Source organism: Phyllopteryx taeniolatus, chromosome 4 (assembly GCF_024500385.1).
Source record: "Phyllopteryx taeniolatus isolate TA_2022b chromosome 4, UOR_Ptae_1.2, whole genome shotgun sequence".
In the NCBI taxonomy this organism is placed as follows: Eukaryota; Metazoa; Chordata; class Actinopteri; order Syngnathiformes; family Syngnathidae; genus Phyllopteryx; species Phyllopteryx taeniolatus.
Window position 1 is genome coordinate 23,324,222 of NC_084505.1, and position 139,510 is coordinate 23,463,731.

The following is a 139,510-nucleotide window of genomic DNA, read 5'->3' on the forward strand; positions in this document are numbered from 1 at the left end:
TATAAAAAGTCTACACACCCCTCATTCGAATGGCAGGTTTTTGTAATATCCAAAAATGAGACCGAGATAAATCATTTAAAGCTTTGTAAACTATTAGCTGACCTATAATCTCTCGAACTCATTTGAATACAAATAGAGAAAAGCAAGTAAGAATAAACAACTGAGATAACATCAGCACACACCTGCCACCATTTAAAGTGCCTCTGATTAACCCCAAATAAACTAATGTGGGAGCATATGTACAATTCTCCCAAGGCCTCAAATAAATGTCACTCTTTGAGTGGAATTGATGACAGAGAGGGTAAATTTTAGAAATACTGTATTGATGAACGAAGAAAAGAAAATGACAGCAGCAAAAAGGGCACTTTTTTCATCCAGCGCAAAAGGGCAAGTGCTTCAGCACCACTTGGGGTCCATGTGTGCACGTGCCTGTCAAGACGCAAGTGTAAGGAATTTCGATTCAGGTATATAATTAACAGAAATAATTGATTTGTAAATAATGACATAATCTATTATTTGTTCTAACTATTTTCTTGTATGATTATTATTATCAATAAATATAACGAATAAATGAACACATATTTATATTATTATTGCCTATATTTCATAGTAAAAAAAAATTTTATACCACAAATAATTTTGAAACTCATTTTATCCTAACAGTGCTTCATTTACCATTTACTATTTTGTTCTTATTTGCTAACAATAGAAATAATTATTTGTATTATTATACATGTTAGAATTAAAAATGAATCAATTCTATTACCATAGCTAGTAATAGTTAATATAATCTTAACAAGACATAATTTGCTATTTGCTTTGTTGTTATAAGTGTTATTATAATAAATATGTATTATTCTACGTTTTATAATTTTGAATTGAATAGGTAAATGATATACTAGTAATAGCTTATACTAACAATGTACAGCTTATTATTTACTAGTTTATTATATTTGTTGATAGTGGTAGTGCATAAATAAGTATTTGTACGATATATTTTATAATTTAAAAATAAATACGGTAACAATTAGTTGTATTTTTTTCCAATGTATAATTTAGTTTGCACCATTTTCTTATATTTGTAAATAAAATAGTAAATTAATGTGTATGAATTCGATGAAAATTTTTTTGATTTTGGAATAATTCTTTTATTTCATTTAATATTCTATTATTGTATTTATTTCTGTATTTATTTGTAATGATTTCATCTAAATGTTAGTTCATTTAGTAGTAGTGCTAGGCAACTGGAGTATGCTCTAAATAAATACACTGTAAAGCTCACATTAAAAAAATACAATATTTAAAGCAAGAACTGTATATTCTTTCTCCTCAAATTCCCTGAGAACGACAATGTAACTGACGAGCAGATGGCGACCCCGCGTGTCGGATAATTGAACTGCAGCTGAGCAACAGGGTTCTGTTTGTTATGATCGCAGACAGACTGCGTCAAGTTTCCATCGTGACTCTCAAACACCGGAAACACAGTCACACGTTAATGACGCCGTGTGCGTCGAATGGCCTTGTACGACTGTATTAAACGACAACGTTGTGGTAAACGTGGCTCAACAGAAAGCTTGGATGTAAATAAAATGTTCTATTAACGCTACCCAGTCGACCGGGGGGAAAAAAATCGCTACTTTATGTTCAAAGTGCCTTTATTATGGACCCTCATACCGGAAGTAGCTTTCTAGCTGTCTTTGTCTTATCTTAACCAGGCTGCTGTCAATATTCGTAGTCTTCTCTGCAACTTGGACAAGACCACAGCGCCTCTTGAGGTAAATTACGGACACACGTTTGCGTCTCGTTAATTTATCACTGAAATACTCAGAATGCTCTTTTTGTCTCGTTCTCTCTTCCTGGTGTTTCTTTCGTATTTCTTTTTTGTCTCGTTTAGCTAGCTGGTAACGGACCTCGGTTTATCAAAAGTAGTGTTACACTTTTGGACAAGCTAGAAGCAATTGAGGCAAAGTACTGTGCTCTACGTGGCTCGATTGCTATCTATTGAACATGACGTCAGCTACGGGAGGTAGAACTACATACGTCGTATCGCAACTACTTGGCCTAGTAGAGCAAAAACGAAGACATTGAACCCAAAATGTTGCCATGCGCGCGTCACGTGAACTGAACGAATCAAGGAATGAATGATTGAATTCTATACGTGCAAACGCATAGGTGGCCGTCATGGGCGTTGTATGACTGATGTTTTTTTTTTGTCACTTTTTGTTGTGACTCGTCATCCTTTGCTATGCATCCTCCGCCCTGTATCTAAAATGATTTTGACTCGTGTCAAGTTGATCTTTCACACAGACTTCCTGTCTGTGTGTGTTGGGTACACGCATGCCACCGCAACTTCCTTTCGTCACACCTCCTCATATTTTTTATTTTTTTCCACATAAGTCAGTTAAAATGGTTTAACTAACAGGACCGTTGGTACGTACATGGAAACCGGTTCTTTACTTTCTTTTGACCGATCATATTTTGTAAAGATGTGGCGTCTGTCAACTTTGTGTTGTATTTTAATTTTGAATAATCATGCGCTCCAAATGTGTTTCCTCGTATGCCTCCTCGCTGCATATTTTTGTGCTTTTCTATGTTTCTCTCTGTGGTCTCTTTGTGTTAGTCTTTACCCTTGTAGATTAGCTGGATTATTGTGAACTAGATTAGCGGAGCGTCTGTCAGAGATTTTATTGTTTTACGCCACTATGGCCATTCCTCTGGCTAGTAGGAATGGTCATCATAATATTAATAGTTTTCAAAAGCCCTATTTTTTTCAGAAAATCAACATCAGTACAACACCTCCCCAAAAGCATGTGTAATTGCTAATTTACTTACGCTGTCATTGATAACAACAGTAAGGACACAGACGCCGCTGACGCCAGCCGTGCCCATCAAAGTTTGCAGTCACGCCAAGCCCCCCTAAAAAAAGGCTTCAATAGTTAACCAAATTTGCACATACGAGGTTATACCAAGATATATTTTTATTTTGGTGGGCGTAGTGATTAGCATGTCTGCCTCCAAGTTCGGAGCTTTGGGGTGTGTGTTGGCGTGGGTTTTCTCCCGGTAATCTCCCCCACGCACACATTCCAAGAAAGATGCATGTTCGCTGAAGACTCACAATTGTCCAAAGGTGTGAAGGTGAGTGTCATTGGCTGTTTTGAAGCAAATAAAACCGTCAACTACGTCTTTCTGTCAGTCATGTCTCGCAGGAGCTGTCGCCTAGCATCCACAGGCTACTACAACTCGGATGACGAATCCGACTCAAGTAGCGTAACCAACATTTCATACAGAGAGAACCCCGTCAAGTGAGTAACAAGTGATGCAAAATCTTCTGTAACATTTGTTCTGTTATGTTTATTTATCCCTGTTGCTCATTTTGTTTATCTTCAGGGTTTTCAAGAAGAAGGCCGGGACCCGTAAAGCCGCCTCCCGCGCCTCCACCAAAGCCATCAGCAATGCCAGCACGAGCAGCTTACAATCGCCGTCCACCACAGGTCAGTGTGTAAATTGAACTAAATTAAATGTGTGTACATTGAATTTGGTCGCCCGTCTGCATCAGCAGAATTGAGCTACTACAGAAACGAAGGAAGTCAAATCAAGATGGTAAATGGGGTTTCACTTTTGTATAGCGCTTTGCTACCGTCAAGGCACTCCAAATCTCTGCGTGTTGGATCCATGGCATTGGTGCTTTATGATCCTGTTTTTCTTTTTTTTGTTTTTTTTAAATTTTCTGTTCTGTGATCCTGTTTTATAGTTGTGAGGAAAAAAGTAGAATTTTTTTTGATTAAGTCATTCATTTACAAGAATAAAATTATCTTTTCAAGAAAACATTTTTTTAGATATTTTTTATAGTTTCAACAAACATTTTTGTATTTTCCTGAAAATTTAAGTTAAATATATTAACATCACGGTTGTAATATTATGCAAAAGTTTTATATTTTCGAGAATTTTCTTTTTACATTAGTCATAATATTACAAGAATATTAATTGTTTTATGTGCATTGCCGCCATCTTGTGGCATCTATTTCCAATTACGTATTTTAAGTTCCGCTATTCGCTGAAGCGGTTGGTCCGTGTCCCCTTCTAATAGTGGGGCTTCACTGTAAATTTATATCCATTTCCTATGGAAAAAGACAAGTTGTGTTCAACGTTAAAGGTTCCCCTGTAAAAAAGGATGACATGCTTAAACTGATCCTCTCTTGGCATTTAAAAATGTCTTCCTCAAAGCCCGCAGACCTTCCCTAAGCACCCAGACGAGCCTGACCATGGGGAGCGTGTCCTACGCCACCCCCAGGGCCACACCCAGGGCCACCCTCCGGCCTTCCCTAACGCCGGCGTCGTCGACCACGCACCAGACCGCCACCCGCTCCCCTGCGCCTCCTCCAGAGAGGTTCCACAGCTCCGGCCAGGCTGTCGTGTACCTGCGACCGGACCACAAGGAACAGGATAAGAACTGCATAGACAGCTCGGGTTACTCTTCCTCTGAGGGCATCAACTTGAAACCCCCAACACCAACTACCACCACCAGGTCCGGTAGCACCAACACCACCAGTAAAGTCAAAAGTAACAACGTGGCTCCCAGTGTCGGACACAGACGGCAAATCAACAGCGCCTTCTGTGGTGTGAAGGGTGGGTACTCATTTTCATATGTTTAGGCTGCATTTAACTAAACTGTAGAATAACACATTTTTTAATTCAAACTTTTTTTTTTTGCAGACTCACTATCAAGATTGACTGCAAAGATAAAGCATCTTACCACTTTTGGTACGAAGCGTGCGCTTGTGTGTTGCTAAGCATTTTAATTTGCACCTTTCTGAATTCAACCCAGTGGCGGGTTGAATTCAGAAACTAAGAGAAAGAAACTAGTGTCACGTCAGTTCTAGAAACCGTTGTTATGATACAAAAACAACAATATAACAGTATGCAACTGTGCCACGTATATCTGGAGCAGTTCAGAATCAATATTTAGCTAAGAACATGACCAAAAGATAAAACCGTTAAATAAAATACATCATATTTACCAGCAATGCTGATTATTAAATGCAGTTATGTTGTTCAGTAGATAACTACAGACTGTTTTGTCAAAGTTGGCTATGTCAAGTTTTGCTCTGACCAACCAATCAGATGACCAAAAAATGTTTGAGGTCATTGAGGGCCAGAATACCTGTGAGGATGAACATGACATTTGATTGGTTAAAGAAACAGTCCCATTGCTTTTGTGGTTTAAGTCACATCGGCCGGCACTACTGATTCTGAAGGAGGCCCGGGGCTAGTAAAATTGACATGGCAGTGGATAGAGGCTGAAATATGATTGGAAGAATCTGACATCCACATTTCGCGGTCTCACTTCATCGCAGATGTTTAACTCGTACATATCTAATTTTATATCGCGGATTTTTTTGCTAATTGATTGCGCAAAATTGTAATCTTTCCACAGGTGCTCAAGGCTAGACCCAGTCGCCGGTGCACTTTCAATCCCTTTTTTTATCGAGCAAGTGGTAACAAAAAACAAGCACATTCATACACTTGCTGCATGGCCACAACTGACTTCCAGGCACTGAACACGCAGTTTGGCTAGCCAGCTAGCCGTCAGCCAAATCTACACTCTTATTCGCTGACACTTGACGTCAGTCAACAGGCTAACCCCCACCTTTCAAAGTTACAGATACTACACAGTAAAACGTGAGGATGGTGATCCCAAGTGCACAAAAATAACATCTGCGCCTCGCATGCATATTTTGTATTGATAGTACGCATATATTATATGGTTGCTATCCCGTGGAATTTCATCTATCGATAAATGAGGGACGACGAAATGTAGGTCACTGCTTCTGATCAAATCTGCATTGAAATCTTCATTCAAATCACTGAGTCCTCGAAGTGGTCATGTGGAAACTACCCTAAAGCAACTTGCTTTGTCTTGCAGCCAATAGATCCTTAATCAGCGCCCAAACAAAGACAACTTGCATTGTCCTCATCTTGCTCTCTGTTGTGGCTGCCTGTAAGTGACTTTTAAATACACATTGTTCTTTGATTATCCGAAGTAAATGCTCTTGTCTTTACTCAGCCAGTGTTTGCTCCTTCTGCTATTCTCCAGTTGTTTGGTTCCTCCCTCCCTTGTTGCCTCTGACTCTCATGGACTTCATAAAGGCCCATTCGCAGATTGCCAAGCTCAAGCACCACTCTATTCTCCCAGCCATTGTACCTCCTCCACCCAGCACCATGCAATCCACATTCGCAACGGTACGCTTCACTCTATTTCGCTACTGTATCGTAAGGAACGTTTCTTATATTCTGCCGTTCATAAGTAGCTATGGCTATGCCTAAAAAGGTTCACACCCAAGCTGGGGAAAATGTGTGTTCCTCATGTGTTTGTTGTAATATTTGGACCATCTGGCTCTCTTTATATTCCGGTAAATTAGAATTATAAAGATGGGGATACCAGTGGATCTTCTCACAGAAGCGAAATGCGAAGCAGCGATCCATTGCTGTTGTTGTTATTGGTTGCTCTTCATATTCGTGGTCGCCGCACTTTTATGCATTCAGTCCGCACGGTCACAACAGGGGTGGATGACGATATTTTTGTCATATGGACCAATGCGCACCCTGCAGACGCAGATGCATGAAGTATGAGTAGGCCCTAAGTCACGTACATTTTAACTGTTTGTACTGTGACCTTAAATTCCCTGAAAGGCACCTATAAATAAAATGTATTATTGATAATAATAATAATTGGACCTTTGTTTATCTTTATGAGAGGGGATTTTGGGTCCAATTATGCCCAATTATGGGTATGTGTGTTCCCTGCTTAGAATAAGTGACCAGTAATTGTCAACTCCATTCCAGCTAATAATTAAAAATGATTTTTTTGGGGGTCGTATTCTGCTTTCCAGGACTTGGGCACAGTGCCTACTGATATAGAAGCAAAAATGCAGCATCTTCTGGTAAGAAGCAGATTTTATTTATTTATATATATTTTTTTTTAATTCCACCTATAACATTTAGTGAAGGCTGACAGGAATTTATCTTTTGTGTTTTTGCAGGAGGAGCTGCAGCTGAAGCAGGAGCTCCTCTACAAGGTAAAATAGAGCTTTACACGAGCTACTCCAGTTAGATCAATTACGGCGCACAATTGAGGTTTGGTTGCAGTTGGCTGGCGACTCGTCCAAGGTGTACAGCTATTCTGCCTCTCGCTCAAAGTCAGGTGGGATAGGTTCCAGCTCACCCATGACCCTAATTAGAACAAGCCCAATACATATACAGTTCATAGATCACATTAAGGGTGGAAAAAAGTTTGGAAATTCTTCTTCTTATTATTTTTTTCATATTACAAAAAGCTTATCTTTGAACAACGGAGTGGAGACATATCCACCCTAAAGTTCCCCCTTGCATTCAGCTGAATAATTTTTCTCAATCACCCGTTTCAGATCAAGGAGCAATTCGAGGTGGACATGCAGAGTATGAGGGACGACATGAAGGTGTTGGAGTCCAATAGTGGGCGCCATCTGGACCAGGAAGTCACCGTACTGGGCAAGAAAATGGACGATCAGAAGCGGGATTTTAATAAGCCCCTCTCAGGTCTCAGTGGTAGAATGAAAGCTTTAGAGACTCAGATTGCCAAGGTAATGGTGATGTTAACATACAAATGCGGATGTTTCTCGCATGCTGTTTGTAACGCAAACGTCCTGCTGATTGCAGTTGGCCAAGGAGTTGTTGTCCATCCACTCGCAGCCTCCTGCGCTGCCTTGTCCTGACATCTCTGCCCAAAAACAGCTCACGCCAGAGCTCCAGCAGGCCATGGAGAAGTGGCTCACTGACCACATCCAGGTAATGGCCGGCCGAACCGCTTAATTGTTCTGTAAATTGTGGCATCCAAGGAAGATGCATATTTATATGTTGGCATAGCTAACTAGCTAACTGCACATTGTAGTGGTAGAAATGGTACTAGTAATAATTAAGTTGCTCGCAACTGCACCAGATAACCACTCATGCGAACGAATGCGCTCAATTTAATAATAGATGACAGGAGACCCATTCCAGATGTCTGAGTGCGTCACTGGGCGCAGTATTAGCCACACCCAAAAAAAATCTGAAAAACAACAATTCTGTACTACATTGGTCTCAGTCTTTGTAAATATTTTCATCTGTTATCTTTAAATATGTATAATTGATTGAAAAACAAATCTCAGAATTCAGTCTAGGGCAGGGGTGTCAAACTCATTTTTGTCTCGGGCCGCATTGTAGTTATGATTTCCCTCAGAGGGCCGTTAGAACATGAAATGTTTCATCACCAAATCATATTATTACACAGCAAATGGAGGGATAACTAGTTTTGAAATCAGAAGAAAGGGATAATAGTTTACTCAAATATTGTTTAAGTTACTGTAGAACAGGGGTGTCAAACTCATTTTTGTCACGGGCCACATCGCAGTTATGACTTCCCTCGGAGGGCCGCTGCGCCTGCATATAAATGAAAGATGACTTCATATACTGTAATCACAGTATACACAGCACATTGATGAATAACCAGTTTTGAAATCAGAAGCCTTGAGAAAGATGTTTTTCAACTATTAGATTTCTTTTCAAAGGGGGATTGGTAACAAACAAAAAATGCTTGCAAATATCTCAATGATATTACACCAGAGAGCAATTAGCGATTTTGATTTGCTTTCGTGGGTCACAAAATGATGTGGAGGGCCGGATCTGGCCCCCGGGCCACCAGTTTGTGCTGTAGAAGAAGGGTTTGGTAACAGAAAAATGCAATATCTCAACATTATTGTTTATTATTATGACAATTTGGAATTTGGGTACAGATTTTAGCAAAAATCACGGAAATTGACGAGCATGATTTGCTTTCGCTGGCCACATAAAATGATGTGTCGGGCCACATCTGGCCCCCGGGTCTTGAGTTTGACACCAATGGTTTAGAGGGTCTTTAATAAATTAAAGCAGAAGACAGCCTTCCCTTTTTTCTGTTTTATGCACAATGAACGAAGAAGAAGAAGAAGAATCACCTTTTCTTGTCATGAACATGCATGCATGCACGCACACGAAATTTGTTCTCTGCATTGAACCCATCACAGTGAACACACACACGTTCGTGGAGCACACTGGAGCAGCTAAAATGGAACCTTAATTTGATAACAATTGACAATGTGACTCTTAATACATTGGTAACTTCCAATATACTTTCTTCTCCTCATTCTCTTGACACCAATTGTTGACGTAGGTCCACGTTGCAAAAAGCAAAAGAAGAAGCAAACGCATTGGACGCACGGTGAACTGATGTCTCGCTCAACACTATTGAATTGGACTTAGATTTGAATACACGTGCAAAACATAATCAAGTATCATTTAAAATACACAGGTTCAGTCGTTTGACGATGCCCATCGAACGAAAGTGTCGCACAACATTGTGGCATATGAAACTCTTTAAATGTGTATTTTGATAATGATCGCGGAATAGATGTTCTGCTGTATTCTTCCTCTGTTAACATTCTTAAAGCCAGATGTTGATACAGGTCCCTCTTTTGCACTAAGAGTCACAAAAAGCCAAAGAAAATGTTTATCGTGTTATGTATCATGCTTTTCGCACAGGCGCATAATGCAGTCATCCTACAGCAGAAAGGAATCTCTTCAGCGTGCACACAGCCCTTGGCTAACAAAATGGCTGACTTTGCGCTTGAGACTCAAGGTATGACACTTGACACCATGCACCTTATTCTGGACCTTGCTAGCAGATGTTGCTGCAACCTAAAAGACTTTCATAGATGCTATGTTTAATATGTTTCCGATTTATTTTAGTAATTTGGCATTTATTCTTGCATCTATTTATTAGAGCTCCATCTAAATCCCCAATTGCTATTCTGCTTTGACAGTAGCGAATGACAATTGAATAGTTCCTCCTTGTACTATTCTGAAATAAAGACATGTCATTGTCCAACAAATGAAAAATTCTATTTGATTATTTGAAAACTCTCTTATAGCCCCTTGGTAAAGTCGTAGTCTTAAGTTGGTTTTTTTTTGGGGGGGGGGTCGCGGATTTCGTCACAACAATAGAAAAGACGCATTTCGGCTGGTGTGAGCAAAGGCTTCTTTTTCACCCTGGGAAAAGCTGCTGCCAAAATGCTTCTTTTTAATTTACAATGGCTTACTTTAACCAGGATCCCTCACTGCATCACGGCTGTGGTCTGTTTATCCGGTCTCGGTGCCATAAAATGCGTAATTCCACGCTTCCACATTTGCTTCTACTGAGCCAGCTAGTTAGCTTAGCTGCAAGTTAGTGGTAGCTCTGGTCAATCATCTGCCATCTAATCTACCTACCAACCTACCTACAGCACACCTATATCCATCTATGCTTCCCATTTCACCTCTTGCCTTTTATGGGGCACCTTTTTATACGTGGTGTATGTGTGTGTAATGCTCAGGTGCCAGCGTGATCAGCACCCGCTGTTCTGAAACGTATCACACCCGCTCAGCATGTCTCAGCATGTTAGGATTCCCCTTGTGGTACCCGACGGAGAGCCCTCGCACTGTCATTCGGGTAACTATCTTCCCCCCTCCTCCTCGTCTTTCCCTGTTTGCTATGAGCGTATCTATCCATGCCCACTTCAACCTTCGTCACTCCCGCCTCAGGGCGAGCCAGTGCTGCCTGGCAAATGTTGGGCCTTTCACGGTGCCCACGGGACTCTCGTCATCGCGCTGTCTCACCCCATATGGATAACCCATGTGACGATGGACCACGTGCCGCGTCACAGCACCCCCAAGGGCCGGATCGACTCTGCACCCAAGGACTTTGCGGTCTATGTAAGTCAACCAAAGCAAGGCTTTTAAAAAAAAAAATAATAATAATAATAATAATTTGTTTTGTTTTCTTTTTTTGCTCCATTTCCACCTAGTGGGACAGTTCACTTCAGTGTTAGTAATGTGCAGAGGTTGGTAGGAATGCGCTACATTTATTGTTAAATTTACTCAAATAGCATTTTGAATAAATTCTACTTGTCAGAGTAGGTTTAATGCAGCATACTTTTTACTAGAGTATTTATGTGAAGAAGAAACGGTACTTTTAGCTGTTTGATACGTTTATTTATCAATTATTACTTATGGGCTTTGCGGTCATAGATATAAAAACGAGATACGTCAGCCCGGCTAATCGACGTGCCTGTGTGGCGGCCATGTTTGGAATGTTTTCGTTCCCGTAGAAAGCAACGGTGCGCGACTTATCATTTCAGGCCACAAAAACAACAGCTTTCATGCATTGTATTATTTGCTTGGCACTGTCTGCCCAAACGTGGATATTCCAGCCCACTTCTAAGATGAGAAAACAGCATCTAGTAAGATGCAGATGTTTTTGGCTGTGCATATTAGCCCACATTAGCCCTATTTTATGATCATAAGTAACTGTAAAACATTTGGGGTACGCGCTAATCTCATTCACATGCACGCACCACACACACACACACACTGCACATTTACATTTTATTTGGTTATAGTTGTATTTTGTTTGACATTCATGCTCTGACAAATCCATTTACTCAGTACTTGAGTACTTTCTTATTCAAGTCATTTTTTGGTGGAGCACGTTCTACTTTTACTTGAGGCATATTACTTTCAAGTAACAGTACTCTTGAGTACAATATTTGGCTACTCTACACTCTGCTAATGTGTAACTAATGTGTGTAATGTGTCATTTAACATATTCCAATACAGTGGTGCTTTGAGATACGACCGCGTAGCTTAGCTTTTCAGTCGACTCGCTTAATGATAACGCTAAAGAGCATCTATGTTGCAGTGCTGTAACCCTTTAAGCAACAGACTGAACACAAACGGTGCAGCGACAGATATAGACAGAAATTATAAAAGCGCTGTCAGATATTCTTTATTCTCTACTAAAAATGACTAATATTAGTGGCGTACTGAGGAGCTAAGCAGCGTTATGCTGTGTAAATAGTGGACAAAAGCTGTTTTCTTCTATGTGCATGAGTCTGGATGTCAAGTTGGTTGACAACAAGAACACAATAATGCTGCCTGTAGGATTTGTGCCACAGTGGATCTCAGCTTCTGGTAGATGATGTCATGTTGTTTGCATCTTTAAGACATCAAGACCGACAAGATTTACTGTACAGCACTTCATTTGCTTTACCGTTCCAAACTCTGCCTGTTGGTGTATGTGACTTTTTTTTTTTTTGCGCCTTGGATCCCTCAGGGAATGAAGAATGAGGTGGAAGAAGGAACGCTGCTGGGAACGTTCACGTACAACGAGGACGGCGAGCCCACGCAGACATTTGAGCTGCCCGTGAGTTTAAAAGTCACGCGTCTTAACCTTTTACCTACCTGCTGCACCAATCAGTCGAGAAATACAAATACAGTAATCCCCCGCTATATCACGGTTCACCGATCACAGTCCCACTCTATTTTTTTTGTACTGATTGTATAATATTTTTGTGTTATCCATTGCTCTTGCATTCTCTCAATATTGTATGTTTGAATCGGTTTGTATTGTTTTAAAGGTTTGTTTAAAGACCGTAAAAAAGAGTTTGAAGTGCTATATATGCTATAAAAACATGCCTAGGGTGTATTTAAACAGGGTATTTCCATATCGCCTATTAGAGGTAGAGGCTCATATTTGAGCCAATGAGAACTATAATGGGCTAACGATACCTGTCATTTTACATGGAGAGTGATTTAAAATTTGATGGCTGCACTAAAATCTAGGGGATTTGTATCCCGGTGATTTAGATGGCAATGATTTTTTTGGGTGGGGGACCGATAACATTAAGGAAACACTCTTTGAGTACTTACCGATATCTGGTGCCATTACCACGAGTACTTTGATATAAGAAATTTCAGTTAACACAAACACAGGTAATTTATTTTCTGCCGCGCATGATAATTCGCCGATATTTCCAACTACTACCGAGGACGACTTACTAAATGCCTTTTTTTTTTTTTTTTTTGCCTTAATTATCGGTGGCTGGCACCGGCAGCCTTCACGAGTACCCGATACCTTGACATAAGGTTAGCGGCCCAATACCGATACCTGGTATCGGTACTCGCCGATCCCTAATTTAGATTGCCTGAAAGAAAAGAAACAAATTAGGAAAAGAAAGTTCAGTGCAACAGTGGTCTTATTCTAACTATGTCAAATCTATATCAATATTTCATGAAAGATGATAAATAACGTTCACTTATACTCACATGCAGATACACTGGCACCCAAGCTAAAGCACTGCTTACTTTCTGAGTCTTCTTTCAATCTCTGAACATCACTTTCTGGGATATTGGCCCAATTGCTACCCCCTGTATGGCAACATAGGAACTAAACCTTGATTTCGACTTAGAGATTTATTTATTCATCTGACAGATATTACAAATTGCTCGTTAAAAGCGTGCTGATATCATGTCCGTGTTCTTGCCTCACGCAGCCCAGCGACGTGATCTACCACGTGGTGGAACTGCGCGTCCTCAGCAACTGGGGTCACATGGAGTACACTTGCCTCTACCGCTTCCGAGTGCACGGAACCCTGGCATGATGCGCCCCCACTCCTCGGATGAAGTGGTGAGTTTCCACCACTAAAGGCCGCACTGACGCTTTCAGATATTGGGACTGTCAAATGAATAGCATGAAACATGATGTCTGGTGACATCGTTGAAGGATGTAAATATTTTGTCAAAATCATTACAAACCCGGCCAAAAAGTTGATTTCATCCCTGGTACTTAAATACTTGAATACCCTTTTTTTTTTATCTTGCCATCGTGTTGATTCTTGTAAGAAGCACTTGAATTTTCTAAGGGCGCAAAGTCAGGAAAATGGAAAATGTATTTGATGTGAGAGAGAGAGAATATATTTTAGCGAAGTCATGCCTTGTGTCATTCATGTCACGTACGAAATATTTATGAATGATTAGGGGCAAGAAAGAAGAAAAAAAACTCGATAGTTGCAAGAATAAAGTAGTAATGTGACGAGAAAAAAAATCATCAAGAAAATTTTATACATGAAATAAAAAATTTTTAAAAAGACAATAAAATCGCAGGATTACATGAATTGTAGTTTGTTGTTGTGATATTTTGGTTGTCCGTGTCTATATGTGCCCTGCGACTGACAGGCGACCAGTTCAGGGTGTAGTGTGCCTTTCGCCCGAAGTCAGCTGGGATAGGGTCCAGCGCCCAGCGACCCTAACCAGGATAAGCGGTGTTGAAAATGGATGGATGAAAAAGTGCTATTTCAAGAATAAATTACAATTTGTGAAAGCTCATTTTTTTCTATATTTTTTGTTCTTGCTAAATTATGCTTTTTTTCTCGTGATATGACTTTATTCCCGGCAAATTCTGAGCTGTTCAGGGTAAAATTATTAGCTGTTTTCCATAAAATTATGACTTTAGTCTTTCTTGTAATATTATAATTCTTGTAAAAAAAAAAAAAAAAACATTTAAAAAGTAAGGCTACAGTTTCAGACTCTAAATTGCCCGTAGGTGTGAATGTGAGTGATTGTTTATCTGTGTGTGCCCTGCAATTGGCTGGCGACCAGTTCACGATGTACCCCGCCTTTCGCCCAGAGTCAGCTGGGACACCCACGTGAGGGTAAGCGGTACGGAAAATGGATGGATGATGATGAAAATGGCTTGCTCTTTGATGATGCAATGGCTCAAAATGTTTGTTTGCCTGAAAAGTAATGGTTTTGGAGATGCAAAGATCCTGCCCAACATCTGCAATATAATAAAAAGAAGTAAGGCCAGCAGAAGTCTTTTACACATTCACCATTTTTTTCCTGATGTTTATACTTTACAACAGCTCAGTTTGACCTGCAAAATAATAAAGGTGAAAATCACAAGCCGTTTCTCAAAATGTATTTTCTTTCCGTCATAGCAAGAATTAGCCTCTTAAAATTATTAAAGTTGTGTTAGTCTTGAAAAATGACTACTTTACCCCCACTATCACACTCTTGTCAAATATTTGATTTTCTTTCAAAATGACAACTTTATTCTCGTAATTATTTTTTCTCGTATTTTTAAAAATTATATTTTCAGTGTGGTCTTTTCAGTGTACCTACTTTGTGATTTTGAAGATGACCTGTGAGGTCGTACAATTCCCTCACAAAAAAAAGTGACTTTGATTCATGTTTGTTGTTTCGATGACACTTTTCTGTGCGAAGTCTGCATGTTTTTTCTGATGAAGTGTGCTACAGGTTAGTGAATTGTGTTGCAGCCACCTGTATATGAAGTGAATACATACTGTTCTTAAAGAACACGTAGCACTTGGAACAAGGCAATCCTAATTTGGATCATGAAAAAGATCATTTTCATGTCATTTTCAAGCAGTTTGAAAAGTCTTGTTTATGTGACAGTCAAGATTGTATTTGAAAAGTTCATCATATTTATAAATGGGTTTATACGAATGTTTGTTTTTTTTGGTCTGTAATTGATGTATCATATTTGGTAGGTTATTTATAACAATGCTCTGAATATTGTATTTAAACTACTTAACACACAGATGCTTTTATTCACTCTATTTGAATGTATAGAATTAATAAATTGTCTTTGTTCAAATACTAATGTGTTGTGATATTTTAGAATCCCAACTAGATGCTAATGCTAATGTTAGCAGTGGTTTCCACTGTTGAGTTCTCACCATTGAAACTGTTGTTTTCAATACAAAATATAGCCAAAGCCAACTAACTGCTAAGGTTACCTGGGGATTGAGTTCTCACTGCACACATTCATGTCACCACTGAAACACTATAAATAAATATAAAACATGCGGCAAGTGTCTAGCAAACTAGTTGCTAATGCTAGTGTTAGCCATGGACTCAGGTTTCAGGTTCCACTGCACGCATTCATTTTACCTCTGAAATTCTACTCTGCATAAATATAAAAAAAGCATCTCGCTGCTAATGTTAGCTGCATACTCCACATTGAGATTCTACTGCACACGTTTTACCACGAAAACACTACTCTAATCAATATTAAATACACAGGAAGACTTTTAAATCATAACAAGCTTTTTTCATTACTGCACCATCTACTGGATCAGGTGGAACACTGCCATCACTTATTGCCCTCCTAATACCACTTTTAATCCGAATTGCTTATTGTTTTTTTATTATTATTATTATTTTTGTTTTTCATATTCCCAGCAGGCTTTTTTTAAGGTCCAAGCATTCTGGTAAGACGTTTATTAGATTTCTGAGCTTGCGTCACCTGTTTGCACAAAACAGCCAGAGGCACAAGGACCCAGGAATAGCTTCAGTTGCCATCGCAAAGGTAACGTCAGGCAGAGTCCACGCCCCTCTTTGCTTACCGGACTAACCAATGGACAACCACCTTTCATCTCATGTCCAGTGTGTTTTTATGCTGATGTTGTGCACACGAAGTTGTAGTTTCCAAGACAGCATTTGACTTGAGGCTGCTGCAACCGCCATCAAGGTAAGAACTACAATTTTTGTACATCCTACGTGACAATTTAAATTAATTTTTTCCAAGCTTCCCCTCAGCTTTGTTCACCACTGTTTCTTGTAAAAGACTTAAAACATAAAAATATTGATAACAAGGTGTAAACATTTTTTACTTAAAATGTAACATTTTAAGTTTTGATATAATGGTACGTTTTCTCATAACATCACAACTTTATTCTCATTAAATGTTTTTATCCTAAACTTTGTTGTATGAAAATGTAAGTCTTTTTTTTCTCATCTGACAAGAATTATTTATGAAATTGTATCTTCCCTCATAATAAACACTTTCTGGGAATAAGCAGACTTTGTCCTACCAAAGTAAAAAAAAAAATTATTTTACTCAGAAAATTGGGACTATTTCCACATTTTGGTAACTGGGTTCTACTAAGGAGGACTCCCCCCCCCCCAATCCCCACCCCACATACATGCTTTTTTTACAATTCTATTTCTTAGTGACATATTTTGTAATATGACAACTTTGTCTTAAAAATAAAAAATAACCTTGTAACATCACACTTCTAATATTGTTAGCCTAACATGTTAATGCAATCCGCAAAGGTTGAGTTTCCTCATACTGTCCCAAATACATTGCATCATGTCAGGGATTTTCACATTAAAAGTTTGTAAAATTATAACTTTTTGTCGACTATTATGGCAATTCTCATAAAATTTTAACTTGTTCTCATACAGTGACTTTATTCTCATAAAATTACCTTTTCTCTTAATGTAAATTAAAGTTTTCTTTCTCTAGTTGATGCTTTTTGTCTTTATTGCTGGCAGTGACGGGTCTGTACCATTCTAATTGGTGATATCATAGCAAATTTATTTTATTTTAGATTTGTGTGGTTTTTTTTAGCTAATTAAATTTGCAAATGAACATATTTTTGTGTTGTTAATTTTGGTGTGCGACAGTATATGATAGCTGTATAAGGTATACCAACTTGCGGTATTTGGAAAGTCAAAAAAATATATATATTGTCGGATTTTAGAGATATGAGTATTCCTCCCAACAACTATAATCTCAAATACAATTTCAACTTTGTCATCACTTTTTTTCTCGTTAGAAAATCACCTAAGAAAAATGTTCTTATTTAAAACTTTGAAATGCTTTTTCCTCATTCAGTGCCATTGACGGCTGTTGAATTCAAATATCCATATTAACATGGATATTCTCATTCTTGTGCATGTGAGAAACTAAATTCCCCACCCATATCCCCTTGCATCCCATGCATTTTTATCCACTTCAGGATGTTCAACACCACAGTGAACTTGAGCGGTGCGGTCGGCCTCCCCCTGTGGTACCAGTACCAAATGTGCGCCGTGGCCCCGTACGGCTTTGTCTTCTACTACGGCGTCAAGGTGTTCAACCTGGTGGTGGGCACTCCCTGCAACGGCCTTGTCATTTGGCAGATCGCCTCCAAGAAGAGCGACTCGTGCACCTCGGACGTGTTCATCCTCAACTTGGCCGTACTGGACGTGTATTTCTGCCTCATGACGCCCGCCGAGCTGCTCAACACCCTGCTGCTGGACGACACGCGCATCTGGTACCTGCAGAGGTTCTCGTATGGCGTCAAGGACGCGGGGGTGCTCTTCTTGGTGAGTACACGTTGCAATATGCGACACGATGTGGCTGTAATTGGAATTTTAGGTTCATTAGATTCTTCGTAGAGCAAGCAACCATGATATTTCTCCCAGCCAATCCGCCGTTGGCGGAACATCACGTGACCAAACCCGGAAAACATGTTAGCTGATTTCCTGTATGCTAACGAGCATACGGTTTGATGACCATTGTTTGAAGCTGAACTTGCTAAAATTGTGTTTTCTTTATGGTTGGTGTCTTCGGACAAATACATGTACAGTATATAATTTATGTATACAAATATGATATATGTAAAGAGAAATGAAGCCTAAACACCATCTATTCTCATTTTTGGTGGCTCTGTGGTGACTTCTTACGTTATAAAAAAAAGACATTGTAGATGTTTAAAGGCCCTACGGTTGCTTTGTCACTGTCTCCTTTGGCATTCACTCGAACAGGGAGGAAGTGCTTGGACCTGTTTTGCCAAATATGAAAGTAGGTTGCACATATTCTGGATTAACAAAGAAAAAAAAACTTATTCAAGGGGAACTAAACCCCAAAATATTCAAAGCGAGGATACATTGTATGTGCCAGCACTAATCACAACACTGTACTCTGATTAATAATGCGTTCATGGAATAAGTATTAAGCAGAAAAAATGAATCGATGCGTATTACTATTGGATGATTCATCTCTTTAGGTGTGTGTCTGTGTGGACCGCCACATGGCCGTGGTTCACCCCGTGCTGTTCGCTAGCATCCGGAACAACAAAATCCGCACGGGCGTTTCGATGGCCGCGTGGGCCGCGATCACGGCGTACGCCCTGGCTAAGTGCGTCTTGGGCTCCGTGAGCGTTAACGGCGTGTTCAGCGCCATGGTGCTCGTCGCCCTGGCCGTCATGGTGCTGTGCAACGTCTCCGTCATCTGGGTGCTGCGGCGCTCCGTGGCCGGCCAGGAGGCCATGCACCCGGCCAAGAAGAAGGCCCTCAAAACGGTGCTCGTCGTCCTGGCCATCATCGTGGTCAACTACCTGCCGCCCGTGCTCATGCCCTTTGCGCCTTACTACACCCTGATGGAGTTCCGCTGCCAGATCAGAATCAGCGTGTACGCCATCATGGACCTGAGCTGCAGCGTGGAGCCGCTGCTCTACGTCACCAAGATGGAGTGCATGGGAGGGTGGGGCTGCCGGTGCTGCGTTGCCAGGACGCTACGCCGCGTCGAAGTCTGACGCTGCTTCCTGCTTCTTCTATACCCTTTCCCCGTTTGGGCTCTATGCTGGCTTGTGTCCACCTTGTTTCTTTCTTATTTTTTCTTGGTTTTTTAAAATCCTTTCAGCTGTGTTATTGCAAATGTAACAAAATTTCCATAGGGTTGTCTGATTTCCAACTTCAGCTCTTTAAATTCTGTGGTGCCTTGGCATACAAGTAGGCCAAAATATGTTCCGTGACTGTGATTTCAATTCATCTTTTCCCATTGAAATGAAATGAAATTCCATTAATCTGTTCCTGCACCTCAAAACACCACCAATAAAAATGTGATAAGAAAAATTGTACTCTACAGTACTGTACTTTATGAAAAGATAGTAATAACATAATTATATAGAATGTAAAGAATTATAACCGGTGCGTCATGAAATTTCAATGGGCATTGTGCTGCTCCTTCTGGTGTGTGCACCTTGGCCAGCAGGGAGCAGTATAATGTATATAGATGAAACATAGAAGACCATCTTAAATAAGATGCAATAATTTTCATTTTTCAAAAGAGGATAAAGAATATATGCCTGTGAGCATTGTTGTATGCTCTGTCTGCATGTGTTAGTACCGCTTGTGTCAAATATTAGTTGTTGAAAGGTTTATAATTACTGTGACATCGATGCTAGTTTGGTGTTTTGCATTGTGTGTGAACATTAAGCAAGCGGACTTTTGTAAGAAAATGTAATTGTGTGCTCTGGTAAATCAACACATTGTACAGATTGTTTAATTTGAAAGCAAGTTGTTTTTGCATAGTTTTCCCACTTCAATGTTTAAGATCATCAAACATGCAAATATCAAAGAACACAAGTAAATATAAATTGCAGTTTTTAAGTGGTGATTTTAGTTAAGGGGAAAAAAAACTATTCAAAGCTACCTGACCCTGTGTGAAAAGCTAATTGTCCCTTAAACCGAATAACTGGTTGGGCCATCCTCAGCAGCAACAACTGAAATCAAGTGTTTTCTACAATTGGCAATTAATCTACTCAGTCTTAACATCTCTGGAGATATTTTGGCCCGCTCGTCCTTACAGAATTGTCTTAATTCAGCAACATTGGAGGGTTTCCGAGCATGCATGGCCTTTTTAAGATCATGCCACTGCATTTCAATTGGATTTAAGTGCAGACTTTGACTACAACACTCCAAAACCTTTTTATTTTTTTGTAGCCATTCAAAAGTTGACTTGCCGGTGTGTTTTGGATCATTATCCTGCTTGAGGTCACAAACTGATGGCCGAACATTCTCCCTCAGGATATTCTGCTAAAGAGCAGAATCCAAGGTTCCATCAATCACAGAAAGTCATCCAGGCCCTGAATGAACTAAGCAGCCCCAGACCATCACACTACAATGTTTGACTGTTGGTATGGTATTCTTTTTCTGAAACGCTGTTACATCTAGGCAAGACTTAACAAGACAACAACCCAAAATGTTCAACTTTCATCTAGTCAGTCCATAGAATATTTTCACGTCTTGGGAATCTTTTTAGAATTTTAATAATAAAATTATCAGTAATGGTTCAGTCTTAATCCCATGATTTCTGGCTTTTGCGTGTTAACGGTTGATTCATATCCAAGCAGAAAATGAAAAAGGCATTTTCACAGATCGCTTCACTTTGCCACACCCAATATGGCTGCAACAACGCCAACAAGGCGCCATTCAAGCTGGCACCAACACTCAACGTTAAAAATATGTAGCAAAGTCCTGTCTGGAGGGTATTCATTTTAATTTGTTCCCCCTTAAGACTGAGGTCTGGTGACGGGTCAGTATAAGTGTGGTCATGGAATGAAGGCACCACAGAAGTGCAATGCAGGCAAACCATTCTAAATCAATACTAAACTTTAGCATTACGGCGTGGGCTGCTAAAGAACTGACGGGCGGCATTTGTGGCCGTAGTTTAGATACACCCAATCTACCTGATAAACGGTTAATTGAATAAATTGAAATCACCAACAAATGTTGTGAGAATGTATTTTAATGACAATTTCATCATTGTTAACAGTTCTACTTTAAGGTCATTTTGGCATACATCTCCTCCAAACTCTCCAAGGACGCTGCGGGTCCATCCTCTGAGGTGACATAACCGGGATACGAGAGGAAGCACTGGTGAGGCGCCGGCGGCGTGCTGTGATTTCCTTCCCCGGAAGACGGCAGCTGCAGCAGCGGGATCAACTTGGCGTGGGCGTAATCAATCTCGAAGCCCTCGAAGATGAGACCCACGCCCCACGCCCCCAAACCCTTCTCCAGGAGATGAGAGACCTTGCGGGCGGCCAGCACCAGCCCCTCGTAGTCGCTCTCTCCTAGCCCGAATATGTCGGAGGACAGAGGACGGCGCGGCACGAGCACGGTGAAGCCGGGCAAATTGGGGAACGGGGTGAGGAAAGACACATGTGCCTCGTCCTCCCACAGCCGCCAATGCGGCTCCTCGCCCCGGACGATGCGCGGGAAGAGACCAGGGTGAGACAGATCGTCGCCCAGGAACGTCAGGTTGGGTGGTGCGTCCGGGTTTGGGAGCTTGGCGCGGATCCTGCCCTGGATTTCCTTCAGGCGGGCGTCGCTCCACCGAGGCGCCGTCTTGGAGGTGCAGTACCCTGGATCGTGGGTGTGGTGCTCCTCCTCTCCTGCCTGGTGAGGACGCCACCCTGCATCAAGGCCGTGCAACGGGAGGACACGTATCTGTGTGTAAGATTAAATCAGCTGTAACTCATCACAACACTCATAACGACAACTTTTCCCATTATTACCTCTGCCAGGGAGGTTATGTTTTCAACTTGGAGCAGGAGTATGCAAAAAAACTGCCTTGGCAGAAGTTCACAATGATCCTCCATATATTCACGGATACAAATTCTTAAATGTTACTTAAGGGTTTTATGATGCGGACTGTTAAATTTCTCTGATTTCTTCCACCATCTTAGAGGACACTTGACGCAAGTTAAGAAATTATTCACCATTAAGTGGTTTCCAATTAGTACAATGGTAATGGGGGTGGACACCTGAGCGGCTCTGTCCACGTGGGGTCTGGTGACCAGGGCACACCTGTGCACCCGGAGCTTGTCGCACAGCAGTTGGGCCACCGCCTTGGCCCCGAGCATCCAGGATAAATACTCTGCCTCCTCCAGGTGAAAGATGCTGCCCGCCATCGTTCCGGGCACGCGGCGCTCCAAGATCACGGAGCCGGGCGTCCACGGCCGCGGGTGAAGGTAGGCCACTAGGCGCTCTGACTCCCAGACAACATGGCGGGGGAGAGTGGTGGACATTCTGTGGAAAAAGAGCCATTATTACATTGACATTGCCTACAAAAATATAACGCACAACAAATGTCTATGTTACTTAACATGAAACCACAGGATTTTACTTTGAGATTTTCAGGTATCTGCACTTGAGTTTTTATTTTTCTGACGACTTACTTTTACTGCCTACTTTTGAAAACTGATAAAGCAGATATAAAACGTTTACACACCCCTATTCAAATGCCTTTTTTGGGTGGCGGAATAAGCCTTTTAGCCTGACCCAATGCTAGCTCGCTTTTTTTTCACCTTCAATACAAGTACAATAGTATATAGCGAATAGTGGAAATCTGCCAATAATTGACACCCATTATAATTGCATGGAAAAAGAAAATTTAAACCCCAAAAACTCTTGAATAAGCGGGGGAAACTGCTAATACGTTTGGTAATAATGTAATTTAAACCACAAATGGGGGGGGAAATGTGTAAAAAAAAAAAAAAAAAGTCACATATAGGTGAATTAGTGGAGAGGGGGTGGGGGGAATTAAGTACTGTACTTATTTAAGGAGCTGTAAATGTTCTACATGAGTACAAAGTGCGAATACATTTGCCACATATGGGGACATCTTGGTTCAAACCTCAAAGTTATGTTTCAAAATTTACTTTAATCTACATCGTAAACGTTTCAGCCAAACAACTACAACAAACGTCATAGTTCCTTTAACAAACCTAATGTTCATAGAGATCACAACACAGGCGCACAGTGATGACGTTAAATGTGTACTCCACTTGAGGATAAGTATAGGGAGTCATAGACCCTACACCTTTTGTACAAATCACGTCTTTAGCTTTGTTAGTTAGTAACCCAAAGGGCGCGTAAAATGCGACTTTAACTAAAGAAGCCTACCTTGTGCTGCAAACCCTCGTAAACAGCATGTAGACCTGAGTAAAAAGACTCAAACCGACCTGCCTTGCTTTACTTCAGGCTCGTGGCGGAGTGTCGCGTGAAGTACATGAACAGCCAAAAAAACGCGACAGCAGAGCCACTTTCGTGAGATATTAGTCACAGAACTAGAAGTGAAACTAGCACATTTCCTCCAAAAAGTAAAAATAAAATATACATATATATATACTCCTAGGTCCCGTCCATAATGTTTCCCTTTTATGAGGCTTATTTGCGTCAGTAGCGCCCCCTGTAGGCAGAGAGGACTGGGACGTGATGTACAAGCTATGCTGTGTTCTGGTACACTCGGAAATCTCAAATTTTATATTCCGACTGAGAGAAAAACATCAAAACACACCCTGGCCTCAACTGCACTGTCAACTCCACAAAAACTTCTAACTCCATACGTCAAATCTAAAGACGCCCGCTCCAATCATAATTTCCAGGTAAAATGTACCGTTCATATTTCAGTTGCGATTTCGAGTGTCACAAAATCCTCCATTGTCGCCAGGATAAACTTGTCAACGGTGTTGATGACTGACTAATACGACATAATCAATGGATACAATTGATAATAAATATTAAGCAGCGTACCTGAATTTACTATCACGAGTTCGAAGTCCTTAGATCTTGCCAATTGTAGCGTTTAGTGTCCTACAACCGCTACGAATGTGTCCATACACAACTCTTTGCTGTTTGTGACGTTCCCGGTGCGTGTGTTGTTGTTGTTGTTGTTGACAACCACAATAGACATAAGATCCAACTACACACCTCTTTAATTCAGTTTTGGGGAGATTTTAGAATCGCAATTTGATTTGGTTGATGGTTAAGCCATATCCAATTATTGGGTAGCCGCTAAAACATTTCTAAATCCCAAATTTGTGGTCTAAGAATAACTGGGCCTCAAAGAGTGTCATTATTATTATTATTATTATTATTATTATTATTATCATTATCATTATCATTATCATTATAATAATTATTATTATTATTATTGTTATTATTATTAACTCTCTTGGGGTTCATACAAAATGATATTAAATTTACAATAAGACGAACTGTACAACGAAAACCACACTGGCAGCGTTTTTTTTTTTGCATGTAATTCTCCCGTGCAGCAGGGGTCGCTACTCAACTAGTACAGCAGTTGATGCCCCATCCGGTTCCCTCTTGGTTGCTCTCGGGGAAGCCGACGCGACGTCCTCCATGGTGTCATTGCTGAGGTTGTTGAACAACATCGGATAAATAAACAATTATGTCTGGCTACACTCCGGACGAGAAGCTCCGCGTTGAGCAGCTCACCAAGCTCCGAAGGCAGTGGCTGAAGGACCAGGAACTCAGCCCGAGGGAGCCTGTCGTACAGGCCAAACCTCCCGGTTCCGTCGCCAAGTTCTGGGCAGGTTTTCTGGAGCCCAAGAGCCTGTGGAGGCTATACGTGAGTAATGCTAACACTAGCTAGCAGCGATGCTAACACTTGCTGGGTGTTCTTAGTCAAGAGATTTGTGCATTTTTCTTACAAACATGAATACAGAGGAGAAATGATACCTAGTATGACAGTGTAACAATCGCCAGTTTACATAGACTGCTAATGATAGCTGTATTACAGCACTATATATTGTTTAACTGTACTTAACATATTTCTCTTTCCAGACATACAAAGCCTACAAAGGGAGCGTTTTCACATTAACACGCTTGTTGATACCTGCTTGGGTTGTCCACTACTACGTGAAATACCATGTTGCTGTAAGTTGGAAGCTATAATTCAGCATCACATATAACAATATATATTCCCTCTGTAGTCTGTACTATTCCTGTAGGGGGGAATTTGAGTATTACAGTGGTGTCTTGACTCTCAGTTTTTCGCGATACGAGCTATCGCTTGGCTGGTAGGCGGCCAGCACACCCGCGACCCTTGTGAGGATAGCGTGCCTCAGAAAATGGATGAATGCAAGTTGTGAGCAAAACCTTTAGCAAGAGGCGAACTTCACCACAAGCAGCAGATTGAACATTTCCTCAAAAAAGATGTCAAGTGGTTGCTTCAAGCTGTTACTTGAAACTCCCAGTTGAAGTCGCCTGTAAAACAAAACATAAAACAGAGAATTACGTTTTAAACCAAACCACACAACTTGTGAAAAGCCGCTAGCCTCATGCTAACGCACAATGCAAAACCCCATAGATGGACTAACAAAACTAGCATCATTGTCGCAGTTGTTAAAACCTTTAAGTAATGGATATGTGGACACAAACGTACAGCAACACATGTAGACAGACAATATAATATTCAGCTGGTGTACATTCTATATGCTCTGCAAAAAAATTACTAATATTACTGCATCTTACTGAGTCAGTTGAAGCTGTCTTCTTTGTGTATTATTATCTCAGCATTATAATGCCCCCCTGGTGGTCAAGGTGTGCACGCCCGAAGGAGCAGTACAATTTCAATGGATGTTAAAGCATGAAATCATGATGCACAAACTGTTTCATTCTTTACATTCTATTTAGTTGTAATGTTATGACTATGTTTTTTATATAGTACAGTACCGTAGACCCCTCCTGGAAGCCGTCACCTTATCGTGGTGGAGGGGTTTGTGTGTCCCAATGATCCTAGGAGCTAAGTTGTCTGGGGCTTCACGCTCCTGGTAAGGTCACCCTTGGCCAACAGGTCCTCGGTGAGGGACGAGACAAAGCACGGCTCCAAAAACCCCTATGAAGAAAGAAACAAATGGATCTAGGAAGCTCGGTCATCCTGGAGGATCTAAGAGTAGAGCCGCTGCTCCTCCACATTGAGAGGAGCCAGATGAGGTGGCTGGGGCATCTGACTCGGATGTCTCCCGGACGCCTCCCTGGTGAGGTGTTCCGGGCACGTCCCACCGGGAGGAGACCCCTGGGACGACCCAGGACACGCTGGAGAGACTACGTCTTTGAAGTGGCTGGGGAGAGGGAAGTCTGGGCGTCCCTGCTAAAGCTACTGCTCCCGCGACCCGACCTCGGATAAGCGGTAGAAAATGGATAGATGGATCGATAGTACTGTAGAGTGCTATTTTTCTTATTTGAAAAAACACGCTAAAAATTTTTTTTGTTGGTGTTTTTCGAGGGGCTGGAACGGATTAATGTCATTTCCATTCACTTCAATGGGGAAAGATGATTTGAGCAACAGATGTTTTGAGTTACGAGTGTGGTCATGGAACAAATTTAACTCGTAAGTCAAGGCAACACCGTAGTTAAATACATTTTAACAACTACTGTTTGTATTATTGTCCCTCACAGAAAAGGCCATACGGCATTGTAGAATTGAAGCCCAAGCTTTTCCCAGTAAGTATCACCTATTCATTTTTGCACTGGGTTTTATCTTGGAAAATTTGATTTTTATTGTTCTTAACCTCCCGGTTAGGTTGGGGGTCAAATTGACCGGTTTGACAATCTAAAGGAAACAAATTCTGCATAAAAAAGGAATAAATATCTTGAAATGTGTGTTATCTTAGAATTGTAATATATACAGGCAAACAAACGCAATATAAAAATCATGTCATAGCCTCTGCTTATTTCTTTAATTTATAGAAGAATACGTATTTAAAAAAGAAATATAATATATATGTATATCCGTGCTTCAAATTATGCAAATTATATTTTTCTCTGATTTTATTAGTCAATGCACGTGACCATAATTTTTAAGTCCTCACTCGTTAGTCTTGATGACTTGAAAATTAAAATGCGAAATCAAATGTTGTTGAACAAACCTCCCATTGATGACAGTCATTTTTTTTTTTTATTCAATTTTTTTTAATGCACTGTTCCAACTGATTACACACAGTTTCAAAATATTTTATAGGTTGTAAAGAAAATAAAATAGTAATTTGTTGAATTTGCAGCATGAGTTGATCACATTTACTGAATTCTAGGGCTCGGATTCTCGATTTACTATTTTTCTTACAGGAATGAATGACTTCCGAATCAGAATTGAATCATTACTCCTTGTACTATTCAGAAGTAATAGTCCAACAAATGAAAAATCCAGGTTAATTGAAGTCTCTAAATTGCCCGTAGGTGTGAATGTGTGTGATTGTTTATCTGTGTGTGTTTGGCTGCCTATTCCCTCTCTGGAAAAGTTTTTCATTTTAAAATGGCTTACTTTAACCAGGATCCCTCCCCGTACCATTGTCAAAGGTACAGGTTGGTTTTGCGCCTGTCAGTGCTGTAAATCATCGCTGGCTTGGACCAGCTGCCTCCTTTCTAGCTAGCTGGCTGGCTACCAGTGTGTGATCAACTTTCTCCCATTTTCATTCTGCCCCGTCCCCCTCCACCGAAGGCTCGTTGCCATCTTCGGCTGGCTTGCCAAATGCGCACATGCACAGAAATTTTGCGCAATAAGTCAAAATGGCGTCAGCCATGAACAAGGGCTAAAAATCGTGAAATATTTCATGTTTTTTTTTAAAATGGAGTATGATTGCTGTTCTTGGCAGAAGAAAATAAGTAGTATATTTAATTTGTTTTAAATAAAATCGGAAAATTCTGATTTGGCGTGTTTTTTTTTGTTTTTTTTTCCCAATGCCAATTTAAGTCCCCACCAATTCATTTTATTATGTTATTTGTACGATAATAATATGGAACAGTGTACATTTTAAAAATGGATTTTATCATGCAAAAAAGTCTCAAAAGAAATATTGGCAACATACACTTGTAAAGGAAAAAACACCTTGTCGTAGCCTCTGTTTATTTTTTAAAACTTATAAAATAATAGATATTTTGGAATGTGTATATATTTTATTTTTTAAATATATTTTAACATGCAAAAAAGCCTACAAGAAATAGGGAACAAATGACTCCCAACAGCAAAAAATGAGAGAAGAAAAACAAAAGTCTCTGCAATGAGTTAATACGCCCCTGGTGACTAAATGAGGACATAAAAATGGATTACATGGTTTGATTCCGTGTTAAACAGCTCTTGATAAATATATGTTCATCCTTTGTTTTTTAGGGTGACACTATTCTGGAGACAGGCCAAGTTGTTCCCGAACTCCCTGACAGCCACGGTCATCATTGAATGAAAAAAAAGTCTGTTTGTAAAAACTGTTAATAAGCCAATTAAAATATTATAAATCATGTAATGTATGTGAGTCTGTTTTTAGATGTTGTTGTGTAACATAGGCAAACTCCACACAGGCAGATTCAAACCCAGAACCTTATGACAGTGAGGCAAACGTGCTATCCACTAAAACCTCAAATGTTTGCTGTTTCTCAAATGAGCATCATTACAAAAGATAGTGTGCAGCACTGGACCCTAAAACTTTCAAAAAGTATCATTGATAGTGAATTCATTTTAGATCAACATATGCATAACACGTCTAAGAATTATGAAGAATTAAACATTGTATAATAACATTTTGTGTTTTAACATGTTACATTTCCTCTACTTATAATATGCACTTAAGGAACTTGGATAAATTGATCTTGTCAGAGTAGTTTTAATACATTTGTTTTTACTCGGATGTGAGTATTTTGTTAAGAAGAAATGCTAATTTTTACTCAATTACTTGGAGGTACATTCCACTCACGAATTGTATTTTTATCTTTATAATACAATTTCTGCCTGGTGAGCCTTATGTGCTGTTTCACGTGTGTAGAGAAAAAAAATGGTTTACTTCGGAACATTTTTGCGGTTAAATTTGCTTTGTTATTTTAAAATAAAGTTGCTAATTCATGCAGTACTTGAGTAGTTTTTTTTTAACTTTTACTACTACTTACTTGGACTAATTTTTACTTTTTACTAAAGAGTACTCTTGAGTACAATTTTTATGTACGGCGTAATATGATGATGTGTACAATGTACTCCAATCGTTTCCCCATCAAAGCCAACTGTGCTTTTATTTTTCTTAAAGCGGAAGTGACTGCTATTATTGTGAAGGTCGGAAACTCAAACCGGATGAGGAAAAACAATATTCAACGGCTGGTGGAATGACGTCTTTCAGCCACACTTCGTGGCTCGGGAAGTGTGTGGGAATTCCTCAAATGTCACTACAAGTGCGATTCTAATAAGGGACGCAGGAAGGCGAATTAATCTACTGTAGTCAACTACACGCGCTATTGAAAACTGGAGGTAAATATGTCTTATTTTATCTAAAACCTAACTACTCGAGAAGAGTTAGCCGACCTAGCTTGTTAGCATTAGCTGTAGCCTAACCCACCTAGATAGATAGCAAACTCCCTAACCTATACCATCAATGTTTAAACCACACAACCATCACTTGAAAGCGGCCAGGTGATAAGATTGTTTGAAATATGTACTTTGAGGCAACATACTGTTTCGAATTGTTAAAAATTATCATTCGACTTGTGAGGTGTACAAGCAATAGGAAAGGTGCACCGGTTTCGTATGTAACTGCTAACCATGCCGAGTATATATGGTAAAATGCATCCAATGGCATTTATTTATTTGCTAAATAAATACAGTTATGACAAAGGTGTGGACTCCCACAGGGATCCAAGAATAGTATGGAATTCAAATGTCATCTGGCCCAAATTTGCTCTGTAGACAACGGTAGGGTTGCTTTATAATATGAAAGATTACTACTGGTCACTAATACACTAGTCGTGTTGCAAAACTGATTAGAGAGAGAAGCATTACTCCTTTTGTTCCTCGTTTTGTTTGCTTTACATGTAGTTTTCGACTAGTACAGTGGTACCATGACTTATGAGTGCATCAATTTACACATTTTCCGTGTTACGAGCTGTAATGCTTGGTCAATTTCTTTGTGTTGCGAGCAAAACATTTGAGGTACGAACGAGCTTAGCGAATGCCACAGAATCCACCAAGTATACTACAATTTAGGATAAAGTATTAGTAAATTAAGTTACGAGCTCTGTCATGAGACAGATTAAACTGGCGAGTTAAGGTAGCAACGTTACAGTTTAGAAGTGTTGGTAATCCTTGCGAAATTTTCTTAAAAAAAACATGGAATGAGCACTTCAGACGTCTCTAAAATCCTCCAAAACAAATAGGTTTGCAAAAAAACAATTGTTTAATAAAGGACATGACCGATTCTACTGCCTATGCTGCTTTTATCACATTTAATGTTCCATTTACGCTATTTAAGTTTTGAGGGCAAATGTTGCCGTTTGAAACGTCCCAGTAATTTTGATGTTGACTCGGAAAACTCCGCGGAATTTCGGCTTGTACAAGCCTACTGGTGGATATTTTTAACCAAAACTTGTCAACCAATCGGAGAAAGGTTTTCCCAAGTAGCAGATGGAACGAAAAGGTCATGGAGATATGTTAAGAATATAAGTTATACAGTTTTACTCTGATTTAAAGGTGTTTATTTATTTATTTTTTAATGTATAAACCAGATTTTCTGTAGGCGATATCACAAAAACATTCCTCAAAAAAAAACTTTTTTTCCCTCACGAAAAAAACTAACTTCTCTGGAATCCATCATCGGATGTTCAAATTCTTTGTGCTTTATGCTCAGGTTGAAGTGGGCATTCCAACCAGGCTGACATTTGGGGAAATATTGTCATGTTGCTAATCTTATTGTACATGAAGGCTATTGCAGAGAATATTAAGTCTTAATCATTGTAAAAATGGATTTACAAAGTTGTCATCGGACAGCCAGGATATTCTTTTCCTTGATGAGACTAGAGAATCTTACCCGTACTTGGTTTTGTTCCAGACCATGTCTGCAATCAAGCTCGCCCTGCAACAGAACCAGAAAAGGGACAGGAGGAAATCCCCGGAAGCCAAGTCTGCCGAAGTGTCTCCAGACTCCAAGTGTCCGATCTGCTTGGATGTCTTTAACAACATTGCCTACCTGGACATCTGTCTGCATAAGTTCTGCTTTCGCTGCATTCACGAGTGGTCCAAGAACAAGGCCGAATGTCCATTATGCAAGCAGCCGTTTAATTCCATTTATCACAGTATAAAATCAGAGCAAGACTTTAAACAGTATGACCTGAAGCCAGTGACTAATGGATCATTTGGGATGTTTGGCGGTGTGCGGTTTAGGTACCGCACCACTCTTACCGGGATGCATCGGCAGCGGTGGGGAAGGACCTCGCCCCCTCCAGACAACGGTGTCATATTTGAATCGACCGCCAATCCTCCCCAGCAGCGGCAGACTCGTTACATCAGGCGCATGATGACGAGGATGGCGGCCAAGAGGAGAGCCGCGAGCGAAGGCCGGATGTTTCACAATGTCAGAGAGCTAGAAATGGTTAACTTCCGGCGAGAACTTTACCGACAGGGTTTGAGGGTCCGCGCTGTGCGCGACGGCGGACGTTCTCGGGACACCTCGGCCGAGTTCTATCGCAAAAACCCCGCCTGCTTGCACAGACTTATCCCTTGGCTAAAAAGAGAGCTTGTGGTGCTATATGGTGCGCATGGCTCCCTGGTCAACATCGTCCAGCACATCATCATGTCGCGCATTACCCGCATGGACATGGAAGACAGAGCCATCCAGGAAGAGCTCTGGCCGTTTCTGCAGGGCCGCACGGAGCATTTTCTGCACGAATTCATCAGCTTCGCCAAGTCCCCGTTCAACATGGAAGCCTACGACCAGCACGCCACGTACGAGGGCTCGGCCCACTCCTCCAATTCGGACATCAGCTCCAACTCATCCGTCATAGCGATTTCCGAGGATGAGCATGTGGATGTGGATTTGGAACCCCCCAGGACACCCGGATACGCCCCGTCCAATCTGAGCCACTCTCTATGGGACGACGAGACGCCGGGGCCGTCGTACTCCACCACGGCCGAACGGAGTCTAGCAGGAAGGGAGTCAGTCCATGACTCCGACTCGGACAGCAGCGTAGAGGACGAAGCGCAAGAAATCGAAGCTTCACCCCCGCAAGGAAACGCTACGCGCATTCAAGTCGATGAGTGTTTGTCTTCAGCGAGCGATGACTGTGTCATTGTAGCTTTCGTCAAGCCGAGCGCCGAGAGAACTCCCGAGTTGGTCCAGCTCTCCTCCGACGAGTACTGGAGCGACGATGCTAAAGAAGTGCCGCCCTTGCCGCAGCACGTTCGCTTTGACAGCGACAATCCTTCACCGTCGCCGAGAAGCGAGCCCAGCGGCGCAGACCGCTGTCATCATTTTGATGCCAAAGAGAGACACGGTACTCTGAAGTCGAAAGTCTACAAGGCACCAAGCGAATCCGAGAGAAAAGACAGAGGCGGTCGCGAGCGATCCAGCCAGAAACGCGGCTCGAACGACAGAAAGCACAGGAGGAAAAGGTCGAGTGCGGAGCGCAGACGCCGGAGCCCGGTTACCTGTCACATCAGAGAGAGAGACTATTACTACTCCAACAGCAGAGACTGGATCAGCGACAGTAAATACAAAAGGAAAGAGAGCGACTTCCACCATCAAGCTGGCCGAAAGCATTCCGACCGACGCTCTCGCTCCAGGAGTCGCAGCAGGGAATCACGGCGGCGAGAGAGGCGGAGGTCCAAGTCCAGGACTTGCTCAAGCTCGCCGTCGACAAGACGGTCTAACCACGAAAAGCCCGGCGGCAAGAGGAAATACAAAACCCGACATCTTGAGAATCCCCCGTGCCCCAAAGACGACACCCCCACCACAGAGACGAAACCCGAAGACGGGAAAGAGGAGAGGAGTCCGAGTGTCCGGAGCAGGCGTCACAAGAAGAAGAAGAAGAAACACAAGAAGAAGAGCCGACGGCACAGGAGCACAGAGAAACATTCACCGATCACCATCGACAGTGACAGCGATCATGCCGATGATACCCGGGCGGGAACCTCCAGCAAGGACCCATCCCCCATTAACGACGCCATAGAGGAGCCAAATAACTCTATTTGTGGCTTGAGCTTATAGCAACAACTACCCCTCACGTCCCTGCCTGCAGTATTTTTAATCGTACAGTAGCCAGTATGCGATACTGACTGCCGTGGCAACACCAGACACAGAACACCGCTTTACTTCATCATGTTCATGAACTATGTTCTTCACCCTTAAGCAGATCTATAACTGAGGGTCCTCGAGTTAAGACACAGTAACGTTCCTACAGCGGAAGATTCAACCTGAGTTTTTACCTCTCTCACTTAATTCACTTTGTTTTAATGAGCAAATACTTTCAAGACAGTGAAGAAGAACGATAAGTTACTTTGGTTTTAATAAACCAAGGTCCCACCACCTTTCGCGATAAACATTCAGGGCGTCCTCGGTTTACAGAGTTCCATTCCCACTGCAGCAGTAAAATTACCCAAATTTGTACATAAATCAGAACAAGTCGTAGTCTAACTTACACTGACGCAGTAGCAAAGTCATAATTACAGAACACTTCTAGGCCATAAATATAAACCAAATAAAAACCAGTAAGTAGGGCGGTAACAATATATTCTCACGCCGCGGTGCAAACTAGCTCATTGCATGCTGTTCATAACCTTGAAACTTCCTATGTCCATATAATAAAACCGCGGGCCGCCTGTACTTGCCAAAAATGAAGCAACCTTTACGGTTTAGTCGAAATCCAGCGTATGTGGCTTGTTGAAAAGTTGAAGGAAAAGTCTATTATTGGTTATATGCTAAAGCCATGTCGGTCTGTCGGTTTACGATGAAGTTAATTTTTGTCAGTACGTGCCAGAGTCTAAGTATGCACTAATCCTCCAAGAGTAGTTAAATATTTGTATGAAAAACACCCGTCGGCTGTAAATACAGTAAAAAAAAAAAACACCCCAACAACAATCAAGTAGTACAGTGGTAATTGTGTTTTTATGACTGGACCATCATAAACCGGGGACCTCCTGTATTTGCAATTGCCACGATGAACGATGGTCACTTGAGAGGGATATTGCTCTTAAACTCGAGGGGTTTGAGTTCTAAGGTGTTCTCAGGGATTGATTTCTTTTTGTAATGGTAAGCTTCCTACACCTCATGTTTCCATCTGTTGCTTATGGATCAGCAGGAGTATTTGTATTAAAAAAATATTTTCAACATTTAAATGTGTTAAGTCAGATGTGAGAACTTCATGTTGTCCAGCGTCCACCTCCATAATAGCCATACAACACACATTGTACGCATCGGATTGAGATTTTTGATTTGGGTTCAATGGGTAAATAATTGTATTTACCCATTGAAATTATTATGATTCAAGGGCTGCATGGTGGGGTCGTGCTTGTAGCACATCACAGTTCTGAAGTCTGGGTTCAAGACCTCCTGTTTTGTTTGTTTTTATCCTTTATCCTGTTGAGGCAATTGAAAACATTCTTATTTTCAATGCTGACCTGACAGCAGATTAAAATAAAGCAAATACATAAACTGTACTGTGTGATGTAGATGCATAGATATTTAATCCATTACATTACATCATAGGACATGGTGAATAAAAAGTAAAGGCGAGTGTCAACCTGGAACATCCGGATTTCTGCCTCTCTTTTATTTTGAAGGGCGCGTATAACAGGAAGAGAAATGTCTCCCCCCCCCCCCCACCCCCTCCAACACCAATAAGTACAGTAGCTTCAACTTGCTCGACTCGCAATTTGCTCTAATATTCTCAATATCTGGCAGTCTCGCCATGTCTTCTTCGGTACCCGTTAAGGTAAAAAAAAAAAAAAAGTAGTTAATTTCACCATGTTTAATTGCATAGCAGCCGCCGGGTGTTTCAACGCGGAAACGGGCCGGCTAGCAGCACAGCCAAACACGAGGCTTCGCGTGAGACTGGCAGCTGGCACAAGTTCACGTATTGGTTTCATTTGAGCAGTCGTGCTTTTTATTCTAGTCGTAAGAGCAAAATTACGCCTTATTGCTAGCATAGCACTCACACGAGGACACTACTGATAGGAAAATTACGTCACACTAACTTTTCAAAGTAAAAGTACGCCAAGTACAAACCATCTCACATAATTGCAATGTGTTTTTATTTTGTTCTCTTTTTATTTTAATTTTTTTTTAAACTTCCTAGATTGGTATAATCGGCGGTTCGGGTCTGGACGATCCTGATATATTGGAAGGAAGAACCGAACGTTATGTTGACACGCCGTACGGAAAGGTTAAATTTGTCCTCATTTCAACGTTGAACCATGAACACTTTTTTTGTTTGTTTGTTTATCAATTTTGTTTTTTGTTGACAGCCATCAGATGCCTTAATTCTGGGAAAAATAAAAAACGTTGAATGTGTGCTCCTGGCAAGGTAAGACCCATCTATCTGATAGAATAGTATAATATTAATGTTATCTATTTTAATTTTCCTCACGGGATGAATAAAGTATCTATCCATCCATGAATTTCAGATGCATCAAAATGTGAGTAAATGTAATAATACCATCTAGTGTCTTTCTCTGGATCTATATGGACCATTACGCTTGAATGTATGTGGGAAAACAATTCAAGTAAAATGTATTGCAAATAAAAGTACTTTTTTTAACAAAAACGTTTTAAAAAGTTCTTAAAGATTAATTGTATTGGAAAGTTAAATGCAACTAAGCTGTATGCAAGTACTGATTCTTTTAGACAACACGAGTGGTAGTAAACTGGTTACACACAAGATGGGCGATATTGCAGAAAAATAACATTTACAAATATTTTGATGCAAATGGCAATGACTTTAAAGCAAGTGTTTATTTTGTCCGCTCCCCATTTGCTTTACTTTTCCTGAACCCAAACAAACTTTGAAACCCTGGTTATCAGTACGTACCTAGCATAAATGATCTATTTACCATTGTGAACCATTGTGACTGCTTCTTGGGCTTTTCAGGCATGGAAGACAGCACACCATCATGCCATCTAACGTCAACTACCAGGCCAACATTTGGGCGCTGAGGGAGGAGGGCTGCACACATCTGCTGGTCACCACGGCGTGCGGATCGCTGCGAGAGGAGATCCAGCCTGGCGACATCATCATCATAGATCAATTCATTGACCGGTAAGGTCAGGTCAAAAGTCACATTGTTGATTTTCCATTCTTGTCCTGTGATTGAGTGACTGGTGACCTGTCCGGCGTGTCAGCTGGGATAGGCTCCAGCTGCTCAGAACACTGAGCAGGATAAGCGGTGTAGAAAATGGTTGGATGGATTTTCATTCCACTACAAATCGCCACTTGGGTCCAAAAGTTACTCTGATGTTCCAAAGCAATAGCAAGTTCCGTTGGTGTTTTATAGCGTCATACTGTATTTCAAACTAACCGTTACACTTGTCTGCATTTTTTTTTTTTTTGTCTAAAAAGACGGCAAACTATTTCTTGTGCTTTGCTAAGTGGAAAAGGTTTAAGCAGTTCTACATATTTGTATTTTAATGTAGATATTTGGTAATATATTTGGTTCTATCCCGTACGAGTGATCGACGCACCCCCCCAAAACAAATGTTAATAACTGCCTATATTAATTTGCGAGAGCACTAAACCGCAAGTTGAGTTTTTCAGCAAGTAGCTGGGGACAGGCTTCACAGTAAAGAATGTGAATAGGTGAATTCACGAGTGCGCGGGGAATTACTGGATGCATTTTTTTTTTTTTCATTGTGTCATTTTAAATGTCAATTAATGGATAAGCATGTCATGTTTTGCATTTTGTTCCCATACTGTACCCAGTATGTACTGAAGCATGACTTTAAAACCGAGGTATGTTCCCTAATTTGTGGCATATCTGGGCAGTGCCACCATGTGCAGTGATGTCGCCTTTGTCACAACTGCAATTTCTGGTTGCTTTATTCATTGAAATTGAGCAATAGGAAACTGGAACAAAAAGAAATCGAGCAACGTGTGTGATTGTAATTATTGCACGGGAGGTCTGTAACAATTTCGGGCGTGTTCCCACACATCTCACGGACATGATTCACCGTGCCACGTGACAAGTGTCTGAGTGGTACAGCAAGGAACTCTTCACGTTTGATGCATTTTTTAAACATTTTTCTTTTTTCCGCCAAAGCAGTGATTCGTTTACAGTCCAGTTCGGTTGCCTGGTGCTTTTTCAGTGTCATAGAGCTTTTAAAAAAATTTAAACAATGTGACATATTCCACCTTAGGCGAGATGACGAATGCCAGGAACCTTACTACTGAGATATTGCTCTAAACGTTTGGGAACTCTTTTTCCTGTCTGTCTCACATTTCTCGTATGACTTGTGAGTTCAGCTGTGACTTTTTTTTTTTTAACTGACAAGCTTCAATTTTCCACAGGTTAAGATTCATTTTTATTTATTTTCAAGACGCCATTTTGAGCTTGTGTAACCATACAAAATGCTTCACGTTTTCCAGCCCAGTCAATGGGGGGCAGCATCCAACTCCTTTTTGTGAACAAGATGGACTTGCTGGAAGAAGCCCAGTACTGTATTTGAGCATGAACTGAATTTTGAGTCATGACTAGAAAAGGAAGAGACCCCTGCGGGAAAAACGACCTTCCTCACGGGATTAAAAAATAAAAATTAAACACAATTTGGCACTCCTTATTAGCTGACCACACAAACTCAGAAAATGTTAGTCTGATCTTCTTCCTCATTCGTGTACCACAAAAAAAATGAACGTATATGTTACGTGTGCTTATTTTGTGTAGCTTTTTTCGTTTTTGTTTTTTTACTGTGTCACTTACGCATTTGTCTTGCCTTGTTACATAAATGCGGTTCGCATGGATGTTTGAAATTCTTGAATTTTGTCGTCAAAACAAACTTGAAATTTGGATAGTGTGTGCGTGCAATTAGTTGTTGTTGCTTTTTAGATTTCTAAAGGTTCTAAATAAGTCTGTAGTTTGAGAAGCACAGGTAAATCTCACTATATTATATATACCTTATACAGTAATTTCATGAAACTTTAAAATACTTTTCATAAGCCCGATTCCAATCTAGTATCTCCAATTTCTATTATTGTTTTCTAAGTCGTTAAGAGTTTACGTGTGTAGTAAATCTATAGGTTTCGTTTTTTTAAACTACTGAAATAAATATCCATGATATTCAAAGTTATTGAAATTCACCTATGTGTAATGTATGTAAAAAGTTAAACAAGATTCCTCTACGGATTTGATCTGATAATGAAAGACTCATTTTTGTTGTGTGTAAATGAAATTCAGATGCTGGGAAAGCTTGAACACAGATTTAAAAGGTGCTTCAAATGTGTCGTAACTATTTTTCAATTGCTAAAGTTAAATTTGCGTTATTGGGGGGGAAAAAAAAAAAAGCAAAAAAACTTAATTTCATTCCATATTAGATAAAAACGTTTCAAACCCAAAAAAATTAAATGAATAGGAGCAGAGGAAGAATAAATCTTGCTTTTCACCCCTTTTTACAGAAAGAAAAAACATTTAATTTCACAATAAAATTTCCCTTTAGCATCTCCCCAACTTCCAAACGATTATAATCTATTTTGCCGCTTGCTATTTTAATTAACCATCTCATAAATTATATTTAATACGCTTTTTAAATGTATTAATTGAGCTTTATTTTATTGTTTCTATATTTAGATTGTTCCATAGCTTTATACCTTTCACTGTTGTACTCTTTTCCATCTCTTAAGTTTTAAATCTTGCTATTTTAAATACTTCTATACCTTTCAGATTGTAGTTGCTTACTTTTTATTTTTTATTTTTCCCCCACACTTTTAGAATCATATGACATGTTGAAGATGCGTTAGTTATTTTGTCCTGGAATCCTCTTTCGTTTTGAAGCTCGAGACATGATGATCTGCCACAACCTTTATGTTGCTGTGACTGTTTACTTGTTTGGTCACAGGATTATGCAAAACAGAATTGCCAAAGCCGTTGCAAGGGTGTGGCCTGGGGCAAAAATAGAAGCAATGAACCTTTAGTGTGTTCGTTTTCCCCACATGTCAAAAACACGCACGTTAGGATCAGTGAAGCCTCGAAATGGTCTCAGTTTGTCAATGCGAGTGTGAATGGTTGTTTGTCTAAAAGTGTCCTGGCTGGGAACCAGTCCAGGGTGTGCCCCACTTCACGCCTAAAGTCAGCTCAGATAAACTCAAACTCACCCGTGACCCTAATGAGGACAACCACATTAGAAAATGGAGGGTTGGACTCGAAATAAGCACCAAATTTGCACTAATATAGTGTGGCTGTAATTTTGTGTATAGTAAACCGTACGACCTAACCCTCTCTAAAAAAAATAAAAAATAAATAAAGAGGCTTGATGCCACCCCTAAAGATATTTATAATTGCCTATATTAAAAGTTTAAATCATAAATATACCACAAACTATGACCCTAAAACAATTTACTATCATTTCAAACTCATCTTCCCATATTACCGTTCAAAATAAATGACTTACAGATTATTTGATTTTGAAAAATGTACAGGAAATGCAGCGTAAAAATAGCAATTGTCAAGCAATAACGAGACCTCTATTGAGCTTTTTAGTAGCCACTGATCAGCGCAAAAACTTACACTTGCAGCGAAAACTCTCCGTAACTTCCATGAACAACCCAGGCTAAATTTGGCTCCTCCCCGACATGGGACGATCGTCAACAGTCGAGATGGTTCGCTTCGTATACCTCCTTGACACCAATTACTCATTTCCTATTCGCCAGTGCTTTGGCGGCATTTTAGGGCCCCCCCCGAAAAGCCACAAATTGGTGAATTTTTCATTGAATGACAAAGGATAAGCTTCACAGAAAAAGTGCGGAAAGTTGAATCCGTTTAAGTGAACCGTGAACAGGCTTGGGTTCTCTGTGCAGTTGTAGTTGAACTTAGAAGTGCCTCAGTTTGAGATTTTCCAGTTCCAAGCCATCAGTTTGACCTTTTTGGGGGGGATGGGCACGGTTGTGTTGCAAGCAAGGTTAATAGAGTTAACGTTCACGAACAAATTGTGTGCTTTTAGGACAACCAAGAGAGCGCAGACGCTTTACGACGGCCAGCCGACCAGTCCTCCGGGTGTGTGTCACATCCCCATGGCTGAGCCGTTCTGCAACAGGACCAGAGAGGTGCGCAAGTAAACTCGTCCAATGATGCGTCCCCTTCCACGCCGACATAACTTTTCCAACCCTGCTCGCTCGCAGCTGCTAGTGGAGGTGGCACGCACGCTAGGCGTCAAGTGCCACGCGAGGGGCACCATGCTGAGCATCGAGGGGCCCCGCTTCTCCTCGCGGGCCGAGAGCCTCACGTTCCGGCAGTGGGGCGCCGACGTCATCAACATGACCACGGTGCCCGAGGTGGTGCTCGCCAAGGAGGCGGGGTTGTGCTACGCTAGCATCGCCATGGCGACGGACTACGACTGCTGGAAGGAGCACGAGGAGGCGGTGAGTTTTTATGGCTTGTGAGAGGCTTTGCTGTCATCTTGTTGCATCTTGGTGCCAGGGAACTATGTTGCAGTGACTTGAGGGGTTTCAGTTGGACAAAAGCAGTTCTTTGCCGCAGTCTTGTATAGGCAATTATAACCGTTTGTGGGTGATATCAACTGTCAATTTTTTCGCTGTTCCCGGCAGGGGATAGCGGGGGAACAATCTCGAAACTCGCACCGTGACCTCAATTTACCCTTCAATGCTTTTGTTTGTGTCACACACTCAATGGCTTGGCTTCATGCCGTTTTCCAGGATGAAGACAGTGAAGCTTATGAGTCATTGTGAGTCAACCTCCTCTGGCAGGGCTCGCACCGGAGGCTGGCAGCTGAGCAGACCGAGGAGCGGCAGTGGGGTGGGGGGTGTCAGGAGGTAGTTGTGAAACTGTGGAGCGGGCGGAAGGATGTGGCCAACGCTCTGTAAGAGGTCAGCGGCAAGGACTTCGGAAGCGGAGTCGGGTTGAATCAATGAAGGTCGCCCACGCGTGGCGCAGCCGCTGTGTTATCGCCGGCCTGCTGCTCACTCCGAAGCCACCGGTGCGCTGATATGCCTCCGTTGAATCATCGCACTCATAAAAGTAATCGCTCTCACTCCGTTTCTGCTGTCGCATCACACGACGTTTCAGTATGATGATACACAAACAACAGCACGGGGCTGACACATTTGTCACCTGGCAAATCTATATAGCGATATACTCTGTTCCCCTGCTATATCGTGGTTCACCTATTTCAGATTCAGTGCATTGCTGATTATTTTTTTTTTTTTCATATTCATATCACGCATAATTTGCCATATCGCAGGATTTTGAATGTGTGCTGCAATTTTTTTTGTGGTAAAATAAACGCTTCCTAGCCTGAAACATTAAAACCGGGAAAAAAGTTTTTTTTTAAACATTACAAGAAAATGTACAAAATGTACATTAAGAGTTTTAAAGTATAAGAAAATGTTTACAAGAGTGTGGTATAGGTTAATAGGAGTCTGGGGAAGATTTATAATAAGAGTCTGGGGTGGTTCATACAGATTTAAAATATGGATAAATAATAAGAAATATATATGTATGGTCACCAATACGGCTGGGGGAAAAAAATCTACTAACACGACTAAGTCGACTTCAAAAATAGGTCGATGCAAAATTTCCGCCTTGAAGCTCCCCCAGAAAAACAACAACAAAAAAGGTTCGCCAGAACCATGTTTACACATGTTCATGTTTGACCCGGACATTTATTGCAGACGCACTCTGTGTTGAGCCAGTGAAAACATTGCCAAAAATGACAAGAGGAGTGTCTAAGTGATTTTTTTTAAAAACACTGTTAGACGTGAAATGCACATACAACATGATCAGAATCAGAATCATCTTTATTTGCCAAGTATGTCCAAAACACACAAGGAATTTGTCTCCGGTAGTTGGAGCCGCTCTAGTACGACAACAGACAGTCAATTTACAGAACACTTTGGAGACATAAAGACATTGACAAAAAACAATTGTGCAAAAAGATGCAGAGTCCTCTAGCACTTAGAGCAGTTCGAATGACTAATATTGCAATAGTCCGGTGCAATGACCATTGTGCAAAGGGCGCTGAGACTTCAAGGAGCGGATGCGGTTTAAAGTGACGAATAGTGCGATAATCTGGGACAATGTTGGTTTGTGCAAATGTTACAGATACTCCTCAATCAGTGTGCAAATGGAGCAGATGCTACTCTGGCATGAGTGGCCAGTATATGCAAATAGTGCAGCATGGCGAGACAACTACAGTGAGTGCACGAGTAATACATAATTGGCCCCACAGAAATGTGACAACGAACTCAAGTCAAAAAATTGCCAGCTTGTTGTAATGGAATTATAGGTTAGCTGTTTAAGAAGTTGATTGCTAGAGGGAAGAAGCTGTTGGAATCTCTACTAGTTCTAGTTTGCATTGATCGGTAGCGCCTACCTAAGGGAAGGAGCTGGAAGAGCTGGTGACCGGGGTGGGGAGGGTCCAAGAGGATTTTGCACGCCCTTGTCTTAGTTCTGGCAGCGTGCAAGTCCTCAAGGGTGGGTAGGGGGGTACCGACAATCCTTTCAGCAGTTTTGATTGTCCGTTGCAGTCGGAGTTTGTCCTTTTTTGTAGCAGCACCAAACCAGACTGTGATGGAAGAACATAGGACTGATTCGACTACCGCTGTGTAGAAGTGTCTCAGCAGCTCCGATGGCAGGCCGTGCTTTCTCAGAAGCCGCAGGAAGTACATCCTCTGCTGGGCCTTTTTGAGGACGGAGTTGATGTTGGTCGCCCACTTCAGGTCCTGAGAGATTGTAATTCCCAGGAAATTGAAGGTCTCGACGGTTGACACAAGGCGACTGGACAACGTGAGGGGCAGCTGTGGGGAAGGATGCCTCCTGAAGTTCACGATCATCTCTACAGTCTTGAGCGTGTTCAGCTCCAGGTTGTGTCGGCCGCACCACAGCTCCGGCCGCTCCGCTTCCTGTCGATATGCAGACTCGTCACCGTCCTTGATGAGGCCGATGACAGTGGTGTCATCTGCAAACTTCAGGAGTTTGACAGTCGGGTTCGCTGAGGTGCAGTCGTTCGTGTAGAGAGAGAAGAGCAGCGGAGAGAGGACACAACCTTGGGGCGCCCCAGTGCTGATGCTGCGTGTGGATGAGGTGGCCTCCCCCAGCCTGACCTGCTGTGTCCTGCCCGTCAGAAAGCTGTAGATCCACTGGCAGATGGCAGTTCAGGGATGATGGTGTTGAACGCTGAGCTGAAGTCCACGAACAGGATCCTCGCGTAGGTCCCTGCACTGTCGAGGTGTTCCAGGATGAAGTGCAGTCCCATGTTGACTGCATCATCCGCAGATCTGTTCGCTTGGTAGGCAAACTGCAGGGGGTCCAGCAGGGGACCTGTGACACTCTTGAGGTGGTCCAGCACGAGACGTTCAAAGGACTTCATGACCACAGATGTCAAAGCGACAGGCCTGTAGTCATTCAGACCCGAGATTGCAGGTTTCTTGGGGACTGGAATGATGGTGGAGCGTTTGAAACAGGATGGAACTTCGCACAGTTCCAGAGATCTATTGAAGATCTGAGTGAAGATTGGAGCGAGCTGGTCCGCGCAGACTTTGAGGCAGGATGGGGACACATGGTCCGGGCCTGCCGCTTTGTTAATCTTTTGTTGTTTGAAGATGCGTCTCACATCCTGTTCATGGATGGTTAACGCAGAGGTCAGAGGTGTGATTGTGGTCGCGGGTGCGGCCGGGTGGGTGTGTGGTATGAAACTGTCCTTTTCAAATCTGCAGTAGAAGTTATTCAAGTCGTTGGCTAGTGTGCTATTGTTTTCAGGTTGGGGGGATCGTCGCTTGTAATTAGTCAGCGATTGGAATGCATCCCAGACTGATTTAGAGTCGTTTGCGCTAAACTTATTTTCCAACTTTGCTGCATAGATCCTCTTTGCAATGTTAATTTCTTTAGTCAGCTGGTTTCTAGCTCGATTATATATATATTGATGTATGAGTGGTAGCCAGCCAATCACAGGGCACCGATAGACAAACAACCATAAACACCTATGGACAATTGAGAGTCTTCAATGAAGCTAACATGCAAGTTTATGGAATGTGGGAGGAAGCCAGAAGTACCCATAGGAAAAGCCACACTGGGTGGGAGACGATGCAAACTCCACACAGGAAGAGATTCGAAACCTGAACCTCAGAACTGTGAGGCGCACATGTGAATCACAAGTCTACCATGCTGCCAGTTTCCATTCTTTTCAGTGGGAAAATGGACAAATGTATACCTTAAATGTTCAACTGTACGTTTTTGGTTATTTTGGTCTTGAGTGTACCAAAACCCAAATTGCACAGGGGCCACATTTGCTCGTTCCACTGACCTTTCCCTCCCTATCACGGGAGTCCTTTTTGAGGACTTGTCAAGTTTCACGCCGTCCTTGAATGAGTCACACTACAAGTGGGCAGGGACATCTGTAAAATAGGTTTTGGTGTTTCCTCTTCATTTAAAGACGGGAAGGGTGTTGTGACATAGAACTGACCTCTAGTGGTAACTGTATTCGTTCAATACAACAATGTCCACATATACACCTTGCTGTTAAAGGTGACATTTTATGGAAGTCATTATTATTATTATTTTTTTAATAGCTTGTATACAAATAGAAATAAAAAAACAACTGATCTGCCTGTGTCCGAAAACGTGCATTTAAGCAAATTGTTCCGATTTTGGCCCTTCTGTGACAGTATTAGCATCCTCACATTGAGTTTCTCCACCCATGACTTGACAGCGACCTGGGCGGAGCTCAGCTATTTAGTGAAAGCCCGCAAGCTACACGGCAGCGCTCTCGTGATAAAGGCAACATTTGGAGCTCTCGGCCTTAGCTTCTGATAACTGGCACATACAGTAAAGACAAAACACTATATAATACATATGACATGGTAGCAATCACTAGTATAGTTGCCACAGTCAGAAAAAAAAAAAAAAAAAAAAAATGAACTTGACCTACATGCCAACAAGAAACGAAGTGGGGAAAAAAATATTTCCAAGTATTCAATGTATTCATGACTTTCCTTTCTCCTCCACACTCCACAGTCGTTTTAATCAAAACATGTTTTTCAGACACCTGGGAATTATTGTCATTTGCGTCATATATATCGCAAATTTAAACGATTGCGCAACATTCGTCCTCCCGCTCTGCAGGTCTGCGTGGACAACGTGATGAAGACCATGAAGGAGAACGCCAACAAAGCCAGCAGCATCCTGCTGACCGTCATACCTCAGATCAGCCAGTTGGACTGGAGCCAGACCATAACCTCCTTGAAAGTAAGGAGCTGGCTTTTAATCAGTGTGTTTTTGTATTAGTTAATGTGTTGAATAATCAAATTAAATAATTATTTATTATATGAACTCAAGATGATACGGTTGTAATATTGTATTCTAATATTAAAACACAGGTCAGTTTTGTACGCTGCACTATTAACCATATTGTGAAATATATTCCATCAAAACTGCATTATTATAATTATAAAGGCATAATTTATCCACTTAACTCATTCACTGCCAGCCTTCCCAATTAACATTGATATTTGACTTCTAAAGCCGTCAATGGCAGTGAATGTGTTCATCTAATAGTCTTGCACAAGTGTACGTTAGGAAGTGGCCAATTGCTGCGAGTACAGAATGGTGAATATTCCAATTTTGAGTTTTTATTGTTTTAATGAACAATGTTTTATGTGTTCCGCCGCCTTGTAAATGCACACACGATGATGATAAATAATCATTTGTTTGCTCTCCTGCAGGCGACGGCTCAGTCGGCAGTAATGTTACCCAAACATTGAAGATCCCCCTCCCGAATAAAAAGGAAAGAATGCTCGGCTCAGCTGCGGGTTTGTCATCGATGATTGGAAATTAAACCAAGCAGTGTCATAAGTGATTTGAATTTAGTCTCTGCAACAATTTGTGGTTTGATATCTCCACAAGGGAGGACTTTTCTTCCTCAGATACTAAATCACTGAACATTTTCACTTGATATTATTTTTGTATGCTTTATAATTTTATGCTGTACACATTTCCATTTATGTATTTTTTGGCTTGTTTTTATTGGATATCTTTTCTTTTTTTTTTCTTTTAGTGACCCTGTCGCCCCCACCTCTGGAACTCTATCCTTACTAAAAAATGTGTAATGCTGTTTCTCTGTACATTTAAAAAAAAAAACACCATATGTTCCAAAGCATGCAGTATCAAGAATACACACACACACATATATAAGTAGGTAGTTTAGAAGTAATTCCCCAAACATACATTTTTTTTTTAAATTCGGTGAATGCCCCCAATGTTAAAAACACATTTTTCATTTTGTTTCTTTCAATTTCATTTCATTTTTTTAATTTTAATTTTATTTAAGTGTCTCTGTTGAAAACAGCTATTGCCATATGACAGTAAATAAACACTGTGATTGTCTTTGATGCTTTGATGCTGAAGTGTAGAACACATGAAACTCACTTGCATGCTCCAAAGGGATTTATTAAATGTGAATGTTGGACAGATTTTAAATTCACTTATTTCTTACATGCTGATGTGGAATACACACATGATTGATAAAAGCCACTTTATGAGCCATAAAAGAGTTGATACAAATGAAAATCAAAAGGCATTTGGAAGGGTGTGTGATTTGTGCAAAAAGTGCTATTGATTCCCTTCCGTCTTAACTCTCACCATTTATCTTCGTTCCACACTAACCTCATTTTACTTAAAAAAACCTTAATCAAAAAGTCCTTTATTGACGTACAACTTTTTTTTTTTTTAAATGTTGTTAACAAATTGGTTTTTAATTGTTTATAAGCTGTTCTTTTCAAATATGTAGCTCTGTCGAGACAGTGTTTTAAAATGCATCATCTTAATAAACGTCAATTATAGACTATATTAGCGACATAAGTCAATTTGATGATTTGAGTTATTCAAGTAAAAGTCCAAATATGCAAATAAATAACGTTAAAAAAAAAAAAAAAAAAGTCTGATGGAAATTTCCAACCTTCTTCCTATATAAACCTAATCCGGATTCAGAGAAGTGTCTTTAGTGCCTGACCCTTTAATAAATAAATTCAACGGGACAGTCCAGTCCCCTTTCCCAAAAAAATAAAAAAAACTGTTCCTCACAAAGTCTCCAGGAAGGCCACGACGTCGGCGTGGCCGTGTCTCCGGGCCACTTCCACGGGCCGAGAGTCGGCGTGGTCCCTGGCCTGCGGGGAAGCGGCGAAGCGGACCAGCAGCCGCGCGGTGTCGCCGAAGCCCGTCCGGGCCGCGTCGTGCAGCGGCGTGCTCCCGGTGCGCGCGTCCGCCACGTTCGGGTCGCCGCCAGCCGCCAGCAGGAGCTGGGCCACCGGCGTGCTGCCCATCATCATCGCCTTCGGACGGGAAAGCAGGACCGAGGTAGTTGCAAGGGAGGGGGAAAAAAAAAAGGGCCTTTTAAAACATTATTTTTGACCTTTTCATCTCAATTAAAAGAATATTCAGCATCCATAGGGTAACTCAATACATACAAAAACATGGAAGCATTATTTTTTTTTGCACAGGGTGCGTTTGTAATCACTTTTGATTTAAAATGAATGCTCTCTAAATGTAAAAACAAAAAAACAACAAACAAAAAAAACGGCTATAATAAAACGCTTTACTACAGTGATTGATTTAGCGTTGTTTAATTTATGCTGAAAATGCAACCAAACATAACTTAAACCTAAGAACTGCGTTTTTAATCATCATCTATCGTCAAAAATGTAGAAGCAATGATTTAGCAACCTTCTTCAAGATCATTTCTATCGCAAGTACCTGTACTTTTTTTTTTTTTTGTAGTCTTTAACTGTCCCTCAACGCAACATTGAATATTGAAAGATAAATTGTAATTTTTAGAAGGTATGGCGATTCTTTTAATGGCTGTGTGTTATTTATGGTGTCAATGTAACGAAACAAACAAAACAAAAACATCTCATTTTAATCAATTTTGCAGCCATCATCACGGTCATTTATTTCTGTAGTAACTACTTTGTTACTTTGTCATAAAAGTTCTATTTGGGGCATTCAGTCGGTTGTTTGATGAGCGCAAAACGAGGCAACACCTGACTGGATTAAATACATAATTGTTAGCAACTAACAAAACCATCATTTTAAACACTCACCATCTATTTTATAGTTCCTAATGTACTGCATTATGTTTCCTGTTTAAACAGTATGGCGGCTCATTTCATGATTGGATGTTATGCTGAAAATGAAACAAAAATCTAACTTTAAAAAAAAAAAACTTTAAAATGAATGGACAAACCAATACTTTGGCATATAATTTATTGAAAGCGTATTTCATTTCTAGTAATGAGAAAATAGCACTTTTCATTTTATAGATAAAATATATATATTTTTTAAATTTGATCTCATTGTATTTTAATTTGATACATCTTTATATACAGAGGGTGTGCTCTGTCATTGACGATATATGCTACCAATCAATCAATAATTAGTAAAACCATTTTTTTTAAATCACAAAATAGCCCTTACGTGTTTATTGTTGTATAGAGCAGGGCATAGTCGCCATAATAATATATTTTTTTTGTTTCAGTTTCTTTTATAATTTATTCTTTTGAGTGTGTGTGTGTGTGTGTGTGTGTGTGTGTGTGTGTGTGTGTGTGTGTGTGAAAGGTGCACAGGTTGGGTGAAAGAAACAACAAAAAGATGACCTGCAGCGCGGTGTAACCGAGCCGGTTGGCCGCGTTGACGTCCGCCCCTGCCCGGAGGAGTCGCTCCACCTCGGTCGCGTTCCCCGTGGCGGCCGCCGACGTCAGCTCATCCTCCAGAGTCGTCATCGAAGCAGTCGCGGTCGTCCTGGTCCCCTGCACAGGTACTCCGCGATAGTGGGGGGAAAAGGAAAAAAAAAATGTCTTGACAATCCACGCGTGTTGTTGTTATTGTTTATGTTATAAGTGTCGTCTCGGTGCTGGTATGTAAAGCGGAGCAGCTGTCAGTGTGAGGCGACATAAATGCAGTAATGTGCCCCGGCTTGTTTCTCTCTCCGTGTCTGCTTTGAATGGGTGATGTCATCGCCCTGTTTGCCGTTGTGCTGCGCATGCGCACTCTTTTTGTTTTGCTTCCGCGTTGTCAACCGCGTGACAAAAAAAAAAAGAAGAAAAAACAGAAACTCTCGAGATAACATGTCATAAAGTCATGACTTGATATCATTTCGATTGCTTTTGTAAATAAGTGCCATACAAACGCGGTTGCGGTCTCAGTTTATGTGATGTGATGTGTGTGTGTGTGTTTTTTTAATCGTGTCATGTGAGTGGTCTTGTAGCCACAGGAATTCATAAACTTGATCGACCCAATTGGGGAAATGAAGGATTCACAACAGTATACATACAAAACAAAAAGAGTAACATTGCGTTGGAAGTAAACAAATTGGAATATAAAATAGAAGATTCATATACTTCATGGTTGTACAGTATATGGCAAGTAATAAATTCAGTCTCAGTTATACTTGCACATACTGTATTTGATTGCACATCTCCATCCATACATTTTTTTAAATATGTATTTTTGAAATAAATAAAATAAAAGTGTTTGAACCCATATATGGCCAATATCCATTCATCTGTTTTTTTAATCATCATTCGGGTCACGGCTGAGTTTGGGTCATCATCATGAAGATCATCAAATAAATGTCAAATTGGACAAAGATAACCCAGGTAAACATTAAATGCAGTTTTTAAATGGTTGCTTTGATTGATGGAACCATGAATTCTGGTCTTTAACAGAAAAATCCTGAAGCAATTTGCTCGGCCATCAGTTTGTGACCCCGAGATGAAGCGCACTTGGGTTCTTGAGCAGAACAGTGATCCAAAACAAACCAGCAAATAAAATTCCAAATAGCATAAAAAAATAAAATGAAGTTTTTGGAGTGGCCTGGTCAAAGTCCTGACTTTAGTCACTTAGTTGAAGTTTCTTTCTCTGGGCCCAGGTCCCTCTTTGTCCTGGTTAAAGTGGAAAAAGTTATCTTCCAGTCAGGATTTGATGTCTAAAATACAGTTAAAAAGAGCATTTCTGGGATTGGTGTCATCAGGAGACACAGAGATGTATAGCTGCGTATCTTCGGCATAACTTTGGAAGTTTACTCTATGCTGCGTGATGACACTGCCAAGAGGGAGCATATTCAGATTAAACAATAGGGGCCTTAAAATTGTTCCCTGCGGGGTGTTGTTTTTCATAACTTTTTTTTGTTTGTTACTGATGTAAAGTGAGATCTTTCCTGGCGCAAAACCCCTGACACACAGTGTACAGAGACCCATAACAGTATTTGTGTGTATTATTATAGTTCCATGGCTAAAATCATCTGCACTTGGATTTTTCATTTCAAAGGACAATGTTTTATTTCTGGATCCCTGGAGGAGATTGTGTGAAGTCAGGGAGACTTTTTTACAACTCTGCAAAGTGATCATGCGGCCATCACTTATCGTGCCGAATGGGTTGTAAACTAAACGGGCAAATTAACCTCATTTGTGAGGTAATCTAGCAGGAATGTGCACACGTGTGTGATTTGATTGGTCAGCACTTTACTCCGATTGGCTTTATGTACAAAAGGGCAGCATTGACGGGTGCGGACATCATTCAGGATTTAACATGGACTTTGGCATCAGCGTTCAATTGAGGGCAATAATGCAACACGTAACTACATAACACTCATTTTGTTGGTGTATTGGCCCCCACAGTTTCCAGTTCGGTCAGCAGATTGCATTCGAAACTTGAGTGGACTGAAAGCACGTTCGCAATAGATGGTTGGAATTCTTGTGTGCGCCCATGTTATGTGAAGACAATGATGTCTGTGTGGAAGACAATAGCCTACACAAGTGGAGGCCCTAAAGGTTATACAATTCGGACATGTACTAAAATAAAAACATTCGACAAGGAGAACACACCGCCATCTAAGTCACAAAAAAAGCCAAAACATTTTTTTGTTGCATGTCACATCAAAATAACAGTTTTCGAGTTTCAGCTGTTTATTAAACGGGACAAACAGACAAGCACACAAACACAAATAATGAGGACACTTGCAACGAGCTGCTGTCGGCTACAATTCAGGCCCAGGCGCTCACACGCAGCTCTTGATGTGCATTAGGCCACACCCCTTAAAAAGCACACATCCAACACATGTATACTACAGTATATACAGTAATTACAATTTAGAAAACTAATTTATTCTGTTACATTATTTCATATTTTATTCTTTTAAACAATATATTGCTACTTATAATAATAATAATTTGACAAAGGGGCAAATATTTTTCAAATACAATTCAGCGAGCATCACAGGATTTACTGGCTTTTTCTTTGGCTTTTTTGCAACAATTAATTAACAAGGGGGGGGGGGAATTGGCACATGGGCTAACAATTAGCATTTATGTGGCGGCGTTGTTACCCTTTAAGCAACGGATAGCTGAACACAGACGGTGGAGCAACACATGTACAAAGAGAATATCAAAATACTCACGGGCATATATTGTTTATCCACAGCAAAGAACAACTGCTGTATTGAGAAGCCGAAAGACGAACTGACTTTCCAGTCACCCAGTGTGGTGGCCACACCAGAATGAGCAGCACTATGTGTGAATTGAAGGAGAAAGGGTTTTGTATTTTAAATTCTATTTAATTATGTCGTTACTGTATGTTTTTTTTAACATATACATTTTATAGAGTGCCATTTTTCATATTAAAAATTATTATTTTTTGTGTGAGTTTGCTAAAAATGCCTTAAAAATTTGACAGAATTCTGCCATATTGCGAAGTGCTGCTCCTACAAGTGAAAATCCAGTCTTACTGTCATTATTGTCGCTCACTTCATCGCAACCCCCTAGTTCTGGCTTTGGTCGTCATGGTGAGCAAAAACGTACTCGGCATTGGCCCGGCAGTGGAGGCGGGGCATGTGGGGCCGCCCCCTCAAAACAGGCTAAATTTGCTCTGTTATGTTACGTGAAATATTATTTGTATAAGGGTGCTATAACATTCGCTGTGTGCGCGTCTGTGTCAATACCGTCCATGTGTCGGAGATCATGTGAGCAGACCTGTGTGGAATGCAAACTTGTCTTGAGGCTTCACAGCCTGCAGCCACGGAGGTTGAGCGTGGGTGGAGTTGCGCTGGTCTGGAAATCCCCTCTGTGTGTACCTGTGTTTCATAGGAATGAAGTTAGAACATGACAAGCAAAATTCACAATGTTAAAAAAAAAAAAAAAAAAAGAAAGTTACCATATTACGAGAATAGTTCCCCCCCCCCCCCAAAAAAAAAGCGGTAATATTTGTACTGTATATGTCACAGTACGAGACAAAGGTGGTATTTAAGTTCAGAAATGACGAAATAACAGCCATTTTAACAAGTGATGACGATGATAATTCAGTTAAATTATTTTATTTATGTAATATTTCGACTTTATTGTCATCATTATGCCTCGATTCTAAAACGCTTTATTTTGTAACGTCACAATGTTTTTCTCACAATAACAAATCGTATTATAGTGAAAGTACAATTTTATTCAAGTAATTGTTTTCCCAGAATTATTTTTTTTAGTTTTATTGCTTTTAGTCATCTATAATGATATGATATAACATTTTTATTTTTTGTAATATTCTCACTCTACTGTCATGATCTGTGTCTTTGCTGACCTTGGTTTGATTAGATTTCGTTTTGTTTCATTTCGGTCTTGATTTCCTGTTTTCATGTCTTGTCTGCTCCTGAGGTTGTCATTCCACCTATTCTCATCAGCCCTGCTCTTTGTGTCAACCAATCAGCTCCCTCAAGCCACTCGTCCAGGTGTGCCTTGTTGTCTCGTCGCTCTCTTTGTTTTCTCGCATTTTAATGACTATATTTCTGTAGTGGTACAACATTTTCTCTTAATATCAAGACTCGATTGCCAAGTTATACTTTTATTTTTGTTCTCATATTTAAATCTTGTTATTGTGGCCCTAACATGAAATATAATCAAGGAATTACTGTTCCTTAGTAGCTTTAATGAGTTGAAAATACTTTATAATGGTACACATTTGTTGTTTTATTCTGGCCCTTATACGACACAGATTCACTATAATAAAACGTTATGACGTACATGTGCTGTAACTCAGTGTGTGGTTCTGAATTTAATACACGACACAGATGTACGGTGCCATACACTTTAATTGTACAGTTAAAACAGTCTGGCATACATGACGTTCCCTCATATCAGCAGAGCCTCTGTCCCACTCGCCCACTGGCTTGTCACACACGTCTGCCACATCTTATTTGTGTCCCTTCGCACTGCGGCGACAATTACCGAACGGGTTCTTGTGCTGCTCCCAAGTTGCAGAACAACACAGTTCCTCCTTGTGGGACAGTTTGACCCTTCACGAGACGGATGGAGCCTCACTGTTTGCTGATTGGGAATCGGGTTAAATATGATTCAGTGTTGGATTGATTTCTTCTGGACAGAGCAAGTTGAAGCCGCTGGTATTGGGTAGACGGTCGTTCACTTCCATGAAACGCCAGCCGAGCGATATAAGAAATACGATGTCACAGACATATTACGAAGAATTAAAGACACCTGGAAAGTGTTTGAAATTGTGCGGGGAAAATACACACTATTTTTCCTTTAAAGGATCGTTGTTGAGTGATCACTTTTTAAAAATGTTATTTTAAAGTCTTAATAGCCTTGATTTGACTTGGAAAGTTGTCTGTGGGCTTTATTCCCATGGACTGCTTGAATCAGGCATGGCATAACTCAGCACGGAGGTGGGTTAGACCAGGTTTTTGTAATTTGGCAGCCACGCGGTTAGCCGGTGTATTTTTTAAAATGTTTTTTTTAAAAAGGGCGGCCTTTACCACTGTGTGTCGACAGCCGATTTCATTCACCGCCAATCAAAGCAGCTCCTCTCATTCCCTTTAAATGTGGCACAATGATACTTTCTTGTATGTGTTGCTTGTTTACTTTGAACTTTGTTTGTGGCGAACGGGAGTGAATATATGCATGCTGTGATCGCGACTGGTGAAGGGAACTCCACACCTCTTTGATCTCTTACCGCAAAGAGCATGAATGGATGTTTTGTGCCTTTATGTTTAGGGTTTTTGAAAATTGTTTTTGTGACAGTGGCCTCTTGGAAAAGTAATTTCGGGCCTCTGTAGCCAGATCCTACATATATTTAGGACTGACAATAAAATGCCACCCTATCTACAGTGATTCAGAGGACTCTATGCCACTGTTGAAATACATCGGTCATCCACCACACGTCTACAGAGCTCCAATACCAAATCTGCCTGCCTGTGTGTGTGTGTGAGTGAGTGTTTCTGTTTGTGTGTGTGTGCGCGCGTGTCGGAAGGACACTAGACCGCAGATTGCTTGAATCCGGCTGCAGGCAGAGAGCAAAAACGTGGGCGTTAGGGAGGAAGGCCTTTTCTTCGGAGTAATAAATGTCGGAATCGCCACCACCCACGCAGCCGGCGGTTGATCACGTCTGTCACGTCTCTGTACAGTTGAAACTAGAATGAAAACACACACGCCAAAATGAACCTACAAGTGTTTGCATTGGATCACTTAGCACACACGTTAGCATCAGTCATATTTCAAGCTGCGACGTGAGCAAGACAAAAACATACAATGGAGTTGATTTTGTTGTTTCCTGCTGAGTGAAACTGCAATAAAAGACGTCTTTACATATCTCCGGTGCGCCTGGTTGATGGTTAACCGGCGGTGACATCATCCCGTCATTACCGGCGGCGTCTCGACACGCGCCCACGCAGTTTAAACAGGTGGCTTTGAAAGGGATTAGAACGTAAATGAAAAAAGTCACGGGGCAACATGTTCAAAATACTCAACTGCAGATGAGGAGAGACCTTGTTTGCGGTGTATTACACTTCATGTTGGGTTAAACTACATACAAAGTAATGCAGTGGTATCTCGATTTAAGTTCTTAGCGATAAAAAAACAAAACAAAATGCATGATGCAAAAATTGGAGTTACGAGCGCTAGCTATTCTTCAAAAAAAGAGGTCAAATGTGCTTGCTTCAAGCTGTTGATAGCCACTCCCAGTTCAAGTTTACTCTAATACTAAACATAAAACAAAGAGAATTACATATTGTGTATTAACACCAACCACATAACCACATGTTTTTATAAAACACTGTACTGTACAGTGTTCAGGGGCACGAATGTTGTTACCATGACAACTCGGGGCAGAAATGCATGTTGAGTCCCTGAGTCTGAAAACGTGGCCCTTACGAGAAGCAAAACCCAATGCAGCCCTGCTTACGTTTTGGCTTGGATGTGACAGTGATTGTGCCGTTGCTTGAAAATGGAGGATCTGCATGGGTGATGGACGGAGACACTCGATATTGGGTTAGTAGTATGAAGTATATTCGGCCCCACTGTGACATCACAATCCAGCATAACAGACGTTATTTTCAGAAGGCAGTTAACAAAAGATTTACTCAGTTGTTTAATTTTCCTCTTGAAATCAAGCCATTAAAAAGTAAAAGTTTCCTTGTACTAGCAATGCACCAATGCCATTATATATTTTTTAATCAAATATTGTTCAGAATGCAAACTTTTATTGAACATGGAATATATTTCACTTAAATATACACTTAACGCTTGAGGAGGACTGAAAAGTACAGTATATGGCAGGTTGGTATCGCATGTTGTAGTATCGGAGTGTTTTTATAAGTCAGAGTATGAAGGGTTTGTTTTGAATTCAAATTGTAGAAACATTTTAGTTTGTGATTTTTTTTTAAACTTTACTGTAATTTAAATTTACAGCTTGGGACCAAACTCAAATACGGGTATTTCATTTTAGTCAAAGGATTTTCTTGAATTGAATGTGATTTGCGCATGCATTGCGGACTTGGACGGAAGAAGCGACACTGAAAAAAAAATAAACTTTGTATTTTTGTAATGTTACAGTTAAATTCATTGATATTTTTAGACATGTATATGTCCTTGACTGGATGTAATGCTCAGCCCTTGTTGAATCCGACGCATTATTTGTCCGGAGAGTGCTAGCCAAATAGACGCTATAGGCTACTGGCGACGTCATGAGGCTGCTTAAATGTTTGTATTTCTCTCAGATAAACCAGAAATACGCCATAAAAATGTTGTTAAATAACAAAGGTAAAAGCTTTTGGCTTTTGTGAAGCTTGTATGAGTGTGTGAATGTGTATGAGCACTGAAACCCGCTGCCACGTGTTTCTAAAGTAAACTAAGCTAAGCTAATTTCGCAAGAGCTAACGTTTTGGTTTACACCGGCAATGTTTGTTTCAACATTCAAACATGGTTGAGATGAAATGAAAACTTTCAGGTTGAACTTGCAGGATACACCAAATGAATCATTTTCATTTAATCAAAGCTAAAATATTAAATTACATTACTTCAGTTTTTTAAAGTTATGCAGCATTTCTTTTGTTCAGTGTAGCCTTGACCCGTTTATACAGTAATCTATCTGTTATGAATGTTAAAACTTTTCCTCGTCTCAGTTTTGTCCAAAAACGGGTTGAGGATGTGATTTTGAGGTTTCATTACATCCTATCAGCTCTTCCCCTCCATTGGTTCCGGTCCAAAGTTAGTCACGTCCGCTCTCGGAGGTGCGTGGTTGGGGGACAGGGGGTGGGGGGTGAGTGGGGGGGTTTTGGGGTTGGTGGGGGGTGGCTGAAGACAAAAAAATAAACAAATTAATATTCACATCACATGAAGCTTTTACAGCAGAGGCGCATCAGTGAATACAATTTTTACTGTTATATTCAACAATTTTTACACTGCAAAAAGGTACAATTTTACATCTTATTCAAGACAATTATGTGCTTTACGATTTTTCCTTTTTTTTCTGAAAAACTGAAAATTAGTAAAAATAAACAATAATAGTTATATTTTAGTACACAAAAAAATATATAATTTGGGTCAAACAGCTTCTTACGTCTGGTGTATTAACCATTGACGAAACAATTTTTTTTTCAAATGATTTTGGTGGCATAAACCTTATATTGGCTGTTGGTCTAATACATTTGTTAAGCAATGTATATGTATAATTAACATGCATAATGAATCAAATATAGAAGTCCTGGTGAATTTAATTAAATTGATATGTATTATTGATATCCAATTGTCATTTTCAGAAAAATATTAGCGGATAGGAGCATTTTTTCCCCCCCCATTTTTTTGCAATAATTATGTACATTTAGTACATTTGTTTGTATGTTTTGGATTAATATGTTTGTAGCATGTTTTTGTAAGAAAAGAAATGTACAAAAACAAGTGTATATTTTCGAGGAAAAAAAAAAGATGTACCATTTTGAGTTTTAAAAATATATGAATTATTATGTAGTTTTTATATGAACATTGATGCATGCGGGTAAATACAAACACACGCGTACTAAATTTATACAAAGAAATAGAAAATAGAAAAAAAAAACTTACAATATATCATGTTCTGCTTCCTGGAAAATCATCATAACGCCACAAAAAGAGATGCAAAATAACACAACTAGATAAACCAATCTAATAGCAACAATAAAGCCGCTTTGATTTTTATATAACCTTACAATTATTACTTTAGATATATATTTTTGTTGTTGGACTTTGGACACATGACACTGTTACTGATGTGGAATGGAAGTGTTTTGCCTGTAGGGGGCACTGCATGCACGATTCATGAGTGCACCAATGTGCATGTTGTTGGAAGCTTCCATTTTGAACTACTTGAATGTAGATTTAGCATCGCAGCTAAGGAAATATGGGAAGTCAGGGGAGGCAGAGTGGGTCTGGAGGGGAGGGGGTTTCATGTAATGGAACCATAGGTACACTCACTCACTCACTCACTCACTTGGGGTCAATGTAATGTATGTGACTATGCGGATTGTCGGGCCACTTCTCAAAATTCGACAACCCACTCTAAGCAAATACTAAATTCAATTGTTGGAAGTGGAATCTCAAAAGTCAATTTGGAGTTCAACCAGAATATTCTGGAAAAATATGACTCAAAAGTCAATCAAAACTTCTCAAAATTCCAAGTTTTGCTTGCTTTTTTTTGGTTTGTTTTTCTATCCATCCATCCATCCACATAACAGTGTGAGCCACACACTGTTTAGGAAAAAATCGAATAAAATTCTCAATAATATAAAAAAAAAATTCTATTAAAAAAAACAACTTTTTTTATTTCAAACAACTTTTCTTGGAAATATACTTTCTTATTTCTTCAAATTTATAACGTCCCCCCCTCTAAATCTATAACCGAAAGTTAACTTTTTCTTCAAAAATAATTTCCTCTTTACATTTAAATTTTTTTAATTCCCCTAACCCCCCCCATACATATACTACTGTATTTTTCTTATAATAATTATAATTATAATTTAATACTTCTTCACTAAAATTGTTTTAGATATTTTTCTTGAAAATACACTCCCACCCCCACAAAACACATTATACTTTTTTCCCTAAGAATACATAACTTGTCATGGAAAGTACTATATATAGCACCATCCCTCCATTTTCTATACTGCGTATCCTGTTCAGGGTCATGAGGAACTGAAGCCTATCTTAGCTGACTTAAGGCATTTATAGGTGATATTAATGATTGTGAAAGTTTTGAAATTATTTATCTTGTCTCATTTTTTTAATGTCACAAAAAATAGCATTTGAAGGGGTGTGTAGACTTTTTATCCACTGTAAATGGCCTGCAGGAGGTGACATCACAGATGATACTATGTGAGGAGAATGTGCACAGACATGCAAATGTTGGCCTTGTAAAGCTTTTTTTTTTTTTTTTCAGGGTGTAGGATGATTTGTTTGTTTACAAGTGGCAAAACAGCTTTAACAGCTTCCTGTCATGTGATTAAGTTGTCTCCAAGAGGTCCAAACACCTGTCATCAGGAAGGGGAAGGAAGCCTCCTCCTCTCATTAGGCACCGGGGGATTACCATGAACATGAATTTACAACCTGCTGTCTGTTTGTCTGTGTGTGTCACATACAACCCCAATTCCAATGAAGTTGGGACGTTGTGTTAAACATAAATAAAAACAGAATACAATGATTTGCAAATCACGTTCCACCTATATTTAATTGAATACACTACAAAGACAAGATATTTAATGTTCAAACTGATAGACTTTATTGTTTTTAGCAAATTATCATTAAGTTAGAATTTGATGGCTGCAACACGTTCCAAAAAAAGCTGGGACAGGGTCATGTTTACCACTGTGTTACATCACCTTTTCTTTTAACAACATTCAATAAACGTTTGGGAACTGAGGACACTAATTGTTGAAGCTTTGGAGGTGGAATTCTTTCCCATTCTTGCTTGATGTACAGCTCAGCTGTTCAACAGTCTGGGGTCTCTATTGTCGTATTTTACGCTTCATAATTCGCCACACATTTTCAATGGGAGACAGGTCTGGACTGCAGGCAGGCCAGTCTAGTATCCACACTCTTTTACTACGAAGCCACGCTGTTGTAACACATGCAGAATGTGGTTTGGCATTGTCTTGCTGAAATAAGCAGGGGCGTCCATGAAAAAGACCTTGCTTGGATGGCAGCATATGTTTCTCCAAAACCTGTATGTACCTTTCAGCATTAATGGTGCCTTCACAGATGTATAAGTTAAGTGCCATTGGCACTAACACAGCCCCATACCATCACAGATGCTGGCTTTTGACCTTTGCGTCCATAACAGTCCGGATGGTTCTTTTCCCCTTTGGCCCGGAGGACACGACGTCCACAATTTTCATCCATCCATCCATTTTCTGAGCCGCTTATCCTCACAAGGGTCGCGGACGTGCTGGAGCTTATCCCAGCTATCATCGGGCAGGAGGCGCGGTACACGCTGAACTGGTTGCCGGCCAATCGCAGGGCACATATGAACAAACAACCATTCACACTCACATTCACACCTAAGGGAATTTTTCAACACGCTATCCGCATAACTGTTGGCCTCCAAATACATGTTTACTCTCTTTGCCATTAGGGAAGGGAATTGCAACGATTTTCCGATTCCTATTCGATTTTCCATTCAGCTTTTCAAATTATTTGATTATTTATGGAATCTTTTATCAATTCTCAAATTTGTATTTTGGTTGAGTAAAAAACATTCAGGGGACTTTAAATAGATAAAAAGAGATAAATAAATGAATAAAATAACATAACCCCCCGCCCCCCCCCTCCCCCCCCCCCCCTCCAAAATGCCCGCTGGATATCATATCAGGCTTCTCACGATCATAAAAAACTTTGTAATCGAAGAAAAACTATTAATGTGCTGCGGCGCGTGTTGTGAACATTGTAAACGTCGAATGTTTTTGTAATGTTATTAGATCAGGGGAGTCAAACTCATTGTAGTTCAGGGGCCGCATAAAGCCCAATTTGATGCAAAATGGGCGGGACCACTAAAATCTCACAAAAGATGATATAATAATAAATAATAAGTTTTTCCCTTTGTTTGAATGCAAAACATCAAATACATTAGGACAATCTTTAATGTATTGATTTTTAAAAAATCATTTTACAACACAAACTCAGATTTCTTGAGAATATTTTGTTTGATTTTGTCATCAACAATGTGTGCGTAATAACTGATCACAGTCATCGTATTTTAAGGCCCAAAACTTTAAGCCACAGATATTTAGAAGGGAAAAATATAGTATTGCACTTTAAAATTGAATAAACTTAAGAAGACCCAGGAATGATTACTATTTCATTATTATTATTATAATTTTTTACAGGAGCGTAATAATTCTCAAAATTAAACTTAGTGCCCACTAGCACAGTATCTTTTGTATTTTTTTTCACTTTCAAATTCATCCCGCGGGCCGGACTGTACCGTCTGGCGGGGCGGTTTTAGCCCGCGGGCCCTATATTTGACCCCCCCCCCCCCCACACACACCCCCATTAGACGAACGCTGATTGTGAACTGCTCGAGAAGATGCACGTGTTATATAAAGTTTTCGTGTAATAGTGACGCTCTCTATAATTGCGACGTGATAGTGGTGGTGCGAAGTGGTGCGGCTTGAGTCAGATAAGTTGCCACTGAAGGCCACTGCACGCGACGATGCAGGTACGGTGTCTTGTGGGAGACATTGTGGTCGTCCTTTTCTGTGTGTTTTTCTTCAGGCGGAATGTTTAATGGCGGAAAGCCCTCACTTGGGTGACGGCGCATGACGACAAACGTGTCACGATCCGACGGCGCGCGTGACAAATGTGCTGTTTTGGAAACAAGCGATTCCTCTCCGGGGCGCTCGGCGATATTTCATAAATCATTATTAGCGCCTCATTTGATGCCACCCTCCTCGCACCCGTGACGCGCGTGAGCGACCCCTCGCCGCTAGATGGCACTGTGCTTGCAGCCATGCACCCCCCACCGCCCAACCTCACCTCCCCCCCTCGGCACACACTAACCTTATTCCGTATCTATCTAATTACATATTAGAGCTGTAATATGCCATTCCACATCCATGGGTCTCAGATGAATGGTTCCCCCCCTCCGTCGCTCTTCTCATCTGCCGCCTTCCATCCTTCGTCTTTTACCTCCTTCCACCACTTCCTCCATCTTGTTCCGGCCAGCTTCCCTCAATTACTGTCACAGGCGGCCCACAACATTGCATGGGGGGGATTGGGTGAGGCCGAGTGGGGAGAGACGTATGTGATGAGAGGAGGAGACAGCCGCTGACATAGCAGAGTGTGTATTTACAGGTGTGCGAGCGTGATGTGCTCTCGAGATGGACGCCGACAAGAGTTTTTGTGAGAAGAACTACTTGGTGTTTATTTTTTTTTACACCAGCCTTTGTTTTATTTATTGGGTCGCACGTGTGTGAGATGGATATATATATATATATATATATATATATATATATATATATATATATATATATATATACACACACACACACACACAGCGACTGAAATAAGTATTTAACACGTCACCATTTTTCTCACTACATATATTTGCAAAGGTGCTACTGACTTGACAATTTCACCATTTCATGTTGGGAACAGCATTTAAATGGAAGTATTGCTTTGCTGCCATCTTGTAGCATCTTGCTGCCAAGGAACTTATTGAAGTGAATTGAGGAGCTTCAATTAGACAAAAGCAGTGATTTGCGGGCATCTTGTGGCATTTTGGAGCCATGGAACTATGTTGAAGTGAATTCAGGATCTTCATTTAGACAAAAGTAGTGCTTTGTTGCCATCTTGTGGCATTTTGCTGCCAGGGAACTATGTTGATGTGAGTTGAGGAGCTTCATTTGTACAAACGTATTGTCACTATTTGTGGCAGGATTCAGTCTCCATGCAACGTGTGTGTGTGTGTGTGTGTGTGTGTGTTCATACGAGGTGGTCAGGTCAGGTCACAGCGATTCCCCCGTCTGTCAGATATCTTCATAACGAGCTCGCAGGCTGGCGTGCTTCATTAAGAAGCCTTTTCACGCCTCCCACGCCTGCAAAATACTCCACACATAAAATCCCTAATTTCCTGTCTGGCTGAGTGTAATTGAATCATTTGACAGGAGGAAGATAAGAATCATTCATTCTCAGAGGTGTCCTCGCCAAGCCATGGTTTTTATTTTGTGTGTGTGTGTGTATGCTTGACATGATGTTCCCAATATTGCATATGCATGATATTTAGATTTTTATATTATTATTATTTACAGCTGGTATCGCAGCAGCAGCAGCAGCAGCAGGTGCTTGTTGTGTGCAGAGGGACCTTAATAAACGCGCCGCACGCCACCTGCAGCTGCACATGCATGAAGACAAGACAAGGTGGTGATTAGCGACGTAGCACGCGCAGCTTTTGGCTGCGAGAAACAGAATGAATTCTGGTACGGCGTAAACTCCAAAGTCAAACGCAATCCGTTCAGCGACCCTGGTTGATTGCCTAAGCCATTTTACTCATTGGAAGTAATATCAAGTGAATTCATTTGTTGCAGGCTCAAATCATAATAAGACGTGTATCGACTTTAGTTATGTACTACTTCAATCTTAAATGTCATGCTCAGTGTAAAGAGATGTTAACCATTGTTTAATCGAACAGAAATAAAGTAAAACTACTCACAATTCGAAGAGGCACAATGGGGAGGGAGCTTCGTGTTTTGTAGGTATTGCTTTGGTAAACACGGCGCCTCGGATGCGCAGGGTGACGCCCAATTTTGTCCACATGCGCGTGACGTCACGGACACATTCCGTTCACATTAGAAGTCTCATTTGTTTTTGCAATTTGAACGCCGACATAAAAAGATGGGATTTCACAAAAAAATGGGGTATCGTACCCTGCAGTTTGAACATAGCCTTAGTCTCACAAAAGTCTGCTAGTTTATTGCTAACATACAATGCAAAACACCATTAGACGTGCTAACGAAAGTATCATTGATGTCGCAGTGTTACACCACGCTTTTAAGCAACGGCTATTGGAACACAAACTGCGCAACAACACATAGCGGACAATATTCACAGGTATTTATTCTTTATCCGCTATGAAAAAACGGTTAACATTACTGCAGCTTATTGAGCAGTTCTTCTTCATGGATGCACATATGTACATATTATACTGCCCCCTGGTGGCCAAAGCGCACACACCAGAAGGAGCCGCACAATGTATTGAAGCATGAAGTTAGGATACACACATTACATTATATTTAATTGCACTCTATATTTTTTATAAAGTACAATACTACAGATTGCTAATTCATTTACTAAAAAACATGCTGCAACATTTTTAGTTTTGATCATTTGTGATACGAGTGTTTTAAGTTACGAGCATGGTCACGCAACAAATTAAACTCTTAAGTCCAGGCGCCACTCTCCTTCGATTCCTGCCCCCACTGCCAAATTGTACCGCTGAATTATTGTTGGGAGTTAAATAAGTCATTCATTGAGAACTCCCTGAGTCAAACCTGTAATGTGTTTTGGGGGAAAAATAATAAAAAAATTGGTGAATTTGTCGCGCTAATGCACGAGAGCTGGTCAGCTCGATAGGCCGCTCCATCAGGGCAGCTGCGGGTTAAGTGCCTCGCTGCAAGGCGAAATGATGATGGCGCTTTCTTACACTTGGCACCGTGCCTGTATACCCCCCCACACAATCCATCCAATCCCTCCACCACCCCCCGACCATCGCAGGTACTTAAACCGGTGACATCACGGCTACGCGCTCATTTGTCTTCCCGCTCCGGCGGCACGGCGGCCGTGCATCGTGCCGTCCTGCGTATGCATCACGCCTCCTCGTTAGGCCCTAATTATGCACCGCCGACAACGCTCTCGCTAGCCTCTTGCGCTTAACGGGGGAGAAAAATGTAGTCAGCCTCTTTACCTTGAAAACGTTTTTATTTATTTATTTATTTTACATACTTTGTTATTGCACCTTTTCCAAGGTCAAATTAAAGCATCACAGGACGGCAACAAGATCACAGGTAGAAGGTTGAACACAGTCCGTTCTGGGACGCTGGTCAACCACTAATGTGTTTGTACAGATTTAAAAAAAAACAAAAATTGTATTTATATTGGGGATTATTCGCTGTGTTGCGGGAATTTGCGTTGATTATTTTTCCACACGGACTATTACTGCAGACTCACGAAGCAATAAGGGCGAGCCAGGAGGAAAGAGTTCGTAAAAAGACAGAACCAAAATTACAATATGCCTATTGCAAAGTACACAACCGCACGGCTACGGTAAAGTAAACATCGTTAGCTCATTTATTATAGCCTACTACCGCTAGTTAGCGCCATTGTAATCCCTCCATCCGTCGGATGCACTTCCGATTGCTTTATTAAACCAAGGTAAGAAAATAAACACAACCGAATAGTCACACACGACCTGCCGCTTACAACAACTGGCGCCGAGTCTTTCAACACAGAGTGCCTAACTAACGGTTTAGCCATTTAACAGCAAACCAACTCTGCACTCTCATTTGTTGACTCCGATGTCTGTTTTAAAGTCACACGCATTCAGTCACAGATGCAATATGCAACATGATGATGAGATTATACCTGCACCTCACATGTATAGAGTTTGGTATTTATGTATATGCACAAAGCTTTAAAATACATATAAATAATGAAAATAATATTTGGCCGCTATCGTCACGAGTTTTGTCCGTTGCGGGGGCGGTCTGGAACGTAACCTGTGCGATAAACGAAGGATTACTGTTTTATACCGTCATTCAGCTGATTTATTTTTTTTGCCCTGACTCGTGAGCGCAAACTTGAGACACGAGCGCTGTATAGTGACAGTGAACTCAACTCACTTCACAATAAGCAGCAGTTTGGCAAAACATTTCATTAAAAAAAAGAGACTTCAAGCTTACTGTCAAACAAAACATCAAACAAAGAGAATTACACCTTGTGTATTTCAAATAACCACTTAGTTGTGCCTTAGCAAAGTCCTTAATTCTAACAAACAGTACAAAATGCAATTGACATGCTAACGATTAGCATCAATAGTCACAGTTTTAGAAGTAATGGATATTTAAACACAAACGGTGGAACAACACACGTAGACAGAAAAAATAACATTCACAGCCATATATTTTTTATCCTCTACGAAAAATGACTAATATTATAGCATCTTACTGATTCATAATAGTACAGTGCTCTCTCGCTATATCGCAGGATTTTGAGTGTATGCTGTAATACTTTTTTTGTGATAAAATAAATTCTTCCGAACCTAAAACATTAAAGCTGTGAAAAAAAATTTTTTTTAAAAAATTACATTTCATACAGTACTACTGTGCAGTGCATTACTGTGTGTTTGAGTTAAAAAAAATTTTTAAGAGTATAGAAAGTGCTTATAAGAGTATGGTAGCGTTAAATAGGAGTGTGGCGAAGATTAATAAGAGTCTAGGGAGGTTCATACAGCTTTATAACATGTATACTTCTTTGACACCAATTCCTAAGTAGACCGTTTTGTGGCATTGAAGGGCATTTCAGAAAGAGCACAAAACCCACGAATAGGTGAATGTGCGACTAGTGAGCCAAGAATATGTGGCGGATTGCCGTATACATGAACAGAGATTAAAGCAGGTGTAGAAACATTGAATATTTCCTAAAGGTCACGCGTTGTCCGAACAACATCCTCTCTACCTGCTCCTCCTGCAGAAGGCCTGCAAAGGGGCTTTTTTTGTGTGTGTTTTTTTTGCGTTGGGTGAAAGGGTGTGTGGCGCTTTGTGTTTGCTGTTAATTGAATGGAGCTCGGGTTCCGAGTCCCTAAGTAGGCGCAAGGGGGCCGGGACGACGGCAGCATGGGAAACATCGAGATCTTGGGAAAACACGCAAGCGGGGAGTTGAAGGACGGCCACGGGGAAAAAAAAAGCCTTGCACGTTAACACATCCTCCCCAAGGCCTTTTGGAGGCCATTGTGGGAGCACACACACACACACACACACAGACGTGGGGTGGAGAAAGCGGATAAAGTGAGATGGCGCTCCGGCGGCCGCCTCCTCCTCCTTCCAGCTCATTGACTAATGTCACGGCAGACTGGGAATGTGTGGTAGTGGTGGTGGGGGGGGGGGGCAATGGGGATGGGATTGTTAGGGGGGGGCTGCGCCATCGGGGGAAATAAAAGGAGTGACGCGAGAGCGCGGCCCACGTCAAGGGGGGAAAAAAAATAAACACCTTGCTAAGCCCGCCAGGCAGCGGCGCCACCGCTTGCGCAAACACGACGTGAAATCGGCCCGCTTTCACGCCGCTGTTGCCAAAAAAATGGCTGTCTGCGCGCCATATTGCGGCTTAGCACGTCCGCACGCAAAAACGTGTCCAAGCGACGGATAGACGGCGAAGACGCCGCCCGAGAGACAATCGCAATCCCCCCCCGCCCGCACCGCAGAAATGGCGGCGAGCCAAATTGACGAATAAATGCAAACAGTACATCGCAGCATATCATAACAGTACCCAGATACCATGCACTTTTATCCCCTAGTAACCAGTGATTCCAGTAACACGTTACGGTACTTAGTCACTTTTTTATAAAACTAAACTCCGAAGTCTCCAATAAACTTAACTTTCAAGCATTTGTCAATACAGAAAATTTGAGTATTTCGTCTTTGGTGAACTGTTTTGTAAACAGTTGTTTTTTGTTTGTTTGTTTTGCAAACTCAATGAGACAAATGTGCTTTTGTCAAGATCAAAGACAACTCTTTTGTGAAAGTAACATGCAGGTTTTTTGTCAACAAAAACAATTTTGGGTCTGCAATGAACTAAGTTACTGTATGTTTTTTTTCTTAACATCAAACTAAAGTTGTCAGAGACTTTCGATGCATGTTTTTTGTCAACATCAAAGACTGTTTTGAGTCTTTGAAGCGCCTAAGACACACGTTTCCATTAACCTAACCAATGTTAGGTTAAAGAAAATTTAGTCTTCAATGACTCAAGCTGACTTGTTTTTATGAACACTGAAGACAATTTAGTCTTCAATCATGCTAAGATTTTCAGGTTTTCATAATCATCAAAGACAATTCTGATTCTTTGATGAACTCTTATGTGTTGTTTTGGCAACATCAAAAACAATTAAGAGCCTTCTATGAAGTCTTGTTTTTGAAAACATTACCCACGCGTGTAAATAAAGTTTCTCAATCAGAATCTGATTTCGTCTTCGATGAACCTAACCCACCCATTTTCGTAAAAAAGTCTTCAGTGAACCCAACTTCCTGGTTTTGTCAACACTGTAGACAATTCAAAAGTTTTTGTAGGTAGGTTTCGGCATAGTACCTGGTAAGACTACAGACAAAATAAAAACTCCACACAAAAAGACACAAGCCAGCAACGTCCTTTGAACCCGCAACCTCGCTTGCAACCCTGCAAACCAGTGCCTGGCCGCGCTGGCCCGACAACTCATCCTCCCGAGCAAACCAATCACGATCCAGGAGCAGCTCCGTCTTTACGAGAAACACAACCGGACACGGCCGAGGCTGAGGTGTGTCAGCCTGCTCGCCCCCCGACCGTGCAGCCCTCCCTCACCTCCTGTGGGCCTCATTATGAGCGGGAGAAAGCTCTCGACCCCGCCTTCCTCCACCTCCTCCCCCTCCGAACGGCGCCGAGGTGGAAATAAACGAGTCAGGTGCTAAATGTGAACGTGGATTAGTTTCTATGCCAACGGCGGGAGGACGCACGCACGCAGCCAGCCGCGGTCCCTGCAAGACACTTGTTTTTGTCCCTCGCCTTCCCCCCTTTCCTCCCCCTTCCTCCTCTCTCCATCAGCGGGGAAGATAAGGCCAGGCGGCGTGGCTGGCATTAAACCTTATCTCTCCAGCTGGGGCGAAGGCCTGCCGGATTTGACTGCACGGGCGCCGCGGCTCACCTCCAACGCGCCTTGTTTTAATGGCCGCCCATTAGTGCGCCGCGGCGCCAGGCGGCTGCGGTTTTATCCGTTGGCTTTTTTTTTTTTTTGCATCTGCCGCCAAATTCTGCATCTGAACGCCCGCAGATGCGAGCTCGCCTCCATTGATTTGACGAGTTTGACAGTTTTTTGTTGTGTTGCCACAAGCTACGAGGGGGGGACTCTTTGTTAGCGAAGCCAAAAATTTATTTTCCTAATTATTTACGCCCCCCACTATATTGCATATTTTCTCCTGGGTTTTTACAGTATACTTGTTTACTGCCACCAAATGTGGGAAAGGAGAGCCACCGCGACCGATGCACAAATAAGTGAATTGGTGAACTGTGAACCGCAAATATGCGGTGCGTACTGTAATGAAGTCATTTCAATAAGTGTTGCCCTGCTATAGTGGTGCCTGGATTTCCAAGTTTAATTGGTTGTATGACCACACTCAAATCATCTTTCCCTATTGAAGTGAATAGAAGCACTATTAATCCGTTACAGCACTTGTGATTCTTGGTTTGTGTGTGCCTTGACCACCCGGGGGGGGCTATATAAAACAGTCATACAGACACAAACAAAGAAGAGTTTCACAACTAACTGACTCCGTAAGCCGCAGTAACACTGTATTAGTTGTTTTTCGCAGGATAAAGAATGTGTTGTCGCACCATTTGTCGGAAAAAATATCTGCACCTTGAAACGTTATAACATCGCCACATAGATGCTATTCGTTAGCCTGTCTATGACATTTTGCATCGTGTGTTACCATTAAGCTAGCAGACATTCAAAGTAAATACACCGCAGGTAATTCTCTTTGTTTTATGTTTAGTTTGACTGTAAACCTCAACTGTGACAATAAACAGCTTGAAGCCTCTTGTTGAAGAATATTTTCTCATGTGCCAAACTGCTGCCCGTTGTGAAGTTCGCTGCCACTATAGCTAGCGCCACTATAGCTAGCGCTTGTATGTAAATTTTTGCTCTCAAGTCAAATAAAACATCGCAGTCAATAAACAACTGAGAAGCGCATCGCCGACCGCTGCACTGTACGATTCGTTAAAAAATGTGAATGATCTTTTTTACGTCATTGTCTTTCTGGTTGTGTTTTGTCTGTAATGAATTACTTAATGCAATGCCCTCAGATGTGGGAAAGGAAAGCCACAGTCTTGTGCTTTTCAAGTGTTTATTGAATGCCGGGAAAAGAGTAAAAACACAATAAGTACACTCACCCACAACAGATCAAGCCCTGGCCTTTTTAGGGTTCAAAGACATTTAAGAAGTGTTTTTGCTGTAATATGTTTACATGTGCTTAAAGTGTGCGGGAGGGCTAGAACTCTACGATCAAAAAATCATACGGTCGCTCTGTACTGCGGATGTTCACCTATTGCAGGTGGGTCTGGAAGGTAGCCATTTGTATTTGACAACACTGCATCCTGATTACATACTTCCATTGCATAGTAAACATGAACCAGTGTACACTCATTCCCAGCGTTGGCGCCATCTTGTGTGATCTTTGTGCATTACAGAAAGAGTACAAAAAAATAGCAAATAGAACTTTGCAGCAAATAATAGAGGCTTGTTTAAAAAAAAAAATGCTAATAGCAAAGCAAAACAAATGCATTTATATCGCGCATTTCATACACAAGGTAACTCAATGTGCTTTACATGATTAAAAGCATTAAACAAAACAAAGGAAAAAAAACAGCTAATAAACATTTCAAACAAAGAGAAAAATAAAAATACAATAAAAACAGCGTACAGTGCATGAAAGATGACTTAAAAGTGGGAATGCTTTTGAACCTGGCCTTCAGAACATTCACAGTTAGGGCTGACGTCACTTCCGTTGGCAACTTCTTCCATTTGTGTGCCGCATAAGAGCGAATAGGTGAATTTCCACACAGTTAAATGCAAATATGCAGTGGATTACTGTATTTGAAGTCATTCCAGTATTCTTGTCCCCCACTATATCGCGGTTCATCATTCGCTCCTTCGCTACATCGACATGAGATCCAGACGGAGGTAGCGAGGGGGTTAAGGTGAAAACAATAACAAGGGCGGCAGGGGCGGGCGAGCGTCGCGTCCTCCGTGGAAGTGTCAGCCCGTGTGTTCGTTGACAGTGTCGTGCTCCCGACGTCCCCCCCCCCCCACTGCCCCCGGCGAGAGCACCGGCAGCCTCACAAAGACAGACAGCTCGAATTAATCCCACGAGGGCAGCGCGTGACAGTTTGGCAGAGCGGAGAATTGAAAGGGTGGAGGGACGCCGAGCGGCGAGGAGGCGCGAGCATTTGTCAAATCATAATTAAATGATGAATCACTATTCCATTATTGACGACGCCGGCCGAACGAAGCCTCCCTTGTAACAAAAAAAACCCAAAAAAAAGTTGCAAATGGAGAAATGATTGGCCAACAACAATATTGTGAGAAAAAATGGAGGTTATATGGATGCTTCTATTATTGTGCCAAGGTGTTTCCCATTAAAGTTTTAAAAACGGAAATAAGATTGAAAAAGTAAAACGAACGCAATGGTCTGTCTGCGTCGAAGTGAAAATTTGACCAAGCGACGGCTTGACACTCAAAAATCGTATGTCGGGGTACCACTGCGAAGTTTCCCCCCGCTATATCGCAGTTCACCTATCGCATCTCGCAACATCACAGAGACCCGACGACTTGGAAACAGTGAACGCTCGCTATTCACGGGGGTTTGGGACCAAGCCCAGACGCGAATAGCAAAATTTCACCAATAATGGATGCCCACCTTCCTTCCATCACGCTGTTTGCTGTCTATTAGCCGGTGGCCAAAGCTAGCTACTACTTCGCTAACATCTCAAATAGTTTTATAGTTATTGTAGGCTCTATAGCAAAATTCACAAGTTCGCATTGAGTTCGCAAACAGTGATTCTTGGGTTAAAAATGAAAAAGTCAAGTTTACATAATACTGTATATCCCCTTTAAAAGTGTTTGCTCTTGCTTTCCTCATTGTGGTGGCAGTGCACACAAAAAATGCAAAGAAGGTTGCACTTGAAGGAGCCTTCGAATTGGGAACGCGTGATGATGTAATTGACCTTCCTTTTTGAATGCAGCCCCTAGATTGGATGTTTTACGTTTTTTAAAATTTTCATTTGGCAATCAAAAAAAAAAAAAGATAAAATGCAAAAAGTGACTCAGTATTTTTCATGTTTACTCTTTTTCACAATTTGGGTTCAGATTAAAAGTACAAAATTAAATAACAGAACACAGGAGTAAATTTGATTTTAATATTCAATTGATCTAGTTTCCGTGACCCGGAAGTTTGGTGACAAGCATTAGTGAAGATAGATTAGCCAGACGTTAGCTTCTTCCTTCAATAATGTGAAGTTTACCAGTACCATTTGCTGTTAAGCAGCCCCACACAATCATGCCCCACAAAAGCCTCTTTTTCATTTTTGTATCTTTGAATTGAGTTCTTAAAAATAAGTCACTACTTTGTTTTGGGATTTTCGAAAATGGAAAGAACAAATGATCATCGGCTCATTGTGCGTGACGTGTTTTTAATGGTTTCACATTCGAAGCGTAAAATGGTCAACTATCACTGAAGTGCCGCCCCCGCCAGAGAAATGAGTGAATATTTATCGATCATTTTTTTTCCATTCGTCCATTTTGTATAAATACTGTCAAAACGACATCAGGCCGCCCATTAATTAGGAGTATCGACGAAACATCAGGCCGCTGTGCTGGTTCAGCAGAGCTCACATTATTAGGGAAAGGTTAAGTGCCCCGTCGACATTTAATTTCCGGCCGTCATCCCTCGATCTGTGCCCCTGCTCTTCCCTCCCTCATCTTCCTCTTTCCCTCTCTTTATCCATCTCTAACCCCCCCCCCCCCCTCCCAAGCCCCCTTTTTTCCTTCTTGTCTTCCTTGCTTCCTGCATAAACACTTGAATCATAATTCTGTGTGTGGGATTTTAGAGCAAGAGCTGAGCTGCAACGAAAAGTTGGCCTCTCATTGGTTCCCTGATACACATGCACGCACGCACGCACACACACACACACACACACACACACACACACACACACACACACACACACTGTCATTTAGCCGCATCCTCTCCGGGAGCCACGCTTTCGCAAGATGGATGCCCTCTCGCGCGCATTTATCCGCCAGCGCTGCGGTGCTTTATTATCTAATTTTGACAGCGCGTTCCCGCCCACCGCGCCGCCGTACCGCCGCTGACGTCGCCTGCAGGGACCTTCTGGGCGAGGCCCCTGCTGAACTCAATCGCAAAGTGCTAAATGCGCCGTGCCGCTCGCATGCTAATTTGCCACGAAAACCAACGGAGCGCCTCGTGTTGTTGTCATCGTCGGTCGGCCGTCCCTAAACCAGTGTCCCACCCAAATGCAACAACAACAAAAAATAAAAACGCATACTAACACACATTTCAGTGTGCTTGGCTGTATGTGTGCTTATTTTTTTTTTTTGCGCGCCCATAAAAATCCCAAAGTAGTCTGCGGTCCAAGGTTTATGGAGGCCGATTAAACCATTGATGTCGAGAGGGATGAGGTCAACGTCCGAGGGAGACGTAGATATACAACGCTGTATTACTGCAACTTGGATAGGTCATTTCTGTTCTGTTCAAACATGGCGGTGAGAGAGCTTGGCGGCACCTTTCGGGTCCCTGAAGGTGTGAAAAAGATGTTTGGAAAAATAAAAGTATAGTTTCTGACTGACCACTTTCTTCCATAGTGGAGAAAAGAAGAACCGTGCTTTCATTACCAAAATCATCTTCAAGCATAACAATGCAACATCTCAAAGAAATTCAAACAGCAACTCTCCAAAAAGTCACACGTTTCATGAATGTAAGAATTGTGAAGCAGCTACCAAATTAGGGGTTCTATAATATCAAAATGTAACTTGACTTATGATGTTTGTGATTGAAACAGCTTTTGATTTCAGTAAATATGACCTCCAAATGCCAGAAATTCAATGACTAACAACTTTCAGTTCTTTAAAAATCTGCCAAATGTGTGAAAACTAACAATTTAACAGTGCATTTTAATTTTGTTATTTCAAAAAAATGCTGTGATCATCGGGAGGTTTGTTCAAAAACATTTGAATTATATTATGACGGTTGAAAACTTGAAAATTATGCCGACTGTCATTTGTATCAACTATTTAGGGAAATCTGAGAAAAAATATGATTTGCGTAATCATTTGGATTCTTGAACGCAGTGTATTTCTATTATGCAAGGTGTCTTTTATTAGGAAAATCTATCATCACAATAATCACATAACACGGACGCTGAGTAGTTTACTCTTTGGATTATTTCTAATCTTTCTATTTATATAGTGCAAGGTGGTGGTTGATGAGCGATCACATTAAGCATATAACACAAACATTCCGTGAGTGCATATTTTCATAGTGACTGAGGATGCTGTGGACTTATTTTTTTATTTATTTTATTTTTTTACACTGTGGATTATTTCTATTCATTCTGTTCATTTCTAATGTGGAAGGTGACGGTTATCATTAATAGCTGTCGAGAAGGAGTCAAGAGGGATGAGGTCAACATCTGAGGGAGATGTAAACATACGACGCTGGAATTTGTCGATTATTTCGCATTATTCTGTTTCTTTCCATTGTGCGAGGTGCAGCGGAGATGGCGTGTCAGGCCAGTCCTCAATTAGCGGACACAACTGCAATGGGGGCAAGGAAACAGCCCCGGGGTATGATGCTTTTCTTCGTGTGGATTCTTCAGGAACATCACTTCGCTTCTTCTCCTTAAACTTGTCTCGTGCTTTTGGATAGTGAGCCCTTCTTGTACTTGGAAAACAGAGAAGATCATGTCTACAGTGCTGCGGTTACGGTTTTTGGCAGGTTCTCTTCAGATATGCTGTCGATCAGCCGGTTGAGGCGGACCTTACCTAGTACTTTCCCAGGAACAGAAAGGAGGGAGATACCTCGGTAGATGCCGCAGTTAGTCTTGTTGCCGTTGTTCTTCAACAAGGAGACGTCCGTAGCATCCCTAAATTCTGACGGCAGATGGCAAAGTCTATCGGATGCTACTGCTTGCAATACATCTCGCGTGAATCCATGTTGCTTTGTATTTGGTTGTTCGTCGGAACAATGTGTTTGTGATGGCGAGGCGGCTTTCAGCGCAAAGGTTTAAAAGCGTCAAGCCGCTGGAGTTTAATTTTCAAGTGCTGTGTGGCTCGGGCACACCTTTCGTGTTTCTGCAGTCTGCTCCAAATCTGAAATTGAAATCGTCTCGCTGGATAAGTTTGTCAGAGTTGGAGTTGAGTAAAAAAAATAAAAATGGTTACAAAAAGAAACATATACAGTATTTATAGATTATATCAGCTTTTTTTTTTTTTTTTTAAAGAACGTTATTTCCAGTTGTTTTTTTCCAGCATTAGCCATTGCATTTCCATACTGATTTAAAAGCCCACTCGTTAAATTATTAAGTGTGAATTTTGTTTTAAGCCTCTACCGAAATGTTACGTTCATATTTGTAACTATTATTACAATGCTGAAATATTTTAAAGGCAGACTTCAACAAAACAATAACAAAACAAATATTTAAAATTCCAAATTTTAATTTGAACTTTAGATCATTTGTTTCCTAGTCTGATCTCATTTTACATCAAATTTAAAACATTTGATTGTCCTAACTTTACTTGTCATTTGCTTGTAAATGAAGCCCATTACTATTACTTTCTCTTCCTTGATGACACTACTCCAAATAAATGTTTCCAGTGTTTTTAATGGAAGAATGATGTTTCCACAGACACTGTTGTCACTGGCACAGTGAGCACAAGCTGGAGTAACTTTATAACCTCTGGTGCAGTCAAGATGAAATACTTTTCAGCCAAAAAGCTGAGAAGCTATCCAGGAGTTTTGCATTCATTCCCCACTATGAGTTATACTGTCTGATGATATCAGCTTTTTGTCTAACGCTGTGAAAGAACCTAGACTAGCTAGCTAGATGTCTGCATTGAAAAAAAACTGCACCAACGTGACTCTGTGTGGACTCATATTTGCCTCCTTCAGTGTGGCTGCCACAGACATTCTAAAGGAGGTTGCCGACCACAATGTGGAGGCAGAATCCTGTCTGCCTCACCTTGCGCTTTATCTGCGATTTTATGCGATCACCCAAACTAAATATGCACCACACAAATATTAAATACATTTGCCTGATTATGGAAAATCAGAACGCGTATTTCAAGTGTTTGAAAACATTATATTGGTTACTCTTCTGGTTGTAAGACAACCAGAACAGCCCAGTTGCGATCGAGTCAATGTCCTGGGAATATACAGTATTGGCTAAGTGAAAGAAACAAAACAGGCATTTGCTAATAGCCTCCTCTGTTGTAGTATAGTGATGTTACATATAGATGGTACTGTCGCGCTGCATTATTTCTGCTTTTTGTGAGAGACAATCTGAGTTGAGGCTGGCTGCTAGTTGCCGCACTTCCCGTCTCACCCATGTATTTGGACAGGAAGTAATCGAATTCATCAATTTAAACGATGAATTCAGGGACATTATTGGATTTGTAAAGAAAATCAAGATGATGCACAGAGTGGAGAACTAACATGGAAAATAACTTTATGTAGTCATTATATTTTTTTTTTACTTTACATGCGGGTGAGGCTCTGTCTCGCCTGGCCGCCCATACCCGTTCTAATGTGCAAGGTGGCAGTCACTGTCGAGAAGGAGTCACCACATCAATTATATGACATATATGACACATATGTACCACGCCCACGTGCCCGTGGTGACAAAAGTGTGCCCTCGACGTTTATCACTGTGGATTTTCTTCTCGCTGCTGTATTCATTTTTATTGTGCAAGGTGGCAGTTATCGTCGATAAGGAGTAATCGCATTACAATAATTGTAATGTGCATGGTCCACCTCTTCCAAGTGTGGCAGCGGAGGTGAAGCGTACCGAACTTGAGTAAGCGTCACCAAATGCACCAGACCCAAGCCTACAGTAGTGTGACTTGTTTTTTAATTTGAAAATTTTTTTTTTTATTTAAATCTTTATTTCTTTCTAAAGCCAATTTCTTTCTAAAGCCAATTTCTTTACAGAGGGAGCTAGCTCTGCACCAAATCTACTAACACAATAAAAAAATATTGCAATCTAAAGCGCATAAAGTCGACCAAATCTTGGCACACCGGAGGCGAGGTTGAGCATCCTTGTGGCCTCATCACCATCTTATGTCCACGCCTTGTCGCTGTCACGCGCCGCTTCGGCCATTGAATTGGTAATTTAATTCCAGTACCCCCCTCCCCACCCCACACCCACACAGCCCCTGCCACCCTCTCACCCAAGGCTCCCCCTCCAGCCCTAACAGCCCTCTCCTCCCCTTTCCAATCCTTACATGCAGCCTCGCCATTTGCGGCAATTGCCTAAACCCTGAGCGATTGTAATTTGTGAAGAGGCTGCCGAGTGGCGCTTCAGAGGCGGCGGGAGGAGGAGGAGGAGGAAGAAGAGGAGGGGATGGCGGTGGGAAAAAAAACAGAAGAGGCGGTAATGGCAATGGCGCTGGGCCATGCAGGAGATGGAGGGGAAGGAGAGGGCCATGTGAGAAGGCAGGATGGATGGATGAGAGTCGAAGGAGGTAGAGGGAGGAGGAGTCAGGCGCCGCTCTCGCACGCTTCCGAGCAATTAGCCTTTCACCTGGACAAGCTCATCATTCATTCCCTCAGGTCAGCACCTCCACGCCGTCCTCCGCCAACATGGCAGCACAACCGTGGATGCTCCCTGGTGGAAATCATGGAAAAAGAAGGACAGTGGTGACTTGAATTAGTTCTGTGACTACGCTTGTAATGCAAAACACTTGAATCTCACATCACATCATAGCCTCAGGTTATTAAGTCTTTAAGGTATTTATTCATTTATTTATGTTTTTGCAGTACAACAGTGGAGTTTTTTTTTTTAATCCGTCGGACAGAACGAGGTTTTAAAGGGTAATGACAGAAAAGAAAAAGGACAGGACAAGGAGAGAAATAAACAAGAAAAGACAGGACACTAGCTGTAAGAAAATAAACAAAACAAAGCATTATTTGAATACTAAAACGTCACATTGGTTTCAAATTTTCTACGGGACAGTGTGAAAGGAGAATTGGACAATGTAGGACAGGACAGGACAGGACAGGAGGCAAAGTGAGCAGGACAAGGGTAGTGGACCCGGCTGTGCAACTGCAATGTAGTGAGAGTGACTATGTCAGTTCTTAACATCTGTAGAGTTAGTTAGTTAGTTAATAAGTTAGATAGACAGTTAGATAGTTAGATAGTTAGTTGTTTATGGCAATTAGGGAGTGGCCCAGGTGTGTGAACCGATAAATAATTAACAATGGGGACAGAGGACCCATTGTGTGTTAGCATTAAGATAGGGCTTTCGTAAGACAAAGTCAAAATAACGAGTATTATTGTCGTTGATGTTTTTGTAGCTGGGAAGCACAGCGAATATAGCGGTGAGCATGTCTGACACGCACGTCACACATGGCAGAACCTCCCCATGATTTGCATGCCACATGACTTTTTCCACCAAAGAAAAAATATACCCAAAATATTTGATTCCACAGGAATCTTACATCAAATATCATTCAAAACAAGGAGGGTTCTTATTTAGCGTGAAAAAAATAGTCACTCAAAGTGTGACGGGCATTGTATCATGTACTGGGAAGCATGGTGCGATAGTGGTTAGAAAGTCTGTTCTCAGGTTCTGGGTTCGAATCTCTGAGTTTGCATGAACAGAACTTCCCCTGTGCTTGCGTGGATGTTCTCCAGGTACTAGCGCTTCCTCCCACATTCCAAAAACATTCATGTTTGGTTCGACACTCCTGCATTGTTGTGTGAGGTGGTGTAGCAGCACGCTGCATCATATTAAACTCATTCACTGTCAGCCTTCCAGTTAACATGGATATTTGACTTCTAAAGCCGTCAATGGCAGTGAATGTGTTAAGACCTTTCCTAATATTTTGACCCTACAATAAGTTCACCAAAAATGAGTGAGTTTAGTACATTTCAACATCAGCAACGTCTACCGAAAGTTTGGATTATGTGAGTGTACAGTGCACTATTATGTGCACTATTATGTGTGTGTGTGTGTGTGTGTGTGTATGTGTGTTTGTGTCTCGCAAGCGGCGTTCCTGCCTGTCGACAATTTGGGCTCCCGCCTCGTCCTGTCAGGGGCCCGCGAGGCTAATCTTTATGCACTCTGTGACCCGCTCACTGCAAACCCTGCTAAATATATTATTCCCCGCGGGCCTTTCATTGCTGCTTGGTGTCAGAAATCAATATGTATGAGGCGCGTAGATGGGAATTTCTAATAGATCTCAGCGGCCCCTGCGCGCGAGCTGCGCTTCAATATCTGCCTCGGACTATTAGTGCCGGCTCAGTGGCGGTGAAATAACCGAGATAATCTTTTAAGGTGGCAGTCTTAAGGTGGAACGGCAACGTGGGCTTCTTTTTTTTTTTTTTGCATTCTTGTGTGTGAACAATTAAAAAAAAATTCTGGCCACAATATAGACATAATGGGCATAAAATGCTAATTTGTGGCCACAAAATAGATGTAACTCACACAAAATACTCAATTGTGGGTTTAATATAATTCCCATCAACAACATGTACATCTGGGTGGCATTTATTTTTTAATTTTTTTATTGCCTCTCGGTAATAAGAATTCAAGGTTTATATCTTGGTGGCTCATCTCCAACCTGAAATAAAAGTCAGTCATACTATCCCTGTCAATTATCTTTAGCCCCGACCTACCTCTACCTTTCTATTTCTCGAGAAGGTGCGCTCAATTTTGCTTACCCAATGTTCCGGTACGGAGCCACAGCTACTTTGTGGCCAATTCTGTGTGCACCTTATATCTACTCTGTGGCCACAAATTATTATTTTGTGGCCACCTGTATGTGCTTCATGGGCAAAATTTGTATTTTGTGCACACTTTATACCTATTTGGTCGCCACAAATTAGTATTCGTGCATAGCTATGATAATCAACATCAAAGTGCTGAAGAAATTGACTCAAGGGTAGCATATACAGGCTGAACAGAAGTGGTCCAAGAACTGACCCTTGAGGTACACCATACGTCATTGCCATTCGATGAAATACAAAACTTCCAATGGTTACGAAATAACTTCTTTCCTCCAGGTAAGACCTGAAACATTTCAGTACTGTTCCATTTAGTCCTAAATTAGTATTTCATGAGCATGTTATACCTACTTCATGGCCACAAATGAGTATTTCCTGCACACGTTTTACCTATTTCATGGCCACAAATGAGTATTTCATGCATACCTTACACCCATATTTTCGGCCAAAATTAGTATTTCGTGCACACGGTATAGCTTCTTCATGGCCACAAATTAGTACTTTGTGCGCACGTTTTACCTATTTCGTGGCCACAAATTAGTATTTCGTTCGTACCTTATACCCATTTCTCGACCACAAATTAGTCATCTGTGGCAACAAATAAGCATTTTGGGCTTAGAAATTTTGACAATTTTTTTTCACAATTCTCCCCCTGTGTTATGTCAAGGTACCTGTGTATGTTTTTATGGCGTGACTACCTGTACACCTTTTAGTTTTTAACAATGTTGCTGGAGGAAGGCTCTTTGTTCGTGTGTGTGTAGGTGTGTGTGTGTGCGTGCGCTTGTGCGCATGCGTAGTCATGCTGCGGCGCTAATTGCCCGTATTCCTAATGTGGGAATGATTTGCAGCAGCACTTAGCCACAGCAGCAGCACAGGAACCCGATTCTCCTTTCTCTCCTTACACCCCGCCTCCACTCCACCTGCATCTGCCCCCCTCCCTTCACACACACACATGCACACACATATACATGCACACACACACACACACATATACACACACACGCAGCCCTCCTCCTGCAACCCCACCAACACCGCCACCCCACCACGCTGAGGCGGAGAAGAAGAGACATCCGGCGTCGGCAGGCAGTTAAAGGATTGGAGGCGAGGGGGAACGTAGGGGGTGGGGAGGGTGTGTGTGTGTGTGTGTGTGTGTGTGTGTGTGTGTGTGTGCGTGTGTGCAGGTTGGCTCAGACGGCGTGTGGTCTCCAGGGAGGAAAAGAGGCTGAAATTATTCTACGGTCACAAGCTGCCCACCCCCCGCGCCCCCACCCATCACTGCTCCCCCCACCCCCATCCGTCTTCCTCCATCCTCCTCATCTCGCTGCGAGGACCCGGTGTATAATCCTCGGCGCTCGCCCGCCTCGTATATCTGCCGTCGCCGAGACAAAAAGGTTATATCTCTCTCCTCCAGGACCGGTGGCCACGGACCTGCCCCCCATCACCCCCCACCCCTCCGCCCCTATTATCTGCACATCATCAGCTCCCCGCAGCCACCAATTAATCGCTCTGGTGACCTTCATTTTTTTTTTTTTTATAAACGTAAGCCGTAAGGGGGGGGGGGGGGGGGGGCACAGTAATGCCTGTAACAGGAAGTGCACTCATCAACATCGTCGTCATCGGTCGTAGCGGGAAATGCCCGCGATTCGACCTTTTCCGCCGTTAATTCACGGCGGTTCGTTATCCGGGCGTCGCGCGCGATAATAATTACGCCTCTCCCGTGGCGTGGTATCAATCATCGTGATGGAGCTGTTAGGACATGTTTATACGCATTACCTGTTGATTGGGAAAGGTCGCTCGACGCGGTTTGACGCCGTAACGGGCGATAAGGGAGGTGCTGGTGCTACAAACGTAAATGAACGCGCACGCCTCCTGATTAGCGCCTCCATCACGGATCCTTAATTACCTCCGTCAGGTGTAAGCGTGTCGGGATTAGCGTGCTGTGTTATGGCCAGAATTCCAATAAGGCCGCGAGAGCCTGTTAATGTCCACCATGGAAAAAAAAAATCTCTTCTACCCAAGCGAGAAAAATAACAGGCTTTGAAGCAATATTAAGCAAGGTACATGCAAACCGATAATCGGGCTAAATTTGAGACAAATTTGAATGTGAATGAATGAATGAGTTAGTGAATATCTGAGTGATTTATCTGAACGCTAAGAGTGGTTTGTCCTTTACAATATGTTTGGGAAACAATCGGGGTTGACGATCCTCAATGTTGAACCTGTTCAATAATCTATTTTGGCCATTTCTAGAGGTCGTGCCTCGGAGCAGGGTACACGCATATTGATAATCGGGCCAATTTAAGCCCAATTTCACCCTCCCGATCAAAATCAGCAACGACTCATTTGTCGGATGTGCACACACATACTGATTATTGAGCGAAGTCGATGACAAATCTTTGTGTGTGGTCAAATTACACGGAAATCTGTAGAACCCGAGCTGGAAAACTAACTATTTATTTTGCTATTTTCATGAATTATGGACTCAAGTGTTTATACTTGTTGATTGTGAAAGGTATTGCCGCGCCAGGCGGGTGGGGACAAACAGCTAAATGGACACTTTTTTTCTTCCAGGGCAAAAGGGCTGGTGCTTGAGCACCACTTGGGGTCTATCTGTGCACGAGCCAAATTTTTACCCCAACACCAGTTTCAGTGGATCGACCGGAAATTGGGTGGATGTGTCTATCATAACAGGACACAAGAAATTTTTTTAACATTAAGTCATCCTTTTTGGTTTAAAGCAGCCATTTTGGGTGAATTCTTTGGTTCGTAGTAGCGGATTTGCCCAAATGAGCCCCAATTGGACTTAGGTGAACTAGATGGATGGTTGACGTTAAATAGCAAATTATTTTGGCGACGTTATTTAATGCTATTTGGCATCAAATTTTGATTGTCATTTCAAGGATTTACCCATTCCCCCCTAAAAAAAAAAACAATGGGGCATGATGGCCCCTTCATTGCGGCTTTCATTTGGTGAATCATCAGGGATAAAAAGCAAGAATAAATCAATCGCATTCACGCCGAGGATTGACGGATGCTCACTGGGTGGCGCAGAATAACAATGTACAGATGTATTTGGGCTAGTTTGTTTTTTGACGGCCTTGTTGGCGTGGCAGCTATCCGCCATCCATCTGACGTCACACTGTGCACTCTTCTCGCCTGCAGCTGCTGCCATAATTGCAGGCGCGCGCACACACACACACACACACACACACACACACACACATATTGCAAACACACGCGCACACGCATAAGCAGCCCCCGCCTGTCCCCCGTGCCGCCGTTTTAAAGAGCCACACGGGTGGCTGCGCTCCACTTGACATGTGAGCCCACATTCTCACCTTGGAGACACAGGATGGGCACGCTTGCACGCTTTGATGGCTTAATTATCACTGTGGAAACAGGAGTGGTCGGGGCGGGAGGGATGGAGGGGCGGGTGGTGGTGGCGGGGCAGGGTGGGGATGGGATGGGCGTTTATACGTGTTAGCGGCGGCGACGCGCTGGCGGATCATTAGCGCGGGGCTAAAATGGCAGGTCCCGTAAGGCATCTAAAATGCATGCGCGCTGGCTGATGGGAATTCAAAAGGCTCATTTAGGGCTCATTGAACGAGGAGGCGGCTGATCACGTTTTAACACTATCGCCTCATATTCCACACTCGGCCATATTAGGGGCCAAAAGTGTGTCTGTGGTTTTTTTTGCTTTATTCCCACCCCTAAATAATAATTATAATTATATATATATATATATATATATATATATATATATATATATATATATATATATATATATATATATATATATCAAACCACTTGATGCTGAGATGTCTGTCGGTAAAATGGCGGCGATACAGTAACTATTGATTCCAGCTTCCAGGGTAACATAGCTGACCTTAATGAGGTAATAACTCGTTGTCGTCCCATAAGGTCACATTAATGACGGACCCGTTTCGATGAGACCCAGAGGGACTACTAGTACTTTGACGAAAACCCATTTGTGTCAATAGGAATATCGTGCGAAAGAGATTTTACCAAGGAGTATTAGGGGACACACACCCTCACACACACAAACACACAAAAAGAAAAAGTACAATTATGAGGGGGGGGGGGGGGGAATCATTGTTGTTACCATAGAAAAGCAAAGTTTATTTTTGGAAATACTGTCGCGACTGTTTTTGTAAAATTATGATTTGAGAATTGTGAATTGTCTTTGTAAAACTTTCTCCAAATATAAACGCCACACTTTATTCAACTTCCCCCCCGCCCCCCAAAAAACAAATGGAAACAAAATGCTTGGAATGTTGTGATTTTTGCGCAATTTGTTTTCATTATTATGCAAAATGACACATTTTCCTTGTAAATTGAGACTTTTCCGTGTAAAATTACTTCATGTATTCCCCCCCCCCACATAACTATACAAGAAAGATTAACATTCGGAATAGAGCAACAGACTTGTAAGGTTCAAAAGTAGAAAGTGGTTAAAATATGCCCCTTCGTAAACAACAACAACAACATCAAAGTGGCAGAACCTCTCGCATCGACGTAAATGGTTTTACATCGGAGATAATTAACAGCCCGCTGTGCTTCGCGCAAAGTGTCTCTAATAATAACCAGGGAAGAGAATGTTTAAATATATGAGGCTGTGCGATAAATTTTGATGGCGATTCTAATTGCGGTAAATCCACTTAACATGCAGCCAGGCGGACATTTTGGCGAGTGAGCTAGCGGGAAATGCTTTACGGTCACCTAGGGAGGCATTTTGGAGGTCCGCAGCACATCTCGAGACTCTTTGGACTTCGTACTTGTTTGTAACGTGATATTTTAACAACAAAAATACAGCAACCCCCCTGCCCCTTTGCTCAAACATGTTTTGCGGCAACCAATCTCTGCCACCTCTCTTCGACTGGGCTCTGCACGTTCTACCACCGCAGAGCAATACGCTGTCTACCCAGCTTAAACCAGGGTAATGTGGATATGCGGCTATTCAGGTCGTCAGACAGTACCGCTGTCCTCTGTTAGAATTGGAATGCGAAACGTTAGTTGTGGTGTCACCACTCACATAAGTGTGATAATATTAAAGCAAATGTGCAACTGAATAGCTTGCTGACTGGAAAAAAAGGTATTTCTAGCCCACATTTGGGGGTGCTGATCAAACACACCGAAAATGAATCCCAGAATCGCCCCTGGTTGAGGTACCACTGGATGTTAAAACAAAAATACGCGCTAATATCACAGTTATTTTTACACTATAAACGAAACGTGTGGCGGCCAAGCTAGCGGCGAGGATGAAACGCTGACAGATGAAACCGCAAATGGAAAACACACCCGTCTACATCACGCCGGCGCTGCGGCCGCGGGCGGCGGCCATTCATCTTGGGGCGCAAAGAGGAGCCGCTCGCCTCCGAGGCCCATCTGTCGCAAGTCGGCGGGTGGGTGGCTGTTGGGGGTGCGCGCGGCGGGGTCGAGCTCAGTTTAATTGAAGATTATCTGCTTAATTACTCAAGCGCAGCCAGCGTTAAACAGCCATGGATTAAGAAAACGGCAGGCAGGCAGACCTTGGGGTCTAGCGCGGCGCTAAATTAGTGAGCGGGCCCTAGATATGACGACGCCCCTTAGATTATATTTTTAGATTAGATTTTTATATTATATTAGATTAGATTAGATTAGATTTCTTTACATTATAGATAAATCAATACAACAAATATATTATTGTTACTACTAAATTAGTATAATAAATATAATTCCATGTTATATCTATTATATCTGGTTGTTTTCGACTATGCGATTTTGATCTCCGTTCTCGACCGGGTAGCCGAAATGCTCCCATACTGCTGACCCAAATGAGATTGCAGGGTTCGCAATCTCAAGGTTATTCGTCGTACTCGCCGTGTTTGTTCCTCTCCTCCGCTCCACAGTCCTCATGTAGTGGAACAGAAACTAGCATTAGCGGTATCCACGGTTTCGCTCACTCAACGTAGTCACATGAGACGCGACCGGAGGGTGCTTGCTCTAGAAATGTATCTTCAATCTAGGGTGCACATGGTAGTTATGAGGGTCATGAGGGCGTCCCTGGACCCAACAAGTTTGACAACCCCTGCGCTTGATAATTTAGCTTGGATGACGAGTATTAGCGTGCTCCAGAGGCCTTTTTTTGTTTGTTTTTTTGTCAGTGCAAATGATGCAGTTTGGAACTCTGTGAGCGCAATACTAGCAAAAGTCTCAAGGAAGTTTTTGCCGAAGGTCGGATTTGATAAATTTCACTAAATCCTTATTTGGTGCATATCTGAGTCGTCGGTTTAATCTGACCCCGCAGGGCGGAAGTTGCTGCTGCATGCTTGAGAGTGGGGTGGAGGAGAGATGACCCTGTTAGCTGTGCTTGGAAAGAGGTGAGCAGACCAATTATAGCCTGTTCCATTGTGACATAAATGGGGGTGGTGTTATGCTCGTGGTTTGGTTTGGTTTTAGGCTTATGGTCAAGTTTGGTTGTGGTTAGGATTGTGGTCAGGGTTGAGGTTTGTGGTTGTCATTGGGGTTTGTGGTTGGGGCGATGGTCAAGTATTTGATTTTGGTTCTGTTAGGGGTTGAGTTTAGGGTTTTGTAATGGTTTGTGTCAGCATTGGCTTTTTGTAAGTGTTTGTGTTAGGTATTTACAGCAGATACAAAAAAAAAAAAAAAAGAGAATTCAAAACCGTTTCCACCATTAATGTGGCCTATAACCTGTACAACTCAATGTAATTGTTTTTTAAAAAGCTTTCTGAGAGAAGTCAAACTAAACAACTGAAATAACGTGGTTGCACAAGTGTGCACACCCTCTTATAACTGGGAAGGATATGTTCAGATTCAACCAATCACTTTCCAACTCATGTTAACACATTCACACATTTTTCCGCGTGTATTTGGGACGTTTTGTTACGGTCCGATGAAACCGAGGTTGAACGTATGAGCCATAATTCCACAAGGTATATTTGGCGCAAACACAACACGTGCTTATCACCGAAAGAACACCATACTGGACCCACAATGAAGCTTGATGGCGGCAATAACGTACACAGTCTACTAGAACATCTAAAAAATCTGCACTTTAAATGGTGGTTTATCTTGGTCTCATTTTTTTATATTTAAAAAAAAATCTGGCATTTGAACATGGGTGTGATGACTTTTTCTATCCACTGTATGTTAGGGCTGTGGTCAGGTTTTGTGTCAATAATGGGTTGTGATTAGTGTTAGGGATTGTGCTTGTTAAGAGTCAGTTTGGGTTTGCATTGGGTTATGTTTATTTGCGGTCGTGTTTGCTTTCATCTAACGACGACGACGACGAGAAGTTGGTCTTCTCCTCACGTCGTCCAGCATTTCCTCTCCAGTGCCGACACGAGACGTTTTGACAAACAGATTTATAGGTGACGTCATATTTCTTCCCTCTTTTAATCAAACGCCGGGGCGTCGGGGCTGACTCGCGCTCAGATTAATATCGTCATTGATCAGATTGGATGGAGGTGTCCTAACGCCCCCCCTTCCTCCGATTCCTCGCCCTCTCCCTCCCTCCCTCCCTCTCGCTGACTCTTCCTCACTCTTTCACTGCTGGGAAAAAGAGCTTTGCACTCGGAAGATTCCCGTAATGGGCCATTTGCCATTTACACACACAGTTGCACAAGTACTAAAGTGTTTGCCCTGACCAACACGGTCTCACCAGTGTGCCCCCCCCCCCCCCCCCCCCCAAGCTAATATGGCGCCACACCTGGACCAGTTTGTTGATTGCCAGGTAGGGACCGCTTCGCGACCGTGCGGTCTCTCAGGCCCTGCCAGTCAGCAGCCTGCCACTTAACCCCTACGTCCATCCACACGTGACGCCGGGGTCAAGCTGCCCCCCCACCACGCCTCGTCCCACCTCGCCGCGTGGCGGCGTGTGGGAAATGACCACACGTGTTGTCTCGCTAAGTGCGCGAGTGAGTGATGAAGAGAATCGGCCTTTGGCAGCCGCTAACTGCAGGGTTGTCGCGGGAGGCGAGGACGAAGGGGGGGGTGATGGAGAGAGGACAAGCGTAAAATGAAAGGAGAGCGAGAGGGGGGGGCAGCTGAGGGGAGGGACAGGGGGAAGGGCGGCCGAGGTGATGAGGAGGACGTGCGTGGGCGGGCGGAGGAGGGGGCGGGGGCCGCAGCCTTCTGATTAAGGGCAAAAGACTGTCGGCTGAGGTGGTTGGTGGGGTTGGGGTGGGGGGGGGGGGGGCGATGTGGAGTGAGTGAGGAAGAGGAGGAGAGAGAAGGGGGGAGGGGCACGGAAGCTCAAAGTCATCCGAGGAGGAGGACGAAGAGCTGGGGCTATTGCTAACGTGCTAGCGCTGGACATGCGCTTTGTTTACTAATCTGCTCAGTATCAGGTGTTAGTTCCATTGCAGGTGTCCACCTCAAGGCCCATGGGCTAGATCCGGCCCTGCACGCCATTTCATGTAGCCCTCGAAAAGTTGCCCGCAATTTTCCTTGACTTATTTTCAAAACGCACCATAACAATTAAACACATGGGCAATTATGGAATACAGGGAGTTTATTGCAAGGTGGCATGTTCCAAACTCACGCACAATAGGTGGAAAGCCAGGATGGAGAGGCCATATTAAAACTTTTTTTGTCGGTTTTACCCGACCACAATCTTTAAATACACTTAAACTTGTTAAAAGACACTTCTTAAAGTAGTCGTTAGTAACTGTTCTCATTCTCTCGCTCCCAAAGTGTGCTTGCTTCAAGCTCTTTATTTGTCACAGGGTTAAACATTGTATATATAAAGACTAAAATGTTCAACCAAACCATATCATTTCATCTAATGAAAGTCTGCTAGCTTAATGCTAACATATCATGTGAAACATCATTGATGGGCTAACAAATTAGCATGGATTTTTTTTCTTTTTCTTCACTTTATTTACAGATTTTTTTAATTATTATTTTATTTTTATTTAACAATACATCACAAATTAGCATAGATGTTACGGTAATTATAAACTAGCCTTCAAGTGCTGCTTTAACACACATGACAGGTGCAACACATACTTTACAAACAGAGCATACAGCAATAATCACAGGCATACTGTTTATGCTCTATACTCTGTGGGAAAGATTATTACTGAAACACTATTGGGGACCTTCTCTGCTTCTTTTTGCTCTGAATTACACTGTATCTCTTCCGTGTTATTAGGATTCCCACATAGTTTCTAGGCAGAACACGCCCCACTGCAACATGATTGGCTGCTGCATCGCGAGATGTAACGAGATGACCATCCCAAACATGTATCACGCTTGTATGAAATAAAAACAAAACCGTTTGTTATGCTACGGTTGGGGTTTAAGGCGGTTTAGGATGTGTTAAGGTTAGGATTAGGGTGGATTAGGGTTAGTGGGAAACATATTACACTTACGGTAAATCGCATAATTCTTTTCCCATCTGGAAGCAGTAGGACGAGTTCTGCAGGGATACAACAGCCACTCATAGTGCAGCGGCACATGTCCTGGAGCCAGTAACATTCGAGCAGGGCGTGTCCTGCCAAGAAACTATGTGGGAATCCTAATAACGCATCTCTTCAAGTACACCTCAATGCTGCCTGGTATGTTGCGGCATGACGTTCTAGTGTACTACACTCTAAATTCGGACCTGCATGTATGCTTTAAAAACTCTTTAAAGATCTGCGTGAACAAGAACCGTGATATACTGCCTCGCGCTCAATCCACATGTCTAGTCCTTACACAAACAAACATTGCAGCTCATATTTTGGCTCGCGGACGTCATGGCTCACCATATGTTTAAAAAATAAATAGTGCGGCATTAAAACAATATTGAGGTCTACAGAAAATCTACCCACACAGACGAGTGCCTTTTCTTTGACTGCCATCAACTACTGGAACACAAGATGGAGGTTAGTAGAACCCTCGAGGACAGAGCAAAGAAGATCCCCACCACCGACAATGGAAGAAAGAAGGAGCAGACTGGAAGGCTCTTACGAACTGTGGGTATCCAAACTGCGCCTTTGTCGAACCTACCAAAAGAAGAAAAGCTACCAGACTCGAGTCTGAAGACATGAAGACAGAAACAGGAGGCAAAATCTGGTGGCCCACTCAGTGGCTGGTTTGTCAAGAGATTTTCTCCAAACATATCATCCCAATGCATTTCAAACACACTAAAACAAAAACAAAAACTTGGGTCAACTCAAGGACAAAATCCGGAGAAGCAAACTCAGCAATGTTGTTTACGCAGTGCAGTGCGGTGAGGAGTGCAATGACCTCTAGATTGGAGAGACTGAACAGCTGCTGCACAGGCGAACCGCGCAGCATCGGTGAGCGGCTTCTTCGGGTCCAGAATCAGCGGTTAATTTGCATCTTAAGAAGAAGGGACATTCCTTTGAGGACACCGACGTCCAAATTCTGAATAGAGAGGACTGCTGGTTTGAAAGAGGGAAAAAAAAAAAAGACATCTGGATTTAAGGAGAAATGTCTTCAACAAAGCGGCACGGTGGACGACCGGTTAGAGCGTCGGCCTCACAGTTCTGAGGAACCGGGTTCAATCCCCGGCCCCGCCTGTGTGGAGTTTGCATGTTCTCCCCGTGCCTGCGTGGGTTTTCTCCGGGCACTCCGGTTTCCTCCCACATCCCAAAAACATGCATTCATTGGAGACTCTAAATTGCCCGTAGGCGTGACTGTGAGTGCGAATGGTTATTTGTTTGTATGTGCCCTGCGATTGGCTGGCAACCAGTTCAGGGTGTACCCCGCCTCCTGCCCGATGACAGCTGGGATAGGCTCCAGCACGCCCGCGACCCTAGTGAGGAGAAGCGGCTCAGAAGATGGATGGATGTCTTCAACAAACAAGTAACAATCCTGTGGCCTTAATGCAACTACTGGCAGTCCTCCATTCGTCTCTTTTACACGGTGCCGGGTTTTATCCGCTTCATCACATTGAGGAAGACTAGCCGAAGCCGTGTCCAAAGTACACGTTCACGCAGCCGCTGCGGCTTCGCGCATTCAGATAATTCGACCACAACAGCGACAAAGCGGTGTGTTAAACGTCACGCTTTCCTCACCACCTTGGAAGGTGGCAAATTTCTCTGGTTGACCTTAAGCCCCAAATTCCTCATCAGTACCTTCCACAATTTTTTCCCGAAGCACTGTTAACAAACCCATAAACTGATCCTTCTTTTTGTTGTTGTTGTTGTTGTCAGTAAGATTCATTAACGAAAACACATTCTATAAGAAAATGAAAACATTTCATCCACTAATACAAAATAATAATAATAATAATAAATATATATTTCATATACATACATTTTCGTATGGCTCTCGGAGAGCTACGTGACGCACAAGTGTCATTTAACACGACAGAGAGCAGGAGGACGCAGAAGGCATCAACAATGAGAGAAGGGGAGAGGGAGGCAGCGAGCACCTGTGTCATTGTTATGCCTGTTGCCTGGCAACAACATTTTTCACTGCGCCGTCGGCGGAAGCCATGCATGAAGAAAGCTTTGCCGTCAAAAGAAAAAAAAAAAAGAAGAAGTCCGCAGCTTCAAGATGACTCTTGTGTGGGCGTGGATGCCAATTAACCGCACACACACACACACACACACACACACATTCTTTGTCACACTCACTGCCACCACGTTTTTAATGTCCTTCAAAAATATATGATTATATATGGAGAAAATAAGACATGAAAGTTGTAAAAGGATCTGCTGGAAATTGTTATGACCAATGATTTGATGGATTTGATTTGATTTTTGCATTTTGACACAAACTCATTTGGCCATCTTGTCTGATAGCTTTTGAAGTCAATAGGATTCTTGCCCCCACGGAGAATCCTAGCCCTTAACATTTGGAAAAGGATCCGTTTAAAACTCTGACGTGAAATGTGTATTGATTTAAACTTTTCAGGTGAGCTAGCTCAAACATCTGTATTGTAAGACCTTCAAAATCAATAGTGTTCTTTCAGTCAGTCCTCAAGGAGTTTGGAAGAAGCTGTTTTGAATGCTGTGATGTGGAACTTTGATTGATTTGACCTTGGGGTTTAGCTACCTCAAGCGTCTATGCTGGAAACCGTTCAAAATCAGTCCATCCAAGGGCAACGAAAGATGTGTTGAAAGTTGCATAACTTGAAGTGAAAATAAAGATCATCGTCACACAGGACAGGGAAGAATGTTGTTAACAACTCTGCCAAAGTTGAATCATTTTTTTAAAAAAAATCACCAAGTGTACAGAATGAGGCTTCAAAATGGCGAAAAAAAAATCGAGCCACTCTCAAACGCTGTGGCCATTTCTGCTGAATGCGGTGAAACCACGCCCCGCTCAACTGTCAATCAAATACCACTTCTACGACCTGGAAAAAAATGGATGCTACTTCATCTAGCATCTTTGTCATACCTACACATCCTCACATTTCGAGCTGTGAAAATATATCCGCTTATAGCCTTCAGTGGCTGGAAAATATCCCACCAGGACGTCGAGGGGCTTTTACACGGCACAACAACGAGGCGCTCTAAAGCAGCCACATCAGCGCAAATCTCCTCTCCACACGCTGGCTGTCACGTCAGACTTTAAAAATGTTTTATTTTTTTACCACACTCTTCCTCCTTCTCTCAATCACTTGCGCACTCACGGCCAACAATGAGGCACTCTAAAGCGACAACACCAACACACAGCCCCTTTCCACATGCTGGCTATCAAGTTGGACTTTGTCTGCGTGACGTACAGTACGTGCACTCATGGCTGACAACGAGGTGCTCCAAAGCGGCCACGCCAACAGAATATCCAAAGGAAAAATGCATTTTGGAGGTCTTGGCATAGCGAGCTAGCAAACTGCATGTTTCAATTGCGCCAGATAACCCCTGATTTCTTTTAATGGGGGAGGGGCAAGTCATACTGGACGCCCAATGCGTCACTGGGTGCCATTTTAGCCACGCCCCCAAAATCTGCAAAACTGAAATGGTGAAAAACAGTTTAACGCTACATTGCCACTATTCAATATTAAATAGTTCTCAGTCTTTGCAGCTGTTTTCAGCAATTCTATTTATACGTGTATACAGTAATAAATGTACAAACTAATCCCTGCATTCACTTTACAGGGTGTTTAACAATACAGTATCTTTTGACATGGAATGATGTGACCATTTTGTGTCTGATGCTCTTCAAAACAAATACAGTTCTTAACTCTATCCTTATAGCTGTGATGACAAGCATGTATTTAATTTGACTTTTGACCCCAGCTACCTCAAGCGTCTATACTGGAAACCTTTCAAAATCACTAGTGTTCTGGCTCCATTCAGGAACTTTGGAGTAAGATGTGAAGAGGAACATGTTTTGATTTTACTTTTCTTGCCCAAAACTAATTTGGCCGTTTTGTGTCTGATTTTGTGTCTTCTTGCACATCACATGATGCCGTGATGTGTGAAAACTGAAAAAAAAGGGGAAAAAAAGGTTTAAAGGTAACTTTTGACCTCAGCTACCTCAAACCGGAATAATCCATTAATGTGAAGCCATTGAAAATCAAGTGACTCAGTAAGATGCAGAAATATTGGTCATTATTCATAGAGGATATATCCCAGTGAGAATTGTTACATTATCTATCTGCATGTGTTGCTCCACCATTTGTGTTCAAATATCTTCTAAAATAATGCTAACATTCGCATGTCAATGGCATTTTGCATTGTTTGCTAGCATTAAGCTAAACGGACTTTCCACAGGCAAATCTGTGGTTGTTTTAAATACATGTGTAATTCTCTCTGTTTTATGTTTTGTTTGACAGTTAACTTCAACTGGGAGTGTTATGTAAACAGCTTGAAGCCTCTTTTTTTGGGATACACGTTATTGGTCCACTTTTCAGTCACTTGCGATCCTTTAGTGGGCCTCATCTCATTGGCCGGCTTTCGAGTCACAAAATGGCCAAAGTATCGCACGTGTGGTGTTTGCGTTTTCTGCACGTGACCAAACGGACGCGATCATGCAGTCATGCCGAGAAGTAAAAAAAAAAAAAATTAATTAATAAAAAATGATATTCAGCTCATCTTGAAGCCAATCATGAGCCCAGGTAACAGCTTGGACGGCGGCAAATGAGCCCCCGGCCCTCGGATGGACGGCGCGCTAATGGTCCGATTATACGCGCTCGTCAGGGTGCAACCAGCGTGACCGAGCGCACCTGTGCACGTGCACTTTTTTGTGGGGGTGGGGGAGAGGCGGCATTGAAAGCGGTGATGTTGACGAGGGGAGTTCAGGTTGGGAGTGCAGTGGAGGGGTAGGTAATAAAAGCCGGCGCCGCTGTCACAAAACTCAGAGCCCCACCGCCCCCCACGCCCGTCTTTTAAGTGCTGCCTGCATCAGGCGGAGCGCCACACAACACAAAGACGGGAGCGAGGAAGACGAGAAGAAAGGCGACGAAAAAAAGCCAGTGAAATGAGGAAGGTTTTGGAAGCCTGTGGCTGGAAGGATTGATTTTAAATGTTGTGCAACGTCAGTGTTTACTATACTCTCTGGCTAGCCCCCCTTCACAGCAGCGCCGCCATCAAAACCAGATTCGGCCCCCCCGTCCTCCGACTTGTCAAATCTTCCCCAACCCCAACCCCAACCACCAAGGAGCCAGAAAGCTTGCTTTAAAACGCTTCACTCCCTTGAAATGCCACGAAAAAGTTCAATGTGTACGTGACCGTCCATCCATCCATCCATTTTCTGAGCCGCTTCTCCTCACAAGGGTCGCAGGAGCGCTGGAGCCTATCCGAGCTATCATTGGGCAGGAGGCGGGGTACACCCTGAACTGGTTGCCAGCCAATCGCAGGGCATGTACGTGACCGATTTAAAAAAAAAAAAAGAATAAACCAGCAAATATGGAAAAATTTGTCATGAAAAGGGGAGGGACATGGACATGGCTGGAACCTGAAGAAGTCTTCAGTTGGATTAAAAGTCATTGTTCATGCAAGCACTGGACAGTCTAAAGGTTCAATCTCACTGACCTGTAGACGAGTTGGCGACCGTCTCCGCGACATCACCTGAAGACTAGCCGGGTCGCCAGGGAGTCACAGTAAAGTTCGTTTGATTTTTTTCAAGACCTTTTGGAGACTTTTTCTGGTCTCCAGCAGGTGTCGGAGACATCGCTGAGACGTCGCAGACTAATTCTGTCCGGAACTCGTGAAGTCTTTGTGACATCTTCGAGACCTGCCGGCGACATCGCGGGGACATCCGGGCGAGCTGGTATCTCCGCGAGACGTCTTGGCCAGTGATATCCGCCTTTTACATGACATCGGTTTGCTTTCCAGCCTCTGTTCACTGCTCATTTTGTGGTCTTTATGCGATTTTCTGTCTTTTCAGTCACAGTTGATACAATCATTATGCGGCCTTCTCATCGGGCAGCTTTTCAGTGACTGTTTCGATGATACTTGGTGCATCTTATGTCAGTATCGAGCTCTTCAGGCACTGTTCATGGAATTATTGGGCAACCTTACAGTGGGTATAAAAAGTCTACAAAGCCCTTTTTGACTCGCGCTGTAAGAAGTCAATCGAGAGTGTGCACACCTGTGCAACCACAATATCTCAGTTGTTTATTTTTACTTCCTCTCTCGAGGAAAGATGAACAAAAAAGGTTATAGGTCACATGAATGGCGAAATAATTTCTCTTGGTCTCATTTTTTATATCACAAAAACCTGGCATTTGAAAAAGGGTGTGTAGACTTTTTCTATCCACTTGAAATGTCATCGGCCGGCTTTTCCGTCATTCTTCGTACAGCCCTTAGAGGGTCTTACCTTGACCTTTGTATGCAAACCCAACAACGTTTCTCACATAAATCATCACTTGTTGCCACTATTCAATTACTCTAATCAAGTTATGAGCTACACCCAGAGAGACTTTAATGTCATGCCGCAATATAAAAGGGGATTATTTATCCATCAATAGCTTAAAATTGCTTCGGAGGGCACTGAGAAATGACGTTGACCCGCCAGCAGGAGATTAGTTAATTGATTCGTTGAACAGTTGCTGATTGGTTTTAACGAACGCCCCGATAGAAGCGGCTGAAAAAGAATCGTTCTCTTTTTCCGTGGCTAAAACTCCGACCTCGCAGCCTTCCATCACCCGCGTTCACACATTCGAAGGCGAAAAGTCCCTTTCATGCCACACAGGCCCGGCTCGTAATTATCACGTTGTTGGCGGCCATTAGGCGTTTGATTTATCGTCCTTTGGCAGGCGGCGGCGGTGGAGGTCTCTCCCCCGCCCGCGCGCCTCGGACGTGTGTGAAATGCGCGAGCGCGTAGTCGAAGGCTAGAGGCGGGGGCGCGGGGAGGCGAGAAGCATATGTCTGCGCTGTCACACAGCCACTTGTTAGAGGAAGTTTAGCCTCGCTGTGCCTCCAGCTACTGCCTTCATTATTAACAACATGTCTGCCTTCGCGCTCCAAGGTAACGTCGTGGACGGGGAAAAAAAATGGTGCTGGGTGTCCTCTTTTGACCAACTTCCCATCATGTGACTCCTGTGAGCACATCCAGTACTGTACGTCAGGCCACCAACAGGGTGAACGTTGGAGTTGACTACGCACTATTTCGTAACGTTTGCAAACAATAAGCGCCAGGATACAGAAAAGTGAGTGACTACCGCTGACCTGAACTGAAACGCTGACAGATTTACCCCAAAGATTTTTTTTAAAATTTCAATTTCCTCAAGGAAATTAACAGAATTCAGAAATTTGTTTCTAAACCTCTTGTACAAGATTGAAGATAATTGCTGAAAACATGCGCAAAGACTGAGAACAATGTCGTATTTAATTGTGAAGATATTGCGTGAAACTGTTTTTCATAATTTCAGTTTTCCAGATTTTTTTGGGGAGGTGTGGCTAAAATAGTGACACGTGACGCACTTTGGAGTCCGGCATGAGTCCCTCAACCCATACTAAATAAGAACTTGAGCGCCTTTGTTCACATTAACAGTTATACGGCGCAATTACGAGTTACTTACTTGGCCCATTTCTACCTCGACAGCGTGCGGTTAGCTAACTTGTTAAGCAACAAACCTAACAGCAAAAATAGTCAATGTGAACCGCTTTATGTTTAGTAATTTCAGGGCTTTGTAAAAAAAAATAAAAATTATATATATATATATATATATAATAAAAAAGAACACAGTCCTGAAACCAAACCAGCAGAACAAGTTGTATCCATATTTATGTATTTATTTATTTATACATGTATTTATTTATTGTCTAGATTTGAAAACTTTAAAGCTGGTCACTCTAACTAGTAACATAACGTAAATATTGGTATCGTATTGGTATTGTATTAGTATCCTGTTGATATCAGTACTGTACTGGTATTGCAATACTGGTCGTGGAAAGTACTTTACTATATTGACTAATTTTGCCGACTACTTGTTGTATTAAATCAGTATCATGTGGTTCCATGTTGTGTTCTATTTGCATCGTATCGTTTTGCGTCATGCTGTATCGTCACGGTATCGTGCCATGTCGTATTAGCATCGTATTGGTATCGCGATAGTGGCCCCGTATTTACTCGGTATCGGATCTATGCCAAATCTTGCAGTATCGCACACCACTTGTGATGTTGAAGACTACCTTCCAGTGGAAGGTAGAATCTTTCTCTTTCCTTGCATCCACTCACTATACTTGCCTTTATGGCAGATGCAAAAAAATAAAATACAAAAATGTGCACATATACAAACACACAGAGGGAGAGAGGGAGCAGCCATCAGTCAAAGAGTGTTGGCGCTGCAGGTCTGGGGGCATTTACATAGATAGATGATGGAGAGATTATGGGGCGTCAGGGTTATTAATCACACCGCTGAGGAGGAGGAGGAGGAGGAGGAGGAGGAGGGTGCCTGCTTGGTGTCACTCTTCTCTCCGTGGAGGCCTCTTTACGCCGCATATGTCTTTTGTGCCGCTCCCCGCTGCTCTGTTGGCCACCTCGCTCCGCCACAGACGAATTGCAGCAGGGAGGCCGTACAATCCAATATGGCTGCAGGGGAGGTGTCGTGCTGACAGGTAAACCTGCACGCCAACGATTCACCGACACACTCCCAAATTTCTCCCGAAAATGGCACGCACGCACACGCACACACACACACACACACAATGGGAAACCCCATAGATGGGCTAATGAAAGTAGCCTGATGTCAAGGTAGTTTTAAACCTTTAAACAACTTACGTTTGAACACGAATGGACGGTACAAACACATGCAGACAGAGCATATAACAATACTCACAGGCATATATTCTTCATCCTGTGCGAAAGACGACTAATGTCACTACAACTTAGTTGCGAAGGTCGTCTGTGTTTCACCATCAAATCTACTGTACATGTAGTATGTCTGTGTGTGTTATACTGTGCCCTGGTGCCCACATCAATGCCCATTGAATTAATGCACGAAATCATGATGCACAAATGGTTTAATTCTTTATAGTTTATTAAATCATGTTATTAGTGCATGTTTTGTACAATACTGTAGAGTGCTATTTTTCCTATTACTACACGTTACCAAATTTTGGATTGGTGTTTTTTGGGAGGGACGGCATTTCCATTCATTGCAGTGGGAAAAGATAATGAAAGATGTTTTGAGTTACGAGCGTGGTCACTGGACTGATTAAACTGATGAGTCGAGGCACCGCTGAATTTGATCTCTGCAGAATCCATTTGTGAATCGCTCGCCGATTGCTCACCCGTACAAAATGACGTCATTTCTCAGAATCACGGTTTGTCATCCGAGGGGCGGTTTTCATTTATGTTAAACCGTTTGCTCGCGCGCCACCGTGCAATCCAGCCCTGCTGACTGATTGCCTAATTCCTCTGAGATCCGTCTCTCTCTCTCCTCGCTCTCTCTCTGCCGGAGGAGGATGAGGGTTGGGGGATGGGCCTTGACGGCATGTGTGGAAATGTCACCAGCCGTCATGAAGCCTCGCGCCTCAATCAATCAATCAGCACGCTTTCACCACCAGGCATGCGCGTGTGCGCGTGGATGTGCATTTGTGTGGACAATAGGATCAGAATGAGAAGAAGACGACGGAGACCCTGAACGCACCACCATTACCGTCATCCGCTTCCACTTGCACTTGTTTAGCGGCAGCAAGGCCGAGTGGCAGACGGGTCCCGCGAGAAAAAGTTGGCAGAACGGCAGAGGTGCGAGGGGGGATGCTGCTCAATTCCATAGTGCAAAACATGGCCGCTGTCATGAATCTAAAACAAATGTAACACGACGGGGTTCACAATATTTTTCTTTTCAAATCTAAACACAGAGAACTTCAATAAAGAAGGACGAATGTATTGGGGCTTTACACATTGGACGTGTGTGTCCGCGCACGCCTGTGCGTGTGGTTTTCAAAGAAAGGAAAGAAAAACCAACGACAGGTCGGCAAGTGAACCTAAACATAGGAAATATATCAATAATAACGATAATCGAAGAAATAAAAAAATGAAAGAAGGCTGTTAGGTTAGCGAAAATTACAGTTAACAAAGCGCTTCCTGTAATATGAAAGACCAAGAACGCCACTTCCGGGGGCGGAAGGGACTTACTTAGCGATCGGTGGGCCTAACTTTTGACACGCTCTAAAAATTAACTGGATTCCAAAAATTTGGCAGATCCGATGACGGCATTCGATTCTAGACAAGGCGCGTCCCCTCTCTGTCTGAGCTGCTGTCAGCCACAGCTCACGCCAAGACACTCGCAGTTTTAAGGGTCTGGCTTTGTATCTCGGCTCCAGAGTTCCTTTTCGCCTCGCGTGGGTTTTTTCTCCGGGTACTCCAGGTTTCTCCCATACTCCCAAAACATGCATGTTAGGTTCACTGAAGACTAAATTGGAGTGAATGTGAGTGTTTTTTCTGTATGTGCCCCTGTGATTGGTCAGCTGGGATAGGCGCCAGTGGATTCAAAATTAGTGGAATCCTTTCATTTTTGAAATGTATTTGTTTTTGTGTTTTGTTTGTAATAAGAGCCTAATAAGTCCCCTACAATTTTGATCAAATGCCGAGATGGAACAATTCAAGGGCATCCAAAACATTTCTTTGATGATTTAGAGCTAGAATTAAGGTTTAAATGCAAATAATATTTTTTTTGCTTGCATTCCTGAACAGAAAAATGATTGGCAGTTTTGCTTGAAAGTAAATTCAGTTTGAAATTCCTCGTTCGCATTCAGAAATGGTGAAACTCACCAAGATTGAAATTGTCCGCATTAAAGCACCTCATGATTCTGGTCTTTAAAAAAAAAAAAGATATATGTTCAGCCCTGTGGGAAATCTAATCTCCATAGGGATGAACGACATCACCAATCATTTTCATACCTTTTGCAAAAGAACATTTTTGCGACAAACTAAAACCCAACTTTCCAAAATTAGCAAATCCACTCCCCACCCGAATGTTGCCTTTTTGCAAATTTTCCTCCTTCAGTCACGTTGTGTGTTGGTGATGGGGGGGGGGGATGTTTTTTTTCCCTCTCGCCCCCCTGCTCTTAAGTGTGTACCAATGCTTCTCCGGCCTGTCATATTGCATCAGCGTGCTGCTGATTACTTCCACCTTGTCTCCTTCGTCAGGAAATGATTGTGACACGCACTCACACTCTGCTTTTCCCCCGCATCAATATGCGTGCCTTGGAGAAAAAACTGTGCTGGGTAAATAAATAATGAAAGACAAGGCAGGAGGAAGAGGAGGGAGGAGGAAGGAGGGGCTGCTCTTACGCCGCCTCATTATGTGCGAGCACGGCCACGTTCTCGCAGTGTGCCTTCTCCTCATGCTGGGACACACAATGTTAGGGGGAAAAAAAATGTATAGATGAAATGGGAAGGCTCGCTCAAATGAGACGCCACAAGCTCATCCGGGTAGAATCAAAGTGACACATTCATTTGACTTCCGTCGCTCACTGTTAACATGCTAATTCTTACAATTGTGCGTGGGAGTTGGAAGATGGCCCCGGTGAGTCTTGTCAGCGGGTGGAGAGAACGTCATAGGGGCGAAATATTACATCGATACACCACCATCGAATATTTCTGCTGCTATATTGCGGCTTGTTAATCAGTTCGGGTTTGTGTGTGTGTGTGTGTGTGTGTGGTTTTACAGTACAAAGGCAAGTCCGAATTTCGAGTTGCGTACCTTGAGTGTAGTACCACATTTTGCCACAACATGCCCGGCAGCGCTGAGCTCTACCGGTTGTAGATGCAACGTAATTAAGAGCAAGAAGCAGAGGCAGAGAAGGTCCGCTGCTAAGTCGCAGTAGTAAAGAGGAGAGACAATATATGCCTGCGAGTATTGTTGTAAGCAGAGGTGGGCAGAGTAGCCAAAAATTGTACTCAAGTAAGAGTACACTTACTTTAGAACCATATGGCTCGATTTACACGTACATAAAATGTGCACGAAGAGAAAATTATGCCTCATGCTATCTCTTAAACAGATAGGGGACAGGTAAACAAGACAATTTGACAATGTCAATCAACTGAGCGAGGGAATTTTTTTTTTTTTAATGTGCCGAGAGTCAAAGATATTAATTTCACTGTCCAAAAAACACTTGAAAATCATCTTTTTTTTTTTTGCTCCTTAAAGTTAATGAATGATTAATTTTCCTCGTCTGCTCAGCTCGCTCCCCTCCATCAAATGACTTCATCTCCTGGGGATCTCGCTTTATTTGTCCTGCTGCTGTAGCGCAGGTAAAGTGTCAGGAAACAGAATATTTCATGTGAGAGCGGTTCAGATTGAGTTCACTGCGGGAAAACGTCTATTTCTGCACCAGCTCGGCAAGAAAAAAAAAAATAAAGAAAAAAAACCCCCTCATATGAAAGGTCTGTATTTGCGAGAGTGTATTTTTTTTCGAACAAGGTTGTGTAATTTGTCGCTAATGTGGATGCGCAACAAGTGAGTTAACATCTATTTGAACACATCCACGATCGCAAAGGTTCTCCACTGACACTGATCTCGCCTCGACTTGCAACACAGCCCAACTGGCAAAAAATGGACAATAGATCGGACCACAGTTATAATCCGAAAATAAAAACAAAACTCGAATTCTTCTTCTTCCCTCATTCCAAAAACATGCTTGCTCGGTTAACTGCAGACCGTAAGTGTGAATGCTTGCGCTCAACCAAAGACGCTTTAATTAAACAAAAATGTAAATGGACTATTCCACAAAATTGGAGCCCCCAGGAGATAAAATCCATGCCTGATAAAATTAACAGAAATATTGGTTTCTATTTAGGAACATGTCCTGTATCTTGATCTGATTGCATCGTATATAAATACAATTTAAATCATTAAACTACCTTGAACAGCAAAAAATAGCATTTGTTGCCTGTCCCCACTTCCTAAAATTAGACTGTACCATGAAATATTATAATTTAAATCCTTTAGAAATATATCCCCCCCCCCCACATATTTGTGTTACTCCTTATTACGTTTATTTTCTTTAAAAAAAACTATTTTTTTCTCCTCCCAGTCACAGGGCACATATAAACAAACAACCATTCACACCATGGACGGTTTTGTCTTCAGAATGCAGAGAAAACCGACACAATCTCAAGGAGGAAATGCAAACTCCAAACAGGAGGGCCAAAGCGGAGATTCAATCCCGGGATCGCTCGTATGTGAAGCACGTGCTTCCCACTAAGTCTCCGCCTTTTGCTTTTAATACGCAACATATTTCTTCATCTTCATGAAGAAATTGTCATCAATGTTTCCTCAGTATCGTATGATGGCCGCGTAATTTTACGTGGCTAACGCAACAAGTGTTTACATCTCTGCCAGCAGTGGAAACCCCAACCTGATTTATCATTCAAAGCGCACTGTGAAAACAGCGGCAGAACATAAACTCTCGGGACCCTCGGGCAATTTGTGATACAATTTGGACCCAAACAATTGTAAAAGATACACGCCAAAGTTGGAGCAGTAGCTTTTAAAGCTGCGGGGGGGGAAAAAAATCAGCTAACTTGCCCAAGTCGACCACAAAAATTTTGGTCTCAAGGCAATAAAAAAAATATTGATAAAAGCATAGTTGCACCGCTCAGAACCATGTTTTGCCACTGTCCGTGTTTACCGCACTGACATTTGTTGCCGTGTTGGGCCAGTGGAAAACATTGGCAAAAAACGTCAGAGGAGCCTCTGTAAGTGATTTTTAAGACACTATTAGCTGTGTAATGTACATATAACATGATGTATGAGTTAACTGAATGGTAGTTAGCGTTTTTGTTTTTTTAACCTAAAATGGTTATTGCTAGCGCGCCAATGCTAATCACGAATGCTAACCGGCAAAGGCTGATTTTACTCAAGTACTCTAGAATAGTCGATAGGGTAATCGATTCTAAAATGACTCAATAGTGACAGCCCTAATTAGCTTGTTTTTCAATGCCATGACAGTCAAATATCAAGTGCAGAATAAGTCCTTTCTACTTCCTGTTGACTTTTTGTAAACAAAGGACTTCAACTTTTTTCTCATAAATCTTGAAAAATCTGCCTTTTGTGTCATTTCCTTCCACAGGAAATCACTCACTTTAGCTGTTGTCACTTCCTGCCAGGAGGAGGAAGCGCGTTCTCATCAGCACCGGAAGAACTGACGATTTTTAATCCCGAACGCAGAGCACGTGGGTGTGTGTGTGGTGGGGGGGGAGGATTAAAGCAGTGTGTGATATTATTTAATCTCGCCGGCCAGGGAGCGAGCGAGTTATCCGCCCTCTGATGACCGACGAGGGAGGGGCGAGGGCGGCGGGTATCGAATGCTTAAGACGCCACACTGCCGTCAACATGGCGGGCTGCAAGAAGGAGCTCAATTTGGGTGATTGCGAGCGGCGGAGCAGTCAGTCCTGGATGATTTCCTCCTGAACCGCCACTCAACACCACCGACCCCCCCCCCCCCCCCCCCCCGCCCCCGCCTGAATCCCAAAGACCCGGCAATCACTCTGATGCTGGCGCTATCTCAGGAGCACATCTCTCCCATCCTTAACCCCCTCCCTCACACGATACCCGCCATCATCCTCTGCCCCCCCCCCCCCACACACACACCCAAACACGCTCTTCGCTACGCATTCTAGCATGACAAACCACATGGGATTTCGCTCGTCCTTTCAAGTCTGCTGCCTCCGGGAAGCACTCTTCCCTGGCGCAGCGTTTTAGCGTTGCCGGGAATACGTGACTGGGGAGGCAAAGCAACGGCGTTAGATTCATCCCGTCAACGCCACGTCAACGTGTGTGTGGTGGGAGAGGAGAGAGAGAGAGAGAGAGAGGGGAAAAAAGACGATTTATCAGCTGATCTTAATTAATCCTGTTCTTCCGGATCCAATGTCAGGACGCCAAAAACGTACTTGAAGTTATTTTATTAGAACACATAAAAGCATCACAACAACAATATACAAATTTTTAAGTCGTCTTTAAAACGGAAAAAACACATTTGCACATGCAACAACAGGGTTCAGGACAATGACGAACCTATAGGCAAGATTCACACTGCTGGGTTCAAGTCACAATTCCGATTTGTAGCACAATTCAGAAGCGTGTCATGACAGCGGAAAGAGGAAACTCCCCACACCTTGGAATCGAACCTCAAAAAATTGTTGATAAGAATTGGATACGTATCCGATATGTACTGATGCGAGTGCGGCATAAACGCACAGATCAGATATTCCCGTCAACGCGAGCTTGCTGTCATCGAAACACACCGATTGGCGATGTTTACGCGTCCGCACCTGCCCAGACAACATAAATAATAAAACAAACACCTGCTGTAAATGCAAACAGCAAAAGCATAGCGAAACATGGTCGAAATGTTACATTACAGCTGTAGAGGAAACACTGGGGAACAATTTGGAAAAAAAAAGACATTCTGTTGAGTTAGATTTTTATGCTGATTAAAACTAAAATTGGCATGCTGATTCCTAAATTGCAGTCAGTTTTTTTCTAGCACGTCAAGTTTACCCTCCAGATAAGCAAAATTTCACTGATTAGCTGGAGTAAGACAGTTTGATTACGATTGGACTCATCGACAGCTACGTGGCAACTTGTTTGTGCAGTCGCAATTGAGACAGTGCGGTGAGAGGTGTGTGCAACTCCCAATAGGTCAGTACTATCAATATCTGCATACAGAAAGCTAGCATAGTAGGAATTAAGAGGATTTGTGCTGGCTTTTCTCAACCTTGTAACCATGGGCATACCGTTGTCAATTCTATTTTATTTTATGCTGTTTTTTTTTTTAGTTTTCAAAGCTTGTAACTATTCCATCTTAGTGTTTTATTTACATAGATTCATACATTTTTCATATGTTTTAAGAAAACGGAGATCCTATCGTTAAAAAACTTGAGATCAGTTTTAGATTCCGCACCCAAAAATTTGTTAAAAACAGCTGTCAGACCTAACGCAACAAAAATTGTGTTCCCCATAATCGGCGAAGGTAGTCAGTGTAGAGTAGGGTATTTAGATGTAGCCCAACGGTGAATAGCAAAAAAAAAAAAAAAAAAAAAAGTCATTAACACCATCCCATATTCTTTTTTAAATTGCCTATATTAATAGTTTAAACTGGAAATATATCAAACTATGGTAAAAAAAATAATAATAATAATTCTAACTCATCTTAGATTACCCTTGAAAAGAAATGGCTTGCAGTCGAATTAAACTCGAAAATGTGCGTGCGTACGTGCACATCCACCGAAGACTAACTTCTGCTAACGACCCAGGCTAAACTTAGCTCCTCCCAGACATACAAAGACGTGAGTCTCCTAGACGGAAGTTATCATAGCAACAATACTTCCTTGTCATCAATTACTACTTTTATATTAGCCTATTAGAGGGCGATTGGTAACGTGTACACACCTGCGTCGGCCCAAACACCGCAAATAAACAGACATAAACCACAGAGAAAGCAGAGCCAATTAAATATGGTGTACATAGGCTACATTAGCGGTGTGTCCATCACTAAATAAGCATAATAATTGCGGACAGCAGCTCGTGGATTAACTGAAAATTAAAGTTTATTATTATTTACGTATTATTGGTTACTTCCATATTGATGCTTGTGGAGTTATTTAAGTGTTTCATCAGCCAATATCAGAGTCACTTGAAATCTGCATGGAAATATTCCAAAAATGGGATATAGGCTTTGCTTCGGAATTGTGCACTTGGACCTGCAGTGTAAATTGAGCCTTATTGGGTCATTTTGGGGGGATAAGACCCCCTGCAGCTCCAGAACAACACCTGATATGTTCAATATGTATAAGTGTACTTTCATTGGTGTCAAACAGGAAAGGGTTTATTGACGTTACCGTCGCTGACATCCATCGTTTTTTTTTTTTCTTCTTTTAAATACTCCTCCAAACTCCTCCATCAATATCTCTCCAGTGAAATAAATGCTCATTTTTTTTTTTTTAAAGTGCAACCCACCACACAAGACAATGTGCCCTGTATTGTGGCGAGTCATCACAAATCTTAAAAAAAATTGTGTGTGTGTGGGGGGGGGGAATGCCATTCTTGCCTCATCGATGAAAAAAAGGTTGGTGCTTAAATGGCTTCCGGATGATTCCTGGGTAGTGAAAGAAGAGATATGCGGAAAAGGAAGGTTGAATAATTATTGCTCCAGAGTAAAGTGTGTTGCGTTTATCGTCAATCACCCTCCCCCCACCCGTCGGGACGGATTCTGCGAGGTTCCAAAAAGATTGTCCTTTTTCTAGTCCTTTCTTTACACAAGCTCGGCGGCGGCCCATTGCCGCCCGGCCGCAAACACTGAAAACATTCATAAGACACCAAAAATATACATTATGATACTGTCAAAAGGTACAATAATTACACAGAAAAGAAACAACATCCAGTATGTTTTTGTCAACTCGCTGTCTCGTCCGTTATGTCCACTTTGTATTCCGTCCTCCGATCCACGTGGTGTGTGTGTGTGTGTGTGTGTGTGTGGTTTTTTTTGGGGCGCTTTGGGTCACGTGCTCCGAGCGGACGGTCCACGGTTGATCGCGACCTCCTGCCGGGTGATGGACGACGGCGGCTGGCGTCTCTAGAAGAACCACCGGAACGCTTCGCCATTAGTGACCGGCGTCCTCTGTGGGGAGACACAATGTGGGGATGGGTGTTATTGACATATTTAAAGCAGCACAAAGGAGTATTTTACGATTTGAATTATTTTGCTGCAGGGCTCCGCTAACATCTGTTGTTTACCCAACTGCGGAGTTAAGCAGGGTACAAATATACTGACAATCAGGCTGAATTTGAGCAATTCCCCTCCTTTCTAATCAAAGTGAGCAAAGGCCAGATTATCGGATGTCTCGAAAAGAATATCCTCTGGTATGTGATAATAGTGATTTCTTTTTCCTCCCTGATCTTCTCAGAAAACGTTCAGGGACAACAATCGTAAATGTTAAATGTCATTTGGGCGGGCACACACGTAGCCTCCCGCTGACTTGTTTCCTTAGGCTTCAGGAGCTTGGCTGAAACTATTGTGGAATATCCACCTCGGGTTAGCAACAAAACTTAACAAGGGTGAACACAGAAGCTGCCTTACAGGGGTGGGAGTGGCCACTGAGAGGATTCAGAACTTTGACGACAATGAGCAAGCTCTCAGCTCGATAGGTAAGTTTATCACCTCCCCCCCATCAAAACAATAACAATGTTACAGTAACACAATTACGAATAAGTCATGCTACCAATTTAGCAGCCATGGCTAACGCCGGCTTGCTTACAATGTGATGTGAGGCTACATTCAAATCTTGCAAGCAGTTTTTAGAACTCGCCCTTCAAACGAGTCCCATTTGAGTTACATACAGTTAATAACATTAAAATGGGAATTTAAACATTGACTTTACAGTTAAAGGTTATGAGCAGCAAGGCGAACACAAAAGGTGGCTGGGCTGGTCCAAATTTTGATGCAATGTTGCTTTAAATGCCTCTTTCGTAAACAGGAATTCATGACAACAAGGCCGGTGATGAATAAAAGCACTTAGTAAAAAAAAAAAATGCCAAAAACCCAGGGGGCCACTTTAGGCGGCGACAAGCACCAAAGCGAGCAAAGCGTTTCATCAGAGATCCAGCCAAGGTGATTACATCCACGCCCCACCTACACCCCCAAATAATCACCACGCCGCATGAAATATTCCATTCCAATTCCCAGGAAGCAACAATGAGGCATTTAATTACTGCGCGCTGCAGCCGCAGTGAGGGGGAACAGTGCATCATTTCAATTTGAGCCGGCGCCAACAGAAAGCTCCACGGCAGAGTGGCAGCCTCTCCTTTCCCAAACTCATTTAGAAGTCGGAGACATAAAATAGCAAAACCTCCCACCAATCCCCATGACCAATTAGCACGCTCTTTTTATTTTTTCTGCCCCCCTCGCTCTCTCTCTCTCTTTCCCCCCCCCCCCCCCCCCGCTGTTGAGTGGGAGGAAATGGTGCATAATCACAACTAAAATCACTTTAGCCTGAGTGGAGGGCAATTTTGCATTTTAATGCCCAGTGGCTCCTTAAAGGCATACTGATGAGCACGCGCGCCTCCACGAACACCACGTAAAGACGATGACGTCGGACGCGGCATTTCCTTTAGCATGTGGTGGCCCTGTCACTCCACACTTTGTTTTGGTTGCACACATTATGAAGTGTATGACTTATTCGCAAAAGAGAACCACTTAGCGTGTTTTTTTTTTTTTTTTTGTGCTACAACAAACCACTCCCCGGTGGTTGACGGGCGCCCCGACGCGGCGGGATGCCATCATCGCCAATTCACAAAGTCACGGACCGACCGAGTGATTAAAAAACAAACAAAAAAACATTGCGCTTTCAAAGGCTAAAAAACGTGTTGTGTCACGTCTCAGTCTAATTGCATGGACGCCATGAACAGTACTTTTGGAAGCAAGAGAGGAAATGCTATAATTGTACACAATGGCTGCTATCTAACGAGCCAGCTGATGAGGGGACATAGTACGCCAACAATTATAGTTTGGTAAGGTCATGGCTCGGCACAGTAAGGGGCTAAAATACAAAAGATAAAATGTTTTTTTTTTTTGTATCTTTTGTGTAAACAGGAAAACATTTGACATACAAAACTACAACTGACAACTACAAACTCGCAAATCATTCAAATAAACCAAATACAGTGGAACCTCGATTTAACGGACCTCGATTTAACAGACTTCAAATTTAACGGACAGAAAACAGTGAAGTTAGAACTCAAAATCACCCCTATCATGCACCAGTTTGGATAAACTTTCCAAACATTTTTATATATATTTACATTAATTTTGCACTGTACTGGGTGTTTTTAACCGACAAACAAAGTGCAAAACAATTTTGTACTGTAATGGTGTTTTTAGGCCACAAAAAGTGCTTTAATTTAACGGCCAATCTAATTTACGGACGACCCCATAATCCCATTAGTCCGTTAAATCGAGGTTCCACTGTAATGTATCCTTTTCTTTTTAAGCCAGGGCAACATCAACAGTCTTAAAGTAAACAATACAGGCAAACGTAACAGTTTGCAAAGTGTAAGGGGGGGGGGGGGGGGGGGGGGATAAGTTTGTGTGGTTCTACCAAACGGGACATTTGGTCTCAAGCGTGATGCTCTTTAAGAGCTCCGTCAACGCGGAGAGCAAGGTGAGGCGAGAACGTTTGTGTTAATCCATATCCTTCCATTGATCAGTCACCGGTGGAAGTGCGGCAGGCGAGAGGCGATAATGACCCTGATCTGGGCGCTCGGCATGTCTTCGTTTTGTTAACTTTTCATCGTATCGATCCGGTGAGGCTCGAGTCGCCGCTGGGAATCGCACGCAGTGGCCTCTCTAGCCTCACCACGCTGCAGCGAACGGACAGGAGGAAGGCTCAATTAGCACACTTCCACCTGAGACAGGAAAAAGTGGCCAACATAGGGCCTCCATCCATTCATCCAGCCATCCATTTTCTATCTTAGCTTATCCTAGCGTTGCGGGTGAGCTGGAGCCTATCCCACACCCTGGGGCCACACCCTGGACTGGTTCCCAGCCAATTACAGTGCGGAAAACAATGGATTATTATTATAGTACATGACCTATTCTACTGCCAACAATGCTCTTCTCACAAATGTTCCATTTGCACTACTTAAGTCCAGTTTTTAGGGCAAGTGACATCGTTTGAAACATCTGACTTGGAGAACCCCTTGGAATTCTAGTAACAGACAAAATGAAAGGGTCGAGGAGATTATAAAACAGTGAAAGTTATACTGTTTTACTCAAATTTCCCCCCCAAAAATGCTATTTATTTCTGACCCGAAAAAATTTTATTTCTCCAGGACCCATCCATCACCTGATTTTCCAAAATGATTGGTGTGGCCATTCCAACAAAACTTAGCTTTCTGACACGCCGTCACTTTTGGGAAATCTTGTCACATTGCTACTAACATGCACGTTACTCCACACGGGAAGACCGTAACCCAGAACATCAGGACTCTGAGGCGGATGTGCTAAACACTCAGAATCGGAGAAGGAGAGAAAAATGCCAGAGATGGAACAGGCAAGGGGAAAGAACGGGGAGGGTCGAGGCGGGCGCGACACCCCGAGGTTTCACCTCGAATCAAGACGGCGTGGCAGCAGCTCAGCCCCTCGCGAACGCCGCAGCGTGTGCAGCAGAGCATACATAACAAGGCGGCTGCGACCGCACACGCAGCGGGAAGACAATTTCCCGCTCCGGCGGCGAAGTATCGACGGGCCAAGCGACGTCTCTCGACCTCAAATGAAGCACACGTCCACGGCAGACGGCGCATTCTAAATGCCAGCTTGCCGTGATAAAGACGAGGAAAGAAAGGAAGGGGGGGAAAAAAATAAAAAAATGACACGTGACGGAAGAATTTGCTGCTGATTGCGGCTTAAGGTCTCTGGACAGCCATGACACCCTGTGATCCTCACTGAACCTGGCAGGTGGGGCCGCCATGCCAACTGATTGAGGCCCCGTGGAAAGAAAGGAACAACTTGAAAGGTAAAAGTCAAAGTCAAGACACGTTTCCGCCACGCCTGAGCACCGCAGGGTGTGCAGGCAGGATGGTTCATTTAGGGTCCCGGAAGCTTATGAAGCCGGACCTAACGTTGCAGTAACCGTGAGATTTGAAGCAAATACAGCGGTACCTTGACTTATGAGTTGAATTCATTCCATGACCACTCTCGTGACTCAAATCAACTTTTTTTCCCATTGAAATCAACGGAAATGCCATTAATCCGTTCCAGCCTCCCAAAAAACAACAGCATTTTTTTGTATTATATCTTTTTAATCAAGAAAATTGTATTCTACAGTAGTGCTGTATAAAAACAGTAAAAATATCGTTAAAAATGTTTCTTATTAAAAATTATTTTGCCTCACTCGCTCATATTTTTCTAGGTTTTCATGCTTTAATTCAGTGGATATTAGCAATTACTGTCAGAGGATCAAAATACCTGCACAAAAAAACAACAATTATGTGCAAGGTAACCAAGGCGAACTGATGTTGTGACGTTTGCTGCCAACATCTAGTGGTGGAGCACCTGAACCGCACGAAGAAGGACATTTTCTGCTCACAACGCAAAGCAAAATAAACGACCACTTGTAAGTCAAGGTACCAATGTACTTTACAGAAATGGTGGGTATCAATGCCTGTGTAAATTCTCAGGGGTCCAGCTCGTTGAATGGAGGCAACTTGACTCTTTTTTTTTTTTTTCTTGTCAAAGATGTTTCCCCTTTGGTTACGGAATGAAAAATCAGTGAAGAATGAATTCAGAGTATGTTTATAAAAGAAGAAGCGTTTTGGATTCAAGGTGCAACAACGCAGAGGGGTCGAGTTGCCTGGATTCAGCTTTTGCAGCTTACCATGACCTTGATGACAGAAAATTGCTTGCGCAAAAAAAATGCACACCTGAAGGTGTTTCCGCCCCAGATGATCCATAAAACCTCCACCAATGTTGCCATGTTTAAACCTTTCCTCTTTGTATTCGCAGAAATGTTTTTTTTTTTTTTTTTTTTCAAATGGACGTATGGAAGGATAAGGGGCAACAACATTTACACTCACATTTCCGCACACTGGGAAATGAGCTTTATTATGCAAATAGATTACAGAAGATAAATGTGACATCTGTAAATAATACAAGTGAATTTCTCTCAGCGTGGAATTTGACAGTATACAGGGGGTTAGTTTACGAGAGAGTTCCGTTCATACGGTGACAACGTTTGGAGTGTGCCAAAATCCATCACTAACTTACAGGGAGGCATTAGTAAAGCCAATTACAATAAATATATGTATGAAAAACCATAAATGGCACCAGCATAAACCAAGGAGCCCCTGTACTTGTGATTGCAAAAAATATGCAGCAAACTTCACGGTTTGGTAGAACCACGAGCGATTAGTTTTGAAAAAGGAACCATCTGCTTTTGTCCCTAAGGGCGCAATAGTGAAGCCACCTTTGCACCAAGCGCTACAGTTAAATTCAGAACGCAAAAGCAGCGTTTTTCAATTTGATGCAGAAGTGTTACTATTCCCACAGGTGCGAATGCTATTTATTGCTCTTATATGCTCTTTCGATAACACTAAGATGGTGCCAAAGCCCTGAAAGTATTAATTGGTGTCAAGTAGGGCTGTTCACAAATGGTGGCGACTCGGCATTCAAGTCCGTGGGAAATAATGAGCGCTAATCAGAATTTGCAGATTTGAATCACAACGAATCAAAGAATAACACACTAGTTACTTCATTCTGACAATGCCGCATTTACTTTAAAAAATATATATATATAAGATTATTTTTAGCCTTTGGTTATGGCCGACATCATTTGGACTTACTGCACCATGTTTGTGCCAATGTATGTACTACGCTGTTGTACTTTTAGCCCTACACTGAGATCCAAAAAGGAACCAACAGTGGCAGACCGCATGGGAGAAAGTCCATACAACGCAGCGCGGCAGAAGAGCTACCCGGCAAGCTAGAAAAGATGCAGCTGGTCCAAGGGAACAAGGATTTACGGCACCAACAGGTACAAAACCAACCCGGGCTTATACCTCTGGCTACGGTACGGCGAGGGATCCTGGTTAAAGTAAGCCATTTTAAACTTAGAAGAAAACATATCTGGAGGGAGAAAACAGTGAAAGAGAATGTAAAGAAATACACTTTTTATAAAACGTAATTACTGTACATATTGTAGTATTTGTGTTGGAGGTGTGCCTTTAAGGGGCGTGGTCTATGAGTGACATTAAGAGCTGGAGTCGGGTAGGCCAGCTCCTTGCGACTTTTCTTTTTTTGTGTGTGTATTTGACTTGTTGTCCTGTTCAATAAACGGCTGAAAGCGCATCGGCGACTGTGGCTCTCCTTGCTCACATGCGAAGGCATTACACAAGCGTAACTGCTCCATTTCCTCGTTCACGTCATCAAGCTGATGCTCAACCGTACCTCAAATTTCAGCGTGCAAAATAACTAAACAACTAAAATCAACCGACGGCTTATAGCTCAGAAAACGTAAGTTGGGTGTCAATTTCTTGTGCTGATCGTGGCAGAGATCAGTTTGTATCCGCCGCGAGGTTTTACGCTATTCCATTGAACTGAAAGCAGGTGCACATGTACCCAAGGGCAAGCTCAAGCTACCCCCACCCCCCAAATAATAAAAAGGCACGAAGAGTCCACAAGCCTGCCCCCCGGTCTACCCCACAGCCTTGGAGTCACGCTGAGCCGCGGCCAGAGATAAACCACTCAAGACGATGAGGGCGATAATGGCAGACGCCGCCGCGCCTCAGAATTCAATCAGCGCCGGCACGTCAGCGCGGATGAATGTAAAAGTGAAATATGCTCGCCGGCGCGCGCTAAAAGACGCCACGCGGGGCTTCTGGGAGGAACAACAACAGGCGGAGAGGAGAGCGGCGAGCGGGGGGTGGGGAGGGAAAAGCGAGCGAAAAATGAAAATGATGTGTCTCTTCTCCGGCGGCACAACCCCAGCGGCATCCTGAGCAGACTGACTTTAAGCGCAGGCTGCGAATAAATTACCCTTTTGAACTTGGGGTGATTGGAAATGTGCCCCGCTTTCTCCCGAGACGTTTTGGTTCCCCGGTGATCGAACGATAGGAATGCAATCATTTGGACATTTTTAATTTAGCGGAATTATATGTTTGAGCCAACCACATATTCCTCTTCGCTTCCTTCTCCGATCTGAAGAATGTGTGCAAGATGGGAGAGGAGGAAGATTTCCCTTCAAAAACAGACAAATATGAGCAGATGTAGCAGTACTCGTATATCGTAGCATTTTTGGTCCTCTTCAGCCACCGTAGTTCTGGCTTGGCAATGCCGAAACAAGTCACGGTCGACATCTAGCCCAATTGTCTGCGTCATCTGGCATCACGCACTCCATAGAAATACACACGTGTATAATTGTTCGTCAGGTTTGTTGGCTGCACATGGCTATGGCCAAGACAGAAGGGGTGAAAACGGTGGAGCGGGATTTTGGGGAGCTGGTGGGCAGGGAGAAAGAACAAAGTCAACCATGGCTACTTCGAGATGGGGAAAGTAGGGGCGTTTCATTCAAAATAAGTTTTACAAAAAACAAATGTGAGCAAATGTAGCAGAAGTACACTTGTATAGCTATAGCCACCATAGTTCTTGCTCGGCAATGCGAAACGTGCCGAAACAAGTCAACGTTGACGTCTTTGACAATGTGGAGGCCAATTGTTTGTGTCATCTTGCAATCAGTCGCTCTATTTACGCTGTATCTATTTTTAATTATTTATTTAGTTTTGCCTAGGGAGACCAGTCCGGAAGATTCCCCCCTAATTTTGCGCCCAGAGTGATTGTACCCATGCCCCAAATTTCGTTCCGACCAGTGTGAACTCTGCAGTCTGCAGCCATGTATCACAACCCCAAATTTCTTCGCCCAGGCTAACTTCTCCCCCGAAATTTGGAGCTGATCTCCCAAATTCTGCACCCAAGGGTGAGTGGCCCCGAAAATATTTGCACCCCAGACTGACCGCTCCACAACATTATGCACCCTGCTCCCCAAAATGATGACCTGGGTGACCCTTCCCCTAAATTTCAACCAGGGTGCACCACACTAAAACAATTGATGCCTCCAACTTGACGCAAATTTTGCACCTAGGTCCCCCAAATTTTACATCCAACACAAGTAATGAGGTCCATATGTCTTAATAATATTTGCCATATATTGTACACTGTTGACTAAAAACTTAAAGGACGTAAGATAGATTTGGTTGCAGCAAATTTGTCGCCATGTTTGCCTTTGACTTGAACCACCAATAAATTCTGAAACCGGAGTTAGTTCGTCTACGAACAGCAGGGCGACGAAGCCACGCGGTGAAATCAGTGCGGCTGTGGAGGTTCAAAATCAGGAGAGCGGAGCTGGGGATCATTTTCATCACGCTCAAGGAGGGAGGCAGCACACATTCAAAGTGGGGGTTACGGCTGAGAAAGAAGCGGTGAGTGGGAGTTTCAGCAGTGCAGTCGGCCTTAACTGATGGGTTATATATTGCCTGTCACTTTATTCGGCGGGAATATTGGGGCGTTGCCAAGCTCAAACCTGGAAGGTACAGCAATCCATCACCTATGCCGCAGGCTGGGGTGGGGGGGAGGTGGGGGGAATCTCATCTCCACGCTTGTAGCCAATATTACCGCTACCCCAATGCCATTTATAAAAGGTACCTCTTGCCAAGGCCGCCATAACGGACGGGATGCTCATCTCGCCGTGCACATGCCAATGACCTCCGGGCCTGCATCGTCGCTCAAGAAGATGCCACATAGTGTACGTACAACGACTCAAATTATGGGATAACATTCAAAATATGCCATAGAAAACTAATTTTAAAGAGCTGCATGCAATTTATAGTAGCGCTTTACATTGCTGCTAGGGCTAGCCTACAGTCAAAGTCGAGATTCAGTCTGTCAATTGAGTTGTGTCTGTGCAGTCTAGCGCAGTGATTCTCAAATTGTGGTATGGGTACCCACGAGTGGAAAATTGAAGTGTTGCGTTAATGTTCAAACTGTGCATAATATTACAGCAGCTCACAATAATATTAAATATAACTTTTAGGAACAAAACCACTGCCTCGTTTTTGATGAACATTTAGGCCTACTTATGCTACCGTATTTTAATGTTGTTCATTATGCTGGTACTTGGAAAGATAATTACATTTTGAGATGGTCCTTGGTATAAAAGCTTTGTGAAACACCAACATCAGCCATATTGTTTATTATAATCACATTTGTTGTTCAAATTGCTGTAAAAAATTAAGATCACTTTTCAAAAACATTAACTCTAATCTCAAAGAACTGTTATTAAACTTAGTTTGGTACAATTTTTATTGTACCAAACTACTTGTACCCCCCCCCCCCCCCCCCAATTGAACAGTGTTCATGTTCAAGCTGTGCATAATGTCACAGTGGCTAACAATGATGAGAAATACACTTTTTCGGAATCAAATGTCTCCGGAACACTTTGGTCCACTATGATTTTTTTTTTTTTAGGTGGACCGATACGTGATGTGGAAAAAAAATTGAGAAACACTAGAATAGAGGAGAAAAAAAAAAAAAAAAAAGAAAAAGTTTTTGTTTTGTTTTGTTGCCCATGTCACATAACGAGGGCGGAACATAACGTCAGAGCTTGATCACTTCAGAATGCGAAGTCTGAGGGCACTTTCCTCGCTGCGTTCAGCTTGAATTATTATTATTATTTTACATGTGTCAGAGCTACAATCTCTAATTTGCGACCCAGAAGCTGTCAGATGGAAAGCTTGACTAACATGGTCACATTAAGTAAGACAGCGCGAGCCAATTTTTTTTTCAGCCTATTACTGCTGACAATGTGCGCATTTCAAAACATGTCCTATATTTAATGAGTATGGGGCTAAAGCGCGCGCACGCGCGCACACACACACACACACACACACACAAAAACATCCTCTGGCGCATTGTCGTGTGATCTCGAGCCACCGCAAATAGTTTTACTCCAACGGCCAGCCTTGCACCAAACGTCCGTTAGGAGCAAATCACGCTAAGTGTATTGCGGGCGTTTGTGAGTAATGAGGAATTTGGGAGTTTTTTTTTTTGCTGACTCGGCTCATGCGGAGGAGGGGAGGGGGAGAGATGTATGATGGTGTGCTTAAGAGCTGCAAGAGGCGTGGTGGTCACAGGGGGGAGATTAGGGGTGGGGGGGGCAGCAGTGGAAAATCAAATCCATCTCCATCTCCGAAACATCCTAAAGCAGATTACTAAATTCAGTGGGAGGCAATGAGAGAGAGGGGGGCGAGAGTGAGAGATAAAGAGAGAGAGAGAGAGAGAGAGAGAGACAGAGAGAGCAGGCGAGCCCGAGATGAATGAAGGCGAAAGCAATTAGCCTAGATGCAATTCCGGCAGCGTCCTCCGACTTGATTTTTTGACCTTCGCAAAGACTCTTGGCAAAATCTCGCTGACGTGCAGATGGACCATATGGCGACGAGCCGCCGGAAGGCCGAGCTCAGCGCGACGCCGCTCGCAAACAACCAATGTAATTACAGTGACGTCAGTGTCAGACACGCATTTCATAAGCCACGCATAGGAGCGGATGTGCAGAACAACGTCGTTAGGAATGTCGCCAGCTGCACGTTTTTACCGCCGTACTTACTGTTTTTCATTTGATATTGATATTGTTTTATATTTTTCATTGTCTGCTATTTTGCCTTCATAGTTTTGCATTCTCATATTTTATTATTTGCAAATATTTTTGTATTTCATCTACTATTTACTAGTTTTGAATATTTGTATTTTTCGTCTAATACTTTTGAATTTCTCTAATATTTTGAACACATTTGATGTACTTTTCAATTTTAGTTGTCGTAATATCGCATTTTCTTCCAATATTTGTATATTTTAAATCAAATATTTTGACGTTTTATAAAACCTTTGCCACATTTTTGTATTTCCTAATATTGCCGTATTTTGTCCCACATTTTGTAATATTTTTTTATATTGTTGTCATGTTTGTATTTTTATAATCTTTTTTTTAATATTCTCTGATTCCGATCTTATGCCGTTTACTTCTTAGGTGATATTTTTTCAAGCTATGATGAATTTTTCAGGCCGAGTTATTTTTGTTGTAAAATATTTCTCATATTTTTCAGATTTTGTATTGTTGTATTTATTCCTGCTATTTGTGTATTATTTTCTGATATCCTTGCCATAATGTTTTTGTATCTTTTCTTAATACTTACAAGTGTAATATCGATCTAAAGTGTAAGCGTAGTATCAAGGGCAATCGAAGTTATAATAGATGCCAGTTAATGTGAAATAATGGGGTTAATGTTTGAGGCCACACGTGAGGAGTGGCGAGCAGCTGATGACGTAAAGACGTGAGGGCTCGTGATTGGCTTCGGTGATGCCAGCTGCAGCAAAACGCAGATGGCACTTGTCGTTTTTTTTTTGCCCCGTTTTTTTGGTTTTGCAGGATTAGGAAATGCAACATCGAACAATGCCGTGATAGGCAGTCTGCCAGTAGGCATGGCTATTTTATATGGAAATATTAGACACGGCTTCGGCAACAGCGAAACGTGAGTTTTTGGATACATAACGCAGGATAGGCTGCTTGCCAAACAAATCAGGGAATAGGCAAATTTGCAAAAGCCGAACCGCGAATATGCGGGGTTCGCCGTCTGTGGTCTACATGCAAACGCATCTGTTCCCCACTCCGGACACAGCCGATTCGCTGATTTCAAGGCAGATGTTCCCCATCAGCAGCTAAAGGCGAAACACCTGCTGGATACATGACTTTACCAGCTGAAGTGTAGCCACGAGATCCGTCTGCTTGTCATGTGTCTCAGTCGGAATTTACCATTAAAATCTCGGGGATATTTGCCAGCTTGGCTCGAGGAGCCGGGGACGCTAATGTGCGTGTGTCTAATTCCGAACATCACAGCGGAAGGCATGGGGAATGTCATTTCTGGGAGATGGGTTTGCAGACGCCACGACGCTTCAATTTGTCACGCGAGGAAAATCCCTTCCCACACAGATGGGAGGCTGAGCCCGACGCACCCTTGGGTCAGAGGCAGCCGTCTGCAGTCAAGATCACCTTCTCGTCGGCGCCTGCCACCATTTCAATTAGCTTTATATAAGCACCCTTGTCCAAGCCGGGCCATTTCGGGCGACGCTGCGTGGAAAGCTATTGTAATTCCTTCGGGAGGAAAGCTAATATGGTAGACGCTGACACGTACGCCTAACAGGGGAGATTTTAGGTGGGGGGGGGAACACAGCAAAAGGGATGCGTGATTAGGTGACAGTCAGGGCAAGCAAGCGTTTATCAGAAACACTCACCTACATCAACTCAATTCATATATATATATAGAAATTATATTTATTTATTCCCAACGGTCTATTGTCTTTATTTCATAGCATTTCTCTTGGCTGCCCTGCTTCTAGTCCATGTGGATGTTGGGAATTTTTTTTTGTGTCCAATCAGATTTCAGTCTACGTGTTGCTATGTCAATCTAACCTGTCTAAAGCCTTCAGAATCAGAAGTGATGGCAAATGTCACTTCAACTATATTAGCAATGGAATCGTTTCTTTAATTTGTCCTCAGTAGGCTCGAGTGCTAGCACTCGATGACATCTGCATTTTTTTCTGTCCTCTGATTGGCTGGTCAGAGCAAGCCAAGTTTGAGTAGCAAAACAAGTCTGTAGCAATCTGCACACATGAATATATAGAATAATCAGAAGCTCTGCTGAGTATGATGTATTTCTAGGGATGGGTAAAAATAGCGATCAATCAATGCATTGCAATATTCTCACCCCCAATTCAATAACGATTCAGCAACACCTCTGAATTGAATCAGCTCCTGGTTGGTGCTTTAAGCTCTAAAAGTAAAGCTTTTTTTTCAGTGTTTATACAGAACTATCATGTTTATTTTCCACTGTTGTACTTCAAATGCACAAATTCTTAGTTATTTTGCATTCCCCCCCGATGTTTTATTGCTCAGAAATGTGGTGGCATACCACATAATCGCTGGCGTCAGGTTGAATCCCTGTTTCGCCAAAACCATCACTTTTCAGGAAACCAAAAAAAGTGGCGTCCTTGTCTTTGCATCAACAAAGAGAGCAAGCAATTTTTAACACTAACATCAGTGTTTCCCGATTGAAAACTATTCTGGGGGGGGGGGGGGGGGATTACTAGAGGTGGAGGTCCTGCAAGTGGACTTTGAAGGCAACACGTTTTTCATGTCCCATCTCATCAGGCTTGTTCACGCAGAATAATCAAAGTCGCATGCAATTAAGAAGAATCGAAATCACATCGGATCGTGAGGTTCTCAACAAGACCCAGCCCTACGCATTTTATTGCAGTGTTTTATTTTTTTTCTCATGTTATTAGCTAAATATTAATCTTGAACCGTTTCAGATGATGTACGTGGCACAGTTGCATGCTGTTATGTGTCATTTTTGTACAGTATTTATGGGTTCTATAATTACGATGTGGTGGATTAAGTCAGCTAAATCCCAACCGGATGCCCAGGTACCAAATGCACGGCCCGCCACCGCGAAGTCGGGACATCAATTCAGAGCGCAGAAAGGTGGGAAGATGTGTCGGACAAGCTTTGGATGTTTTGATACCTGAGGGATCCGCTATGGAAATCCCCAATTTCCCAGCCAAGTCGCAGGTCTTTGAACAGCGAGCGAGTAGAGCAAGGAGCCGCGTGGGTGTAACGAAGCTCACATCCAGGCAACGCGCCGCAACTTCTGTGAAATGCTAAATTGAAATGCAAAGCAGGAGCGGGGCCGCCTTGTTTGGAGCAGATTTCTCAGCATCTGTGTGGGAGCCCTGGAACTCAGAGGGTCTTTACGCACAACGCCGCATATTTACTGTAAATCAACATAATATTTAGGTTAGGCTTAGTGACGACAAACAGCTGAAGTGGAATCTTTATTGGCACTCAATTGGGACGTGGTGCAAATCACCTCTCTCGCAATAAAAATTCATTTCGAGCAGAAGTTGGAATATTGCTTTATATATAGAGTTTGCAGTTCACGCGCACAATGCCTGGTCTTAACAAATACGGTACCACCCCCACCCCCCCAAATAAAACAGTAAATAAACAGTATTCAAGTTTAAATTGTTAATTACTATTAAAATATTGTTAAGCGTTTCTGAGAGTAGTAGTTGCCTTTCGGTGTCGCCCATCTGGTGTGCCCCAGAACAGCAAATCAAAAAGAAGCTAATTGCACGATACAGCGAGAAAACAGAAAATATTTTTGCTGTACTACTAATATTCTTACATTTCATGTTGCCTAATTATACTAAGTATAGTATACTACTATACTATACTAATTTGTTTTTTTAAAGATGAGTATTTTGTAGCATTTTTCTTTGTTTAATTTGTATTTTTTTTCCAGTTTTTTGTTGTAAAACAATAGCCATAATATTGTCTAATTTGTAATTTCCCCCTATTTATGTATTTTTTTTGTATAAATTTTGGGGAGAATATTTTAAGCTTTATTTTTAATATTTTCTAATATCTTTTTACTTATAGAGTTTGTATTTTCCCCCACATTTATGTATATTTGGACTGCTATTACGTAATATTTTCTTAACATTTCAACATGTCCTAATATTTTTAGATATTTTCCATGCCACTATATTTTTCCAATATTTTCAGTATTAGTATCATTAACATTTGTTGTATGTTTTTGTATTGTATTTTTTATTTTGTGCATTTGTGTTATATTTTGAATATTGCTTTGGCTCCCGTTGGAGTGTGCAAGTGTACCTGATATTTTCAGTTGTGCCACTGAAATAACATTTTCATATTTTGAATTAAATATGTGTGTATTGCTTTGGCTTTCGTTGACGCGTGTCACTGTACTTAATGTTTTGACTCACAAAAAAGCTGATGACCGTAATCGTAAATCGGAATCAATGGCGATATGAAATGTTCGTACAGTCATCTTTACCAAATACCCAATAAAGTCGGAGGACTAGGAGGCATTTGAAAAGTGTGTAGAATACAAACATGAGGCCATTAAAAACAAATCAGGCTACTTTGGGTTCGAAGCAAACAATCTCATTCAGCCTCTTTCCTAATGACAAAACAGTGCTGGACAAGCCATTATGTTGAACTGGTTACACAGTACTCATTGGAAATGGGGAAAACGTAACATTTTAGTATTTCAAGTAAGAGAACCTAATGTGAATTTATTTAATTCAACCCAGCAGACAATAACATTAGGACAGCTGCAAATGGAAAAAAAAAAAAAAGCTTCCCCAATTAGAGAGAGCGAAAGAAGGATTAAAGTAATCAATTAAGAATGATTAGAAGAACTTCCACTTGTAGCACCGTCGAATAAGGAATCACTTTTTGTGTGCGTGTGTGTGTGTGTGTGTGTGTGTGTCCCCCTGGGTGACCAGCAATTTGTTCCAGATTTGGCAGCAATTCCTAACAGTGGAAATACAATTTTCATTAATCCACACCAGCGTCAGACTATCGGCATTGTAAAACGTTTAGTAAGATTACAGGCAACATTCACAAGTGTAAAAATATCCATACATTACCACTAGGTGCCCGTACCTAGTTTACCCGTTTCACAGGATACAGCAGTTTTAAAAAGTCAGTTTCAAAACTGCTCAAATTTTCCATCATACCATTCCTGTGGTATAAGCCTCCCCCCCCCCCCCCCCCCCCCTTTTTCTTTGACAACGTTGTCTTGAAAGGATTACACAAATGTCGGAATGTCCGAATTCCGAGTCCGAAGTTTAATCATAACTCCTCCCCCTGAAGCAGGCGCGTCAACTCAGAAAGCGGGATGTACAGTAACCCTTCGTTGACCACAGAGGTTATGTTCTGGACCACCCTTGCAATAGGTGAAATCTGCGAAGTAGGGACCACTTATTTGGTTGGCATTATTTATACATATTTTAAAGCTGTATGAACCTTCACACACTTATTAATCTTCCCCACGCTCCTTTCCTAACACTTTCTATACTCTTAAACACCTTGTAACTCAAACATACAGCAATGCACAATAGTACTGTACACCAGTGATCCTCCACCCTTTTTTACGCCACAAACTGGTCCATGTTAGAACACGTTTCGCGGACTGGCAAACATTTGGGTGGGAAGGCAGCTGCTGACGGATCTTTGCGATCGCCAATCGTTGAGCGACGGGAAAGGACGAGTGGGGGGCGCGGCCCTGTGCCAAATGGCTGGTCAGGTGGTCGGTTGTACATTTTATTCCTTGCAATATGTGACCGAGACAGGTCACAACAATTCCAAACGCCACAACAAATGCAAACCCCACCACAACACATCACTTTGAAACCACAAATACCACAACATAGCGACATTTGAGCACACCGGAAGGGAGCGCACGCTCCTCCCGATTGTAGAATTTGTCTGGGTGACCGAGGACCCGTCTTGCCGTGTGATCTTTGCTCATGGTTATCATACAGTCAGAATCTGATACCGGCCCATGCTTAATTACAACAATAAAACACTCTCAAACTTTTATGACGGCATCGTTAACATTAACTGTGTCACAAATGTGAAAAGAAGTTAATAACTTGGGGTGTGAAAGTAATGGGCAAAAAACAAAAACAAACAAAAAAAAAGTTACATTTTCGTATGTACCTTGGTTTTAGATCACGGTTAGATTCGGAACAAAATGTAAAACAAAACTGGAAACAGGAACTGATTTAATGATGTTCAAAATGAAAGGAAAATAACTAAATATTCTCAAATAAACAAAATATAATATGTTGCTCATTTAGTGTAAAAAAACAAAAACAAATACAGTAATCCCTTATTTGCAAATTCACCTTTTTGCAATTTTTTGTATGTCGAAGCAATACATTCCGACTCAAAGACTAATATCTTTGTATATCGGTTCAGTTTAGACTGGGTTGTTAGTGGAAAGTTATGTACATGTACATGCGCACTTCAGGTGTATTTTTTTCAAATCATCTGTCAGCCATTTATTTTTAAGGGTAATATAAATTGAGTCTGAAATGAGAGTGTTTGGTGATCATAGTTTGTTATCTGCGATATTTACAAATTTAATTATTAATACAAGCAGTTATACAAAGTTTTCAACGGGGCCTCAATTGTTTTTTTTTTTTTTTTTTGCTAGCGCATTAGGGCACAGATTACACAACAGCGTGACAATAGATATCACACCTAAACAGTTGGCAAGTCAGCTAGTGTTAGCACCAAACATTAGCAGTCTATGCCACTTTTGAGGCAGCTGCAGCTAACAAGTGTAAGATAAGAACCCCCAATCCCGTGCTGAGTCATTCTACCTCGTTAGATGGGGGGAGGGGGGGGGGGGGGGCGTTCCGAGTTGGACTGAAATCATACACCGATCAAGCAAACGTCTTTGGCGAGCGATGACAAACTCAACGTCTTAATAGTTCATCAGCAGTGGGAGACAAAAGGGGGGAAGAGGAGATGGGAAATATCCACTTGATGATCAACCATCATAAATCCTATGCATTGCCCGGGGGCCACAGCCCCACTTCACACCTCAGTGACGCTCTCTAACCTCGGGCTTTCTGTCAGTGTGTGGGGGAAGGAGGGTAGAGGGGGGGGGGGGGGGGAGAACACACACACACACACACAAAAAAAAACCTTGAAATATCTTTCTGGGCATGGTGTCAGATGCTTGCCATGAAATATTCATAATGTGCGAGCAGAGCCACAATAGAGGAGGTGGCGGCATGTGAGGATTTGACTTGCAGAAACGGAGACGCTTATAAAAAAAAAAAAAAAAAAAAGCCCACATTGGCCGATTTATATCGCCGTCCCCGGCTGTCACTCACACATTTCACTTTCACCTCGACGAACGACACCCCATGTATTCACGCCGTCGTCCTTTGAACCAACAAACTCACTCGTCACTAGAATCCAGCCAATGAAGCCTATTTGGGTACAAAATAATGGAAATAGAAAGCATCATAAAACCTTTACTAGTGTATTTCCTTGAATTATTTTGCTTGGCTATTTGAGAGAGGCATCTATTTTGTAGAAATGCTTGAGTAAGGTTTGAGGCTAGGCATGCTGATGGCAGTTGATTGGGAGAACTTTGTTAATTTTAAAGGAGGTCTTTATTTGGGGAGGGGCAACAAATTGAGACAGATATATATATATATATTTTTTTTTTTTCAAACTTCACTTGGAATGCTACTACTAGCACTCATTACTAACCATTTCACAATGAGCGAGTGCCAGTTCCTGTCAGGTACTAGTTTTAATGCCAGAACTCAGTTTGGTTCAACTTATGAAAAACTGTTTGGCTTCACGGTGTCCATGTCGGGAAGGAGCAAATTTTAGCCGGGGTTGTTAGCGGACGTTACGGAGAATCTTCGCAGCATGTAGATGAACATTTTTTGAAAACAAATAAATCTGTAAAATTAGTTGAAATGATTCAAACATTTTTACGGGGGGGGGGTGTCAATTACTCAGATTTGTTTCACAATTTGCGGTGGGTAAGGTTGGGCATTTGAGTTGACAAGATAAAGCCCAATGATCGTAAAAACGGGACAGGGTGGTATCGGAATTTTATTGCAGTAGTCTAACAGTGCAATCGTGAAAGAGCAAATTTGTCTTGTCGTCTGATCCGGGCATTACGTGTTGCCTGTCTCCGACGTGTTGTCTGTCCCACACTGCCAACGTTTTTTTTTTTTTTTTTAAATAACTTTTTTGGAGCCGGCACGGTTGACGACTGGTTAGCACATCTGCCTCACAGTTCTGGGGACCGGGGTTCGAATCCAGGCCCCACCTTTGCGGAGTTTGCATGTTCTCCCCGTGCCTGGGTGGGTTTTCTCCGGGCACTGCGGTTTCCTCCCACATCCCAAAAACATGCGTAGTAGGTTGATTGAAAACTCTAAACTGCCCGTAGGTGTGCATGTGAGTGCGAATGGTTGTTTGTTTCTATGTGCCCTGCGATTGGCTGGCGACCTGTTCAGGGTGTACCCCGCCTCCCGCCCGAAGATAGCTGGGATAGGCTCCAGCAGCCCGCGACCCAAGTGAGGATAAGCGGTAAAGAAAATGGATGGATGGATAACTTCATTGGCCGTCAAGATACGCGACAAGACAAAAATTAACTAGCTTTTTGGATTCAAATATACTGAGCACGCGGCGACGCGGAGTTAATGTCTTTCGGCGAATTATGACATTAAATCCAATCAGCATAAAATGCTCAATAACGACCGATACCGGTCAGCCCGATAAAATCGGTGTAAAGTCTAGCAGTTATTTTTCGTGTCAAAATGTTGGGTCCCGGTGCCAACCCTTCAAAATAAAAGGCTACACGCTTAAAACAGGAAGTCAAGTTAAAACTTGCAAAAATAAACCATTTGACGTGATAAAACTGTCGCAACTAACTATTTTAACAATGCTATAGTTAACGTTTAGATGAAACATTAATGAATGAATATTAAGTCAATTGGGTTATAAAGAACCCCGAGTCAAATGCTCATTTTAGTCTATGCTGCGGGCTGCTACGAAGATGGATGTTCATAATTTGGACCCCCCCTTTTTTTTTTTTTTTTTTTTTTTTTTTTTAAACATGCAAACTTTTTTGACCCAGCCCCCAAAAATAATCGGAATTGAGAATCGTTTGGAACCGGAATCGAGACCGGAATCGCTGAAATTCAAACGATGCCCAACCCTAGCGGTGGGGCTCAGTACCGATCTCCCGCAAATGGCATGACTGTCATGTAAACCAACAAAACATAGTTTGGGCAGAGCGTCCCTTGTTTCCAACTGTATGATGAAAACCTTCAATGAACGTGTAGATTCAAAACAAACCAATCACGTTTTGAGGAGTGTTAAACCACTTTGTAGCTTGAGACATCGCCGTGCGTTCACCCGAAGCTTTTTTCCGCCTCTCTCGCCCTTCGGTAATGACGAGATACCTTTTAACTTCTCCGCCGGAGTCGGCATCAATAATTTACCACCGTCTGTTTAAAATTTAAAAGCGCCACACATTAACGTCCTCGCCGCACCTGCTCTTTTCACGCTTGTCCGTCCTCCGCCTGGGCTTGCCCCCCCCCACCGCTTTCTCATAAAGACAATGACAATGAGTTCTGCGTCACCACTGAAGCAGGGATGTTAAATCACACAAGGGCAGAGGGAGGCGACGGGCCACGTAATGTGAGGGCATCATCCGGACGCCTCCGATTACGCTTTGTCCCTAATTGGCAGCGGTGGCAAAAAGGGATGAATTCTTTAACGGTGTCACGCATCGGGGCTCGCCTGAGGATGACAGCTTTCATGCCGCCGATGGAAGCTGACAGAACATCCGCTAGGAGGGGGGTGCGCGTTTAATTAAGCGCAATGCATCGTGGTTCCGACGGCAAAATCCTATTGTCTTGACAGGGGCTTAAGGTTGCCCTTTAGGTTGAGATGCTCACTGCCAAGTCCCCTCCTGCCCCCCCACCTCGCTCCGCTCAGTCCAAATTAATCTGCAGTTTTAAAGCTTGAATAAACCCGCTAAGTACGAAAATCTAAAGGCCGTCTTCTCTCCCTCAGGCTTTTTCTGTGTGCAGTTTTTCCCTCTGCCCACGGAGATTGGCTGGGAGCGCTCTGTGTTATCGGCCAATGGGGGAGGTAAAGGTTGGGGGGGAAAGGAGGAGGAGGGGTGGTGGTGGTGAAGGCTACAGATTGGTCTTTATCTATTCCGAGCACACCTACAACAAATTAGACCTGGCCTGCCGCCGTCGTCGTCGTCGTCCTCGCTCTCATTAAGAGGCTGAATCTCTGCCATTTTCCTCAAGGTGCCGCTTTTCCTATCATTTTTTTTTCTCTTTTCTTTTTTTTTTTGCCACAATAAGCAAAAAGGCTTCCGAGCAGACGTGCCACCGTCGCGTGGCGCTCATTTCACGTCGTCATATCAACATGACACAAAGGAACCCGCTGGGATGGGAGGTAGTGGGGGTGGGGTGGGGTGGGTTTGGATTCTGTGCATTTTCCACGCACGTGACTCAACGCTGCCGGCCTTTGACATTTTGCTTATTTAAAAAAAAAAAAAGGCTGAATTCTGTGCAACCGAATATTTGTGCTTTGTCCTCCATCCCATCCACGTTTGGTTCCAAAACGTGAGACACATCGCTTGTTGTTTTAAAACTGCACCTGTTCTACCCTTAAACTCACCTAGTATTATAACATTTATTTCTATATGGAAATATTGTATAATAATTATACATCTAATATTAGTAATTGGGCATGACTGCTTTGTCTTGGGTGGTTTTCATTGAGACTTTAACAGTAAATTTTCCTTGTGGATGAATAAAGTCTGCCTGTCTCCATCCATCCACCCATCCATCCCAGTTGCCTATGGATTTTTTTTAAATTTAAGGTAAAAAAAGGTAACAGAAAAACAACAAAACAAACAAGATTTGAACAAAAATATAAAGTTAAAATATACATATTTGAAATAGAGTACGAGGAAGTAAAATGTATTTACTCCTAACCTTCTCTCTACTTCCTTATAATCAAATTCCATCAAAAAAAAAAAAAAAAAGTCTATATAAAAAAAAAAAAAAAAAAAAAAAAAAAAAAAAAAAGTCATCTGGAAATTAATAAGAGGCTGCCTTTCGGATTTTCGCTGGAGCGCATCCAGGTCTGCTGGCGTCACGCACAAGCTAAAAAACCTTGAAAAACAAATAAATTATGCATGCGACGCATAACCTTCAAAGTGCGACTGAAGGTTGAATTTAAATTGTCGCTCGGTCTGGGAAGGTCCATTACTACTTGACGCCATCGGTCAGGCACAAGATGCATTCGGAAGCACAGACAGACAAAAAAAAAAAAAAAAAAAAAAAAAAAAACCTAAAAAAAAAAAAAAATGTTGTTTACATTTTAATCCTAATTTATGGATCAGTTACTCGGAATTGACACCCTTGTGGATCATCATGCTTTATGAGACTACACCGACAAGGGCTTCTTCTTTTTCAGGTTAAGTCAGATTTGCTATTTAAGCAATAAACTATTGTGACATTTTTAATGGAAATGTCAAATGGCGACATTTATGCATGTTTACGATCGCTACTACGACAACTGTAAAGCTAACAAAAGCAAATAAATTCTCGAACAAACCGGATAGCGGAACCTCGAACGCGTCAAAGCCTGCCTCAAAAGACCTCAGTTCAGCAAACATTACAGGAGTTATGCTGTCTTTTTTTGCAATCCAATAACGCAATAAGCTAGTTTGCGCAAAATATGAAGTCATGTGGCACAAGAAGACACACACAGTTTCCACTCTTAAATTTGATTGTTCCATCTGGTTTTTTTCATGCAAATATTCACTGTAATCCTGAAAGTGATTAGACTACGTTAACCTGTGATTTGCAAACAAATTTGGGTTGCGTCGCCGAACAAAATTCAAGACCGTAGCTACTGTACTTCATCGCCACGATGATAATAACGAACAGCCAGTGTTAGTTGTTAGCACTAGCCCCTAGCGAGCCAGTCATAACTGATAACCGCTAGCAATGCTCGTCGTCACTTGTGTTTTATCATTTTAACGTAATTATACAACTTCATTTTTAAAGTTCTATGAGCAATTACAAAATAAAGTTATTTAAAACATTGTCAGGACCGTTTATTACGGTTTTATGATGACACTTTGACCGTGGAATAGACTAGATTTAATTTCCATTTTTTCCAATGGGAAGATTGTTCTAGAGGTTCAAATGTAACGAAATTTACAGAATACCAAAGAAAACCTCGTAACCTATTACATGTACAGTAGTATGAATAGTATGTCTGGAGTATGAATTCACTCTTTGTTTACCCATTACGCATCTATTTATTGTTTTGGCTCATCTTTTCTTAAATTATCATAAATTTAATGTTATTCTCTTATATTAAACTCCTTAGACTTGTATCTATGTCAGGAAACACCTAAACCAAAATTACACAGATCAGTAATGGCCAGTCAAAGAGTAATATTTTTTTGGGCATTGTGTACTTATTATACGTATGCTAATGGGAGTAGACGACGGGTAAGCAGATTAACCTTTCTGGTTACGCTGTGGGTCAAATTGAAACACGAGTAGTGTTTGGGTGTGCAACGAAAAGGCTTCGTTTCACATATTTGCAAGTCGAGATAATGCGATATAAACAATTTCGATTGGTGTTCTTTCATTTCTGACAGTTTTGGATGATTAAACATGCTTAACAAAGCTAACCCAGGAACATTACTGCTATTCCTGAGAAATGAACATAGCAGGAGGGTCAGGTCAGGGTCGCAACTAAGAGGTTCCAAGACAAATCAGACTATATTGTCAAGCTTTCTTTGCAGTCCAAAACCACTTCCTGTCATCTGATCACCATTTCCTGTGTGGCCCATCCCAAGCAAGGCCATGTGGACCACTATGTCAACACAAGTTGCCAAGAGCGTAATTAACATTCAAGCGACTGTTGAGGCTGATCCATGAGACTCCATCCACGCATAAAGTTGAGGTAAACCGAGGCGAACGCCGGAACGCATACCATCGCACGTACAAAGATAACAAAAGACCTTTGAGCGTGCGTGGAGGTATAGCTGCACGGGAAATGTTAGGTTAGATGAGATTCCTCTGCCAGGCTAATCCATCCTGCTAGCAAAGAGCGGAAAAAGCAAGAGCGGGAACGTGCCGACGAACGGCACGGCGGTGACACGGGGCAACTCTCGAGGGCCTTGCATTAGCGCGCTAAATTAAAGGGGGTATTAGATTAAATTGGCTCTCCGATTTCAGGGGTGTGAGTAAAATTCTGATTTGCATTTTTTCAACCGCTGCTTAAGATATAATTAGTTCAGGGTGATTCCCATGTGTGGGAAACGCTGACAGCCAAATCCAAGTGGCTGCCAGTCGCTTATCACCGCTCGCAAGGCAACAAGGTAGATGAGGCGAGTAGGTTTGTGTGTCTTGGTATTTAGCCAGAGCGTGGCTGTTCAACAGTTTGTCCCTGTTGATGGGAGAAGTTTGTTTCCTTTGTCTACTTTGGCACCAATATACCAGTGAACCGTAAATAATTCTGACAAAACAGGGTCAGGCCCACTTTAGACAAGGAATGAGTAACCTACAGCCCCCGAAACGTTCGATCCAACTCGCTATCCAATTGTACAAACAATTGAAACTGTGCAGAGGTGAATGGGACCTCGCACCTGCTTCCGAGTGGGCCTCATTTAGGCAAATTCCGCTGTAGATGTTTGTCAAAGCACTGGCCCAGGAATTGGTCCAAAATGGCTGATTTCCTGTTCAATTTCGTTAATGGGTTCTTGAGACCTTTTCACGCATCCTATTATGGGGGCTAATTTGTTCTAAGTTAGGCCGCTAATGACTAAATTTTGGGCCGTTGGTGACTCCATTCATTATCATCAGGATAGATGTGCCTGCAAAAATTGGTGAGTGTTTGGGTATGTCGAGGCCACCACAAAGGTTATTAATTTGTCGTTACATTCATGAAAATTAACGGTGCAAGCAGCAATTAACTTTTTTTTTTTTTTTTTTTTTTTTAATAGCCAGTCCTCAAAATCATTATCAAAGTTTGACCCATTGCTCCGCCCACATCAGATGGCAAAAAAGCTTGCAACTTGCCGTCGTCCATCTGTCTTAGTATACCAGCTTCCAAATGGAGCCTTAAGTAGAAGTTCCACAAAATGCTTGCCCTGGAATTAGCTCCAAATTTCCTGTTCAATTCTGTGTTGGTAAAACTAGCGCCTTGGGCTCATTTATTCCCAACTTTCCAGTCAGTGTTATTGAGTGAGTTTCTGGGCGTTGTCTTTCCGGACTCCGACATCCATTTTCACCGGTATACATGACATGAGTTGGCAAAAATTGGTGAGTTTTCAGTCACGGTTTGGCCACTGAAAACATGATTTATTCGTGAGTGTGTTTGCACCACCTGGTGCTCGGGCCCCGAATAAAACCTCAGAAAAACTGACATAAAAAGCCCCACGACAGTAAACCACCAATGCTTTAGACCCTGCAACACATTTCCATAAACGGAAGGTGTGCCGGTGTAATTACCGCTTTTAGAGTCCATAATCAGAACTAGCGAAATTCACTGAGGGTGCTTTTAAAAGCAAGTGTGGATTTGTTTTGGGGAGTGTACCCACGCTTTAAAAGACAGAGTGACAGCAACTTCCCGGACACCTGTTTGTACACAATACACGCAAGAAGCTTCTGATTGCCACCTATGTGATTCCAAGCTGTAACCCACCAGAGGAACATTTTATTAGAACACACAAACCTTGGTGCTGCCATTATTCTACTTCTAACCATGTGATGCATATAAACATCACAGCCAGCAAATGGAAAGAACTCTCTGCCAAGTGACAAGGAAGTCATCAGTTTAAGTGCTACTTTTTGATCGAAGAGAAGTAAATCTTATCATTTTCTTTTTCTCGAGGCACAATGAAGGCATTGACGGTTGACTTTGGTGGCCAAAAATGAGTCTGCATTTACTATTCCAAAGTTACGCTAAAACATCAATGAGTACATTGCAATATGTGTTCGTAAACCTTGAGTTTCATCTCAGGATCAGTATTTTCCATGGCATGCTAGCAGCAGCGTAGTTGGAGGAGGGAGCAGGGGGCACGAGACCCCCCACTTTCTCAATCTGTCCCCCCCCCGATCCTACACAAACACGCGCGCGCACACTTTCGCAGCCACCAAAACAATTCAATTTCCGTCTTAACAACACTTTTCTCCGAGCAACCCCTTGAACGCATCATAAACACTCACAGTTCAGGACGCTGTTGGACAGTGCGGCGGCCATTGCACATAGATATCATCTTGCTACTCACGCTTTACCATACATTGTGTTGTCAACTGGAGTTCGACAGTTAGTTTTTTTAAATTTCTTTGGTCACTGTAGAGAAGCAGTTGAATGCGAGAGGATGAGGATTTGCTCATAAAGGTTGCCCTACTCCTGATCCATTTAAAATGACGGGTACAGCCATGCATACGAGAGGACAAAACACTGCCACACCTGATTCCAAACGATATTTGTCAACCTGCACACGTGACAGTCAAATTCATTGATGTTGCAAAATTCAAATCAAAATTCTGTGTTCACTGGAAAAACAAAACAAAATGCATAAAAAGCTTACTTTTCAAAAGGTGTAGTCATTCATGTTGAGCTCTGTATGTGACCACTAGCTTAGAATGTATTGAATGCCACGCGAGCCAATTGCCAAACCATAACAGACACGAGCAAAAGCGAGTATGATAAATTGTGTCAAATGCATACGCCAAAGACCATCATCGAAAGCTATTCAAAGAATATCAATACATACAGGGGGTCTTCGGTTTAGCATTTCATGGTTGCATATGATCCGAAAACATCAAGGTGAGGAATTATCCTCTATTCGTTACTGGTTTTCATTTGATTGTCATATTTATGGCCTGTGTGTTTTTCGTACAGATATTGACTGTAATTAGGATTTTTCTCCAGCGTTAGCGTAGATTAGCGATACATTACGACGTGTTCCAATTTATGTAAAAATAGGGTTTACGTATGTATAGCAAGGACCCGCGGTACTTGATCAAGTGTTTCAGAATCGATGACAACAACTTTGCCGTCGAATTCGGACAATGCACTCCCTTAAGAATCAAGTCGGTCTTTACTTTGTGATAGTTTCACCAATTCGCCTATTTGACCTCTGACCAAACTGAACCGCAACTGGAGATACATAGTGTCATGGAGTTGGACGTCAAAATATACTTGTTTGGGAGGTGTTTTGAGAAATGCCATCAGCGGTCCTGCCATCGCTTTCAGCATCTCTCGGTGGTCAGAGGCCGAAGCTTTGCGGGATATTGATTCTCTCCGTCCAGAGACGGTTTCCATAATTGGTTAAAATGGCCGGGCGCAGAGAGGGATAGCTCTCTGCTGAAAACCATTTCCCAGCCCCGCTTGGAGGCGAGCCAAGCGCTAGGGTTGTTCGGATATGTTCCAACCCCAGTCTGACTGGCAGCAATTAGGGGTGTCTGAGCCAAGCTCAGCTTGCGCTTCGCACAAACACCCCTAATTACTGCCAATTAGGCGAGGCGGGTAGGCAGATTTGAGAAGCCGGGGGGATGTTCAGGCATGGGTGGGCATGGAAACAATTTTCAAGGGCTTAGAACGTGACTGGATGAAAAGGTTAATGCTTTGGAGTGCACGGGGGTAATAACAAAAGACGGGGAAGCCGAGTCCCGGTTCTCACCTCGAGCGACGAGCCCGGCTTCTTCTTCAGCTCCTCGCATTTCCTAAACTTGCAGATCTGGTGGCCCGTTTTGCGGTTCCGACAACTGCTGCAGACACCACAGTTGATTAGCCGCCTGCAGGGCGCACAGACCCCGCACCTTTTCCTCTTCTTCTTTGCCGGGTTTCCACTCGATGCCGAGGAATTATTCTGCGGGCAGTCTGCCAGATTGGCAATTTGAAACGCACTGTCTGTAACGGCTGCCGAGGCTGCGGGGGAGTGAAGGGCTGTCATGACGATGACCCCGGGAGGTAATGAGATGCCCCCTAAAGCCGGTATAGCTGAAAAAGTTCCAACGCGTTCAGGGAGATTCATTATCTCTGCTTCGGCAGCGCCGCATTTCAGCTTGTTCATGCATTCTCCTGCTAAAGGTCTGCAGTGTTCGGGGGATAAGGTAGAGAGGAAATTATTATTTGCCATTTGCAGCGTCTCTGGCGGCACGCCAGGCTTACCCGGCCTCTGGGAGTCATTTCTATGCATGCTGGTCCTATTAGGGTTTATTGCCGCTGATTTCCTCCCCCAAAGCATGGCGTTATCGCAGTTCCAAGGGGACATGCCAATCCTGGCACTGGGGAAAATGGGCGTCGTGATGCGGGCGATTTTGGCAGTTTGTGGGAACGCCCCGTTGGTTTTGTAAAAGTTCGCAAAAGATCGGTACCTTTCCATTTCGGCGTTATAATCCAAAAGATGGCTTAATCCACCGTCCTGAAGATTATCCTTTTGTAAGAGCGACACGTCCACGTTTTGTCCGTTTTCAATGCAAAGCGCACTGCTTAGGTTAGCCATGGCTGAGGAGAGCTTGTCGGCGGTTAGGGACGGGGGGGAGGGGGAGTCCAAGCGAGGTGACTCTGGCCTTTGTCGAACTCCAGCTGCTTACCAACAGCGTCGTACCATCCTGAACTATCTTGTCTGGTGCTACAAGCGGGAAGAAAGGAACAACAGTTACACATTTTTACATTCCAACATTAGAGACCCATTACCTTGCTTCAAAACATACCAAGGTTGTAATACATGTTGTTTTTTTTTATTTTATTTTTCCTTTTTACATATTTGAAAAAACATCCATTGGGGAAAAAAAACCAAATACATTTTCCATCAAATATTTGTATTTTTAACTTAAACTTAGTAGCCACAAACTAGAGCTCCTTACCTCATGCCTGCAACTTCTATTTGAAATAAAACTACTTGAGAAGCCAATTAAACCATCCATGCATAAAAATGTTCCCTTGCGCAGCCTCTAAAAGATCACCTGGTAATTTTCCCCCAATGACATAACACCAAAAGCCAGCAGGGAATTTGCATCCAGATCATGGACCAACTAGTGTCATCCGGTCTGTGTGCGCGCTTCATTTCCTCTCTCTCTCTCACCCCACTCCGTCTGGATTTGGTTTCCACAGATAAAAGCCCCATTAGACACATCTAGTCCTACTTCCATTACCTTTTTTTCACGCCCCCCTCTTAATTGGCAAAGCTGATCCATTGCCGGGACACTAAAAGGCGATTCAAATCACTTCCATGGCTTTAAGTCTCCAAAATACATTCTAATCACCACGTAGGGAGTTCAAAAGAGCTCAATATGGCTAAAAATATTGACTTTATCACATATTCAATTTGATTGGATCTCTAATCAACATCCAAAATCTATGTTTTTGTTAATGCATTCTAAGAAGAAGGGGGGGCGGGGGGGGGAGTACACGATTTCCACATATGGAGGTTCTAACAGGGAGATCACATGCAAAACAACCCGCCGCCAACACAGTAAACAAAACCTCCTCCTCTGCCTAATGATCAGCCCTCCTCGGGCTGATCATTACTTAATCAATTCACCCGTGGAGCAGAACACGCAGGGCCCAAAGGCAATCAAGCCTGGCTGGCATTGATTTTCAGCCTGTAAACAAACTTTAGAGAGACAGAAACATCTAACATGCCAAATGCAGAAAATTGCACACTTCGGATGTAAAAATCAATTCATTCATTCATTAAAACCCAAAAAAAAAAAAAGATATCCGAATAAATTGTGTGTGCGTGTATATATATATATATATCATTGTCCGGGTCACTTTACAGTCACATATACGCATGCATGCGGGATTGCTGAAACACACAGTTGGCTTTAAAGTGCAGGATGGTGGGGTGGTTTCACCGACCTACCAGGTTCCCGTTGAGAGCAGCTCCCGAGGCGCTAGCAGCCTGCGGCTGTGCACACGCTCATTACCGCTGAGAGATGTGTGGATCGCGGCGTGGAGGTGGTAGAGGAGAGGGAAAAAAGAATGAAAGAAAGAAAAAAAAAAGAGGGGAAGGAGAGACGCGCAGACTCCAAAACGCGCTCAAAACAAAAGAGCCATCTTTTTGTTGGTAGCGACTTTCTTACAAACAAAACAAAAAACACCAACCAAACCCAAAAAGTGCACGCATAAACGGTGATTTTGTTGTTGTTGTTAATAACGAGAGTCGCTCGTTGGAGGGGAGGGAGTCGCTGTGCGTGCTGATCCCGGGCTTTGTGGAGCTTTGTGGAGCAGGTATGCGCGCGTCTCTCCGCCTCGCCTGCTTGCTGCTTGCTGCTTGTCGCTGTGTGTGGCTGATTGGTGCTGAGGTGGAGACGCGGGGATGTGGACACCTACTGATCATTGGCTGGAAATTACTATAGAAACACGCAGAGGGGGTGGGGAGATTTTTTTTGGGGGGGGGGCTGGCTCAACGCGTGTAAGGGCCATATATCAGCACCTGCACATTGGCTTATTTTTATCTATAATAATTTAATTATGAGGGAGGGATATTAGAGGCGGCACGGTGCTACTCTCGTGGTTAGGAAGTCTGGTGCACAGTTTTGAGGATCTGGGTTTGACTCTAAGCTCCGGCCTTCGCTGTGTGGAGTTTACATGCCCCCCCCCCCCCCCCCCCATGGCTCATTATCAAATATGATAATGAGATAATGATAGACAGTAGGGAGGTCATAATGAACTGGTGGTTAACGTCTGCCTCACAGTTCTGAGGCTCTGGGTTTAAATCTGAGATCAGACCTTCTTGTGTGGAGTTTGCATGTTCTCTTCGTGCTCGCGTGTTTTTTTTTCTTGCGTACTCCGGGTTCCTCCCACATACCCAAAACACTCATGTAAGGCACACCGAGCAGAAACTGACTTGAACTGTCGCCTTGCGCGGGGGCTCTGCCAGTCGTTTTCACGAGGTGGTCTTGTTGCTGTTCAAAAATTGAGTCGTTGGTGAGGTTGGCGTCCCGACGTCCTAGACAAGGCAGACAATCCAAAATGCATGCAGCCAGGGGCGCGTCTAGGATCAGAGGTTAAGGGCTGCTGGGATTCATTTAAGGTGTGCTTCAAATCAGCACCCCCAAAAATTCATTGGCTGACCAATCCTGTGTTTTGTGGGCTGGAACTTAGCGCTTTTAGCACAGCGGCTGCGCAAATTGTTCACAGCTGTATTAATCGAAGCACCAGCACGCCTTTTGTCACCAGCTTTTTTTTCACGTAAGTTATCATTTCAATTAAATTGGCAGAAAATGACAAAGTTGTCACTTGCCGCAGGTAATGAAGTCGTGTGTTATTGTAGGAACAAATCGAGCACGCCAGGTGGAGCCCGCACAACCCGGCTGGCCGCTTTGCACACATTAAAGGTAACTCGACCAGCTTGTTCTTTTTCATGGACGAGTTCCACAGTCAGTGTGTATCTGATTTACTATCCAGCAATGTTTTGGACTATTCTTTAATGATGTAAGCGGTCCAGAAAATGGATGGCCGGATGGATGGTTCTTCTTTCGTTTCCACTGTTTTTTCAGACTTTTTTCTGTTTTAACCCACGATGATGTAAGATATTGAAGTGACGTGCTCACTATTTTTTTTTTTTTTACCCCCTTCAGAGGCTGTCAAAAGAGGAATCAGGTGCTGATTTGGCTGTTATTGATGTTATTTTGTTATTCATTATATTTTGTCTTGTTTTAGCTGGAGATCTGCACAAATAAAGTGTCTCAACCTGAATTCTTTGTCTTCATTACAAACATGAAACTAGGTTTTTTATTTTTAAAAGTCAGTATTGTTTTTCGCATTGGATAGTAAAGGTACTGAAACAACCTGCGTTGTTCTTTGGGATGATTCAGAAGTAAGATTTACAACACACCTTGGGCAAGTGAATGCACCACTGAGCCGATCAGCGGCGTGAACGGGGAAGGCTGGCTCTCCAGCTTTAACGGTTAACACGTCATTTTCGATGAAATGCTGACGTCTCGGCAATTATTGCCAAGGAGGAAACGCTCTCCCTGCAAATCAGGCCGATGGAACTTTTGATGACGTATGTTTGCTGACTGGGTTGTATATGTGCCTCAAACTTTTTAAGGCACATTTGTGAACTGGCATTCCATTCAATTGCTCCATTGTCACATTTAGTTTCTTAGCCAGGATAGGCAACACTGTTGTGTTAGGTAACACTTGGAGACCAATTTACATGCTCAAAATTTTGACAGTTTCATGTAACGGAACGGTCAAAAACGACAACTTTTTTTTTTTTATCCGTTTGCATAATATTGGACTTTAACCTTAAGACTAGCACAGTACTGGAAGAGGATAAATGATTTGACATAGTCCTGATGCAGTTCATGAGTCAGACTGTCCCCTTGTTACTATAATTGCAGGTCAGCCTGAGTAGGGGACAGTGGTTCTGGCAGCTAGCGTCCCGAGGTCAGAGTTGTTTAGCCCTACATCGTGAGGACACGTGTCGGAAGGTTCTGTGAACTAGAGACTGCTGTAACCATTAAAAGGCTCCACGAGTCGACTGCAACACGGCTATATTTTGTCACCTTTAAAATAATACCTGCATATAAGTCATACCGGAGGAGCATTGTGCAGACATGGCACGACTGCCAGGGGAACAGATTTTGAGAAAACCCTAGTCGTGGGAACTGGCTGCAATTGAACATACCTGGAAGCAAGTGTTGGAGGTAAACGGAGAAAACATACAGACATTGATAGCTCCTCTCAAGACCAATAGTGAAAATCCACAACTGACAACCCCCCTACGAGTTTTGCAATTGCCTATAGATCCCACAAGATGGTGGAAAAGCACTTTTTTAAATTTTTTTAATGAAGCTCCTTAACTCATTTCAACATAGACCCTGTGTCACCAAGATGTCACAAGACGGTGCCAAAGCAACACTTTTATTGTACTGGCCTGAGCACAAAAACAGCGAACAAGTGAATTTTTAACAGATAACATAAGAAGAAGGAAAATCAGTATTTAGCATTGTGCTTTTTCTGTTTGACGGCCCACTCCAAAAACAACACATTGCCAAACTGATTTTGTCCTGTCCAGTTCGATTAAATTGATAGACGCTGCGTAAATAATTGGGGGTATTGAAGGGGTTACACGGCTTTAATAGTCTGGCAATACAAAATGTACAGATTGAGCCACTGCTAATTTCAATGGAGCAGAGCTGCCTCCCTTCGTCCAGCGACAGCCATAACGGCTAAAACCCCGGAGAGTCATAACCATGATAAACCCGCCTGCTGCCCACACGTACCAAGCGCGCCCCCGCAGGCTCACAACAGCGTGCCCATTTATTCCATGAGCCCCCTGCGTGACAGTGTACGCTCTCAGCTCGCGTTGGTGCCTGTGGCTTTGGGAGTTTCAATGAAATCACCACTTCAATCGACGTCCAGGATTATTACCCACCGCCCACCATCCCCCTCGCCCCCGACACTCAACATTTATCCCGGGCTTCAGGGTGTAGTTTAGAACAAAGTAACCGTGGCGTGCGTTTGACCTCTACAACTTCATGTTGGGGCCAATTATTAATTAATCGTCCATGCAAAATTAATTTATAAGCCCCATATTACATTTGAGACTGCAACAGTGGCATATAAAAAGCGCACCATTACATCATTACAGGCACAGTGACCTGTCACTGGGATGCTACGCTCCCAGCTTCTTGGATTTTCAAGCTTGGGAATATTACCGCCACATTTCCACCAAGAGCTACAGTTCAGTTCGACACAACGGTTTGCTCTCAAGTGGCCTTAAAATCCAATGGCAATGTGTAAAAGACAGACCGAGATCTATTGTCGCTTGTAGTAC

The 139,510-nt window shown here is 42.3% G+C and overlaps 8 protein-coding genes across 16 annotated transcripts; 5 read left to right on the forward strand and 3 right to left on the reverse strand.

Annotated features, from left to right (window-relative positions):
- Positions 1 to 1,643: 1,643 nt before the first annotated feature.
- Positions 1,644 to 14,253, forward strand: sun2 (Sad1 and UNC84 domain containing 2). 5 transcript variants are annotated; one of them, XM_061770738.1, is made up of 16 exons: positions 1,644 to 1,775; positions 3,194 to 3,302; positions 3,388 to 3,491; positions 4,225 to 4,626; positions 4,714 to 4,761; positions 5,924 to 5,998; positions 6,095 to 6,240; positions 6,891 to 6,941; positions 7,041 to 7,076; positions 7,425 to 7,619; positions 7,696 to 7,824; positions 9,595 to 9,691; positions 10,425 to 10,540; positions 10,633 to 10,803; positions 12,203 to 12,292; positions 13,422 to 14,253. In XM_061770738.1, the coding sequence occupies exons 2-16, from the start codon at positions 3,196 to 3,198 to the stop codon at positions 13,527 to 13,529; spliced, it is 1,875 nt and encodes a 624-aa protein (XP_061626722.1). In that variant the 5' UTR covers positions 1,644 to 1,775; positions 3,194 to 3,195; the 3' UTR covers positions 13,530 to 14,253. The 5 variants fall into 5 exon arrangements, with proteins under 5 accessions (XP_061626722.1, XP_061626723.1, XP_061626721.1 ...); XM_061770739.1 differs by lacking the exon at positions 1,644 to 1,775 and adding an exon at positions 1,791 to 2,430; XM_061770737.1 differs by lacking the exon at positions 1,644 to 1,775 and having other exon boundaries at positions 2,442 to 3,302; positions 13,422 to 13,555; positions 14,104 to 14,253.
- Positions 14,254 to 17,697: 3,444 nt separating this feature from the next.
- LOC133476997 (P2Y purinoceptor 1-like) lies at positions 17,698 to 19,356 on the forward strand. The gene is made up of 2 exons (XM_061771178.1): positions 17,698 to 18,045; positions 18,729 to 19,356. Exons 1-2 carry the CDS (start codon positions 17,698 to 17,700, stop codon positions 19,254 to 19,256), a joined length of 876 nt encoding a protein of 291 aa, XP_061627162.1. The 3' UTR covers positions 19,257 to 19,356.
- Positions 19,357 to 21,232: 1,876 nt separating this feature from the next.
- Positions 21,233 to 24,603, reverse strand: LOC133476825 (uncharacterized). 5 transcript variants are annotated; one of them, XM_061770745.1, is made up of 3 exons: positions 24,582 to 24,603; positions 22,224 to 22,533; positions 21,233 to 21,951 (listed from the first exon to the last, which is right to left on the reverse strand). In XM_061770745.1, the coding sequence occupies exons 2-3, from the start codon at positions 22,530 to 22,532 to the stop codon at positions 21,280 to 21,282; spliced, it is 981 nt and encodes a 326-aa protein (XP_061626729.1). In that variant the 5' UTR covers position 22,533; positions 24,582 to 24,603; the 3' UTR covers positions 21,233 to 21,279. The 5 variants fall into 5 exon arrangements, with proteins under 5 accessions (XP_061626729.1, XP_061626727.1, XP_061626728.1 ...); XM_061770743.1 differs by lacking the exon at positions 24,582 to 24,603 and adding an exon at positions 24,040 to 24,233; XM_061770744.1 differs by lacking the exon at positions 24,582 to 24,603 and adding an exon at positions 23,469 to 23,726.
- ndufb6 (NADH:ubiquinone oxidoreductase subunit B) lies at positions 24,585 to 28,545 on the forward strand. The gene is made up of 4 exons (XM_061770749.1): positions 24,585 to 24,880; positions 25,096 to 25,188; positions 26,713 to 26,757; positions 28,421 to 28,545. Exons 1-4 carry the CDS (start codon positions 24,701 to 24,703, stop codon positions 28,484 to 28,486), a joined length of 384 nt encoding a protein of 127 aa, XP_061626733.1. The 5' UTR covers positions 24,585 to 24,700; the 3' UTR covers positions 28,487 to 28,545.
- Positions 28,546 to 29,344: 799 nt separating this feature from the next.
- On the forward strand, positions 29,345 to 34,804 carry toporsa (topoisomerase I binding, arginine/serine-rich a). Its single transcript, XM_061770741.1, has 2 exons — positions 29,345 to 29,539; positions 31,113 to 34,804. Exon 2 carries the CDS (start codon positions 31,116 to 31,118, stop codon positions 33,264 to 33,266), a length of 2,151 nt encoding a protein of 716 aa, XP_061626725.1. The 5' UTR covers positions 29,345 to 29,539; positions 31,113 to 31,115; the 3' UTR covers positions 33,267 to 34,804.
- Positions 34,805 to 34,851: 47 nt separating this feature from the next.
- Positions 34,852 to 46,681, forward strand: mtap (methylthioadenosine phosphorylase). The gene is made up of 8 exons (XM_061770748.1): positions 34,852 to 34,989; positions 35,353 to 35,439; positions 35,522 to 35,580; positions 36,145 to 36,312; positions 40,200 to 40,302; positions 40,378 to 40,617; positions 45,335 to 45,457; positions 45,934 to 46,681. The coding sequence occupies exons 1-8, from the start codon at positions 34,966 to 34,968 to the stop codon at positions 45,970 to 45,972; spliced, it is 843 nt and encodes a 280-aa protein (XP_061626732.1). The 5' UTR covers positions 34,852 to 34,965; the 3' UTR covers positions 45,973 to 46,681.
- A 406-nt stretch (positions 46,682 to 47,087) lies between these two features.
- cdkn2a/b (cyclin-dependent kinase inhibitor 2A/B (p15, inhibits CDK4)) lies at positions 47,088 to 49,217 on the reverse strand. Its single transcript, XM_061770750.1, has 2 exons — positions 48,859 to 49,217; positions 47,088 to 47,538 (listed from the first exon to the last, which is right to left on the reverse strand). The coding sequence occupies exons 1-2, from the start codon at positions 48,982 to 48,984 to the stop codon at positions 47,287 to 47,289; spliced, it is 378 nt and encodes a 125-aa protein (XP_061626734.1). The 5' UTR covers positions 48,985 to 49,217; the 3' UTR covers positions 47,088 to 47,286.
- Positions 49,218 to 103,585: 54,368 nt separating this feature from the next.
- On the reverse strand, positions 103,586 to 136,094 carry cxxc4 (CXXC finger 4). The gene is made up of 3 exons (XM_061770751.1): positions 135,584 to 136,094; positions 133,394 to 134,347; positions 103,586 to 106,319 (listed from the first exon to the last, which is right to left on the reverse strand). The coding sequence occupies exons 2-3, from the start codon at positions 134,216 to 134,218 to the stop codon at positions 106,275 to 106,277; spliced, it is 870 nt and encodes a 289-aa protein (XP_061626735.1). The 5' UTR covers positions 134,219 to 134,347; positions 135,584 to 136,094; the 3' UTR covers positions 103,586 to 106,274.
- Positions 136,095 to 139,510: the final 3,416 nt, after the last annotated feature.

What these genes read in the sequence shown, in the direction of transcription:
- cdkn2a/b (XM_061770750.1), bottom strand. Translation starts at nt 48,984, where the DNA reads ATGACGACTCTGGAGGATGAGCTGACGTCGGCGGCCGCCACGGGGAAC. An exon ending in TCGGTTACACCGCGCTGCAG is followed by an intron (nt 47,539 to 48,858) that starts GTCATCTTTTTG and finishes TCCCGTCCGAAG; the next exon opens with GCGATGATGATGGGCAGCAC.
- LOC133476997 (XM_061771178.1), top strand. Translation starts at nt 17,698, where the DNA reads ATGTTCAACACCACAGTGAACTTGAGCGGTGCGGTCGGCCTCCCCCTG. An exon ending in ACGCGGGGGTGCTCTTCTTG is followed by an intron (nt 18,046 to 18,728) that starts GTGAGTACACGT and finishes TCATCTCTTTAG; the next exon opens with GTGTGTGTCTGTGTGGACCG.
- mtap (XM_061770748.1), top strand. Translation starts at nt 34,966, where the DNA reads ATGTCTTCTTCGGTACCCGTTAAG. An exon ending in CTTCTTCGGTACCCGTTAAG is followed by an intron (nt 34,990 to 35,352) that starts GTAAAAAAAAAA and finishes TAAACTTCCTAG; the next exon opens with ATTGGTATAATCGGCGGTTC. An exon ending in GGAAGGAGCACGAGGAGGCG is followed by an intron (nt 40,618 to 45,334) that starts GTGAGTTTTTAT and finishes CCCGCTCTGCAG; the next exon opens with GTCTGCGTGGACAACGTGAT.
- toporsa (XM_061770741.1), top strand. Translation starts at nt 31,116, where the DNA reads ATGTCTGCAATCAAGCTCGCCCTGCAACAGAACCAGAAAAGGGACAGG.
- sun2 (XM_061770737.1), top strand. Translation starts at nt 3,097, where the DNA reads ATGTTCGCTGAAGACTCACAATTGTCCAAAGGTGTGAAGGTGAGTGTC. An exon ending in AAAGCATCTTACCACTTTTG is followed by an intron (nt 4,762 to 5,923) that starts GTACGAAGCGTG and finishes TTTGTCTTGCAG; the next exon opens with CCAATAGATCCTTAATCAGC. An exon ending in GCCCTCGCACTGTCATTCGG is followed by an intron (nt 10,541 to 10,632) that starts GTAACTATCTTC and finishes CTCCCGCCTCAG; the next exon opens with GGCGAGCCAGTGCTGCCTGG.
- cxxc4 (XM_061770751.1), bottom strand. Translation starts at nt 134,218, where the DNA reads ATGGCTAACCTAAGCAGTGCGCTTTGCATTGAAAACGGACAAAACGTG. An exon ending in AGCCGGGCTCGTCGCTCGAG is followed by an intron (nt 106,320 to 133,393) that starts GTGAGAACCGGG and finishes GTCTCCCCACAG; the next exon opens with AGGACGCCGGTCACTAATGG.
- ndufb6 (XM_061770749.1), top strand. Translation starts at nt 24,701, where the DNA reads ATGTCTGGCTACACTCCGGACGAGAAGCTCCGCGTTGAGCAGCTCACC. An exon ending in AGAGCCTGTGGAGGCTATAC is followed by an intron (nt 24,881 to 25,095) that starts GTGAGTAATGCT and finishes TTCTCTTTCCAG; the next exon opens with ACATACAAAGCCTACAAAGG. An exon ending in ACGTGAAATACCATGTTGCT is followed by an intron (nt 25,189 to 26,712) that starts GTAAGTTGGAAG and finishes TGTCCCTCACAG; the next exon opens with AAAAGGCCATACGGCATTGT.
- LOC133476825 (XM_061770742.1), bottom strand. Translation starts at nt 23,438, where the DNA reads ATGCTGTTTACGAGGGTTTGCAGCACAAG. An exon ending in ACGAGGGTTTGCAGCACAAG is followed by an intron (nt 22,534 to 23,409) that starts GTAGGCTTCTTT and finishes CTTTTTCCACAG; the next exon opens with AATGTCCACCACTCTCCCCC. An exon ending in TAATTGGAAACCACTTAATG is followed by an intron (nt 21,952 to 22,223) that starts GTGAATAATTTC and finishes TCTTACACACAG; the next exon opens with ATACGTGTCCTCCCGTTGCA.